At 38.7% G+C, this 144,179-nt stretch overlaps 1 protein-coding gene and 1 non-coding gene across 2 annotated transcripts; one reads left to right on the forward strand and one right to left on the reverse strand.

The window, feature by feature from the left end:
- Nucleotides 1-1,327: 1,327 nt before the first annotated feature.
- LOC106092427 (eye-specific diacylglycerol kinase) lies at nucleotides 1,328-93,830 on the reverse strand. The gene is made up of 16 exons (XM_059366881.1): nucleotides 92,475-93,830; nucleotides 83,687-83,825; nucleotides 68,150-68,353; nucleotides 55,321-55,447; nucleotides 42,674-43,007; nucleotides 36,220-36,400; nucleotides 35,737-36,146; nucleotides 35,367-35,663; nucleotides 23,376-23,602; nucleotides 23,085-23,297; nucleotides 19,852-19,906; nucleotides 19,408-19,461; nucleotides 13,329-13,392; nucleotides 12,433-12,590; nucleotides 7,251-7,414; nucleotides 1,328-6,597 (listed from the first exon to the last, which is right to left on the reverse strand). Exons 1-16 carry the CDS (start codon nucleotides 93,527-93,529, stop codon nucleotides 6,545-6,547), a joined length of 3,735 nt encoding a protein of 1,244 aa, XP_059222864.1. The 5' UTR covers nucleotides 93,530-93,830; the 3' UTR covers nucleotides 1,328-6,544.
- On the forward strand, nucleotides 64,524-64,597 carry Trnai-aau (transfer RNA isoleucine (anticodon AAU)). The gene has a single exon. It is a non-coding gene; the product is annotated as a tRNA-Ile (tRNA).
- Nucleotides 93,831-144,179: the final 50,349 nt, after the last annotated feature.

Consider the following 144,179-nt stretch of genomic DNA (forward strand, 5'->3'; position numbering starts at 1 on the left):
AAATATCTCCGTTTTAACTTTGAAAAATCTATACTTTTGCCCTTTGACATCCTTCCAAAGCTTTGAAGAATATTTTTTTTGTTTGTTTATATTTTGAATGTGTTTTTCTTATAGTTTTCCAGATTTTAGTTTCTTCAGCATTCAGATTTCGTTAAAATAGTTTTTGTTCCTTGGACCCGGTTAAACTCCGAACAAGTGTATTTCAGTTTTTTTGTCAAGTTTTTTAGTGTATAATTCATTTTTTGTTTTCTTCTAAATTAGATTTTGTTAGTGGTGTTTTGCTTTATATTGTTATTTTTATGAAAAACAAAAAAAATACAGGAGAGGTGCTTGAAGATTTTGTAGTTAAAACAAAATTGAAAAATGGGTGGCAAAGGATTTTTAATGTGATTTAGTTTTTAATTTTATAAACTTTATATTTTTAATGAGTTTCATTTGTTTTATGATTAATACTAAATTGCTTTTCTGGTTTTTGTTACATTTTAAGAGCTAGAAATATTTGTTTTTGTTTTGATTGTGAAAAGGAATAAGAAGGAAAATATTCTTTGTTTTAAGGTATTTTTCTTAATCTTTATTTTATTTTATTAATTTTCTTTCTTTAATAAGATTGTCTTCGTCTACTTATGAGTTGTTTTTTTTAGAGTGGGGGCGAAAAGAAGAGAAAATGAATTGTTTTTTACGATTACGATTTTTAAGGAATTATTTTCCGTTTTTTTTTTATCAAATTTTGTTTTGCAATTTCAATGTTCAAAAACAATGTATTGCTGAATTTTAGGGGCTTAAAAATTAGCAATAGATTGTTTTTTTTTTGTTTCTTTTCCTTTTTTTCTTTCAAAAATACCCTAAAATTAAATATGGTAATTAATTATATTTGTCCTTTTGTTTTTCCATTTTTTTTCGAAAAGATCCAAATTAAAATATTTTTTTTTAATATTTTAAATCGCAGCTTTTTGTCATTGGTTTGCTTTCTTTTCTTGTGAAGAATGATTAACGAGAAAATAATATTTAAAATATAAACTGGCAGGTTGTCTTAAATCATTTTTTTTCTGTAAATATTTATTTTTTTTGTGTGTCTATTTTATTTTGTTTTTAATAACTTTAATTAAAATATATAGAATCATAACTCAAAAGTAATTCATTTTGGATTTTATCACTTATATTTTGTTTTCTAAAAAATCTTTTAAAACAATTTAAATTTTTGAAAATTTTAAATTTTTTTTTACGAAATTGCTTTTTTAATAGTTCTACAATATTTATTATTTTTTTTTTTAAATTTTATAAAAAAGAATTTAAAATATTTTTCCACCATATTATCCCTATTGCTCTAAAACCTCTATTTAGACCAAAAACACTGGTATATGGGTCCAAAAACCATAATCAGATCCCCAAAAACTTGAAGCTAGGCCTTACATAATAGTAGCTGGGCTCAATAAATGACAGTTTCTCCTAAAAACCGGCAGTTCAGCCTAAAACACCTGTAGATGTGCTAAAAAACCGGTTGGTTGGCCTAAAATACCGGTAGCTTGGTGAAAAAAGGTAGCTGGTCCTAAAAAAGGTTGCTAGGACTAAAATACCGGTAGCTGGACCCAAAAAACGGCACCTATTCCTAAAAAACCAATGGCTGAGCCAAAAGTCTGACCCAAAATTTCGGCAGCTGCCCAGATGATTGGCCAATAATAACCGGTAGCAGGATGAAAAATTCGGTAGATGGACCGAACAAGCGGTAGATAGTTTAAAAGGTGGCAGCTAGGACTAAAATTCTAGGACGTTGTTAAAAATTCTGCACCTAAGGTAAAAACACCGTTATCTGGTCTTAAAAGTCGTCAAAAAACTTAAACGAAACCTCACATAATGGTAAGTGGGCTCTAAAAGCTGAATTTAGACCAAACACACAGGTATATGGCCCACAAACCGTCAGCAGATCCCCTAAAATCTGAAGCTAGGCTTTACAAAAAAGTAGCTGGGCTCAATAAACGACAGCTTCTCCTAAAAATCGGCAGCTCAGCGTAAAACACCTGTAGCTGTGCTAAAAAACCGGTTGCTTGGCTTAAGATAGCGGTAGCTGGGTGAAAAAAGGTGGCTGATCCCAAAAAAGATAGCTAGGACTAAAATCCCGGTGGATGGACCCAAAAAGCGGCACCTTTTCCTAAAAAAACGGGTCAAAAATCTGACAGTTAGACCCAAAATATCGGCAGCTGCCCGGATGATTGGCCAATAATAACTGGTAGCTGGATAAAAAATTCTGTAGCTGGACCGAACAAGCGGTAGATAGTCTAAAAAGTGGCAGCTAGGACTAAATTTATGGGACTTTGTTGAAAATCTTGCATCTAAGCTAAAAACACCGTTAGCCGATCCCAAAAAGCCGTAAAAAACTGAAACTAAACCTCTTATAACGGACACTGGGCCCTAAAACCTGAATTTAGACCAAAAACAAGGGTATAGTAAAGGTAGCTACGACTAAACTCCCGGTAAGTGGACCCAAAAAGCGACACCTAGTTCTAAAAAACCGATGGGTGGGCCAAAAAACCTGACAGCTAGACCCAAAATAACCGTAGCTGCCAGAATGATTGGCCAGAAATACCGGTAGCTGGATGAAAAAACTGGTAGCTGGACCCAAAAAGAGGTAGATAGTCTAAAAAGTAGCAGCTAGGACTAAAATTCGATAGCTACACCCAAAAAGGAGCCAAAGTACTAAAAACCAGTGGCTGGAACAAAAACCCGACAGCTAGGCTCACAATACGGGTGCTGCCCGGTTGCTAGGCCTGAAGTACCAGTAGGTAGATGAAAAAAACCGGTAGCTGGGCCGGTAAAATCCTGCACCGCCACCTAGTTCTAAAAAACCAGTGGCTGGACCAAAAAAAAAATCGACAGATAGGCCCAAAAATACCCGTAGCTTCCCAGTTGCTTGGGGGAAAAACAGATCCCAAAAAGTGGCAGTAGTTTAAAAACTGAGCTAGGACTTAAATACCGGCAGCTGGATTCAAAAGCACCACCTAGTCCTAAAAAACGGTGGCTGGGCTAAAACACCGACATCTAGGCTCGAAAAAGCGGTAGCTGCCCGGTTGGTTGGGCTGAAGTACCATTAGCTGGGTGGAAACCCCGACAGTTTGGTCCAAAAAGCGCCTGCAGTTTCCAAAATGTAACACCTGGGACTAAAAAACCGATGGATGACCCTAAAAAAGGTTGTATGGTACAAAAACCCGATAGATAGTCCCAAAAATCAGCTAATGGGTCCAAAACCCAGGAGCTTGGCCCACAAATACCGTTAAAACAAGTCATAGGGATTTTCTGCTGTACCTCCGAAGATATATACGAAGCCTCCAGGCCTTTATAAATCTTCAGGATCTGATAATTTATCGCCAGTCAAACTACAAGTTGTGAGTCCGATAAACTGACTACCTGTTAAAGGGGACCAAAAACCTGCTGCTTGGCCTACAATACCGATAGAACAAGTCCTGGGGAAATTTTGCAGTACCTATGAAAATACTTTCAAGACCTTAGGCCTTTATAAATCGTCCGGATCTGATAATGTATCACCAGTTAAACTACAAGCTGTGTTCGAAAGACTGGCAACCTGGCTTAGGGGTCCAAAAACCTACAGCTTTTCCTTCAATACCGGTTGAACAAGTCCTGGGGAAATTCTGCAGTACCTTTGATGATACCTACAAGACCCGCAGGTCTTTATAAATAGTCAGGATCTGATAATGTATCACCAGTCAAACTACAAACTTTTTCCGATAGCCTGAGAGATATACTCTGCTTATAACGGTATGACCTGAACTCCTGTGGGAAGTACCTACATAAACCTACATTTATTTCAAAAGGAAATCCGTACAATTCGTTCTCTAAAAAAGTTCATAAATGCACATCTAAGGGCAAAAATTTCTAAAGATCGCATGCCTATGGCAAGCGCAAATCCACAGAAACAGCTTTTCATTACCTAGAAGGTTTTTTCGTTGTCAAGGAGGGGTTGAGGGTTCCTTATATTTAGATGAAACCGAGGTGCAACTATCGATTTGGATCATTATCTTCTTGCAGCAAAAGTTCGCACTCGTCTCAAAGCTGTGAGAAATGTACGATCTGACGCTGTACGGAAATTGCACGTCGAAAAGCTGCAATATAATAGATGGAAATGGCATACTACACTCGAGTGACTTATTTGCTTGAAGAAACCATGATTATCACGATAATATAGGGGTCCCAGTCCTAGGCGCACAGTGTTGCACCGGTTGACAAAAGTGAAAAAATCGAAAAAATTAAAAAATCCAAATAAAAATTTTAAAATCCCTTCAAATAAGAAGATTAAAAAATATATATTTATATTTGAGGTCCCACTTCAACTTCTCGATGTTTTCGTACGAACGTTCATTGAACTAACTAGTTCAGTGAAACAGGTCATTCAATAAACTAACTAGTTCATTTCAATCATTATTTCAGCGAATCAAGCAGTTCATTTTACTAACTAGTTCAGTAAACAAACTAGTTCAGGGAACTAACTAGTTTAGTGAACTAACTAGTTCAGTTAACTAACCAGTTAATTGAGTTAACTAGTTCGGTGAACCAAGTAATTCAATAAACTAACTAGTTCATTTTACTCACTAGTTCAGTGAACAAACTAGTTCATTTTACTAACTAGTTCAGTGAACAAACTAGTTCAGGGAACTAACTAGTTCAGTAAACTAACAGGGAAAGTTGTTGATATATGCAAATGTATTGTATTGGCGGAAAGAAAGTTAGGAATAGGAGCGAGGAAAGTGGAAGTAGTAATAATTGACATTCGTCTTGAATTTCTGGATGTCGTAGTCGGTGGGAAAATTATTTGCCGAAAGTGGATTCCACATACGAACAATTCGGGCGAAAAGGAATTATCTCTGCAGTGCATTGTTCGGTCAGCTGACCAATCAATTTCAAATGGTTGTGAATTCCTGGAGTGTCTGGTATTATTGATTCTTACGTCAGGAATAAGAAGGCGAATATCAGTGGATATCACACACCATGAAAGTAAAGATAGAGCATTAATATGCCACCCCAGTTGCGACAGTGTTCAAGTGGAACCATATATAGTTGGATACCTCACTGTCCCCTATCAACACTATCGCCCTTCTCTAAACATGGTCGAGCAGCTCCAAGGATGTCTTCGGAGCACAGACTCATACCAGGTAGTACAGCTATTAAGAAGATCAGGTGAAGTGAAGTAGCTCTTGCACCGCTTAAGAAAGCCCAAGCACTTGCAATGCTTTTTTCGATATTATGAATACATGTTGTGCCCAACGGGCATCACATTGCAGTGAACTAACTAGTTCAGTTAACTAACTAGTTCAGTGAACTAACTAGTTCAATGAACTAATAAGTTCAGTGAACTAACAAGTTCAGTAAACTAACTAGTTCGGTGAACTAACTAGTTCGGTGAACTAACTAGTTCAGTGAACTAACTAGTTCAGTGAACTAACTAGTTCAGTGAACTAACTAGTTCAGTAAACTAACTAGTCCAGTGAACTAACTAGTTCAGTGAACTAACTAGTTCAGTGAACTAACTAGTTCAGTGAACCAACTCATTCAGTGAACCAACTCATTCAGTGAACTAACTATTTTAGTCAACTAGCTGAATGAGTTAATTAAATTATTACCTCACGAACTAGTTCATAATAAAAAATTACGAAAATGTCATAAAAGGGATTACATACATAAAAATTACGTTTGAAACCTATTCAAACAATCTGATAGTAGTTGTTGTCTTTAATATCAATTTTGACAAGTTATATAATGTTGTTGCCAGAATTCTGGTATTTAGAAACATCCTAGCCGATATCATATGCTTTTCTCAAAATTATTCAAAACGTATTAATGATTTTTTTTAAAGTTGTCTTTTTTTTTCTTAAAGTTGCTTTGTTTTAATATAAATGAAATTAATTTTTTGCCAATATTTTATAAAATTTTGTGTTTGTTATTTAATCATTCATTCCTTCCTTCTGTTGAGTGTTTTGTTTTGTTTTTTTTTTCTGTTTCTTAATATCATTTTTATACCCCACCCATGTGTTGGGGGGTATTTGTCAATTGGTTTCATTTTTAAATTTTTTTCTAGATTTCTTTTTAATCATTTACAATCCCATTTTAGTTTTTTTTCTTGTTTTAAGTTTATATCACAATAATCGTTTCCAAAATGTTTTTTTTTTAATTTATATATTAAATTAGTTCCATATAGATATTAATTTTTTCTTAATATTTAGAAAAAAAGAAGTTCTTAAAGAATTAGAGAATTTTTTTTTTGTTGAAAAAATATTTCAAATGTGGTTTTTATGCTTAAAATATAATTAAGATGTTTGTTTTTTAAATGATTTTTTTTGTATAAGTGATTTTTAAATTTATTATTTTCTTTAATAAGACCTTTAACCTCTTACAAATTAATTTTAATTTTTTTTCTTTAATATTAAACCTAACAAAAAGATCATAATTTCAGTAATTATAAATACTTATATAGTTTATATAAGAGTCTTAAAACAACAAAAAAGGAAACGTCTATAAATAAGTTTTAGAAAAATAAATTTTATTTAGCGGCGGACCTCATATTTTCGCCCATATGTAAAAATCTTTCTTGGCCTTAAGATTAAAATTAAGTTTAAAAAATTAATTACATTTATTGGAATGTTTTTGTTTTTTGTTTTTATTTATTTTTTTTTATTTTACATATTAATAATTAATCATAATAAGTCCATGTTATGTATTTGTAATGGTGTTATATAGAATTTTATAAAAATACATCCAAAATTAAAAACGGTTGTTTGGTGTGTGCATTAAAAAAAAGAAATATTTGTGTTAAAAAAGAAGGGAAGAAAAAAATTGTATTGTTTTTAATAAATTTCCATATTTTTTTAGATTTTTTTTTCAAATATCTGTATCTAGCCAACTACAAGTTATTTGTGTGTTTAAATTTAAGTTGATTTTTAAAATTAATTTTTCTGAAGCTATCTCTACCTCAAGCTATAGACACAAGCATTTATCAAAAAAGGAGTTTCTTGTTATTTTTTTTTATAAATACTCTAACAACTAATGATTGTTATTTTCTGGGGGGTTTTCAATGTGAAAGTACTTTTTTCCATATGTTTTCTTTTTTTAGTTTCGTACAAATATGGACTATTTTGTTTGCAGGTGCCATGATTTTGTATAGAGTAGGATTCGGGTTTTTGTTGCTAGCTCTTTCTCTAGGGTTTTTTTGTGTTTTTTTTTTATAAATGTTTATTTGTTTGTCATACTTTCCAAATATGAGGCAATCTCAGTGAAATTTCTATTGAATGCCACCATCATGGCTGTATTGCCTGACATGTCTCGAATTTCGACATTGGCTCCAGCTGCTACCAACATTACACACAAATCGCGTTGACCGTTCCGGGCTGCTACATGCAATGCTGTTTCTCCCCTGTAAAAGAGAAAAGAGACAAATTATTATAAATTCGAAAATTTGGCTTCGCCGTTAAAAAACTTATCGAACTCAAGTTTAAGAAAATTTCTTAACCAATGAAGAGAAAAACTCAATCTTGAGAAAAGTCGTTCCAATTCCTTTACTTTCTCTCTTAAAGAAAAGGCAGCAGGAACCGATGGGTTGCCAGCGGATCTACGCTGGTCAGAACACATGTCCGACGATTAGACGGTCAGTTCGAAATAAGGGCCCCATGCAATTAACACACCAAAACTGTATATAGAAAACAAAAACAACAGACCATAAGATTTCTGATGTCAAATCATGGTTGTTGTGGTGTATCTCCTATGGCTTTCATTTATCCATTGCCATCTCGGAATAGAAATTAACAGATCATTAGAAAAATGATCCTCGACCTTAATGTGATCCTCGCTTAGCATCCGCACCCTTTATTCCTTTTAACTTGTTTTATAATTTTTTATACCCACCACCGAAGGATGGGGGTATATTCATTTTGTCATTCCGTTTGCAACGCATCGAAATATCAATTTCCGACCCTATAAAGTATATATATTCTTGATCAGCGTAAAAATCTAAGACGATCTAGACATGTCCGTCCGTCTGTCCGTCTGTCTGTTGAAATCACGCTACAGTCTTTAAAAATAGAGATATTGAGCTGAAATTTTGCACAGATTCTTTTTTTGTCCATAAGCAGGTTAAGTTCGAAGATGGGCTATATCGGACTATATCTTGATATAGCCCCCATATAGACCGATCCACCGATTTAGGGTCTTAGGCCCATAAAAGCCACATTTATTATCCGATTTCGCTGAAATTTGGGACAGGGATTTGTGTTAGGCCCTTCGACTTCCTAGATCGGTTCAGATTTGGATATAGCTGCCATATAGACCGATCCTCCGATATAGGGTCTTAAGCCCATAAAAGCCACATTTATTATCCGATTTTGCTGAAGTTTGGGACAGTGAGTTGTCTTAGGCCCTTCGACATCTGTATTCAATTTGGCCCAGATCGGTTCAGATTTGGATATAGCTTGGGGTTAGGATTTTCATGCATTAGTATTTGACAGATCACGTGGGATTTCAGACATGGTGTCAAAGAGAAAGATGCTCAGTATGCTTTGACATTTCATCATGAATAGACTTACTAACGAGCAACGCTTGCAAATCATTGAATTTTATTACAAAAATCAGTGTTCGGTTCGAAATGTGTTCATTCACCGTAACGTTGCGTCCAACAGCATCTTTGAAAAAATACGGTCCAATGATTCCACCAGCGTACAAACCACACCAAACAGTGCATTTTTCGGGATGCATGGGCAGTTCTTGAACGGCTTCTGGTTGCTCTTCACTCCAAATGCGGCAATTTTGCTTATTTACGTAGCCATTCAACCAGAAATGAGCCTCATCGCTGAACAAAATTTGTCAAAATTTGAACACATTTCGAACCGAACACTGATTTTGGTAATAAAATTCAATGATTTGCAAGCGTTGCTCGTTAGTAAGTCTATTCATGATGAAATGTCAAAGCATACTGAGCATCTTTCTCTTTGACACCATGTCTGAAATCCCACGTGATCTGTCAAATACTAATGCATGAAAATCCTAACCTCAAAAAAATCACCCTTTAGACCGATATCTAGGTTTTAGGTTTTGGGGCCATAAAAGACGCATTTATTGTCTGATGTCGCTGAAATTTGAGACAGTGAGTTTAGTTAGGCTCTTCGACGTCCTTCTTCAATTTTGCCCAGATCGGTCTAGATTTGAATATAGCTGCCATATAGACCGATCTCTCGATTTAAGGTTTTGGGCCCATAAAAGAGGTATTCATTGTCCGATTTCGCTTAAATTTGGGACAGTGCTTTAAGTTAGGCTCTTCGACATTTTTATGCAACTTGGCCCAAATCGGTCCAGATTCGGATATAGCTGCCATGTAGACCGATATCTCGATTTAAAGTCTTGGCCCCATAAAATTCGCATTTATAATCCGATATCACTGAAATTTGACAAAGTCTTATGTTAGGCTTTTCGACATCCGTGACGTATATGGTTCAGATCGGTTTATTTTTAGATATATCTACTGTACTTATTAGTATTTGGTCCAAATCGGAACATATTTTAATATAATTGATATGGGATATAATATATGAATTTTTTTATTAGTTTATAGTAGTCTGTGCAAGATAGAAGTAGTTCTTTTCAGCAGGAGATACAAGTTGCCTACAGTGGAACCGGCCTCCTTGGGAGGAGAAAAAAATAATGCTATATGGTGTTGTAGTCTGGTGGACGGCGCTTCAAAAGTCCACCTACTGCTCAATACTTAATCGGATCCAAAGGATGGCTCGAGCTCGCGAAACTAGGAACTTCCTTACACATTCCAGGGATACTGGAATTTATAGGTATGCCTCTAGCGACATTTATGCTAAATTTTTAGGACCAGTTCCGAAGGACAACGAATGATTAACGAACACAAAGAGGGGGCTGTGAGCATTCCAAAACTATGTGGCCTAAAGCATACTTGTGGCCTCTACCGCTTTGCTGCCATTGGCTAGAACAGACGTCTCAGTCATTGTGTCCGTTATGACAGGTCACTATCTAATCAGAAAACATGCTGATGAACTGAAGGTTGCCAGTAACGACTTTTGCAGAGGCTGTGAGAACATCGAAGATGAAGAGACTATAGAACACCTTCTGTGTGTGTGTCCCGCACTAGCAGTCAGATATCGTCCGCACGGAATGTGGATATCGAATTCGTGTCATTGAAGTGCAGATGTAAGCAAGTCCGCCAATGCGTGGGTTCAATTCCTGGCGAGAAATTTAAAAAAATTTAAGTGGTAGTTATCCTCTCCCAATATTGGTGACATTTGTGTGGTACTATGCCAAAAATAGAAGTCATGTAAAATAGTAAAACCTTTTATTGACTTCTATATCGTCATGGGTAAATATGTCTTGGTGTGCATTTTGGGAGTGTGGTGGCCACCCAGATACTTGCCCTTTAAAGTAAATGTAAGCTTCGTGCTATACTCTCAAATACTTTTTGTATGAGCCCCATATTACCATAGTCGGTAAAGTCCTGTTTCATTTGAGCCCTATATAGTCGTGATTGGTGTCTATATCCATTTATGGGGGCTTCTTTTTGGCGAAGGGATGGTACCTCAAACATTTCGCTCAAAAATGGATGTCAAAGTCGTGCTCTACTTCCAAATACCTTTCATTTAAGCCCAAAATTGCCATGGTCGATAAATATGTACGGTTTGGAGGGCGTTTTGGAGTTGGGGCTGGCACTCCTTGCTCTAAAAATATATATAAAATTAGTTCTTTACTCCCACAAACTTTTCTTTTGAGGCCCATGTTAATACTTTCGGGAAATAAGTTTACGGGGTGCTTTGGGGCAAACACTTGCCCCAAACACTTGGCCACAAAACTGTATTCCTTTTCTATTGTCAAACACCTTTCATTTGAGTCCCATATTGTCATGAAGGGTCAAATTACCTATTTGTGGTCTTTTAAGGAATTTAAGCGCCACCTAGATACTTTAACCCATTTAAATGTTTTGGGGCTGGGGCGACCCTTCAGTTACTGGATCCAATTTTTAATATGAAATTCGTACTCTAGCCCTGAAAGCCTTTCATTTGAGTCCCATATTGTGCTGATCGGTACATTTTTACTTTGGGGTCGTACTTTTGAGATAAGGGGGAGGGTCCGCTCCCCTTTCGATATTACAAAATTATATAGCCTATGTTTCCTTCCAGACAAACCTTCACAATCTGTGAGAATTTCAAGGTAATCGGTTCAGCCGTTTTTGAGTCTATACGGAACACACCGACAAACAAACACAAATTGAATTTTTTTATAGATAAAGAGAAGATATGAGGTTATAGAAGATACGGGTTTTGCGTTCAAGTCTAGGTGGCGCTTTTCCTTCTACAGATACGTCAAATGGGTTATTTGACCCATTATGACAATTTGAGAGTAGAAAAAGAATTTGATGCCCAGTTTTGGAGCCCAGTGTTTTGGGGTATACCCTAAAGCACCCCCTAAACTGAACTTCATTTGCGTTGGGAACAAAGAGCGAATTAGATATCTATTTTCAAGTGCAAAGTGCCGGTGGCCCCCACAGCCCCAAAACACCCTCCAAACGGTTCTTATATACCGGCCATGGCAATATGGGGATGAAATTAAAGAGATTTGGAAATGCAGCACGAATTTGACATGCATATTTGAGTCGAAATGTCTGAGGTGCCTTCCCTCCAGAACATTACCCTAAGGAAGAACATTACCACCAAGAACCGAGAAGGGGCAAATTCTCGCACACACATCAATGAGTGTCTTCCGATTCAATTTCAAACTCAATGATAAGGGACCTTTTTTTATAGCCGAGTCCGAACGGCGTCCCGCAGTGCGACCCTTCTTTGGGGAAAATTTTTTAAATGACCATGCAGGTACCTAGCAAATTTCGCCAACATTAAGAGGGCTAAACACCGCTTTGTTCGATGTTCGCGCCTGGATACGAACGCGTTCAGCGTCATAGGCTACAATGGCACGAATTCGATATCCGCATTCAGGGCAAAGTGTCCCCATCCTAAAAAGATAATAGAGAGTTTAAGAAGGCGCAGCGGAGCGGGCCGGGTTCGACTAGTAGCTCCATATAAACCGATCTCTCGATTATCCTTTTTCGATTCCTAGAAATTAAAATTTTTAGTGGTTTAACAAAAGTTTGGTATGTAGAATCAAATTATATCCTTCGGCTAAATTTTGAGCAGATTTCATGGTGGTGGGTTCCCAAGATTCGGGCCGCCTTAACTTGTTGTATATAAGGAGATGTTTTAATTTTTTGATTTTTTAATTCTTTCCAATCTGCTGTATCTTATTGTAGATTTGGAATATTTTTGTATGAAATTTTATCGAGCGTCTTCGATTTTTTTTAATTTTATTTACCCCTGTTGGTCAATATTTTATATTTTAGACTTTCGCAGCATAGCTTTTCCAACTGTTACTTACTTTTCTTTGTCAGTCATATTTATTAAGCGACGTGTTGAACACGATAAAATATATTTAACAATATCCTTATGATTATATTTGCAAGCGAAATGTAAAGCTGTTTGTCCACCCTTGTTGACTGATTGCAATGAGTATCCTTGTTCATGTAGTGTATATAACTGAAAATTTAAATTTAAACAGGGAAAAAAAACCAAAAGTAGGAGAGAAGAATGAAAAAGTTAAAAGAGAAGAAAATTCCGAAAAAATAGCAAACATTAAACTTACAACGTTAAATTATAATTTCAGAAAAAGACAAGGAAACAAACAATAGACAAACAACTTATCAAATTTTCTTTAAGAACACAGCCATACACGGGAAATGGACAAGGGACAAAACAACAAAGCTGTAAAGTTTAAAATATTTGGTATTTTATGAAGTCGCTGAACTTTACATACAAATAGAGCAAAGAGAGTATTTCGCAAAAACAAATAAACTTGTTTGTGTTTAGATCATTTTATGTCTTTAATATTTCAATATGATTTGCAAAATATGGCCCATATAACCGATTTGTTAATGGCTTTTTCCATTTGAAATTTTAAATGAAACAAGTTTAGGCCATTGACTTTGGCTTTCAACTTGTTTCTAATATAGACAATGACTGTTTGTTATAAACAGTAGCGTGTATATATTGACCATATCCAACAAATCCTACTGAGATGTCATTAACATAAAATGCTTACTTTATTTGAAATCAAAGCTCAAAGTCGGAAATTACAAAATTAAAATGCTTAAAAACAACTTTTACCCACATACTTCAATGAGACAAATTTCTCAAAATACATTGAACAAGGGACAGTTTCTAGCTTTCAACATTTAATTTTGTTTTTTACTTAAGACAATATTGCTTGAACTCTACCATCAATAAATCGCCAGTCTGGGCAGCTAATAATACGGCATCGGAAGTTTGCTCCAGTATAGGGCTTTTATGTGTCGTGGAGTAGGTGTTTCCCAAAAAAATAAAAAAATAGAAATTTAAATTTTTATTAAAAAGACATGTTGAGAAAAAAAACTTATAAAAAGCAAATAAAAATACCTATATAGACTATTTGTGATAGGTGTAGTTTTAATGCGAAACTAATGATAACATGTTATAAGCCCGAAAATATTTACTTCATTGCACTTCATGATCCGACATTAATGACATACGAAAAAAATAGAGAAAAATACGTACAAAACAAAAATAAGAATAATTCAAGAAAACTGATTTTTTTTTGGTATAAATAACTAAAACACATTGAAGAATATCGATGTAATTACTTTTCTTTAAAGATTTAATCTAAAAATCTAAAATGAGGTTATTACAAATTATCGAAGATTTTTCCCTTCCAAAGTTAGACACTCCATAAAAATAACTATTTCTTCCTATTTCTTTGGAAAGCTGTTATTTTTATAGGCAAGAGTTTCATGTATAGGAAAGTGTCTTTCCCAATTGGGGGATATTATATTTAAAACAATGTATTCTTACCAAGGAAATCATTTCATAGGAAAGCAATCCTTTCTGTTAAGGTAATCTCTTTTTATTGTACAAAAATAATTTTTTATATGACGGTTACACTTCTCCACGAAGGTAATCCTTCCTTCGGAAGATATTTTATCCATAGAAAGGTAATCCTTCCATAGGAAGGTAATTCTTCAATGGGAAGATAATCCTTCGATAGGAAGGTAATCCTTCGATAGAAAAGTAATTCTTCCATAGGAAGGTAATCCTATCATAGAAACGTAATCCTACCATAGGAAGGTAATCCTACCATAGGAAGGTAATGCTTCCAAAGGAAGGAAATTCTTCCATAGGAAGGTAGTCCTTCCATAGGAAGGTAGTCCTTCCATAGGAAGGTAGTCCTTCCATAGGAAGGTAGTCCTTCCATAGGAAGTTAATTCTTTCATAGGAAGGTAATCAATCCATAGGAAGGTAATACTTCCACAGGAAGGTAATACTTCCGTAGTAAGACAATCCTTTCACAAGAAAGTAAGCCTTGCGTAGGAAGGTAATCCTTGCATGGGAAGGTAATCCTTCCATAGGATGACATTTCTTTCAGAGGAAAGCTTTCCTTCCAGAGGACAGCATTCCTTCAAGAGGAGGGCGTTTCTTCCAAAAAGAGAAAGTCCATCCATAGGAAGGTTTCCTTCGTATAACTATATTCCTTTAAGGTCGAAGTTTTCCTTTCATTACAAGGTGTTTTGTTCTTATAAAGAATACTTTTCTTTGAAAGGTTTACCTTTCCTAGCTATATGTTCCTTTAATAGCAAGCTGTTCTTTTCTTAGTAAGGCGTTCATCTAATAGGAAGATGGTTTCTTCTTTAGGAATGTTTAAGGAAGAAGTTCTTTAAGAAGATATTTCTGCCTTTAAAGTATGTTCCTTACTTAGATGTTCTTTAGTAAAATGTTTCTTGCTTAGGAAGATGTTACTTCTATAGAAAGATGTTCCTTCCTCAGACGATGTACCTGCCTCAGCAAGATGTTCCTTCCTTAGCGGGTGTTCCTTCTTTAGGAAGATGTTTCTTCCTTCCTAAGAGAGATGTTTCTTACTTAAAAAGATGTTCCTTCCTTTGGAATATTTTCTAGCTTAGAAAGATTTTCCTTCCTTAGGAAGATGTTTCATTCTTAAGAAGATGCTCCTTCCTTGGAAAGATATTCCCTCCGTAAAAGGATGCTCCTTCCCTAGACAATATTCCTTCCTTTGGAAGATGTTATTCGCTTTTTGGAAGATACTCCTTCTTTAAGAAGATATTCCTTCCTTAGGAAAATGTTCTTAACTCAGTAAGACGTTCCTTCCTTAGAAAGATGTTCCTTTCTTAGAAAGATGTTCCTTTATAAGGAAGATGTTCTTTTCTTAGGATGATGTTCCATCTTTATGAAAATGTTTCTTCTTTAAAACTATGCTTCTTCCCTGGACAATATTCCTTCCTTAGGAAGATATTCCTTACATAAGTAGATGTTCCTTCCTAAGGAAGATATTCTTTCCTTAGTAAGAAGTTACATCCTTAGAAAGATGTTTCTTTCTTACGAAGTTTTTTCTTCTCTAGGAAGGTGTTCCTTCCTTTAAAATATGCTTCTCCCCTGGACAATATTCCTTCCTTAAGAATTTGCTCCTTCCTTAGGAAGATGTCCTTTCCTTAGTTAGATGTTCCTTCCTTAGCAGATGTTCCTTCCTTAGGAAGATGTGCATTCCATAGGAAGATGTTCCTTACTTAGGAAGCTGTTAATTCCTTAGTAAGATGTTCCTTCCTTAGAAAGATATTCTTTCCTCAAAAATATACTCCTTCCCTGGACAATATTCCTTCCTTAGAAAGATTTTACTTCCTACTTAAGAAGATGTTTCTTTATTCGGAAGATGTTCTTTCCTTAGTAAGATGTTCCTTCCTTAGTAAGATGTACCTTTCTTAGGAAGATGTTTCTTCCTTAGAAAGTTTATCCTTCTCTAGGAAGATGTTCCATCGTTAGAAAGGTGTTCCTTCGGTAGAAAGATGTTCTATCCTTCGGAAGATGTAACTCTCTCCTTAGAAAGATGTTCCTTCCTTAGAGGATGGTGCTTGCTTAGGGGATGTTTTTTCCCTTAGGAATATATTCATTCTTTAGTATGGTGCCCCTTTCTTGGGAAAATGTTCCTTCCCTAGGAAGATGTTTCTTGCTTAGTAAGATATTCCTTCCTTTGGAAGTTTTTCCTTCCTTAGGATGATGCTTCTTCCATGGGAAGATGTTCTTTTCTTAGGTGTTCTCTCTTTAGAAAGATGTTCCTTCCTTAAGGAGATGCTCCTTCCTTACTTAGAAGTACGTTCTTTCCTTAGGAGAATGCTACTTCCTTAGTAAGATGTTCCTCCCATAAAAAAGTGTGCTTTCCTTGGAAAGATATTCTTTCCTTAGGAATATGTTTTTTTTTGGGAAGTTGTTCCATCTTTAGGTAGTTATTCCCTCCTTAGGCAGATGTTCCTTCCTTAAGAAGTTGCTCCACCCTCAGACAGATTTTTTTCCTTCCAGATTATGTTCCTGATTTGGAACAGATTGAATGGGAAGTTCTCCCATAAGTTATGAAACAATTTTAATAAAAGTATTATGTAATCATTGAGATTTTTGTAACGTTTCAAAAAAGTGAAAACGGACATAGTACCAGCCTTTAGGAAGATATTCCTTCCTTAAGAAGACGCTCCTTCCTTAGGACTATATTCCCTTCTTAGAAGTATGTTCCTTCCTTGGTAGGATGTTCCTTTCTTGGGAAGATATTCCTTCCTTACGAAGATGTTCCTTTTATAGGAAAATGGAAGATGTTCTTTCCTAAGGAAGATGTTCATTCCTTAGCAAGATTTTTTTTTTCCTTAGGAAGATGGTTATTCTTTAGGCAGATTTCCCTTTTCTATGAAGATGCTCTTCCTTTTGTAAGATAATCCTTCTTTAGAGAATGTTCCTTTATTGGAGGATGTGCCTTACTTAGGAAGATGTTACTTATTCAGAAAGATGTTCCTTCCTTATGAGGAGGTTCCTTCCTAAGAAAAACCTTCCTTCTTTGGAAAATTTTTACCTTCTTAGGAAGATATTTCTTCTTAAGAAAGAAGTCCCTTCCAGAGGAAGATGGTCCTTCTTTAGGAAGATGTTCCTTTTTTATGAAGATGTTATTTCCTTAGTAAAATATTCGTTTCTTGGAGGATGTTCTTTCCTTGGAGCATGTGCCTTCCTTAGGAAGATGTTCTTTCTTTAGTAAGATGTTCTTTCTGATGCTCCTTACCTGGACTCCCTCCTTTGGCTTTCTTAGCAAAAAGTTTTCTGTCTTAAGAAAATCTGTCTCCCTTAGCAAAATGTTCTTTTCTTGGGAAGATGTTCCTGTCTAATAAAAATGCTCCTTCCTTAGTTAGATGTTCCTTCCTTAGAAAGATGTTCTTTCTTTAGGAAGATGATGTTTTTTTGGAAAGATAATTTTTTCCTATGAAGATGTTTTAATTTTAGGAAAGTGTTCTTCTTTGGCATGATTTTCCTTCCTTATAATTATGTTCCGTCGTTAGGAAGATGTTCCTTCCTTAGGTGAATGATTTTACTTTGGAAGATACTCCTAACGTAGGAAGATGTTTCTGCTTTAAGAAGATGTTCTTTCTTTAGGAAGATTTTCTTTCTTTAGGAAGATGTTCCATCTTTACGATGATGTTCTTTCTTTAGGAAGATGTTCTTACTTAAGGAAAATGTTCCTTCTTTGGGACTGTTTCTTCCTTGTGAATGTGTTCCTTCTTCAGAAAGATTTTCCTTCTGTAGGAAGCAGTTATTTCCTTAGAAGCAACATGTTGTTAGAGTAAAGAACACCTTACTAAGGAATAATTTCCTCACGCTAGAAAGAGGCAATATTCTAGAATAAGGAACACCTTAGTAAGTTGTTGAAGTTTAGAAAGAGGGAATCCGAACGAAAGCTGTGGGGAACGGAATAAATTAAATGATGCTTTTTACCGATTTCCGTAGGAAGAGTGGACTATATATGCGGGGGTTGGTCGTTGGAATCAACTTCGGCAGCAAGGGGGGCTTCAATGAGAAAAGATGAATTGAATGATGGAAGGCTTCGCCAGACCTCATGTAAAGAGGTGTTATGGGAATTTATGATTGAGACAAAGAAAAGAGTAAATGTATATTCATTGAGCAAAGTTTATGTGTTCACCCTTATTATGATATGAAATAAGTGGCCAAGTTCTTCTCCATGACTTTCCACGAAATATCTTAACATAAGATTGATAATTCACAATAATGCACAATGGCCTTATAACTATAGTTGGGAGTTATTTAAAGAAGTATCGCAAAATTATACTTAATTATTGGAGGTAACTCTAAACTCGCGGGTTTAGACAAAATAACTGCCTTTGGAAAGAAGAACTTCTTTGCTTAGAAAGATGTTCCTTCCTCAGGAATATTTTCCTCTGTAGAAAAATATTTCTTAAAAAGATGTTCCGTTCTTAGGAAGGGGTTATTCCCCTAGTAAGGTTTTCCTTCCTCAGGAACATTTTCCTCTGTAGGAAAATATTTCTTAAAAAGATGTTCCGTTCTTAGGAAGGGGTTATTTCCCTAGTAAGGTTTTCCTTTCATAGATATGCGGTGCTATGGTGGTAGGTTGTTGTAGCTTTTTTAGATATAAGCTTCATCCTTATGAAGATGTTCTTTCTCTAGGAAGACGTTCCTTCTTTAGGAAGATGTTCATTCGTTAGGAAGATTTTTTCGCTTAGAAAGTTGTTGCTTCCTTAGAAAGATATTCCTTTCTGAGGAATACGTTCCTTCCTTTGGAAGATTTTCCTTATTTAGGAAGATGTTCTTTCTTACGAAGGATCTTCCTTACTTAGGTCAATGTTAGATCGTTGGAAATTTGTTCCTCCCTGCGGAAAGTGTTTTTCCTTAAAAATATGTGATTTTTCTTAAGGAAGGCGTTCCTTTCATGATGTTTCTTAGATTGATGTTTCTTGCAGGGTTTTGTTCGAAAAAAGTTCCATCTATGAGTGTCAAGAAGATATAATACCAACAATTCAAATAATGATAAAAACTCATATGATTTGGTTTCAAGCATGGTACCAATAGTTTGTATTATCTTAACAATATCACCAATCATAAAAGAGATCTTATTTATCACAAATGAACCGTCAAGATATGTAGGCAGTGTTTTCTATAAAATATCACAACATTAGTGACATAAGTGATGAATTGTAAATATTGAAACACGAGCGTGTTGTATGAAAGTGATGATTAATGATATCAATTACCTAATGTGAAAAAAACCAAATATAAAAATGTTATTCATAAAATTGTTATACCATCACAAAGGTGACACAAGAAGTCACAAAGTGATTTTTCAATAATTTTCGGAGCTTAGATGTTCCTGTTTTCATTACAACTAATCTAAAGCCCAGTTTACTTCAAGCGAATTAATGTTTTTTTAAACAATAGATAATTATTCTAAGGATTAGGAAATTTTAAATACCTGAATCCATAACCGAAGACATCTTCGTTGAAACTAAATAGGCGATCGTAAGCGCTGCATAAATTAGAGAGTTTTTTTCTTAAAAAATTCACACTATTCCAAAAATGAATCTTAGTTTCAAGCAATAATTTAGCAATTACTAAACAACTTTAGCTTGGAATAAGAGATGCTACTACAAGCCTTACGGTCGTATTCACAAAACTTAATGAAGCCTTAAAATAGGTTTATATGACAGTTCTCTTAAGGAAATCTGTCAAATAAATCTACATTAAACTCCGTTTACATTGCTCTTTAGATTCGGATTTAATGGCTCGATCATCTGTTTTCCCTTTATAAAATCAGCTGACGACAGCATTAAATCCGGATTTAATGAGCAGTGTAAACGGGGTTTTAAATTTTGTGAATATCGGTGTTAGAGTTCTAAATTATAAAGAAATTTGTTACCTCTTAAATTTAAAAACTTTCAAAGGTTTCGATCCAATGGTTAAATCATCATCACCTGTTTTGAGAATTATAGAAAAGTCCCCAGAGAATTGTAAGCAAATGAAGAAACAAAATAAATGCACCCAACCAAGACTTAATAGTTATATTCCAAATTAATCTTATTGGTGACATGTGAAAGTATAAAGTACTACATAACGGAGGTCAAGTAGTGAAATACCAAAGAATACGATAAGACTGCCATAAATCTGTAGAATATCCGTAGAAATACAATTAAGACCACTATATAAAATTAAAGATAAGTTTAGTTTTTAACATTTATATAACACATTTTCTTTTTATACCCACCACCTAAGGATGGGGTTATATTAAATTTTTCTTTCCGTTTGCAATACATCGAAATATCCATTTTCGACTCTATAAAGAATATATTCTTGATCAGCGTAAAAATCTAAGACGATCTAGCCATGTCCGTCCTTTTGTCTGTTGAAATCACGCTACAGTCTTTAAAAATAGAGATATTGAGCTGAAACTTTGAACAGATTACTTTTTTTTTGTCCATAAGCAGGTTAAGTTCGAAGATGGGCTATATCGGACTATCTCTTGATGTAGCCCCCATATAGATCGATCCGCCGATTTAGGGTCTTAGGCCCTTAAAAGCCACATTTATTATCGGATTTTGTTGAAATTTGGGACAGTGAGTTGTGTTCAGCCCTTCGACATCTTTCTTCAATTTGGCCCAGATCCAGATTTGGATATAGCTGTCATATGGACCGATCTCTCGATTTAAGGTTTTGGGCCCATAAAACGCCCATTTATTGTCTGATTTTGCAAAAATTTGGAACAGTGAGTTGTGTTAGGCCTTTCGATATCCTTCTTCAATTTGGCCCAGATTGGTCCAGATTTTGATATAGCGGCCATATAGACCGATCTCTCGATTTAAGGATTTGGGCCCATAAAAAGCGCATCTATTGTCTGATGTCGCCGAAATTTGGAACAGTGAGTTGTGTTAGGCCCTTCAAAATCCTTCTTCAATTTGGCCCAGATCGGTTCAGATTTGGATATAGCTGTCATATGGACCGATCTCTCGATTTAAGGTTTTGGGCCCATAAAAGGCGCATTTATTGTCCGATTGCGCCGAAATTTGGGACAGTGAGTAAAGTTAAGTACCTCGATAGGCTTTGCAATATGGCCCAGATCGGTCCAAATTTGCATATAGCTGTCATATGGACCGATCTCTTGATTTAAGGTTTTGGGTCCATAAAAGGCGCATTTGTTTTCCGATGTCGCTCAAATTTGGGACAGTGAGTTAAGTTAAGCCCCTCGAAATCCTTCTTCAATTTGGCTCAGATTTGGATATAGGTCCAGATTTGGATATATGTAGCTGCCATATGGACCGATTTCTCGATTTAAGGTTTTGGGCCCATAAAAAGCGCATCTATTGTCCGATTGCGCCCAAATTTGGGACAGTGAGTTAAGTTAACCCCCTCGACATACTTCCGCAATATGGTACAGATCGGTCCATATTTGGATATAGCTGCCATATAGACCGATCTCTCGATTTAAGGTTTTGGGCCAATTAAAAGCGCATCTATTGTCCGATTCAGCCCAAATTTGGGACAGTGAGTTAAGTTAACCCCCTCGACATACTTCCGCAATATGGTACAGATCGGTCCATATTTGGATATAGCTGTCATATGGACCGATTAGTCGATTTAAGGTTTTGGGCCCATAAAAGGCGTATTTATCGTCCGATTTCGGACGATAACTGCCATATACACCGATATCTCGATTTAAAGTCTTGGGCCCATAAAAGGCGCATTTATAATCCGATTTCATCTGTGTCGTATATGGATCAGTTCGGTTTATTTTAAGATATTACTAGAAAGACCAATATTGTGTTATACACAATTGACCAATAACTTGTACTTATTGGTATTTGGTCCAAATCGGAGCATAAGGTATGCATTTTTCACCGGATTTTAACGAAAGGTTGTCTTCATATATACCCGAGGTGGTTGGTCATCCAAAGTTCGGCCCGGCCGAACTTAACGCCTTTTTACTTGTTTAACTTAATATGCATCATCGAAATTTTGGAATAGTACTCCTTGGCATGTTAAGAATATACAATAAGTTGTTGCTCAGTTTTTAACTTTATTGTGAAAAATCGGTTATGAAATGAAAGTTCGCAGGTTTTTACCGTAACCACGCACTCACTGCCATTTTCGTCGTGAATCCAAAGTACATTGAGATCCGCTTGTACCAATTGACTTCATGATTGGTAGCGGCTTTTAATTTTCTTGACTCCGAATTTGGGTATCACACCGGCCAATTAGATCACGCCGATCCCGCCTCAAAGGTATTGACAAAAGATGAAACGAGAGAATTATAACGAGCAGCGATGTCTGTTGTCAACACCGCACGAATTTTAGGTATAACGTACATCTAATAACATTTTTAAAGTTTTGTTAAGTGTCAGGAAATCTTTATTTGAAGGCCCGACTTCGGATAGGTTTTCTGTAGTTTTCTTCAACTTTGGCATGTCATCATCGTATTCATTGGTAGCCTTAAGATTTTTGTAGTATTTTTTCAATGGTCGGTTTAAGTCAAATTCACTCTATTCACAACTCTAGCAATACATATAACATTAAGAACGTACCTATTGTCGGAGTAAAGGATAATTGGTGTGGTATCTATTTTGTAGGGGCTTGGTTTTGGTTTGGTTTTGTTTTTGAGGTTGAGGGGATGATCTCGGTATACGGTTTAGCCTTTGCTGTCAAGATGTAATGTTAGTTTTTGTATTCAATCTCACGTTTTGTAGAGAAAAAAAGCAATAGACTTACTAAACTTATGCTCCCGCGCTGCACAATTAAACAAACATTCTCAATTCAGCAAGGACTAAGCTGTATGCTGAAATCTAGCTCATCAGCTTAAGATGGGATAGTTCGATTCTAACTCACAAGACTTAGGTGAACAAAAATTTTTATATATTTTTTTGGTTTGTTACGTTTTGGTTTTTTTTTCGGAAATCGTGAGTAAAGCAAAAAATTGTGTGGTATGTAAAAAATTCCCTTTTGTAGATTTGGTAGGTTTTTGGTTTAAAATTTTGTAAGCTGAATTTTGTTTGGCGGTTTTGGTTTTTTGTGTGGATTGCCTTGGAGTTTAGATTTGTATTGGTTTCTTACGAAAATAGAAATGGCAAAACATGCGTTTGTATACATAGGGTAGATTCATACCAGTACCCGGCTGTCCCTGCTGCTCCATGTTGCGGCGTTCATTTTGCGCCTGACGATGCGAATAGGCGGCAAATGAACGTTCCTGATCAGGCGTCTGTGGCATGGTGGCAGCCTCATGATCCAATATGAATAGTTCGTCCACGGCAATGTCGCAAATGTAATGGAGATGCTCCTGGGCACGATCGACCCGGAAAAAGTGTTCCGCGGTACAGGCTTTACCATTGATAGAAAAAAAGAAGAAGTTTATAAGCTTACGTTTATTACAAAGCCGTTTTTATTGCACAAACTTACCATCAATGAAACACCAATCTTGTGATACCTTGGGATATGTCACTGATTCCTCAAATCTAGAGTTGAGAACATTTCTCACATGTTCGAGATCACATTGGGATTCAATTTCAATTTGACCCAATTTATTGGCCAATTTTCTTAACATATCCTTTTCATAGTGGTAACGTTCATATTGATCCATTGTGACGCGTAATACCAACAAATTTAACACTTCCAAAGGATTCACTCTGTGGAAGGAAAGAGAAAAAAGAAAAAGGTTTAGGTAAAAACTAAAGAAAACGTATTTTAAAACATAAATCCCAGACACATAAAATTTGCACAAAAAATGTAATTTGTTATGTATTGCCACATAGCAAACTATCTGGAGTTTTCCAAAGTATTCCTAAAGGAGACATAACAAGTAAAAAGGCGTTAAGTTTGGCCGGGCCGAACTTTGTCTACCCACCACCTCGGGTATATAAGCAGCTATAGCAGCTATATCGAAATATATTCCGATTTGGACCAAATACTAATGAGTACAAGTCATTGTTCAATTGTGTATAACAAAGTATTGGTCTTTTTAGTATAACCTAACTCACTGTCCGAAATTTCGGCGACATCGGACAATATTTGCGCTTTTTATGGGCCCAAAACCTTAAATCGAGAGATCGGTCTATATATATATATATATATATATATATATATATATATATATATATATATATATATATATATATATATATATATATATATATATATATATATATATATATGTAAATCCTGATCGATCTAGGCCAAATTGCAGAAATATGTCGAGGGGCTTAACTTAACTCACTGTTCCAAATTTCGGGGACATCGGACAGTACATGAGCCTTTTGTGGGCCCAAAACCTTATATCGAGAGATCGGTCTATATGGCAGCTATATCCAAATCTGAGATTAACAATTGTTTGCTCAAATGAACTTGGCTTATCCAAATTCTACAAGTTTAATATTGGAAAATTCAAGAGCCCTCAAATAGTCGACACCGAAACTTTGTGCCTCTCCCCATTGCAGCTTCTAGCGGCTCAAGAAGTCAATGTGGGAGATCGGTTTATATGGGAGCTATTTCAGGTTACAGACCGATTTGGACCGTACTTAACACAGTTGATGCGGTGGGGGGAAAGATTCCCAGCAATCCAAGAGATATACTTCAAGAAGCTCGACGTGCAACAACAAAGTGGGCTACCGAAAGTGGTCTAGATATAAATCCGTGCAAGACAGAAGTAGTTCTTTTCAGCAGGAGATATAGTTGTTGCCTACAGTGAAACCTGTCTCCTTAGAAGGAAAGAGGAACATTCTCTCCTCCTTGGGAGATGAGAATATTCTATTTACAGAAAGCGCAAAATACCTGGGTGCTTTGCTGGACAGGAAATTGAACTTCAAATCCAACATTTTGGAAAGGGCAAGAAAGGCAACTCTTGCCCTATACACCTGCAAGAGAGCCATTGGCAAAAGTTGGTTGGTTTAGACCGCGAGTCATGCATTGGGTATATACTGCAGTTGTCAGACCTATAATGCTATATGGTGTTGTGGTTTGGTGGACGGCGCTTCAAAAGTCCACCTACTGCTCAATACTTAATCGGATCCAAAGGATGGCTTGTTTGTGCATCACAGTCGCGCACTGAGGACGACACCATCTGCAGCGACCACTGCCATGAGGTTAAGAGAGCTTTCTCTTTGGCCATGTGGCGGCTATCCTTGTGTTATCCTTGATATAATATCCGATGTTCCAGACAGTGTGGATTACATCCTACCTGAGTCGCTTTTTGATAAAAAGTACTGTACCACTATTACTGATAGAATCGATTGGAACAACAGAAGTTACATAGATTTCTATAGCGATGTTTCCAAGCTAAACGACCAGGTGGGCTTTGGGGTGTACTCTAAAAGAAAGGTTACCCGACCACTGCAGTGTGTAGTGCCTAAGGTATAATGCCGTTACGACGATTGGCATAAATATCTTCTCAGACAGCCGGTTCTGGGTGCCGGGCCACACAGATATCCCAGGGAATTGTAAAGCGGATGAGCTTGCGAGACTACGAACTACCCTACACATTCCAGGGATACTGGGATCTGTGGGTTTGCCTCTAGCGACATTTAAGCTAAGTTTTCAGGATCAGGCCCGAAGGACATGGAAGAAGAAGATACTGTAGAACACCTTCTGTGTGTGAGTGTCCCGCACTAGCAGTCAGAAGGAGTTCCACTTTAAATTCTCATTTCTTTGAGAACCTGTCTGATTTAGCGAATGTGAACATTTACAAGTTGTTGGGCTTTTTAAAGCGATCTGGATGGTTCAACGGTAGGAACTAGAAGGCATCTTCCTTCTTCTGTTCCTGTGGTATCACAATGGTCGAAAACGTCTAAGTGAGTCTGATGGCAGACTGTCACTTAAACCTAACCTATCCTAACCCAACACAGTTGTTGAAAGTCAAAGCTGAACATCGCATACAAAATTTCAGCCAAATCGGATAAAAATTGTGGCTTCCAGGGGCTCAATATTAGGGAGATCTGTTTATATGGGAGCTGTATCAGGTTATGATCCGATTTGGACCGTACTTGGAATAGTGGAAGTCATAACGGAACACCATGTGCAAAATTTCATCCAAATCGGATGAAAATTTTGGCTTCCAGGGGCTCAAGAAGTCAAATCGGGAGATCGGTTTATAAGGGAGATGTATCAGGTTATAGGCCGATTTGGACCGTACTTGGCACAGTTCTTCTAAATCGTAACAAAATTCATATGTGCAAATGCAGATGGCTTGTATGAAGTAAAATCGAAAATGCAAAGGCTTGTATGAAGTAAAATCGGAAGATCGGTTTGTATGAGAGCTATATCCAAATCTGAACCGATATGGTCCAATACCCAGCGACCTACATCAATATTAAGTATCAATAGATACTTAATATTGATGTAGGTCGCTGGTCACGGCCGCAATCGTGATTTCGAAAGACGGACGGACATGGCTAGATCGAATCAGAGAATCGAATCGAGGTGTTACAAACGGAATGACTAGATTAATATACCCCCATATAGACCGATCTGCCGATTTAAGGTCTTTGATTCATAAAAGCCACTTTAATTATCCGATTTTGCTGAAATTTGAGACAGTGAGTTGTGTTAGGCCACTCGACAATCTTTTTCAGTTTGGCCTAGAGCGGTCTAGACCATATAGACCGATTTCTCTTCTCTTCTAAGGTCTTGGGCCCATAAAAGCCACATTTATTACCCGATTTGGGTGAAATTTGAGACAGTGAGTTGCGTTAGGTCACTCGAAATCCTTCTTCAGCTTTTCCCAGATCGGCCAGATTTGGGTATAGCTGCCATATAGTATGGCGATTTAAGGTCTTGGGCCCATAAAAAGCGCATTGTTTGTCCGATATCACTGAACTGTGGTACAGTGAGTTGTGTTAGGCCCCTCGATATCCTTTTTGAAGTTGGTCCAGATCGGTCCAGATTTGGATATTACTGCCATATAGATCGATTTCTCGATTTTAGCTCTTGGCCTCGTAAAATGCGCATTTATTATCTGAGTTCGCTTAAATTTGACACAGTGACTTATGTTAGGCTTTTCAAAATCCGTGTCCTATATGGTCCAGATCGGTCTAAATTTGGATATAGCTGCCAAAAAGACCAATATTGAACAGTGACTTGTGTTTATTAGACCAATTCACCGTCGAACTTTTCTTTTTTCTTAAAAATTTTTCCTTTGCAGAAAATTTTTTAAAAATTTGCCTTAGAAAATTTTAAATGAAATTTTGTTTTTAGGGAAAATTTCTTAGAAAGTTGGTCTTTGAAGGTGTCACATTCAGGAGCGTACTCAGAAGTCTCTCAGATGTTGGGCACTATGTAGACAGGCCGTAGACTCGCGATGGGGATGAATCCTAGGAAAGTCCACTGACTCTACAGGAGCGTGATTGGACCAATACAAACTTAATCCACAGTAGTTTGATGGAATGCAATGGAAAAAAAATGCAACGTAAGGATAATACAACGGGTTCAGAGAACATGTTGTCTTGGCATAGACGGAGCGATGAGGACCACTCCTACTAGGGCAATGGAAATCCGACCCATAGACATACAGATTAAGTGTGTGGCAGCCATTACGGCTATGACACATAAGACATTGGGAGAAGGGATAGAAGATAGGGGCAGGTCATACCATTGAGGAAAATCGAGGCGACGATATGAAACATGGAATGAAGCTAAGAGATTTCCGATCGGGTACCTGAGACGACACTTGAGGTCGAGTGCGAGATCTGCTGCCAGCGGCACAGTCTTGGACTAACGGAACCCTAGCGTTGCCATCTGAAAGATCATGCTACAGGGATGGGTCAAAGCTAGAGGACAGAGTGGGCCTGGGGGTTTACATTGAGAACTCAAGGGCTGTGATCTGTTTTAGACTGCCTGACCATAATACGGTCCTGCAGGCGTAAATCAGGGCGATTATGGAATGCGTGAGGTGGTGGCGAGGACGTCGAGTGTGAACATCTTTAGGGACAGTAAACAGGCTGTAACTACTTTTCCATGGTGAAGAATTTTTAACTACCGCAATAATAATGTACTTGCACTTATTGTACTTTAAGAAACATAGAAGCCTTTTGGACTCATTTATTTACGAAGAAACATAGAAGCCTTTTGGAATATTCAGTTTGTAATATTTTCTTGTCAGTTTAGAACATTTTCATTCTCATTTTGAAACTTGAACATCTAAGTTGTGTTTTAATTATTTCGGAGAAATTTTGTTCACATTTTTCTTTTATTAATTTGAATATTGAACGGACTGTTTTGATTGAATTATTAAAAACGCGATTCATATTTTGCTGTCCAGATAATAAAATTCAAAAGAAGGCCAAAATTTCGCTATCCCTTACAAATTATTTTCTCGCTAATTTTTCTTTACCCGTTTCAACTTTGTGGTAAGTTCAATTGTAAAGAAGGTAGCCATTCTCAGCGGAAGTAGGGCACTTCGTGGTGGATCGTTACAAGGCTATAAGGGCAATAACAACCAGGTCGGTAAGTTCACGAACAGTCTTGCAGTGTAGGAAGGAGATTAACGCCTTCTCTGAGGATGGCAAAATCCGCATCGCTTGGTTGCTGGGTCATAACGGAATAAGGGAAAATGAAAGGGCATACGATTTGACAGTGAAGGCCAGAGGACTGCCGTCAATAAACCTGGTTACTTGGAAGCCTTTCGAGTCGACGCTGTCCGAGTTAAGGGCGTGGGCGACGAATGCGCATTCAACCCTGTGGAACAGCGAAACGGTCGGTAGGATGGCGAAAATCCTAGGCTAGGCTATTACTGGAAGGAAGTAAGAAGGAGGTCAGTATAGTTATTGGTATTATAACGGGACACATAGGACTACGAGCTCAATTATGTAAAATCGGTGCGGCAAGTAATATTGGGTTGCCCAAAAAGTAATTGCGGATTTTTCATATAGTCGGCGTTGACAAATTTTTTCACAACTTGTGACTCTGTAATTGCATTCTTTCTTCTGTCAGTTATCAGCTGTTACTTTTAGCTTGCTTTAGAAAAAAAGTGTAGAAAAAGTATATTTGATTAAAATTCATTCTAACTTTTATTAAAAATGCATTTACTTTCTTTTAAAAAATCCGCAATTACTTTTTGGGCAACCCAATAGTATGTGTAGGTTATGTGGGGAAAATTATAAGACGTTGGAGCATTGCCCGGTTTTCGCGTCGAACAGATTCCGGCACTTAGGTGGGGTCACAATACCAGACATGAACCAACTTAGGGGCGTGACATGGAAAACAATTATGCATTTTGTAAGAAGCACGGAATTCTTAATTTAGATTTTCTTTTTCGAGGCTACTTTTTTAGTATTTAGAGCACACAACAAGCCGATTACTGGCTTAAGATGTATGTCCATGAGGCGGATTAATATTCGCACCCTTTTTTCAACCTTAGCTAACCTACCTTGGTCTTTGGAGATTTTTTTTTTAATGTTTGTCTCTGGAGAGGTTTCATTGAAATTTAGTTTTTAGAGAAAATGTTATTGAAACCTCCTTGTCTGGAGAGAAAATTTCATTGTAAGTTATGTCTTTGGTGGCAATTAGACTAATTGTGATTTTTTATCTATGTATCATTCCCATTTTGTCGTTAGAGAAATGTTTATTAAGATTTTGTCTGGAAAGAATATATTTTTCGGATTTAGTCCTGTTTTCCTTTTATTTTCTAATACTCCTTACTGATGTATGTTGACGGAAAAGAAGTTTACCATAAATAAGATATGTAAACACAATTCGCTTTCAAAATACCTGCGGACCATAAAGATTGAATTAAATAAGTTTGTAAATCTGTACAAAAAGCATACTCCCAATACTTCTTTACCAGAAGAAATGGTCTCAATAGGAGTATCGAGTGTCATTCACAACCATGCGGTGAACTCATAGCTGAGAAGAAAGATTTGATCATGTTGGCACAGTGTGCTTACCCCTTCACTACGTACATAGCAAAACAATTTTGCAATAAATTGCATCCTTTGGTTTTGATGTGTAGTAGTGGTAGTGGTAGTAGTAGTAGTAGTGGTACTCTGTTTACGTTTACGAGGATAATAAAGTGCCCATCACTCTACTTTCAAATGAAGATTGCTGTTTTTCTTGTTTGCTTTTGCATAAATCCCAAGCATGTCTGTCTGTCTGTCTGTCAATGACAATGTATTGCCTGCCTTGTTGTCATCGAATGTCGTTTGTTTTCTCTGCTTTCTTGCTAACATTTATTCTTTAGTGGCTGTTTTTCATTACTACTGTAGCTAAACCTGTCCCCAATTGGAAAAACTAGAACGACAGAGGTTAATGTGTCTGTGCAAGGAGTCATGCTGATGCAGTGACAAATTGTTTGCTTTGTTGCAAGCAATGACAGCCAAGATGCATAAGCAATCAAGTTGATTTCAGTGGCAGGTATTTGCAGCAAGGATTGATGAGGTAACGATTTAAACCCGCACTGCTGTTTTCAATCGTTATTTCGTTCTAAACGAGCAATAACTTACGTGCGATGAAGCTAGGGGATTAACCTGGGCAGCAAAGTGTATTCAGTTTTAAAGACAGCTGCTAGATAAATCTTGCCCAACGACGGAAAATGACAAAGTTAGGAACATTAAAATTAGAACAAGTTGAAGCGAGCTAAGTTCGGCCGATGAGAATCTTGGGAACCCACCACCATGGTTTTTGCTAAAAATTTATACAAAAAAAGTAAATTGAAGGGCATAATTTGAACTACAAACCAAATTTCTGTCAAAACAGCAAATATCAAAGCTTCTGGGAACCGAACGAGGATGATCGAGAGACCGGTTTACATGAGAGCTATATCAAGTTAAAGACTGATTTAGACCGTATTTGGCATAGTTGTTGAAAGTCGTAATAGAACACCAAATGCAAAATTTCAGCCAAATAGGACAAAACTTGCGGCTTCCAGGGGCTCAAGAAGTCAAATCGGGGGATCGGTTTATATGGGAGCTATATCAGGTTATAAACCGATTTAGACCGTATTTGGCATAGTTGTTGAAAGTCGTAACAGAACACCAAATGCAAAATTTCAGCCAAATCGAACAAAAATTGCGGCTTGTAAGGGCTCAAGAAATCAAATCGGGAGATCGGTTTATATGGGAGCTATATCAGGTTATAGACTGATTTGGATCGTAATTGGCACAGCTGTCGAAAGTCATAATAGAACACTACGTGCAAAATTTCAGCTTAATCGAACAAAAATTGCGGGTTTTATGGGCTCAAGAAGTCTAATCGGGAGATCGGTTTATATGGGGGCTATATCAGGTTATAGATCAATTCGGACCGTATTTGGCACAGTTGTTGGAAGTCGTAACAGAACACATCAAGCTAAATTTCAGCCAAATCGGACAAAAATTGCGGCTTCCACGGGCTCAAGAAGTCAAATCGGGAAATCGGTTTATATGGGAGTTATATCCAAATTTGCACCCATATGGCCCATTTGCATTCCCCAACGACCTACATCAATAGGAAGTATCTGTGCAAAATTTTAAGTGGCTAGCTCTACGCGTTTGACCGCTATCGCGATTTCGACAGATGGACGGACGGACATGGCTAGATCGACTCAGGGGCTCAAGAAAACATGGGGGCTATATTAATTTATAGACCGATACGGATCATACTCAGTACATATGACGGAAGTCAAAACGGAAGTCAAAAGTCAGCCAAAGTGGTTGAAAATTGAGGTCTATAGAGGCTCAAAAAGTCAAAATTTCAAGCGGATATCAATGTTCGTTCGAACGATATCGTGATTTGGACAGAAGGGCGAACGAACATTGGTAGATCGACTTATAATGTCAAGACGATCAGGAATACATACACTTTATAGGGTTCCCGTTCAATATTTCGAGGTGTTACAATACAAACGAAATGACTAAATAAGTATACATCTTTATGGTGATAGGTATAATGAAAAAAAAAATAAGGAGACACTTTTATTGCCCTATTTCGCCGAATTTTGGGACAGTGAGTTGTGTTAGGACCTTCGACATCCTCCTACAGTTTGGCCCCAGATCGGTTCAGATTTGAATATAGCTGGCATAAAAGGAGCTGGCCCATAAAAGGAGCATTTATTTTCCGAATTCGCCAAATTTGGGACAGTGAGTTATGCTAGGAACCTCGCCATCTTTTTTTCAATTTGGTCCATAGCTGCGATATATACCGGTCTGCCGATTTATTGTCCGATTTCGCTGAAATGTGGGACAGTGAGATGTGTTAAGCTCTTCTATATCCTTTTTTAATTTGGCCCAGATCGCTCCAGATTTAGATATAGCTGCCATATAGACCGATCCCCCGATTTAAAGTCTTGGCCCCATAAAAGACGCGCTTAATATCCGATTTCGCTGAAATTCGACACAGTGACTTATGTTAGGCTTTTCGACACCCTTGTCCTATATAGTTCAGATCGGTCTGTAAATATACTCCATTCTTGTCTTTGGAAATATTTTCATCAAAAATTTTGCTCTTTGAGACTTAAAATTTTCTCTTAAGCAATATTAGAATGAAATTTTATCTTCAAACTGCAATAAATTCCTTCTTCGTATTCGCCCATACTATGCCACTGCAAAGTATGTTCAAACGCTGCCTTATTTGAGTTTGAGAGAGTGCATGTCCCTTTTAATTAAGCTTTTGAAATTGATGATGCTTTAGGTCTAAAAGGAGTAGAACAAGGAAAATGACATCTTACATTTGAAAATCCTCTGACAATGGGGCATTTCATTTGAAGTCATCAAACGTTTGGATAAACCACACGTAGTTGCACTCAGGGGAAGAGAATGATTTGAAAATTGAGCTGAATTAAAAGATTTCTCAAGCACTCACCTTACACAAACACACACACACACGTACACGACAAACACACATATTCAGAAATCGATTAAGCTGTCAAGTGGCAAAGATATTAAGGATTTCTTGAAAGAAATGTATTGACAGTATGTAGCTATAAATTCGTACACACAAAGAAATCGCCTCGAAAAAATAGGGTATGGTGAAAAAATTTTTGGAAAATCGTATCGGAAGTGGGAGAAATAGTACGGTACTATTTGGTACTTTCTTTGTTAATTGAACTAGAATTTTGGAACTTAGGTACATTTTGGCAACTATAATAGGGTGACTATAAGCTTTTTTGGAAATTTGTACATTTAGGTACTAAAAAAGTACAAAAAAGTTCGAAATAGGTGATCTTTGTACAGGGCAAATGGAAAGAGGTCGAATTTTGAAATTTGACCTAAAAGACATGTGGCGTAAAAGGAACAAATGGAAAACTGGTACTGGTAATGGGAGAAAACGTACGTTTAGTATCACAATTGGTACCATTTGGTACTTTCTTTACAGATGAAGCTAGATGTCTGAAATTTGGCATGTAGGTACAACTACGAAATATATGATGAGTGACAAAATGATCTATTCATAATTCGTACATTTTGGTACCGAAATTGGTACCATTTAGTACTTTCTTTACAGATGGAGCTAGAGGTCGGAAATTTGGCTTGCAGTTACAACTATGAAAAAATATGATGGGTGACTAAATGATCCATTCAAAATTTGTACTTATTGGTACCAAAATTGGTACCATTTGGTACTTTCTATGAAGATGGAACTAGAGGACTGCAATTTGGGGTGTAGGTAAAACTTAGAAATATATGATGCCCACCTAAATGATTTTGTTCACAATTCTAACATTTTGGTACCAAAATTGGTACTATTTGGTACTTTCTTTGGAGATGGAGCAGGAGGTCCGCAATTTGGGATGTAGGTACAAATAAGAAATAAAAGATGTATGACTAAATGATCCCTAGAAAATTTGTATATTTTGGTACCAAAATTGGTACCATTTTGTACTATCTGCTGAGATGGATTTTGAGGTCTGAAATTTGGCATGTAGGTACAACTAAGTAATATATGATGGGTGGCTAATTGATCTATTCACCATTCGCACATTTTGGTACCAAAATTGGTACCATTTGGTACTTTCCGTGCAGGTGGAACTAGAGGATTAATAAAAGTAAAACTTAAAACAATATGATGCCCGACTAAATGATTTTTTCACAATTCTAATATTTTGGTACCAAAATTGGTACTATTTGGTACTTTCTTTGGAGATGGAGCTGGAGGTCCGCAATTTGGGATGTAGGTACAACTAAAAAATATATGATGGGTGATAAAATGATCCGTTCAGAATTCGTACATTTTGGTACCAAAATTGGTACCATTTTGTACTTTCTCTGAAGATGGATCTTGAGGTTTGTAATTTGGCATGTAGTTACAACTAGGAAATATATGATGGGTCGCACATTTTGGTACCAAAATTGGTACCATTTTGTACTTTCTATGAAGATGGATCTTGAGCTCTGAAATTTGACAAGTGGGTAGAACTAAGAAATATATGATGGGTGGCTAAATTATATATTCAAAAATAGCACATTTTGGTACCAAAATTGGTACCATGTGGTACTTTTTTTTCAGATGAATCTTGAGGTCTGAAATTTAGCATGTAGGTACAATGAAGAAATAAATAATGGGTGGCTAAATGATCTATTAAAAATTCGTACATTTTGGTACCAAAAAGTGCAAAATTGGTACTAAAACATTCAAAATGGTACTTTCTTTACAAATTGAGTTAAAGCGCTTAAAATTGCGTATTATTTTTACTTGACCATATATATTGGGCGACTTGATGATTTTTCGGATGTGTTGTTATTCTTAGTGATATTGGTACTTTCTTTACAGAAGGGACAGATTTCAGAAATTTTGTAAGCAATTATTTCAAAACTTCATAATCTTATAAACTGAGTGCCTATACTAAAAAGGTGGGTTTCAAAAACGGGGATAGCGAAGCGGACCACCGGGATGCCGAATGTAATGCCTTTTTACTTGTTTTATAAACATGTGCCTACATGTATGTTCGATGAAATAAGAATTTACTTTAATCGAAAGGATTGCATCTATTGGGTTGCCCAAAAAGTAATTGCGTATTTTTAAAAGAAAGTAAATGCATTTTTAATAAAACTTAGAATGAACTTTAATCAAATATACTTTTTTACACTTTTTTCTGAAGCAAGCTAAAAGTAACAGCTGATAACTGACAGAAGAAAGAATGCAATTACAGAGTTACAAGCTGTGAAAAAATTTGTCAACGCCGACTATATGAAAAATCCGCAATTACTTTTTGGGCAACCCATATATTCCAAAAACCATTTTTTTAATAAAATTTTCCGTACGTATCCCACGATGTGTTAAAATTTCAGAGTTGCTACATTTGAAAAAAATGTGTAATAGCACCTTAAACGAAGGACTCGGTTCTAAAAAGCAGTTTCCTGATCATTGATAAATTTGTGATTTAAGCAAAGCATTCCTTTCCCCTGCCTCTGACATGCAATGTTCTTTTTCTCAGTGTACCCAATTACATACTAGAAATTAGATTTCGTTTCTTCATTTTCATATACTTACTGTATGTCACCCTGACCACGTTGTTTGCGTTTGGCCAACATAATGGCCTTGTTCAACAATTCCATTTCTATGATGCAGGGTTTCACACGACATGCTTCGCCATCCACTTGCATGGGTATCGTCTTCCTAGTGGTTATACGTGCCGTGCGACACTGGCAAATGCAAGTGCCATGTAGGCCGGCTTGCAACATGGGCAATTGATAGGTGGTTAGACCAACAACCTCAATGAGACCATCATCTATGCTGGGTTTAGATTGGCCAAAGGAATCATTCCAGGGATGAGTGCCACCACCATAGCTGCTCAAAGGAACATAAAAACATAGAATTAATGACTTTGACACGGAGAGTTTTTAACTTTCCACCAACTCACCTGGGTATATTTAGGAATAACACAGCATGGCAACCGGCATCACGTAATTTGGCCGTATAATCCTGACCATCACATTCCAGCGTCACCCATTGTGACAAATTTCGGTATTGGCGTAATATCAAATCTTTGCCTCCCATTTGGCCGTAGTACATTTTATTGCGCAGTCGTGAATTGAATCTCTCGGGATGGGCCTCACGTGCCTCATGAAATTCCAAAGCTATGTGGGCATCCACACCAAATGAAAAGTAATTGTTTATCACATTCAAGGGAACATTGTCTTTGCTGCGATCCACATTGTCATCGGGCACATCCTCGTTGAGCGATACCTTTAGACGCCAACGATCCATAAGAACACATTGTGACATACCGATTTCTTTTAATATTTTGCCTATGGGTTCATCAGTGTAGCCCTAGATTTGAGTAGAGTAGAAGTGGTTGAAAACTTTTTTGTCATGCAAGTGAAAAACTTCCAAAAATACTTACACCACCCCAGCCTAGCGCTCTGGCTAAATCATTGCCCGTACCCAGGGGCAAGACACCTACAGCAGGTGCTGGTTGTATGGGCGGTTGCAATTGATCCAAAACAGAGAGCACCCAACCAACGGTGCCATCACCACCACAAGCCAAAATGCGTAGATTGGGTGCTTTGCGGAATAATTCCAAACTGCAAAAAGAAAAAATTTTATAAATGAGGAGAAATTTTTGCCTTGTTTTGGGATAAGATACAGAAACCAGTTGCTACTTAAAACTCATACCGAAAATCTGGCAAACTTAGGCTAAATAGATTGCTTGCCAAAATTTTCAAAAACCCCAGATCTCAGAGATGGAAGCCGTAGTTTAAAAAAACACCTGAAATTGGTATAAATTTTTGGGTTCAAATATCCTGGGGAACGCCCCACCCACAAAACTTTCCCAATTGACATAATGATCATGACAATATGGGTGTCAAATGAAAGGTGTTTAGGAGTAGGTTACAAATCTCATATAAAAATTCGACCCTGGTCGAATCTGGGGGACATACAACCCCCAAAAAGCCCCACAAACGGACTTATGCACTTAATGGGAGTAGAGTAGAGTTTGCCTATGACGCTGAACGCCAGGTTTGAAAATATGGTGTGGCCTAACTGCACCCCAGGCAGCACTCATTGATATGTGAAAAGTTTGCTCCCCATTCCTTGTTGGAGTGTTCGTTGGCAAATTTTGCAATTGTACGAATCTGACATACAGGTGCACCAGAGAAACTTATTTATTGAAAAGGTCAATAAAAACAAAAGTAGTTCAATTTTTGTTATACCCATCAACATAGGATGGAGGTATACTAATCTAGTCATTCCGCTTGTAACACCTTGAAATATTGATCTGCGACTACATAAAGTGTATATATTCTGGATCGTCTCGATATTCTGAGTCGATCTAGCCATGTCCGTCCGTCCGTCTGTTGAAATCACGATACCGATCGAACGCGTAAAGCTAGTCACTTGAAATTTTGCACAGATACTTCTTATTTATGTAGGTCATTGGGGATTGCAAATAGGCCATATCGGTTCAGATTTGGATATAGCCCCCATATAAACCGATCTTCCGAGTTGACTTCTTGAGCCCCTGCAAGCCGCAAATTTCGTCCGATTTGGCTGAAATTTTACGCATAGTGGTCCAAATCGGTCCATAACCTGATATAGCTCCCATATAAACCGATCTTCCGATTTTCCGATTTGACTTACTAGCCGCAATTTTTGTCCGATTTGGCTGAAATTTTGCATGCGGTGTTCTGTGACGACTTCCAACAACTGTGCCAAGTACGGTCCTACCTGATACAGCTCCAATGTAAACTGGTCTCTCAATCATCCCTATTCTTAGCAAACTTAAAGGGATGAAATCTATCCCATGGCAGACGGTACGTACCGGATTGACCCGATGAATTCCTTCATCGGCAAGGGCTGCCTCCTCATTGTACAACACACTGCTACAACAAACACAACAATAACAACAACAAAGAATGAAATGTATAGTGGCGTCAGAAATTCCCATGGCAGCTGCGTGTTTTCTAGCCGAACGACGGCAAGAACGCACAACTGACTACATTCATTTCTGGGTTTAGCGACACTTTCACATTTTCGAAATGAGTTAACCACGACAGAATCGAATTACGGCCAGTAACGAGTCTGTGAGGAGAATTTGAAAGCGATCGCGGAAGGCACGTTGCTTAGCACCAATTTAGTGACCGTTAGGAAAGAAGCTCTCGACGGCGAAGGCCCGCTACTTCCTAGTTCACACCATGATGGCACCGGGCTGGAAAGAGAAACAAACTTGGGGAGTTCCCCCTCAAGATGCGTCCCATCTCGACCCCCTTCCTGCCTAATTCATCGTTCGGGAGTTTATCAAGTTAATAAGTTTCTCTGACGCACCCTGTACATGCAAGTTTAGCCCCAAGTCCCGAGGGAGATCAATGCAAATTTGCGCACTAACATTCCATTATGGTGGCCACCGAAGCGCAGATCGACCACGGACCCTAGCACGTCCGCCTATGACGCTGAACACCTGGGTTCGAATCCTGGCGAGACCATCAGAAAAAATTTTCAACGGTGGTTTTCCCCTCTTAATGCTGGGAACATTTATGAGGAACTATGTCACGTAAAAACTTCTCTCCCAAGAGGTATCGCACTGCGGGGAGAAGTTTTTACATGGAAAGGTACCTCACAAATGCCGCCAGCATTAGGAAGGGATAGGTTAGGTTTAAGTGGCAGTCTACCATCAGATTCACTTGGAAGTTTTCGTCCATTGTGATGCCACAGGTAGGAGGCGCTAACCACCGCTGAACAATTTTCTGATGTTCCTGCCAGGATTCGAACCCAGGCGTTCAGCGTTTTAGGAGGACATGCTAGCCTCTGCGCTACGGTGGCCTCCAATCTGGGAGATTTCTTCACTTAATAAAAAGCATTAACTTCGACTGCATCGAACATTGGATACCCACCACCTCGGTTATATATGAAAACCACCTTTCATCATAATCCGGTGAAAAATGCATTAAAGCACCCATAGCAGCTATATCGAAATATGTTCCGATTTGGACCACATTCGGCACGGGTATAGAGTGGTTTAATAAATACAAGTCGCTGTTCAGTTTTGGTTCAATATTGGTCTCTTCGGCAGCTATATCCAAATATTGACTGATCTGAACCATATAGGACATGAAAGTCGAAAAGTCACTCTGTCAAAATTCAGCGAAATCGGACAAAAAATGCTAGTTTTATGAGGCCAAGACCTTTAATCGAGAGATCAGTCTATTATGACAGCTATATGCAAATCTAATGCAATCATGGCCAAATGGAAAAGGGATGTTGAACGGCCTAACACAACTTAATGTCCAAAATTTCGGCGACATCAGACAATACATGCGTCTTTTGTAGGCCCAAGACCTTACATCGAGAGATCGGACAATTTGTCAGCTATATCCAAATCTGGACCGATCGAGTGACCTAACACTACTCACTGTCTCAAATTTTAGCAAAATCGGATAATAAATGTGAGTTTTACGGGCCTAAGACCTTAAGTCGGCAGATCGGTCTATATGGAGGTTATATCAAGATGTAGTCCGATATAGCCTTTCTTCGAACTTAAGCTGTCTATAGACAAAAAAGATCCCATGCAAAGTTTTAGCTCATCATCTCTATTTTTAAATCCTGTAGCGTGATTTCAACAGACAGACATACAGACGGACAGACAGGCGGACGGACGGACAGACAGGCGGACGGACAGACAGACGGACGGACCAACATGGCTGAGTCTTCTCAGACTTTTACGGCGATGAAGAAAATGTAGGGTAGGAAATTGTCATTTCGATGTGTTGCAAATGGAATGACACAATGATTATACCCGCATCCTTCGGCGGTATATGTAAAAAAGACCTAAAAGGACATTTTTCTCCTTTGGGTAATATGGGCACAAATTGAAAGGTTTTTATAACCTACACCACCACTGTGGTAAAGGGTATTATAAGTTTGTGAATTTGTTTGCAACGCTAAGAAGAAGAAGAGCTAGACCCATTGATAAATATACCAATACTCAGAATCACTTTCTAATTCGATCTAGCCATGTCCATCCGTCTGTTCGTCCGTCCGTGCGTCTGTCCGTGCGTCTGTCTGTCCGTCCGTATGTTTGTCTGTCGGTCCGTCCGTTCGTTCCTCTGTCCGTCCCTCTGTCCGTCCGTCCCTCTGTCACTCCGTCCCTCTGTCCGTCCGTCCCTCTGTCACTCCGTCCCTCTGTCCGTCCGTCCCTCTGTCACTCCGTCCCTCTGTCCGTCCGTCCCTCTGTCCGTCCGTCTCTCTGTCACTCCGTCCCTCTGTCCGTCCGTCTGTCTATCTGTCCGTTCGTCAGTCTGTCCATCCGTTTGTCCGTCTGTCCGCATCCATTTGTCCGTCTTTCCGTCCGTCTGTCCGTCCGTCTGTCCTTCTGTCCGTCTGTCCGTCCGTCTGTCCGTCCGTCCGTCTGTCCTTCTGTCCGTCTGTCCTTCTGTCCGTCTGTCCGTCCGTCTGTCCGTCCGTCCGTCTGTCCGTCCGTCTGTCCGTCCGTCTGTCCGTCTGTCCGTCCGTCCCTCTGTCCGTCCGTCCCTCTGTCCGTCCGTCTGTCCATCCGTTTGCCCGTCTGTGCGTCCATTTGTCCGTTCGTCCGTCTGTCCATCCGTTTGCCCGTCTGTGCGTCCATTTGTCCGTTCGTCCGTCTGTCCGTCCGTCTATCCGTCTGTCTTTCCGTCCGTCCGTCTGTCTGTCCGTCCGTCCGTCTGTCGAAAGCACGCTAAGTTTGAAAGGAGTATTTCTTATTAGTGTAGGTCGGTTGAGATTGAAAATGGGCCAAATCGGTCCCTGTTTTCCATATAGCTGCCATATAAACCGACCTTGGATCTTGACTTCTTGAGCTTCTAGAAGACGCAATTCTCATCCGATTTGGCTAAAATTTTACATGAAGTGTTTTGGTTTGATTTTTAACAACTGTGCTAAATATGGTTGAAATCGGTCCATATCCTGATATAGCTGCCATATAAACCGATCTCCTGTTTAGACTTCTTGAGCCTCTAGAGGGCGCAATTCTTATCCAATTTGGTTGAAATTTTTAATATGTCGTTCTGTTATTACTTCCAACAACTGTGCCAAGTATGATCTAAATCAGTCCATAACCTGACATATCTGCCATATAAGCCGATCTCCCGTTTAGACTTCTTGAGCCTCTAGAGCGCGCAATTGTTATCCAATTTGGTTGAAATTTTGAAAATGTCGTTTTGGTATGACTTCCAACAACTGTGCTAGGAATGGTCAAAATCAGTTCATATTCTGATATAGCTGCCGTATAAACCGATCTCCCGTTTAGAGCCTTTAGCCTCTAGAGGGCGCAATTGTTATCCCATTTGGTTGAAAGTTTGCACATATCGTTTTGGAATGAATTTCAACAACTGTGTCAAGTATGGTCTAAATCAGTCCATAACCTGATATAGCTGCCATATAAACCGATCTCCCGTTTAGAGCCTTTAGCCTCTAGAGGGCGCAATTGTTATCCAATTTGGTTGAAATTTTTTTTATCGTTTGGCATGACTTCCAACAACTGTGCCAAGTATGCTCTAAATCAGTCAATAACCTGAAATAGCCGCCATGTAAACCGATCTCCCGTTTAGACTTCTTGAGCCTCTAGAGGGCGCAGTTGTTATCCAATTTGGTTGAAATTTTGCATATAATGCTTTGATATGATTTTAAACAACTGTGTCAAGTTTGGTCTAAATCAGTCCATATCTTGATATAGCTGCTATATAAACCGATTTCCCTTTAGACTTCTTGAGCCTCTAGAGGGCGTAATTGTTATCCGATTTGGTTGGCATTTTGCATATGTCGTTGTGGTATGACTTTCAACAACTATGCTAGGAATGGTCAAAATCAGTCCATAACCTGATATGGCCGCCTTATAAATCGATCTCCCGATTAGACTTTTTGAGCCTCTAGAGGGCGCAATTGTTATCCAATTTGGTTGAAATTTTGCACATATCGTTTTGGTATGACTTCCAACAACTGTGCCAAGTATGATCTAAATCAGTCCATAACCTGACATATCTGCCATATAAACCGATCTCCCGTTTAGACTTCTTGAGCCTCTAGAGGGCGCAATTGTTATCCAATTTAGTTGAAGTTTTGCACATATCGTTTTGGTATGACTTCCAACAACTGTGTTAAGTATGATCTAGATCGATTCATAACCTTATATAGCTGCCATATAAACCGATCTCCCAATTTGACTTTCTGACCCTCTTGAGGACGCAATTAGTATTCAATTTGCCTGAAATGTTCGAGGTGAATGAAGGTAAAATCTGCGGTTCGGCCATTAATGGTACTCTATCATATGTGGCACAGATTGTCTAATGGATGAAATGATAGCTTTCTGTAGCCTCAATCAGTCAAAAAGTGTCATCGCCATTTGTGTGAACCGCTGTAGGCACCAAAGTCCCATCTATGCCTAGATTTAACTCAAAAGCCTTATCTTTATAACAGACAGACGAACGAACATTGCTACTGAAAGTTTCCAATAAAGCCCCTTATAAATGTTATTGGTGTGGTGTTACATTTTCAGTTCGATGTGAGAGTTATACAATTTTTTCAAGGAATTGATTTTTCCTTGAACTGGTCTCTGTTCATTTTTACGCTGCAAAATTGCTACTTAAGATCATACCCAGTAAACTTTGTGGTAACAGTTTGTAAAACAAGTTAAAATTGAGTTACATATTCAGTTCTGTGCGAGAATTATAAACTTTTTCAAGGAATGGTTTTTCCTGGAACTTGTCTCTTTTCATTTTTACGTTGCAAAATGGCTGTGTAAGATAATTGCCAGCAAACTTTGTGGTAACCGTTTAGTTTTATAGGCTGAAATAAGATTTTTTATATGTGTTTCTTCAAAAACTTACCCCATTTTGGGTCCACCTTGTGTTAAATCAAACACCTGTCTGGGATTCAAAATATTTTGAAATTTTCCCAATAGTTTGACACCCTGATTGCCACCAGATTTCGGATTTATGTAGACAATGACTGGTATTACTTCCGTCGATGGTATCGGTTTGACAATGAAAGCTCTCTGGTCCTTTTTGTCATCTTTTTTGTTGCGTTTTGAACTCCCTCGGCTTTTCTTATCCTTGGCATTTGGCGTTCCTTTGTTGTTGACACGAATGGATGACTTGAAATTGCCTTTGCTGGGCAATTTGACAATCCATGAGGGTGGCACAATAATGGGGGCATAATTGCCTGAAAGAAGAGTGTGAGAAGCAAAAACAAAAATGAACCAACACATAATAACAAATTTTTGTTACAAACAATGGAATAGTAGTAGGAGGTGGAGGTGGAGGAATAGAGCGGGGAATTGTTTCACACAGCATTTCGTGCTATGGTCGCCTGCTTTTGTCCTCCATCAAAGCGTAACGAAATTGTACTTTGATGTCCAAGCTAATGATACGTGCGTTTGACACGTTATAGTCTAAAGTACCTGTAGCGCCAATGATTGCCTGCCTGCTTGCCTCCCTGCTGGTGGCAGATGATTGGCATCGAGTGTCAACTCATGCAGTTCTCCACAAGAGAGGTTTTGTTTTTTCACCCTATCCTCTGGAAGCAATCCAACGCCAAGGACCACTGACTTTCAAATTGATTATAATGCTGCCCCATCGCCACACCGCACCCTGCTACAGAACAGTAATAACAATCACACAGGTCATATCTGCAGCCGAAGGACACTTAGTACACTGCAGGATGCACGAGTCATCAAACCACATGCACTACCGTCGTATATGAACAATGTGTAAGGACTTTTGGTTGGCAAATAGTTATGCGGGTAGTTAGGCATTGTGTGCTTAAAGCATTGGACAATTGAGAGAAAAAAAAACAAAACCTGAGCTATAGTTTAGTAAAATGTTAAATTTTTCATGATGGTCAAGTATAGAACATGCAGAAAAATTCTATTTTCTGCAGACCGCAGTGTGGGCTGCCACACTGCGGTCTAATACACATTTCGAAATACCCTTATGGCAATCGAGGATTGGCTGAATCGGTCGGCATCATTTTGTGGATAATGTCTTAGAGAAATTTGTATTTTTGAGTTGAGATGATGGCAGTTGGGTTTGATTTTCTTCTTGCTGCGGTCCCATCTCAGAGCATTTTTCTCCGCTTCTTGTTACACCCTCCACCATAGGATGGGGGTATACTAATTTTGTCATTCTGTTTGTAGCTCCTCGAAATATTCGACTAAGACCCCACAAAGTATATATATTCTTGTTCGTCTTGACATTTTAAGTCGATTTAGCCATGTCCGTACGTCTGTCCGTTGGTCCGTCCATCCGTCCGTCTGTCCGTTGGTCCGTCCGTCCGTCCGTCTGTCCGTCTGTCCGTCCGTCTGTCGAAAGCAATCTAACTTTCGAAGGAGTAAAGTCGCTTGAAATTTTGCACAAATACTTCTTATTTGTGTAGGTCAGTTGGGATTGTACATGGGCTATATCGGTCCATGTTTTGGTATAGCTGCCATATAAACCGATCTCGGGTCTTGACTTCTTGAGCCACTAGACGGCACACTTTTTATCCGATTTGGCTGAAAGTTTGCGTGAGGTGTTTTGTTATGACTTCTAATAACTGTGCTGAGTATGGTTGAAATCGGTCCATAACCTGATATAGCTGCCATAGAAACCGATCGCGGGTCTTGACTTCTTGAGCCACTAGTAGGCACAATTCTTATCCGATTTGGCTGAAATTTTGCATGAGGCATTTTATAACAACTTCCAACAACTGTGCTGAGTATGGTGGAAATCGGTCCATAACCTGATATAGCTGCCATAAAAACCGATCACGGGTCTTGACTTCTTGAGCCACTAGAGGGTACAATTCTTATCCGATTTGGCTGAAATTTTGCATGAGATGCCTAATTATGACTTCTAACAACTGTGCTGAGTATGGTTGAAATCGGTCCATAACCGATTCGGCTGAAATTTTGCACGAGGTGTTTTATTACGACTTCCAATAACTGTGCCAAATATGTTTCAAATCGGTCCATAACCTTATATAGCTGCCATATAAACCGATCTGGGATCTTGACTTCTTGGGCCACTAGAGGGTATAATTCTTATCCGATTTGGCTGAAATTTTGCATGAGGCATTTTATTACGACTTCCAACAACTGTGCTGATTATGGTTGAAATCGGTCCATAACCTGATATAGCTGCCATAGAAACCGATCGCGGGTCTTGACTTCTTGAGCCACTAGAGGGCACAAGTCTAATCGGATTTGCCTTAAATTTAGCATGAGGTGTTTTGTTACGACTTCCAATAACTGTTTCAAATCGGTCCATAACCTGATATAGCTACCATATAAACCAATCTGGGATCTTGACTTCTTGAGCCTTAAGAGGGCGTAATTATTATCCGATTTAGCCGAAATTTTGTACAACGGCTCCTCCCACGACCTTCAATATACGTGTCAAATATGGTCTGAATCGGTCTTTAGCCTGATACAGCTCCCATATAAACCGATCTCCCTATTTTACTTCTTGAGCCCCTAAAAGGCAAAATTGTTATTCGATTTGGCTGAAATTTTGCACATAGACTTCTACTATGGTCTCCAACATTCAATTCAATTTGCACAATTCTTTTCTCTTATCCTTTGTTTGTCTAAAAAGAGATACCGGGAAAGAATTCGACAAATGCGATCCATGGTGGAGGGTATATAAGATTTGGCCCGGCCGAACTTAGCACGCTTTTACTTGTTTTCTATAAACCGTTAAGCATCAGCGATATGGTTGATAGTTAGACAAGACTCAAAGTATGTGGTATGGCAGCCATGTAAAATTTCTCTCCATAGAGGTGTCGCACTGCGGCACTCAGTTCGGACTCGGCTTTAAAGAGGAGGCCCCCTATCGGTGAGCTTAACCTTGAATCGGACAGCACTCATTGATATGTGAGTGTTTCAGTGCGACACCTCTATGGGGAGAAATTTTATATGGCTGCCGTACTCACATATCAATGAGTGCTGCCCGATTCAAGTTTAAGCTCACCAATAAGGGGCCTCCTTTTTATAGCCGAGCCCGAACTGAGTGTCGCAGTGCGATAACTCTTTGGGGGAGAAATTTTACATGGCTGCCATAACACTTTTATACCCACCACCATAGGATGGGGGTATACTAATCTAGTCATTCCGTTTGTAACACTTTGAAATATTGATCAAAGACCCCATAAAGTGTATATAAACTTGATCGTCTTGACATTCTGAGTCGATCATGTCATGTCCGTCCGACCGTCTGTCGAAATCACAATAACGGTCGGACGCGTAAGGCTAGCCGCTTGAAATTTTGCACAGATACTTAATATTGACGTAGGTAATTGGGGATTGCAAATGGGCCATATCGGTTCAGATTTGGATATAGCTCCCATACAAACTGATCTCTCGATTTGACTTCTTGAGCCATTACAAGCTGCAATTTTTGTCTGATTTGTCTAAAATTTTGCAATTGGTGTTCCGTTATGACTTTCAACAACTGTGCCAAGTACGGTCCAAACCAGTCTATAAGCTGATATAGTTGCTATATAAATGGATCTCCTTATATGACTTCTTGAGCCCTTGGAAGACGCAATTTTTGTCCGATTTGAAATTTTTCATGTAGTGTTCCGTAATGACTTCCAACAACTGTGTTAAATACGGTCCGAATCGGTTAATAACCTGATATAGCTCCCATATAAACCGATCTCCCGAATTGTCTTCATTAGCCCTTACAAGCCGCAATTTTTGATTTAAATTTTGCAGGTGGTGTTCTGTTATGACTTCCAACAACTGTGCCAAGTACGGTCCAAATCGGTCTATAACCTGATATTCTTATATATATGAAAATCAATTTGAGATTGTTTGATTGTATGAAATGTTCACAGATGGTGCATAATGGACCCCTGGTGAAAATAGGGTACTTAATTTTTTGATATCCGAAGGGGAGGCGGACCCTCCCCCTTACTCTAATTTTCAGAAATGCCAGTTCTCGGAGATGGGTGTTGCGAAATTTTTTGTGCTCTGTTATAGTAACCCCAAAATCAATAATTTGGTATCCAAATTTCGGATAGGGTACCTAGGGGGGACGCCCCACCCCCAAAACCTACCACATATATGTATTGACCAATCACTACAATATGAGTCTTAAATAAAAGGTATTTGAGAGTGGAAAACGTATCTGATGTCCAATTGTGGGGCAAATTGTTTGGGGGACCATTCCAACCCCCAAAACACTCCTAAATCGGAAATTTTTACCGACCTTGGCAATATGGGACTCAAATGAAAGTTTTTGTCGCGAGTAGAATACGAATCTGATATTCAAATGTAGGACCAAGGTTCTGGGGGTCCATCGCTTCCCCAAAACTCCCCAAACAGGGCCTATTTACTGACCATTGGCAATATGGGACTCAAATAAAAGGTATTTGGGTGTAGAATACGAATCTGATATCCAAATATGGGACCAAGTGTTTGAGGGGCCGCCCCTCCCCAAAAACACCCTCCAAAATTTACGACCCTAGCAATATGGGGCTCAAATGAAAGGTCTTTGGGAGTAAAGCACGAATTTGATATCAATATTCCATGTATTTGTGGCACCTTCCCCAAAACACCCCCTAAAGTGTACAAATTTACCCACCATGGCAATATGTGTCACTAATGAAAGGTATTTCAGATTAGAAAACGAATTTGATGACCAATTTTGATGTCAAGTATTTGGGGGACGCCTCATCCCATAAACTCTCCTTAAACTTAAGGCAATAAAGGGTTAGAATAAATGGTATTTGAGAGTATAGCACGATGCTGATATTTTTTTCAGGGCTATGTATTTGGGGGACCACTTCATCCCCAAAAACACCTCTAAGCTAAGTTTTCAGGACCAGGCCCAAAGGGCAACTTTGTGATAGATGGTCACAAAGAGGGGGCTGTGAGCATTCCAAAACTATGTGGCCTAATCTAGACTTGAGGAGGTCTACCGCTTAGCTGGCTAGTACAGACGTCTCAGCCTTAGTGTCCGTCATGACACCGTCACTGTCTAATCGGAAAACATGCTGACTGATTGAAGGTTGCCAGTAATGACTTTTGCCGAAGCTATGAGGACATCGAGGAAGAAGAGACTAAAGAACACCTTCTGTGTGTGTGTTCCGCACTGGCAGTCAGAAGGAGTTCCACTTTAGGTTCTCATTTCTTTTAGAACCTGTCTGTTGTTGTGTTCTATCTTTCGTCTGCTCGATTCCGTTGAGTGTCAAGATCCAGGAATTTGCGACTAAAATGGGGTGCGTCCACATGGATCTGGGTCTGAGTCGAGCGTGTCTGGCTGGGCAGTTAAACAGTTGAGGTGTATCGTATGGTCCCTGGTTACAATCGGGACATACATCTTGCAAGTTGGCATCAATCCTTGCTCTGTAGGAGTTGAGACGGCTGCATCTGCCGCAACATAATTGAGCCAGAACTACTCTGGTTTTGCGGGGGGAGGTCAATTTCTTCAGATGCAACGGGAGGCGGTCGTTTTCCAAGGACTACATTCACCCGGTAGCTATTTCTTCAGGTCAATTTCTTCAGATTCACAGGAGGCGATCGTTCTCCAAGGACTACATTCACCCGGTAGCTATTTACCCTATCTGCTTTCCTGTCTGCATGAATGTTGTCTAGACCTGCATATCAAGCGCTTGGTCTAGAGGTTCTCTCTTGTAGCGCTGAACCTCACGCTCTAGATCCTGTAGATCTACCTTAAGGCTTCTGGGCGGTGGATATCTATCCACCTGTCTGATTTAGCGGATGTGAACATTGGCAAGCTGTTGGGCTTTTTAAAGCGATCTGGATGGTTCAACGTTAGAAACTACAAGACATCACCCTTCTTCTGTCCCTGTGGTATCACAACGGACGAAAACATCTAAGTGAGTCTGATGGCAGACTTCAACTTAAACCTAACCTTACCTATCTCCCATATAAACTGATCTTCCGATTAGTCTTCTACTGTACCTAGAAGCTAAAATTTTTCGTGCCGTTTTTGGGTAAATTTTAAGCAGATTCTATGGTAGTGGGTTCCCAAGAAAGGACCCGGCCGAACTCTACCACGTTTTGTATTTGCATAGCATAGTATTGGGTTGCCCAAAAAGTATTTGCGGATTTTTTAAAAGAAAGTAAATGCATTTTTAATAAAACTTAGAATAAACTTTAATCAAATCTACTTTTTTTACACTTTTTTTCTAAAGCAAGCTAAAAGTTACAGCTGATAACTGACAGAAGAAAGAATGCAATTACAGAGTCGCAAGCTGTGAAAAAATTTGTCAACGCCGACTATATGAAAAATCCGCAATTACTTTTTGGGCAAGCCAATATATAGCATTTTCTCAAGTAAATTTTTGTCAGTGTAAGGATGTTTTGCTTAAAAAATGGCTTTTAGTTCTAGAAACTATTTGCTATGCAAAACTCATTTTTATGGCAAAGTATAATAACAGCTGTCCATAACTGGGATGGTGACATTCATTTATTTGTATGACCATAACTCATGGCAAAACATATGCAAGTACATCGCTCACATGCCAAATGCAACATTGGTAGAGTGTAGAAAAGTTGGTAGCTGAGAGTATCTGAGAGCTATGCAAATTTAAACATTTCCATTTTTTGTTGTTCCACATAGCGTTGATATTGTCGGAAAGGTGTGACAGAAGAGCTTCACTAACTTATGACACCACATTTGTATTCTAAAGCGCATGATGGTTGTGGCAATGACATTTTAGGAACCAAACCCCCACCACTGCACCACTGTGTGATGAGCAGTTTGCATCACCATACCACAAATCATGCATTTTTTAAAACCTATCTCTCTCTCTCTCTCCCCACTTTTCCAAAATTGATTAGTTTATGCATGGAATATGTAAACAAGTCCACAAAATTTGATGCTGCCATCAATTCCAGTGGTTGCGCTAGAATGGATGACAATGAAGTGATAAAAATGTCCATGACAAAAGTTATAACTGACCTTTAAATAGCTAATCCACTCTCTTTATTACATTGATAAAGGTTTGGAGATTTTCAACGTAAATTTTAAATATTGGTTTGTGATTTGAGGGTGATATACCTTATTTTGCAACAGGGTGTGTTGAAATCTGCGTTATTTGCATTGAATCACATAGTCACTTATGACGAAGTACAATTAGTCTCATATATTGTGCTAGTGTTTAGATTGGTATTTACATATTCTTGTTTTCGCCTGCCTGACCATATTACGATCCTGAAGACGAAGATCCGTACGATCACGGAATGCGTGAGGTGGTATGGTATTAACGCGTGGACGCAGGGCGTGAACATCTGTAGGTGCAGTAAACTGGCCATCAGGGTTATAACAACCAGGATGGTAAGGCCAGGAAAAGTCTTGGAGAGTAAGGAGGAAGGTCAGTATAGCTTTCGGTACGCAAAATAGGTGCGACAAGTGATAGCATAGCGCAGAAAATGTGGGGAAGATGATGCACAGTGGTCTCATTTGAATGGGCAGGTGGGCCAAAATTATTTCTAATAAATCTATCGATGTGAAATTTGCATTTTGGGCTTCTAGTGGATAAAAAATACTATTACAAAACCAGTTATAGTCCGATCTGAACCATAAATAAATGCTGAACATTATAGAAGTCATGTAATATTTCAGTTCATTGTAGGGGCTCAAGAAGCAAAATTGGGAGATCGGTTTATATGGAAGCTGTATCAAGCTATTAATCGATTCAGACCATATGACACGTATGTTGATGGTCATGAGAGAAGCCGATTATTGCGCATTCTAGAGGCTCAAGAAGTCAAGATCCCAGATCGGTTTATATGGACCGATTTGAACCATACTAAGCACAGTTCTTGGATATCATAGAAAAACACGTCGCGTAAAATTTCATTCCAATCGGATAAGAATTGCGCCCTCTAGAGGCTCAAGAAGTCAAGACCCAAGATCGGTTTATATGGCAGCTATATCAAAATATGGACCGATTTGAACTATACTCACCACAGTTGTTGGAAGTGATACCAAAACACCACGTGCAAAATTTCAGTCAAATCGGATGAGAATTGCGCCCTCTAGGGGCTCAAGAAGTCAAGACCCAAGATCGGTTTATATGGCAGCTATATCAAAATATGGACCGATTTGAACCATACTCGCCGCAGTTGTTGGAAGTGATACCAAAACACCACGTGCAAAATTTCAGTCAAATCAGAGGAGAATTGCGCCCTCTAGAGGCTCAAGAAGTCAAGACCCCTTATATTTATATTTGGGCCAAAGGCAAAAAGCCACCACTCCCAGTGAGGGGATGTTGTTCAATCTAGGCAATATGGGTATCAAATAAAATATATTAGCGAGTAGATTACTAAACTGCATGAGTAAAAATTGGACCCATGAAGGACCTACTGGGTCTTGACACATAACCTAGGCAATATGGGTTTCAAATGAAAGTTCCGAAGGAGTAGATAAGAGGACTATAAAGAACAAAAATTATCACGCGATTTTTTGGTCCCTGGTGGGTCCGTACGGACATGGGTATTTCGAAGGAGTAGATTATGAATACGCAAAAAGAAAACTTAAACGCTAGAAGGACTCTAAAGTAAAAAATTATCGATTTTGTTTGGTTTCTGTCCGAACAGACCCCCGGACACGGGTATTTAAAGCTATTTTAAGTTCGGCCGGGCGGAATCTTGGGAACCCACCACCATTGATTCTGCTAAAATGTGGGAGTCCCTCTGGTTATAGACCGAATTTGAACGTACTTGACGCAGTTGTTGAGAGTCATAACAGACAACTATGTGCAAAATTTCAGCCAAATCGAACAAAAATCGCGGCTTGTAAGGACACAAGAAGTCAGATCGGAAGACCGGTCTATATGGAGCTATATTATATTCTTAACCGATTTGAACCGTACTAGGCACAGTTGTTGGAAGTCATACGAGAATACTATGCACAAAATTTCAGCCAAATCAGACAAAAATTACGGCTTCCAGGGGCTCAAGAAGTGAAATCTGGAGATGGGTTTACATGGGAGCTATATCAGATTATAGACCGATTTAAACGGTACTTGGCACAGTTGTTGGAAGTCATAACAGAACACTACGTGCAAAATTTCAGCTACATCGGACAAAAATTGCGACTTCCAGGGCTCAAGAAATCAAATCGGGAGATCGGTTTATATGGGAGCTTTACCAGGTTCTTGACCGATTCTGACCGTACTTGGCACAGTTGTTGGAAGTCATAGTAGAACACTTTTTGCAAAAGTTCAGCCAAATCGAACAGAAATTTCGCCTTCTAGCGGCTCAAGAAGTCAAATCGGGAGATCGGTTTATATGGGAGCTATATTAGGTTCTTGATCGATTTGGACCGTACGTGGCACAATTGTTGGAAGTCGTAACAGAACACTACATGCAAAATTTCAGCCAGAGAGGACAAAAATTGCGGCTTGCAGGGCCGCACCCCATCCTATGGTGGTGGGTATAAAAATTTTGTCTTACACCGGGCCTCTCTACTTCAACCCACTATAGGATGGGGTATACTCATTTAATCATTCCGTTTGTAACGAAATATTGATCTGAGACCCCATGAGGTATATATATTCTTGATCGTCATGACATTTTAAGTCGATCTAGCCATGTGCTTCCGTCCATCTGTCTGTCTGTTGAAAGCACGCTAACTTTCGAAGGTGTAAAGCAAGGTGCTTGAAATTTTGCATAGACTTCTTATTAGTGCAGGTCCATTGGGATTGTAAATGGGCTATATCGGTCCATGTTTTGATATAGCTGCCATATAAACCGATCTTGGATCTTGACTTCTTGAGCCACTAGATGGCACAATTCTTATCCGATTTGGCTTAAATTTTGCCTGAGGTGTTTTATTATGATTTCCAACAACTGTGCTGAGTATGCTTGAAATTAGTCCATAACCTGATTAGCTGGCATATAAACCTATCTGGGGTCTTGACTTCTTGAGCGTCTAGAGGGCGCAGTTCCTATCCGATTTGGACAACGTGTTTCAATATGACTTCCAACAGCTCTGCTAAGTATGCTTTAAATCGGTCCATAACCTGATATAGCTGCCATATAAACCGATCTTGAATCTTGACATCTTGAGGCACTAGAGGGCTTAATTCTTATCCGATTTGCATGAGGTGTTTTGTTATCACTTTTAACAACTGTGTCAAATATGGTTCAAATCGAGTCATAACCTGATATAGCTGCCATATAAACCGATCTTGGATCTTGACTTCTTGAGCCTCCATAGGACATAATTATTATCCGATTTGGCTGAAATGTTGTACAACGGCTTCTCCCATGACTTTCAACATACTTGCTTAGTTATATATAGCCGCTAGATAGACCGATCTCCGGACTTTTAAGTATTTCATCCGATTTTGATGAAATTTGGCACAGTGAGTTCTGGTAGACCCCGAATATAGATCGGACTATATTTAGATATAGCTGTCCTATAGTTCGACCGCCCGATCTCCCTATATAGGGTATTGAGGCCAAAAAAGATCCACTTATTACCCGAATTCGATGAAATTTGGCATAAAGTGTTCTGGTAGACCCCTACCCATTCCAGGCAAATGTGGTCCAGATCGGGCCATATTTGGATATAGCTGTCATATAGACCAATCTCCCGAAATAGTGAAATGAGCCTATAAAAGGATAATTTTTTATCCTATTTCGATAAAATTTGTCACAGCGAGTTCTGATACGCCTCTAAACTTTTTTGTTGAATATCGTCCAGATCGGACCATATTTGGATATAGCTGTCATATAGACCAATGTCCCGATAAAGAATATTGAGCCCATAAAAGGAGCATTTTTCATTCGATTTTGATGAAATTTGAAACAATGAGTTTTGATAGACCTCTACACCTTTGTGTCGAACATCGTCCAAATCGGACCATATTTGGATATAGCTGTTGTTAAGACCAATCTCCCGATATAGAGTATTGAGCCCATAAAAGGATTATTTTTCATCCGATTTTAATGAAATTTGAGAAGGTGAGTTTTGATAGACCTTTACACCTTTGTGTCGAACATCGTCCAGATCGGATCATATTTAGATGTAGCTGTCATATAGACCGATCTCCCGATATAGAGTATTGAGCTCATAAAAGGAGCTTTAAAATCGGATGAAAAATTACCATATTATTGCCTCAAGACTTTATGTCTGGAGATTGGTCTATATAGCGGCGATATATTGGGTTGCCTAAAAAAGTAATTGCGGATTTTTCATATAGTCGGCATTGACAAATTTTTTCACAGCTTGTGACTCTGTAATTGCATTCTTCTGTCAGTTATCAGCTGTTACTTTTAGCTTGCTTTAGAAAAAAAGTGTAAAAAAAGTATATTTGATTAAAGTTCATTCTAAGTTTTATTAAAAATGCATTTACTTTCTTTTAAAAAATCCGCAAATACTTTTTAGGCAACCCAATTTAACTAAAATCTGATCAGAAGGTCAGGTTTATATACAAAGAATACGAAATCATCAAAAATTTTTTGGAAAATGTTTTTGTACCCAAGATATCTGCATAATTATAAATACCCAAAATTGGTATTTATTGGGTATTTACCCAATAAATACCCAAGCGTTGGGAATTCACCCGGTCGAAACCCATTTCTAAATACGACGACTTCTGAAGAACATTTGTCAGATTTATGTTGTTATTGTAGTTATAGCCACATTTTCATGTGGAGGTGGCAAGCCCCGTCAAGCTCCTGTAGGTGAGCAAGCCCGTTCCGATGCAAAGGACCGATCGCCGCGGGAAGATATTTGAAGGCGCCAATAACTCGGCCTTGTCATATCGAGCATCATAGGTACTCAGTATTTGTGCAAGAATCGGTGCAGGCCTACCTCTCACTGACCTAGACTCTCCACTCGATACCGCTCATTGTCGGCGACTGCCGTTGCAGCTACTCCGTATGAAGCATTCCACTATCCGTGACCAGTGGACGCGCCTGGTAGCTCGCAGCTAAGCTTCTCGTAACAGCGATGAACACCACACAGTTTTGAATTTGTGATTTAATTTATTGTTGGCAACACTGGTCACCACACACGTTGATCCTTTGGCATACTTTCCTATACCAGTGAGCCTTGAGTATAAAATTATACGAAATAGGCTTCAACTGACGTAGTTGAAAGAAACTATGTCGGTCTCATATCTAAGGCAGACATTTGTTGAGGTATCATCATTTCACTTAAATGCGTCAAGTTGGTTTAAACCTTAATGCATGGATGTACACATGATACTTGATGAACAAATAGAAATTTTAATTAAAAGATCATTCACATTTGATTAAATTAATCTTTGTGTTCTAAATTGGTTTCTTTGTCGCCAAAGGCATAGAGAAAAGCAAATAATGAGTTTCTTAGACAAATTATCACCATTGCCTTAACAAAATTACAGAAAATAAAGAGCATAGAGAGAACAAATTTTACTTCCTCCAAATATCGATTTGGATATCGAATGAAAAAATTCACAAATATTTAAGTTTAGGTTGAAAAAGGAGGAAGCGCATTATTTTGAAGACTTTCATTTGTTTAAAACTTACCCATTTTACACTCTTCACCAATTTTGGATTCCTTGAAGCATGACTCCTTATTGTGATAGACCTCGTGACACCAGGCACATGATAATGCAACAATTTCCTTTGAACCAAATAATTTGCCTTGCACAGCCTGCAATCGAATAAGAAGTTAAAAGGAGATAAAAAAATAAACGATTCTGTAGACATTTGTTTTTTTGTAGAAGAGTTTCATTTTTTTTTTAACAATTTTCTTTTCTATATCTTTCAGCTCACAGCTTTGTGAAGAAAAGTCACATACCTGCAAATGAATATTGTAAGGAGTTAACATCAACAAACATCATGGGTGCAACAGTGTGCTACCAATTCAATACGTGTTGCAAGAACAGTGTAAAAAAGCACATATATAGAGAAGATTACATGTCCTTGAAGTGGGAAAAAATGCCCTTTGGTGAAAACTCATTTCTATACCAGAGTCAAATAGACAAACAACATCGCAAGGTAAGTGGCAAAGCAACTGAATTTTCTTTTTTTTCTACTTCACATATAGGAAAAAAAATAACAACACTTGAAGTCCCATATCGTCTCAAAGCTGGGGTGTGAACCAATTTTATTATTATTTGATTGTAATTCAGTGTGGATGCCATTGAAGTGCTGCCGCCTTCATGAGTGTGCACTGCAATGTCCCCCATGCGTAGAGAAGGGACTTCATTTCTTATTAGTCTCACACATTTACAGCACGAAGAAAGAAAAAAAAAAGAAAACTGCAAATCCTCGGTGGCACCACCAAAGCAATTCTTTCATATAGTTTTTTTTTTAATGGTCGTAAAGTGTTTGCGGTTTCTTGATAGGGGGATAATTTGTTTTAGCAGAGTGCTGTGATTTTTCCCTCAATACTTTTGTTCTACTCGTCTTTTCCGTTGAAGATGGAAGGTATTTAGTAGCTACATACATATGTATGTGATAAATATTGATAATATATCACACTGTCATTGCTTCTAAATAAGATTTTTATTGTGCCTGGTGGCGTATACTTTACTTTTAGGGTGCATTAACTTGGTATATACCTCATACGCACTACTGTCATATCATATTAATATAACTTATACGCCATGCGTTACCTTACAGAAATACGACTTTTATTTCTTAGCAATAAAGCTGAATAATGGTAAAAATCAAAATGAGAAAGCTCACAGTAATAAGAAATTTGAATGTGCTATTTATTTTTTACAAAATTTTATATAGGAAAAAGAATTTGAGAAAAATTTGTATAGCAATTTTGAGATTTTTTTTAGAAATAAAATTTTGAAAATATTTTTCATAGACAAAAAAATATAATTTTGACAAAATTTTCTATAAAGATTTTTTTGACAAACTTTTCTATAGAAAAGTTTTTTATAGAACAATAAGATCACAATTTTTTTTTGAAAAATTTTCTCTAGAAAAATTATTTTGATAAAATTGTCCATAATTTTTTTGAAGGAGACGACCATTTGGCGCCCCATCTGGCCTTAATTTTCACAGCGTGCCTGGGACTTGTATATACTCCGACCACCTGGCAGGAGGGAAGGGGGGTATTTTTACTCTAGCCCGGCCCGGCAAGTTATGCGACACCAAAGGCCTGCCTTACGTCAATTCTACTCAAAACCATGGAACGCATAGTGGATATCATGATAAAGAGTAGGACATCCAGCGAACTACTCAAATACAAACAACATGCCTTTGCCAAGCAAAAGTCGGTGGAGACTGCCTTGCACGAAGTTGTACATAAAATAGAAGAATCCTTCGATTCCACAACGCACACACTGCGGGTATGCATTGACATCGAGGGGGCATTTAACAATGTGAGGACCGACACACTGATCCAATCCATAGACCAGTATTGGGTGGACCCGGTCCTTAGAGACTGGATAAATCATATGCTTATTAACAGGTGGATAAATTGTGTGTCCCATGGCATAAATGTAAGGGAGAACGTGGCACAAGAAACGTCACAGGGCGGGCATTTTATCGCCACTCCTATGGGTGACCACCATAAATGACCTATTACGGATGCTGACTGAGGAGGGGTTTGCACCCGTCTGCTACGCAGACGATGTTGTAGTATTTCTAAGGGGTAAGGATCCGAACCAGAATCCGTAAGGTTTCGAACCACACCTATGCAGAAGGGCCGAAAGTGTAGTGCATATGGCAAAGCTAAACCCAGAGGTCTTAATGTTAACCCAGAGAAGACTGAAATGTGTCTGTTCACGACGAAACGTTGACGCACAACGTTTCCTCAACGAAACGATTTCGATATCTAACAAAGTCAAATACTTAGGTGTGATCTTGGACAGGAAACTGAATTGAAAGTGTCACATTTAGGAGCGTACTGAGAAGGCTCACAGATGTTGGGCTAAGTAGACGAAATGGGGCCTGAATTCGAGGGAAGTCCATTGGCTCTACGGGAGCGTGATTAGACCAATACTTACTTACACCTCAGTAGTTTGGTGGACTGCTATGGAGGAAAAAGTGCAACATAAGGACCATACAACAGGTTCAGAGAACATGTTGTCTTTGCATAGGCGGAGCAATGAGGACCACGCTCACTAGGACATTGGAGACTATTCTAGATATCCGGCCCATTGACATACAGATTAAGTGTGAGGCAGCCACTGCGGCTATGAGACTTAAGGCAATGGGAGAATGGATTGAGGATGGGAGCAGGTCATACCATCGTGGTATAATCGAGGCGACGATAGGAAACCTGGAAGAAAGAGAGGAGGTTTCCGATCGGATACCTGAGACCACGCTTGAGGTGGAGTGCGAGGCACTGCTACCAACGGCACAATCTTGGATTTACGGAACCCTAGTATTGTCATCTGGAAGATAATGTTACACGGATGGATCAAAGCTCGAGGACAGCGTGGGCCTGGGGGTCTACATTGAGAACCCAGGGACTGAGTACTGTTTTAGACTGCCTGACCATAATACGGTCCTACAAGCGGAGATCCGGGCGATCACGGAATGCGAAAGTCATTAAGTGTGAACATCTTTACGAACAGCAAAATGTCCATAAGTGCAATAGCAACCAGGATGGTAAGGTCACGAACTGTCTTGCAGTGTTAGAGGGAGATTGACGCCTTCTCTGAGGATGGCATGATCCGCATCGTTTGGTTGCCGGGCCATAACGGAGTAAGTGGGAATGAAAGGGCAGACGATTTGGCGGTGAAGGCCAGAGGACTGCGGTCAATAAACTTGGTTAACCCGAAGCCTTTCGTTATGACCTTATATCTTAGCCATCTCACCACTTCCTTAATTGCAAGGATCTCTGCTTGAAACAGACTGCACTTCGGATAATAATTGCGCCTTTTAGAGGGTCAATAATTCAAATCGGCCGATCGGTTTATATGGGAACTTTATCATGTTAAGGACCGATCTAAACCATGCTTGGCAAGGCTGTTCGAAATCATTGCAAAACTTTACGTGGAATATTTCAGCCAAATCGGGTGGTAATTGCGCCATCTAGAGGCTCAATCGGTTTATATGACACTTATATCAGATTATGAACTGATTTGAGTCATTCTAAGCACAGTTGTTGGAAGTAAAAACAAAACACCTTGTACAAAATTTCAGCCAAATCGGACGGACAATTGTGCCCTCTAGAGGGTCAAGAAGTCAAGATCCAAGATCGGCTTATATGGCAGCTTTATCAGGTTATGAACCGATTTGGACCATACTTGGCGCAGAACACCTTGTATAAATCGGAGAAGAAATGCGCCATCTAGAAGATCAAAACGTCAAATCGGGAGATCGTTTTATATAGCAGCTGTATCATAACATGGACCGATTTGGCCCAAGAAGTATGTGTGCAAAATTTCAATTTTTCCACACCTAAGTACCGGTGCTGTCAGCCGTGAAAGCCAGGCAATGGCATAGGAAATGCTTCAACTTCTCATCATCTTCCCCACATGCCCTATATATGCTAACACTTGCTATCTTTGTTCAAGCTGAGTGTACCGTTATGATACCGGCAGCTATACTGACCTTCTTACTTCATTTCAGTAATAGTATTGTCGTCTCACGATCCGAATATCATCATAGGATTTTCGTCGTCCTATCGACAGTTTCTTCGGTTTAACCAATCAGTGCTCTGACCATCACTGCCAAATCGTCTGTTTTTTTTAATCGCTCTTACTCCGCTATGATCCGGCACCCAAGCGATGCGGAGCGTACCATCCTCAGAGAAGGCGTTAATCTCATTCTTACACTCCAAGAGTGTTCGAAACCATACCGAAAGCCAGTTTACTGTCCGTAAAGATGATCACACTCGACGTCCTCGCGTTAATAAGACTGTACCGATGGCAGCAGTGCCTCGCACTCGACCTCAAGTGTCAGCTTTGGTATCCGATTGGAAAGCTCTTCCATTCCCTACAGGTTTCCTATCGTCGCCTCGATTATTGCACCTGCTCCTATCCATTCTCCCATCGCCTTAAGTCTCATAGCCACAGTGGCTGCCTCATACTTTGTTTTGATTGTTTTTTCCTCCATTCAAACAGCAGGCTGCGTCGTAAAGACGTCTTAAAAAAAGGGTGCATGACCTTGTTAAACCGCTGAACACATATAGCCGACAGCCCTTACAAATCATTGATGACATTGACATATAGTTGTCGCGAAAATCATGCATGACATTTTAAGCGACATTGTGAACGAACATGTCATCGGTGAATATATAGATGACAGTGTCCCTCACATATTCATTAATGACAATATTCCAAAATTTCTCCAAAATTTGTCTTCGATGACCAACAAGGTCTCTTCAGACATTGATGCTCCAATGTTTGGTCACATCACATTTTTCTTTGTTATAACAATGTCATGATAGACGTTGGGTCTGCCGGGATATTCTACATATCAACTACATATTCGCTATATTCTCCCATTATCGTAAAATATTCTCGATAATGCATTCGCAAAGAGTTTCGCATTCTCTGATGCTCTTAAACACAGCAGCAGCATTATTCAGGTATTTTATCGGATTTTAGATGCTGTCAGTGTTGGCATGCATACAAATCCTGCATTTAAGACCGCATAGGGAAAAACACACACATACTGGTGTGTGTATATTAAAGCATCTTCACTGTCACAGGGGAGGGTCATTTGTAAGGTTTATAGATTTTAATAGAAATTAAGCTGTAGGTGAGCGGCTGTTTTCTGCATACGTCCATTATGCTTCCCCTTGACAAATACTTTCTATTTGTAGTTGGTTTTCTAGGAAATGATATTTGTTGTGACTAGAGTATTAGGTTAGCTTTCTGGAATGTGGTGTATTGTGGAGCACGTGTCCCCTTGGGATGTGACTAAATCTTTTGACTTTACCTAATTTGTGTAAAATCTATTCTCAAATACTTTTCATTTGAGTATCATATTGTCCACGTGTCCCTTGGGTGGTTTTGGGTGTATCTCTCTCTCACACTAGGTCTCCAAGACTTGTTCTGTGCCTCAAATTTAGTTTGGGTACCATTTACATATTTTACATGAGAGCTCATAAACCATCTTTTTTGGGAGATATTTTTGCACGGGATAAGATTGGATTTTGTAATATTCGTACGTTTAGGTACTAAAAAGTACCAAAAAGTACGAAATGGTACATATTTTCCCAGCGCGAACGGAAAGGGCTAGAGTTATGTTCTTGAGCTCAAATTAAGGAACGTCTCAAAGATTTGGTGACAAAAATTTCTCAAAATCGTACCGGAAATGGGAGAAATAGTACGTTTAGTACCGCTATTGGTACTTTGTGGTACTTTCTTTGTAACTTGAACTAAGCTCAGAATTTTGGAACTTAGGTACACTATGGCAACCTTAGTTGGGTGAAGATTTTTTTTAGAAATTTTTATATTTAAGTACTAAAAAAAGTACCAAAAAGGTACGAAATGGCTGAACTTTGTACAGGGCGGATGGATAGAGGTAGAATTTTGACTTAAAAGGCATCTGGTGAAAAGGATGAGGGTAAAAAGAAAAAACAAAAAAAAAAATAGAAAAATAGTACTGGTAACAGGAGAAAACGTACATTTAGTACCGCAAGTGTTACCATTTAGTACTTTCATTTCAGATGGAGGTAGAGGTCTGAAATTTGGCACATAGGTACTACTAAATATATGATGGGTAACTAAGTGATCTGTTCAAAATTCGCATATTTTGGTACCAAAATTGGTACCATTTGGTCCTTTTTTTACAGGTGGAGCTGGAGATCTGAAATTTGACATGCATGTACAACTAGGAAAAACATAATGAGTGACTGTGATCTTTTTACAATTCTTACATTTTGACACCAATATTGGTACCATTTGGTACTTTCTGTGCAGATAAAGCTAGTGGTCTGAAATTTGGCACATGGGTAAGACTTAGGATTATTTGATGGGCGACTAAATGGTTTTTTCACATTCGAACATTTCGGTACCAAAATGGGTACTTTTTGGTACTTTATTTATTGATGGAGCTTGAGGTCCGAAATATGGCATGTGGGTACAACTAAGAAATAAATGATGGATGACTAAATGATCTATTCAAATTCCGTACATTTTGTTACCAAAATTCGTACCATTTTGTACTTGTTGTTCAGATGGAGCTTAAAGTCTGAAATTTGGCATGTAGATACAACTAAGAAATATATGAAAGTCTACTAAATGTTCTTTGAAAAAAATAGTACCTTTTGGTACCATTTGGTACTTTCTGTTCAGATGGAGCTAGAGGTCTGAAATTTGTCAAGTAGGTACAACTAAGAGCTACATGATGGGAGGCTAAATGATATATTCACCATTTGCACATTTTAGTACTAAAATTGGTACCATTTGGTACGTTTTTCATAGATTGAGCAAGAGGTCTGAAATTTGGCATGTGGGAACAACTAAGAAATATATGATGGGTTACTAAATGGTCTATTCAAAATTCGTACATATTGGTAAAAAATTGGTACTATTTTCTTTACCAATGGAGCTACAGATCTAAAATTTAGCATGCGGGTACAACTGGAGAAAATAGGGTAGGTGATTAAATAACCTATTCACAACTCGACATTTTGGTACCATTTGGTACTTTCTTTACAGATGGAGCTAGAGGTCTCAAATTTGGCATGTATGTAAAAGAAGGAAATATATGATGGGTGACTAAATGATCCCTCAAAATTCGTACGTTTTGGTACCAAAAGTGCAAAATAGTACGAAAAAGCTTATTGACTGACATTACCGCAGTCTTGACAAACATACGACATGTGGAAGAAAATGTACTAATTGTGGTGTTATTGGTACCTTGAAGAAATAGAAGATATATTTTATTCGTATGTTTAGGTACTCAAAAGTACCAAATGGTACTTTCCTAACGAAATGAACTAAAGCTCTCAAAATTGGGATACAAGTACACCTTGACTATGAATTTGAAGTTTAAGTTGATAGACCGGTTTGAACCATACTTAGCACAGTTGTTGGAAGTTATAACAAAACACTTTGTGCCAAATTTCAGCCAAATCGGATAAGAATTGTGCCCTCTAGTGGCTGAAGTAGTCAAGATCCCAGATAGGTTTATATGGGAGCTAAATCAGGTTATGAACCGATTTGAAGCATACTTTGCACAGTTGTTGGAAGTCTTAACAAAACACTTCATGCAAAATTTTAGCCAAATCGGATAAGAATTGCGCCCTCTAGTGGCTGAGGTAGTCAAGATCCCAGTTAGGTTTATATGGCATCTATATCGGGTTATGAACCAATTTGAAGCATACTTTGCATAGTTGCTGGAAGTTATAACAAATCACTTCATGCAAAATTTTAGCCAAATCGGATAAGAATTGCGCCCTCTAGGGACTTAAGAAATCAAGATACCAGATAGATTTATATGGGAGCTATATCAGGTTATAAACCGATTTAAACCACACTTTGCACAATTGTTGGAAGTCATAACAAAATCCCTCATGCCAAAGTTCAGCTAGGTTAGGTTAGGTTGAATGGGTCGCCCACCAAAGGTGAGTTCACTCGGAGGCCAGTTGGGCCCATTGTGGTACCCTAGAGAGAGAAAGGGAGGAAAATGTGAGACCTCGTACTAAAGGTTATACACGAATAAAATGAAAAAGACAAAAGACAGGAGGAGTGGAGAAAACCGGAGCGGGAGGTGAAGAACCGCCCTTCGCTACGCAAGCACGGACCTACCCCTTCGGAACCATACTGTTCCCTCAACAAATCTCAGCAGAGATACCAGAGGTACGTTCGCCCAGATCACAGAAGAAACGGCTCCCCAGAAAAGTAAGCCTATGTCTCCGCAGATCGGGACAGCAACAAAGCAAGTCTCCTCCTCATCTTCATCGAGGCAACACCTACAGAAGTCATTGTGCGGTATCCCCATGCGCGCCGCCATGCGGCCTATGGCACAGTATCCGGTTATGACCCCTGTTAAAGTACTTATCGACCTCTTATCGAACGCCAGCAACTATTGGGTTGCCCAAAAAGTAATTGCGGATTTTTTAAAAGAAAGTATATGCATTTTTAATAAAACTTAGAATGAACTTTAATGCCTAAAAAGTAATTGCGGATTTTTCATATAGTCGGCGTTGACAAATTCTTTCACAGCTTGTGACTCTGTAATTGCATTATTTCTTCTGTCAGTTATCAGCTGTTACTTTTAGCTTGCTTTAGAAAAAAAGTGTAAAAAAAGTATATTTGATTAAAGTTCATTCTAAGTTTTAATAAAAATGCATTTACTTTCTTTTAAAAAATCCGCAATTACTTTTTGGGCAAACCAATATTTTGCCTTAAATGCTTGTTTTCTCTTTTTTTTTTGATAGGCTTGGCTACTCTGCCATCCACATTCATTCATTATTCATCGCCTGGCTTTCTTTGCAAAATTTTATTATTATTCCATACTTATTGCGAAGACAAAAAGATGCTTATTTTATTTTGCTTTTCAAAATAAACAATCACTCGTCATCATCCATAAGCCCTTCCGTGCCAGTTTATTTTTATACGCTTCGATGTTTGTGCGAATGTGTTGTCAGTCTTTTCGTCTGCTAGCCATTGATTTTCTTGTCACACTCCTACTGCCAGTTTTGACAAGCTATAAAATGTGTCTGTGCTATAAATAGACAGCTGAAGTGAATACCCTCCAATTACCCGTCACACTTTTGTGGAAGGCAGGCATTTGGGTGTGTGTCTTGGATGTTTCATGCGCAGAGGTGCTGGTATCGATTTGCTCTAAGCAACACAACTGGCCCATTAGCTCAGTTGGTTAGAGCGTCGTGCTAATAACGCGAAGGTCGCGGGTTCGATCCCCCCATGGGCCACAAGTCAATATTTTTTTTTTCGGTATTAAATTACAAATTTTTTTTAATTAAAAATAAATTAGATAAATGGGAAAAATTCCAATAGAGTATAAAATTGTTTTGAATTTCACAGAAATATGTTTGATATTTGAATTTCATAGACAAGGACAAGGAAAATACATAAAAAGAATTCATAGATGTCATAGTGGATGGGAAAAACATTAGCCGGAAATCGATTTCACATACGAATGGTTCGGGCGAAATAAGAATTCTCTCTATAATGCATTGTGCGATCCGCTGGCCAATCAATTTCAAAGGGGTGTGAGTTCCTGGAACGTCCAGTATCCCTGACAAACATCCTTGCATCAGGAATAAGAAGACGAATATCAGATGAACACACACCATGAAAGTACCGATAGAACAGCGCCAAACAACTCACATAATGACGATGTTCAAGGGCACAATAGAGTTGAATACCCCACTGTCTCCAATCAACGCCATCCCCCCTCCCAGTAGCTCTTGGGATGATTTTGAAGCTCCAACCCATACCCATGTGAGTTGTACTCCATTTTCGGCTTTATGAAAGTGGTATGGATGTTAAGAAGATGAGAAGGAGTGAAGTAATTCGTGCATCGTTTAAGGAAGCTTGAGCACTTGAATGCTTCTTTCGACACTTCAAATACATGTTTAGCCCAACGGACATCACTTTCTATTTTCATGCCCAGAACATCAAGAGTTTCTGATTGCTCACCATCTATACCGTTAATAGACAAAGATGATCGTAATGGGTCAGGGAATCGATTGTATGACATCAAACAGCGCTGGGTCTTCAGTTCATTAAAATCTTCTCGATTCATTTGGCCCCACTCAGAAATGGCCAGCAAATCCTGGTAGAGTGTATCGTCCTTAACCCGTCTTTTGTCCTCAATCTCTCGAAGACTATGGTCGAATGACAGAGATTACTGTCATCCGCAAATGAGTAGATCGGATTCGATGTCTGACTCAACAGATCGTTGATGAAATTAAGAAAAAGAGCAGGAGAAAGAACAGAGCCCCGGGGGTACACCTGCGGTCAATTTATATTCATTGGATGAAAACCCATCTAAAACGACTCGTAGAGTGCGATCTCTGAGTTCGTAGCGGGATCACTCTGCCAATTTTCCAGACATAGGGTTTTATAAAAATGTTTAAAGACAGGTTGAGGACAGTAGTAAGGTGCTCAACTCCAGTTTGATCCAGATTCTTCAGCATTAGTGTAGAAATTCCGTCGGGGCCTAAAGCCTTGGAAGATTTAGCGCCTCGGATGACATTCATAACTTCGCCCACGGTAAATTGTGATGGCTGTCCATCGACTGGGAGACCACGAATATGGCGGATGGTGCTCCTCCTTGCGCTGCCACTCTCGGGATGGAAATCGACGGTTGAACAACCTGGCGTTTCTCTTCGGATCAGTCACGGTTACTTCGCCAAAAGTGACTGAGGTCCTGTCATCCCATCTATCGGTGGTCGAGAGTGCCTTAACAGTAGACCACAGCTTGCCTAAAACCGTTGCCTAATTTACATTGCTCCAAGCGCTTCAACCACAAATTCCGCTTATGTTCGTTGACTACCCAGTTTATTTCAACATTCAGCTCGGAGATTCTGGGGTTAGTGGGGTCCGTTCACGCTCGTCTGCAAGTACCTTACTTACTTACTTTAATTGACTATGACAGAATATTTGTTCCACTAGCCGAACGTAGAATAGCGTTCCAAGCGCCTCGATCTTCTGCGCTCATTCTAAAATCTCTGACACCAAGTTTCGAGGTGTCTCCCACCACTTGATCTTTCCATCGGGCCTTTGGTCTTCCCGGTTTGTGTGTACCATCGTGTTTGCCTTCAAAAGACTTCTTTGCTGGAGCTTCTTCATTCATTCTAACAACATAACCTAGCCAACGCAGCCGTTGTATTTTGATGCGTGTAACTATGCTAACGTCGCCTATATTCTCCATTAACGCAAACTGGTCCATATATTTTACGAAGAATCTTTCTCTCAAATACTCCAAGTACTGCCTCATCTGCTTTCACAAGTACCCATGCTTCAGGGCCATATAACAACACGGGTAGTATCAGTGTCTTGTATAGTGTCTGCGAGTACCACTGCCGGGAAATTGGGGCGCACTTGGGGTATACTTTGGGGTGGGCACATCTGAGGGGGTTGTCAGTTCACTGATGCGGCTATTAGTGTACACTCTGAAGCCAGCCCAATTGGCCTTCTTGTGATTGATTAACGTCCGGCGTCCAGAGGTTATGAATTCCGGAGGTCGGTCATTGGAGAAAATTATGGGAAGGTGGTCTGATTCCAAAGAAATGACGGCTTGCCAGGATACGTCACTCAGGAGATCAGGGGATGCAATGGAAATGTCTGGCGAGCTGCTACACCTCCTCGTAATTCTAATGGGGGCATCCTCATTCACCGTGCAAAACGTGGATCCTTCAATCTGCTAATCTGCCAAAGCTATGCCCCGCTGGTTGTTACCTAGGGAAGGAAACCATGAAATGTACTTAGCATTTAAGTCTCCTAGAACCAGGCGATTATGGCCAGATAGTGGCCCATTTAAGTCGGGATTGAAAGGCTGGTTGGGACACAGCCACCAACCGGCGTTATGTACACTTTGTAAAGCTCTATCTCGGCAGTACCGGACCTGACTGCTATCCCCATGCACTCCATGTAGAGGTCACTAGCGTCAGACGCAGGCGAGATGGGTCTGTACTGGAATGGTGTATCACGAAGGTCAATGCCCCACCTCTATTCCTTAAGCGATCCCTACGTAGCACATTGCATTGTAGCCGTGACAACTGTGCAAGCTGTAGGTGTTGGTCAGCTTTGTCTCCTGGAGCGGAGACCGTTGCAATTCAATAGCAAAAATGATACACTTCCCGGCACTGGTCTGGCAATATTGGGTCTGGGATGCTACTGTTGCGTATATTGCCGCACGGTAGGAGTCGGGGGGTCACATAGTCTGACGACGAGGACGCAGAAGGCGACGACGACGACGCTTGTGACCCACTGCTGTCTATGTTCGCACAGCACCTTGCAACATATTCAGTGTGACTATACTCCCGTAGTGGCATAAGGCCAGATCAAAATCGGTTACACCTCACCGACAACGACCAATGATGGAGGCGGTTCTAACCAAACCGAGTTAAAATCCGGGGTTCTTTTCAATCCCGTCACGGACCAGAAGCGTGCGGAGAAGGCACCCCGGGATGTGTCTCTCCCATGACAAAAAAAAGACGAACACGTACACTGAGTCGGTAGCCCTTGTCGATGAAGGATTCCATCGGGTCAATCCGGATTTATAGAGAATATCGTCAAAATTTTGTTGCTATAGAAAATTTTGCCAATTTTTTTTTTAAAGAAAAATTTTAAAATTAATTTCATTCAATAATTTTACGTCAAGTTTACATTTGAGGCAAAAGAACAATCATTTTAATTTTTCTTTGTTTGCACATTTGCAATTTGTCATAGGTAAATTATGTTCGTTTGTAATCACTAAGGCATACCACACATACATATAGTCTTACAACACTTACCTTGCCACATTGTTTGCATTTGCCTTTTTCCATTTTACGATGGACCCAATGATGGTGGGTCACCGATTGTTCCCTGTATTGTCGGACACCGACATCGCGATACGTTGGCTTACAAGCTAATGAAGTCTTTTCATTGACTAATGGAATGCAATTTTGATGCGCAATTAATTGGCATGCCGAGCACTTCATGCGTTGTCCACTTTTCTGAAAATATTAAAAAAAAAAACAAAGATGAGAAAGGTGAAAGAAGAATGCCGAAAATTAATCAATACTTTGCTAGTCAAGAATTCACAAATGGGCATTAAACAAAAAACAAAACAAAAGAGCAAAAGTTTCGGGGAATGATAAATTTGTTCACTTATTAAAGAAACATCGGTTTTTCATAAAGGCCGTAGCATGTTGTCAGGTAGTAAGAACTCGACTGATGGAGCGGCTCTTCCAGGTTCCATTAGCTGACAAACGACTGCTCTAGTTCGAGTCTTAAGGACAAGGCCGAATCTATTTTATCTTCTCATGCCTATAATTTGTCTGGGCCATCGGCTTTCTCTGGCGGACTAATACGCTCTTCGATGGCTTGGAATAATAAAAGGCTCATTGCTGTCTGGTTTATTGGGAGGCTTGATGCGAATGAGCCAAAGATTCGTTTAGATTAATCAAATATTTGACCAAGCTGTCTGAGAGAGTCGAGCGCCTTATATGTCCTTGGCATATTGTCGATTTCAAAGGCGCGTGCAAGGTAATCACTTTTCACGGCGTAGTGTACTCACAAGATTAGGCGAAATAGGTTGTCGGGAACTTTCTCTTTGGCGTAGTTACTGCTGTGATAGAAAAGCTTGCGTGGTTGGTGCTAGCGATACGGTATGGAATCTTATAATGGATCCACTGTTGGGACTTATCGCTAAGTCCTTCAAAATCAGTACATATGCGATGACCTGCTCATTCTGGTTGAAGGAGATTCCAGACTTGCGCTGGAAACTCGCAATCAGCTGTTTATGGGCAATGTGCGCGAATGGAGCGATCGTATTGTTGTTGATGTCACGGTGGACAAAAACTTGACAATATTGCTTGAGGGCATTTTGTCGCGGAATCGACCATCCACGATTCGATCTGGCGAAGTTAGCATCAGGAACAGAGTGCTCGTAAAACATCTGGAAGACTGTTTCAGAGAGAATGGGTTAATTGATCCACTTGGATCGGGTGAAGGAGAACATGACTGGAATAGCCGGAACGGTTAACCGTGTTCTGAGAAGTGATTGGGATCTTAGTCGCCGCGCTGTTCGATCCATATATGGTGGTCTATTTGCCACACAGGCGCTCCATAAGTTGCGCTAGCAAACTCTCTCAGTACATATGCGGATGACCTGCTCATCCTTGTTGAAGGAGATTCCAGACTTGCGCTGGAAACTCGCAATCATCTGGTCATGGGCAATGTGCGCGAATGGAGCGATCGTATTGTTGTTGATGTCGCAGAGGACAAATCCTTGACAATGTTGCTCGCAAGCATCTTGTCGCGGAATCGTCCACCCGCGATTCGATCTAGCGAAGTTAGCATCAGGAACAGAGCGCTCGTAAAATATCTGGGAGTGACTGTTTCAGAGAGAATGGGTTAATTGGTCCACTTGGATCGGGTGAAGGAGAACATGGACTGGAATAGCCGGAACGGTTAAACGTGTTCTGAGAAGTGATTGGGATCTTAGTCGTCGCGCTGTGCGACCCATATATGGTGGTCTATTTGCCACACAGGCGCTCCAAAAGTTGCGCAAGCAAACTTATGGAGCGCCTGTGCGACCCGAAAATGCTGCGACTGTGTTCCAACCACAAATTCCGCCTTTGTTCGTTGATTATCCTGTTTGTTTCCAGATTCAGCTCGTTGATTCTGGGGTTAGTGGGATCCGTACAACGAATCCCATCACGCTCGTCTGTGAGTACCACTGCCTGCACCGGAATATTGAGCCGCATGTGGGGTATTCGACCGACTGGTATAATGCTAGCTGCTGCTGCGTTAATGATGTCTCCGAAATTCCTCTTGGTGGTTTATTTGGCACACAAGCGCTTCATAAGTTGCGTAAGCAAACTTATGGAGCTCCTGTGTGGCGACTGTCCTTGAACGAATCAGTGCATATGCGGATGACCTGGTCATCCTGGTTGAGGGAGATTCCCGACTTGCGCTGGAAGCTCGCTGTGAGCTGGCCATGCGCATTGCTCGTGGAGGACAAAACTGTGAAAATATAGATTAAGGGCATCTTGTCGCGGAATCGTCCACGCTCAATTCAATCTGGCGAAGCTACCATAAGAAACGTAGCGCTCGTAAAATATCTAGGAGTGACTGTTTCGGAGAGAATGGATTTCCTGGTCCCTTTGGATCGAGTAAAAGAGAAGGTGACTGGAGTAGCCGGAATGGTTAAGCATGTTTTGAAAAGTGATTGGGGTCTTTGTCTTCGCGCTGTTCGGTGTACATATGATGGTCTATTTGGAGCGCCTGTGTGGCACGGAATTGCTTTCGTACAAGACATCGCGGACTTTGGCTTCGGACTACGTCTGGGCTTCATACGTACTGACGGGACATGACTCCTTTAATGCCTTTCCGCATCAGAAAAACTTGTCCACGACTGATTTGTGCCCCTGTGGGCGACCTGAGAACTGGAGGGATGTATTGACGGAGTGCCCGTACTATGCACATATTAGAGTTTTAGGTGCGAAGGGGATTAGCGAGGCGGTGTGGGATGTCAGTAGGCCCCTTGAAGACGAGACGACTGTTGCAAAGCTGACCACTTTTTCCCGGGTACCATTTATTAAGAGACGGCAAGACTTAGTGAAGGCATGAATACAGTCTAGTTCCCCATTATGAGGTGTTGCTATACTGGCTCCACCGAGTGATTTTTTGCTGTGCATGACATGACCTGGCACCTGTCTTGCCCATGTTGCTGCTGCAATGTTTGCTCTTTGTTGTTTCCCGTTGCTTTTGCTGTTGTGATCGGTTGTTTTTGTTGTAGCAGTGTGTTGTACTCTGAGGCGGCAGCCCTTGTTGATGAAGGAATTCATCGGGTCAATCCGGTATGTACAACCGGCTGCCATGGGATTGGTTGTGATCGGCCATCCGTGAGGGTGGCCCCGTTGATTGTTGAGTCCCATATTGGAGCTGATATGTGTGGCGAAGCCCGTGAGGGCTGCCATATGCTGTTTGTGAGGGCTGCCATATCCTGTTTGTGTATGCTGGCTGTTAGGTTGGCTTAGGGCGATTCCTTTTCCTAGGTGACCAGTCCGGAAGTGCCTGGGGATCAACTGGTAGTAGTCTTTTTAAAGCTACGAAGTCTCACCGGAGACTTTGATCTGTTACCAAAGGTGTGGCAGGAGCCCCTGGAACTGTGGTTCCAGCCTGATAATGGTGAGGCTCCTGTGAAGTGCCTTGTGCTTCTGCCTTATGGTTATGGGACACACAATTTATTCAACTGCTCTTTAGCATATGGTTTATCCAGTCTCTAAGGACCGGGTCCACCCGGTACTGGTCAGTGTGTCGGTCCGCACATTGTTAAAAGCCCCATCGCTGTCAATGCATACCGATAGTTTTGGCATCGAAGGATATTTCTCTTTTATGCACAACCTCGTGCAGGACAGTCTCCACCGAGCTTCCCTTGACATCGGCATAATGTTTGTATTTGAGCAGTTCGCTGGATGTCCTTCTGTAGTAGCGCCGGAAATATTCCATCAGATCCGGGTGGCTTAAATGGTTTGAAGCTCCCCAAATATTTCTTCACCATAAATTCCGTAATTATAAACCTTCGACCCATTATTCCAAGATACCAATGTCTCCGTGAGTCCCGTCGTACGTGCAGAAAATGGGATTTCATCAAAAACCTCAACATGTCCTCCGATGTCTCTGCTCTCACTCCCATATCGTCTACTAAAGTTTCAATGTAGAAATGGATTTTTGAGAGCAACTTTTTTATCTTGGCGGCGTTATCAACGCTATCGACCTGTTCGCAGAAAAGCTTCCAAGAGGTACGTTTTGGCGCTCTGGTAATCTCATTGTATTCCTTGAGCCGTGTAATACACACCCCAATAAACATCAGATTTTTTACGACGTCCTCTTTTAAATAAAAATTACTTCCAACAACTGTGCCAAGTACGGTCAAAATCGGTCTATAACCTGATATAGCTGTCATACAAACCGATCTCCCGATATGACATCTTGAGCCCCTGGAAGCCACAATTTTTGTCCGATTTGGCTAAAAATTTCCATATAGTATTCTGTTGGGACTTCTAACTTCTGTGCCAAGTACGGTTAAAATCGGTCTATAACCTGATATAGCTCCCATAAAAACCTGTTTCCCGATTTCCTTCTTGATCCCCTGGAAGCCGGAATTTTTGTCCGATTTGGCTGAAATGTGGCATGTAGTGTTCTGTTGTGAATTCATCAACATGGCTAAGTACTGTTTGTCTATATACTGATATAGCTCCCATGGAAACGGATCTCCCGATTTGACTTATATTGGGTTGCCCAAAAAGTAATTGCGGATTTTTTAAAAGAAAATAAATGCATTTTTAATAAAAATTAGAATGAACTTTAATCAAATATACTTTTTTACACTATTTTTCTAAAGCAAACTAAAAGTAACAGCTGATAACTGACAGAAGAAAGAATGCAATTACAGAGTCACAAGCTGTGAAAAAATTTGTCAACGCCGACTATATGTAAAATCCGCAATTACTTTTTGGGCAACCCAATAATACCACTACTGTATGTCTGTCTGTCCATGTTAATTTGTGTACAAAATACAGGTCGAAATTTTCATCCGATCGTCGTAAAATTTGGTACAGGCATGTTTTTTGGCCTAGAGACGAAGCCTATTGAAATTGGAAAAAATCGCTTCAGATTTAAATATAGCTCCCATATATATATTCGTCCGATTTGCAGTAATAATACAATAAAATGGTCACGTGTTAATCGATTCTCTCGAAATTTTGCAGGAAGAATTGCTTCTTTATTCTCGACATTACTGATGAATTTTATGGAAATCGGTTCAGATTTAGATATAGCTCTCACATATATATATCGTCCGATTTTCACTTCTAGAGTCACAGCAAGCGCATTTATTGACCCATCTTGCCAAAATTTCGCACAACGCTTTCCTCAACGACTACCACAATATCTGACAAGTTTGCTTGAAATCGGTTCAGATTTGGATATAGCTCCCATATATATGTTCGTCCGACTTTGAGAAATATTGCAATAAAGTGCTCATTTGTTAACCGATTATCTCGTAGGTTGGCAGGAGGGATTTGCTTATAATTTTAGACATTACTGGTGAATATCATAGAAATCGGTTCAGATTTAGATATAGCTGCCATATATATGTATCGACCGATTTTCAATGCAAGAGCCACTGCAATCACATTTTTTGATCAATCTTGCCAAAACTTTATACAACGCTTTATTTGACAACTACCATAATATCTGAGAAGTTTGCTCCAAGTCGGTTCAGATTTAGATATAGCTCTCATATATATGTTCGTCCGATTTTGAGAAATATTGCAATAAAGTGCTCATTTGTTAACCGATTCTCTCGAAATTTGGCATGAGGGATTTTCTTATGGCTCTCGACATTGCTGGTGAAAAGTTTGCTCCAAATCGGTTCGGATTAAGATATAGCTCTCATATATATGTTCGTCCGATTTTGAGAAATATTGCAATAAAGTGCTCATTTGTTAACCGATTCTCATTCCATTTGGCATGAGGGTTTTTTTTATGGCTCTCGACATTGCTGGTGAACTTCATAGAAATCGGTTCAGATTTAGATATAGGTGTCATATATGTATCGCCCGATTTTCACTTCGAAATCCACTGCAAGCCAATTTTGCCAAAACTTTGTACAACGCTTTCCTTGACAACTACCATAATATCTGAAAAGTTTGCTCCAAATCGGTTCGGATTAAGATATAGCTCTCATATATGTGTTCGTCCGATTTTGAGAAATATTGCAATAAAGTGCTCATTTGTTAACCGATTCTCATTCCATTTGGCATGAGGGATTTTCTTATGGCTCTCGACATTGCTGGTGAACTTCATAGAAATCGGTTCAGATTTAGATATAGGTGTCATATATATGTATCGCCCGATTTTCACTTCGAAATCCACTGCAAGCCAATTTTGCCAAAACTTTGTACAACGCTTTCCTTGACAACTACCATAATATCTGAAAAGTTTGCTCCAAATCGGTTCGGATTAAGATATAGCTCTCATATATATGTTCGTCCGATTTTGAGAAATATTGCAATAAAGTGCTCATTTGTTAACCGATTCTCTCGAAAGTTGGCAGGAAGGATTTTCTAATGACTCTCGACATTACTGGTGAATTTCATAGAAATCGGTTCAGATTTAGATATAGGTGTCATATATATGTATCGCCCGATTTTCACTTCTAGAGCCACTGCAAGCGCATTTATTGACCAATCTTGCCAAAACTTTGTACAACGCCTTCCTTGACAACTACCACAATATCCGCCGATAGCCATCAAAATTAGTTCAGAATTGGATATAGCTCCCACATTGTACTTATAGGGTAGGTGTAGGGTATTATACAGTCGGCACCGCCTGACTTTTGCCCTTTCTTACTGGTTTTAATTTTTCTTAGTTTTAAAGTACGTTTACATTGGCCCCTAAATCCGGATTTATGGTCTTTTCGAGAGTTAAGTTCTAAATCCTTCATTTTTTTGCAGGTGTGACCATACCAAAAAAAAATCCCATTGCTACAGGATTTATTTTAAAATCCCAAAAAAGACTGATTTCATGGCTGAATAATCGATAAAAGTACTAAAATATGCTACTTTTTTCAAGAATTGTGTATGGTTGTGTGTGATATGCACATTCTTGCATACGCATGTACATTGGGTATGTCACTTAAATCCCCAAAAGCGCAGTGTAAACGGACAGGATTTGTTTTTGCATTTAGTTAAATCCAGATCATTCAAATTTCAATGTAAACGCAGCCTTATTAATTATTTTATTTTTATGTTTTATATTCCATATCCTCATTCGTATTCATTAATTTCAACATCCTTCCTCCCTTGAGATGCCATATAATATTTAACCAGGATTTTGTTTTCTTTTTCATTCATTGGCAGATGAGGTTTTCTTTCACTGGCATCATCCACCATGCCATTCTGTAATACCTTGTCACATCATCATATCATATAACGCACACACACACACATACATACGCACACAATCGACATTCGTATAAAACTTAAGGCATGCCTCTTCGGTGTAATATCATCATTCCATATTTTTACAGGGTGTTATTATTTATTTTATTACTACCCATTGTAGAACTCGTAGGATTGTGGTCGTTTACACTTTTTTATCCATTCACATTTATGATGATTCCTTTCATCATCACGATTGTTATCATCTTGCTCATTATTTTCATCATTATCGTCACTGTAGAGTCGTCATCTGCCCCATCATCTTCATTTTTTTATCGTCATACAATGACTGACTAACTGTGTGCGTGTGTGTGAGCATGAACGAACGGGTGTGTGTGGGATGAGTAGTTTGATGATCTCCATTATTTTTACATTTGCATGGAATTTGTGAAATAATAATAAAAAAAAAAATCTAAATTCATACCAATATGTGAATTTCACATTCCACCGTACTCTATGGTGGTGTATAGCGCCATCAATGGTGCTGTAGCGTCGCACATTCAACAACGTGAAAATAGTTTCAACTTAAGTGATTCACATATTTATTTTGTTGTCTCATACTCCAGAGGCGACTAAGGAGGGTTTAAGAAAGAAACAAACAAGTAAAAGCGTGTTAAGTTCGGCTGACCCGAATCTTGGGAACCCACCGCCATGGATTCTGCTAAAAATTTATATAAAATAAATTAAGGTAGGGCAAACTTCTGTCAAAACAGCAAACATTAAAGCTTCTAGGAACCGAACAAGGATGATCGAGAAACCGGTTTACATGGGAGCTATATCCGGTTATAGACTGATTTGGACCGCATTTGGTATCGTTGTTGGAAGGCGTAACAAAACACCGCATGCAAAATTTAAGCCAAATCGGACAAAAATTGCGGCTTGGAAGGACTGAAAAGTCGAATCGGGAGATCGGTTTATATGGGAGCTACATCAGGTTGCAGACCGATTTGGACCGTACTAGGCACAGTTCTTAAGGGTCTTAACAAAACATTACATGATCAATTTCAGCCAAATCGGACAAAAATTGCAGCTTGTAGGGGCTCAAGAAATCAAATCGGGAGATCGGTTTATATAGGAGCTATATCAAGTTATACACTGATTCGGACCGTATTTGGTACAGTTGTTGGAAGTCGTGACGGATCATCACATGCAAAATGTCAGCCAAATCGGATAAAAATTGCGGCTTCCAGGGGCTCAAAAAGTCAAATCGGGGCTCAAGAAGTCAATATGGGAGCTATACCAGGTTTTAGACGGGTTTGGACTATACTTGGTTCAAATCGGAAGAAGTCGTAACAGAACACCACGTGCAAAATTTCAACTAAATCGGACAAAAATTGCGGATTGTAAGGGCTCAAGAAGTCAAATCGGGAGATCGGTTTATATGGGAGTTATATTAGGTTATAGACCAATTTGGACCGTACATGGCACAGTCATTGAAAGTCATAACAGAATACTACATGAAAAATTTTAGCCAAATCGCCGCAACGAAAGTTGCGGCTCCGAGAAGTAAAATCGGGTGATCGGTTTTTATGGGAGCTATATCAGGTTATAGACCGATTTGGACTGTACTTGGCACAGTTGTTGGAAGTCATAGCAGAACACTACATGCAAAATTTCAGCCAAATCAGACGAAAGTTGAGGCTTCCAGGGGCTCAAGAACTCAAATCGGGAGATCGGTTTTTATGGGAGCTGTATCAGATTATAGACCGATTTTGACTGTACTCAGCGCAGTTGTTGGAAGTCATAACAGAACACTACATGCAAAATTTCAGCCAAATCAGACGAAAGTTGAGGCTTCTAGGGGCTCAAGAACTCAAATCGGGAGATCGGTTTATATGGGAGCTGTATCAGATTATAGACCGATTTTGACTGTACTTAGCGCAGTTGTTGGAAGTCATAACAGAACACGACATGCAAAATTTCAGCCAAATTGGATAAAAATTGCGGCTTCCAGGTGCTCAAGAAGTAAATTCGGGAGATCGGCTTATATGGGAGCTATATCAGATTATATACCGATTTGGGCTGTACTTGGCACAGTTGCTGGAGGTCATAGCAGAACACTATATGCAAAATTTCAGCCAAATCAGACGAAAGTTGCGGCTTCCAGGGGCTCAAGAAATCAAATCGGGAGATCGGTTTATATGGGAGCTATGTCAGGTTATACATCGATTTGGACTGCACTTGGCACAGTTGTTGGAAGTCATAACAGAACACCATGTGGAAAATTTGAGCCAAATGGGATAAAAATTGCGGCTTCTAGAGGCTCAAGAAGACAAATCGGGAGATCGATTTATATGGAAGCCATATGTAAATCTGAACCCGTATGGTCCATTTTCAATCTCCAACGATCTACATCAATATTAAGTATCTGTACAAAATTTCAACTGGCTAGCTTTACGCGTTCGACCTCTATCGTGATTTCGACTGACGGACGGGCGAACATGGCTAGATCGACTCAGAACATCGAGACGATCAATAATAGATAATTTTTATGGGGTCTTAGAGGAACATTTCGAGGTGTTACGAACGCAATGACTAGATTAGTATACCCCCAGCCTATGGTGGTTGGTATAAAAAAGCGATTTTCATTACAGTCTTTTACTACTATTTTCATATTCCAAAGCTGGGCAACCACCAGCATGGGGAAAATATTGATTAAGCAGTCTTTGCTTTCAAATTCACATTGAAAATTTTTGGTCCATGACGATACCATGAACTAAAAACTGTTGGCTTCTTAAAAAAAAAAGAATTTTAAAATGAAGCATTTTTTAAGCATGGTGAAGAGATGTAGTTTATTCACAGCCTAGTGGTTATCAATATGAGGTGCTAACACCAATTAAAAGTAAATAAAATTTGCAAAATCGCTTTAAATGAAGGCAATATATAAAATTTTGTCCAAATTTTAATTGTATTAAAAATTTTGTCAAAATTTTATTTTTATAGAAAATAATGTAAACATTTTTTTTTTTCAAAAAAGAATTGTTAAAAATTTTTTTCTATGGAAAATTTTGTCCTTTATTGTAAATTTTCCTGCAAATCCTTTCCGACATTTTTCGAACATCTGTTATCTCGAGATCCTATTCAATGCTTTCTATTCAATGAGTATCATGGCAAAGAATTTATAAAAGTTCAGCAAGTTTGTTTTATTATTCAAAACACTTTGACTGGTTAATGGATCATGATTTCTGATACACCATGTATCTTCATCAATACCTTTGTCAAATTGATTAAGGTGCCCTACATACCCAAAGACTATTGAGTACGTTGTAGAGTACTCTTTTGTTTTGAAACAGGGCTCAATAAGTCCTCTCCTTATCGCAGCAAGAGAGAAGAAAGCCTTATTTTCCATTATTCCGATACCTGCAAATCTAATTTTCATATTTTGCTCCTTTGGTATTTTCTTTTTGTAAGAGTCCTTAAAATTTTGTTTTTTATAGAAAATAATGTCAAAATTTTTTTTTTTCAATAAAATTTTGGTAAAATTTTTTTCTATGGGAAACATTTTCTCACTTATTGTAAATTTTCCTGTGAATCTTATTTTCATCTTTTTCTCCTTTGATTTTTTTCTTCTTATAAGAGTCGTTAAGATTTGATGTGAAGAGATAATTTCATTAAATACATGTTTTGGAAGGGAATAATGTCAAAAGTTATGCGGTTTATGAATAACTGATAAGTATGTCATTATCACCTTAGCATAGTTGATAGCATTAACTATTCCTTTTTGTTACTTAAATTGGAATTTTTAATTTGCGGTTGCTTTTATAATAAAATGCAAAAAAAAAAACTACAGAATTGAATAATTGATGGGTTAAAAATTTATGTAAGGATTGTGGGGAAACCAACCACTTATTTAATTTGAATAACCGAGAGATATCGTAAAGAAATCATAATCACAAACTTAAGGCATTTACATCAGGTTCCTGGTATGTATTTGTCGGATAATAATTGCGCCCTCTAGCGGCGCACGAAGCCAAGATGCGAGATCGGTTTATATAGGAGCTATATCAGGTAGTGAACCGGTTTGAACCATACATGGCTCAGTTGTTGTGGGTCAAACTAAAACTCTTCATGCAAAATTTCAGCCAAATCGGATAATAATTGCGCCCTCTAGCGGCGCACGAAGTCAAGATCCGAGATCGGTTTATATAGGAGCTATATCAGGTTGCGAACCGATTTGAACCATGCATGCCTCAGTTGTTGACGGCCAAACCAAAACTCTTTATGCAAAATTTCAGCCAAGTCGAATAGTAATTGCGCCCCCTAGAGGCTCAAAAAGTCAAGTTCGGAGATCGGTTTATATGGGAGTTATATCAAGTTTTGGAACGGTTTGGACCATTCTTAGCACAGTTGTTGGAAGTCATAACAAACCACTTCATGCAAAATTTCAGCTAAATCGGAAAAAACGGCGCCCTCTATCGGTTGAGTCATACTTATTACAGTTGTTGATGGTCAAACCAAAACATTTCATGAAAAATGTCAGCCAAGTCGAATAGTAATTGCGCCCTCTAGCGTCTCAAGAAGTCAATAACCAATCGGAGCCGTACTTGTCACAGTTGTTGATGATCGAACCAAAACAATTCATGAAAATTTTCAGCCAAGTCGAATAGTAATTGCGCCCTCTGAAGGCTCAAGAAATCAAGATCCGAGATCAGTTTATATGGGAGCTATATCAGGCTATGAACTGATTTGAGCCATACTTGCTCCAGTTGTTGATGATCAAACCAAAATAATTAATGAAACATTTCAGCCAAGTCAAATAGTAATTGCGCCCTCTTTAGGCTCAAGAAATGAAGATCCGAGATAGGTTTATATGGGAGCTATATCAGGCTATGAACTGATTTGAGCCATACTTGCCACAGTTGTTGATGGTCAAACCAAACCACTTTATGAAAAATTTCAGCCAAGTCGAATAGTAATTGCACCCTCTAGCGGCTCAAGGTAAGGATACGATATCGATTTATATGGGAGCTATATCAGGTTATGAACCAATCTGAGCCAAATTTAGCACAGTTATTGTCAAAATAAAACACTTGGTGTAAAATTTCAGCTGAATTGGATAAGAATTGAGCCCTCTGGAGGCTCAAGAAGTCAAGATCCGATATAGGTTTACATGGCAGCTATACCAAAACATGGATCCATTTAGGCCATTTACAATCCCAACCGACTTGCGCCAACAAAAAAGTGCAAAATTTCATGTACCTAGCTTTACTCCTTCGAAAGGTAGCGTTTAGGTATGGTCTTAACTGGGCTATGACCTTATATAGCCCCCATATAACACGGTCTCCCGAATTGATTTCTCGAGCCTCTGGAGGGAGCATTTCTTATCCGATTTGGCTAAAATATGGCCTGAATCGGTTCTATAACTGATATAGCTCCCATATAAACCGATTTCTCGAGTGCACTTCTTGAGCCTCTAGAAGTAGCAGTTCTTAACTGCTTCGGCTGAAATTTTGTACAACGATTCCTTTTATGGTCTGAATCGGTCCATAATCTGCTATAGATCCCATATAAACCGCTACCCTCTAATTTTGCACAATGACTCCTGATATGGTCTCCATCATCCAAGTCATGTGTAGCCCGAACAGGTCCATAACTTGATATAGCTCCGATAGCATAGCAATTGTTATCCATTATTCTTTGTTTGCCTATAAAGAGATACCGGGCAAAGAACTTGACTTGAAATGCTATCCATGGTTGAGGGTATAAAAGTTTAGGCTCGGCCGAACTTAGCACGTTTTTACTTGTTTTGTTTTTATACCCATCACCCAAGGATGGGGGTATATTCATTTTGTCATTCCGTTTGCAACACATCGAAATATCCATTTCTGACCCTATAAAGTATATAAGAAGATCGTCGTAAAAATCTAAGAGGATCTAGCCATGTCCGTCCGTCTGCCCGCTTGTATGTTGAAATTACGCTACAATCTTCAAAAACAGAGATATTGAGCTGAAACTTTGCACAGACTCTTTTTTTTGTCCATAAGCAGGTTAAGTTGGGCTATATCAGAATATATATTGATATAGCCCCATATAAATAGATCCGCCGATTTAAGATCTTGTTACCCGATCGGTCCAGATTTGGATATAGCGGCCATATAGACCGATCTCTCGATTTAAGGTTTTGGGCCCATAAAACGCGCATTTATTGTCCGATGTTGCCGAAATTTGGGACAGTGAGTTGTGTTAAGCCCTTCGACATCTTTCTGCAATTTGGCCCAGATCGGTCAAGATTTGGACATAGCTGCCATATAGACCGATCTCCCGATTTAAGATTTTGGGCCCTTAAGAGGCGCATTTATTGTCCAATGTTGCTGAAATTTTGGACAGTGAGTTGTGTAAGGGCCTTCGACAGCCTTCTTTAATTTGGCCTAGATCGGTTTAGATTTAGATATAGCTGTCATATAGACCGATCTCTCGATTTAAGGTCTAGGACCCATAAAAGGCGCATTTTTTGTTCGATTTCGCCAAAATTTGGGACAGTGAGTTGTGTTGGGATCTTCGACATCTTCTTGCAATTTGGCCTATATCGGTCCAGATTTGGATATAGTTGCCATATAGACGGAACTCTCGATTTGTAGTCTTGGGTTCATAAAAGGGGCATTTATTGTGCGATTTCGCCGAATTTCGGGATAGTGACTTGTGTTAGGCTTTTCGACCTCCGTTTCGTATATGGTTCCGATAGGTCCATATTTGGATATAGCTACCAAAAAGACCAATATTTTGTTTTACAAAATTGAACGATGACTTGTAAAGGGTGATTTTTTTGAGGTTAGGATTTTCATGCATTAGTATTTGACAGATCACGTGGGATTTCAGACATGGTGTCAAAGAGAAAGATGCTCAGTATGCTTTGACATTTCATCATGAATAGACTTACTAACGAGCAACGCTTGCAAATCATTGAATTTTATTACCAAAATCAGTGTTCGGTTCGAAATGTGTTTCGCGCTTTACGTCCGATTTATGGTCTACATAATCGACCAAGTGAGCAAACAATTAATGCGATTGTGACCAAGTTTCGCACTCAGTTTACTTTATTGGACATTAAACCAACCACACGAATGCGTACAGTGCGTACAGAAGAGAATATTGCGTCTGTTTCTGAGAGTGTTGCTGAAGACCGTGAAATGTCGATTCGTCGCCGTTCGCAGCAGGTTTGTGTTATTCGACCACATGGAAGATTTTACGCAAAGATCTTGGTGTAAAACCGTATAAAATACAGCTTGTGCAAGAACTGAAGCCGAACGATCTGCCACAACGTCGAATTTTCAGTGAATGGGCCCTAGAAAAGTTGGCAGAAAATCCGCTTTTTTATCGACAAATTTTGTTCAGCGATGAGGCTCATTTCTGGTTGAATGGCTACGTAAATAAGCAAAATTGCCGCATTTGGAGTGAAGAGCAACCAGAAGCCGTTCAAGAACTGCCCATGCATCCCGAAAAATGCACTGTTTGGTGTGGTTTGTACGCTGGTGGAATCATTGGACCGTATTTTTTCAAAGATGCTGTTGGACGCAACGTTACGGTGAATGGCGATCGTTATCGTTCGATGCTAACAAACTTTTTGTTGCCAAAAATGGAAGAACTGAACTTGGTTGACATGTGGTTTCAACAAAATGGCGCTACATGCCACACAGCTCGCGATTCTATGGCCATTTTGAGGGAAAACTTCGGAGAACAATTCATCTCAAGAAATGGACCGGTAAGTTGGCCACCAAGATCATGCGATTTGACGCCTTTAGACTATTTTTTGTGGGGCTACGTCAAGTCTAAAGTCTACAGAAATAAGCCAGCAACTATTCCAGCTTTGGAAGACAACATTTCCGAAGAAATTCAGGCTATTCCGGCCGAAATGCTCGAAAAAGTTGCCCAAAATTGGACTTTCCGAATGGACCACCTAAGACGCAGCCGCGGTCAACATTTAAATGAAATTATCTTCAAAAAGTAAATGTCATGGACCAATCTAACGTTTCAAATAAAGAACCGATGAGATTTTGCAAATTTTATGCGTTTTTTTTAAAAAAAAAGTTATCAAGCTCTTAACAAATCACTCAATTTGGTTCAAATCGTACCATATTTCAATTTAGCTGCTATGGAGGCATGAATTATGTATTTTTCACCGGATTGTGACGATAGGTGGTTTACATATTTACCCGAGGTGGTGGGTGTCCAAGGTTCGGCTTGGCCGAACTAAACGCCTTTTCTTACTTGTTTATGTTACGATTTTCAGAACAATTATATATGAATTCTTTTTTCCCCCAATTCGAAGATAGCTTAGTTTTTGGACGTTCTTTTATTATTATTAAATATTTTCATATTGTTTATCATCATACTTACAATACACTCCTCATTGAGACAACACAAATCGCCCGATGCCGATGTTGGCTTCCAGTAGTGTTCACCTTGGATAGCATTTTCCGTCCAATCGGGCACAATGCGTATGGGTCTTCGACTACTTATGGCAGGGCCAGGTCTTCTGTAAAAGATAATAAAAGAGAAAAATTTAAATCAAATTGTATAGTGGGAAAAAATGTATTCCAACAAAAAGACATTTAAGCGATTAAATACAAAAAAAAAAAAATAAAAAAATAATTCATAAATCAAATAAATTGGGATGGATTTAATGATTTCAAAAAAATTATAGAAAACGTCTAATGCGAAATCACCTGAACTACTACTCGTCTTAACTACTCCTCACTTGAACTGCTGCTCACCAGAACTACTCCTTATAGCATTCAGGTGATTTCGCACTAGACCTTTTCTATGATTTCTGTGATCATTAAATTCATCCCTTTTTGCCAGAGTGTTCAATGTAAGGCCACCGTAGCGCAGAGGTTAGCATGTCCGCCTATGATGCTGAACGCCTGGGTTCGAATCCTGGCGAGACCATCAAAAAAAATTTTCACCGGTGGTTTTCCCCTCCTAATGCTGGCGACATTTGTGAGGTACTTTGCCATGTAAAACTTCTCTCCAAAGAGGTGTCGCATTGCGGCTCGCTGTTCGGACTCGTTTATAAAAAAAAGGAGGCCCCTTATCATAGAGCTTAAAAACTTGAATCGTACTGCACTCATTGATATGTGAGAAGTTTGCCCCTGTTCCTTAGTGGAGTGTTCATGGGCCAAATTTGCATTTGCATTGTTCAATAGAAGTCCCAATTTATTCGATTTATGAGGAGTAGTGCGAAATCACCTGAACTACTATAGGAGCCATCAAAATTATTTTTCCTACAAGTCTTCGGACAAGATAAAACAAGATAAAAATTACCCTACTAAGACTTTTCGCCAGCAAATTTTGTTTCTCAAGTCTTAATAAAAAAACTGTTGTTGTAGTTTGAATTCCTGTGTTTGCTTTTCTCGTTCTTATTTTAGATTTTATTTAAGGTTTCATTTGCTTAACCGCAATGCAGTTTATTCCTCATTAACTCGGAAAAGAAAATTTGAGCTGTGATTTTTTTTTTTTGAGATTCTTTATTTCCATAATGAGTTCCTCTGTATATCCGCTTTTGTTTTGCTGCTTTAAACGGGCGTATAAATTTAATCGACAAAAAAACTGTTACACAAGTATAAACAAAATCCAATTCACTTCATACCCTTGCAAGAGTAAAAACATGTGGTTTCGATGACGTTTATTCCCATATTAAGGACATTCATTGAATTCATCAATAAATGTCTATAGTTTCGACAGCTTTTAAAAAATCATTTTTTCGATGGAAAAAAACAAAACAGACAGACCATCGCTGTATGTGTGGCCATGATAAAAATGCAGTCAGATATAAACCATAAAGCCTCATTTTACAGTAGAGCATAGCTACCAAAAAGGGAAGTAAAGAAAATCAACTTCAACATCATTATTTAGAGGTGGTATACACATCTACATTGCAAATTTGCCCATGAACATTCCATGGAGGAACTGGGGCAAACTTCTCCTAAATCAATGAGTGCTGTCCGATTCAATTTTTAGCTCAATGATAAGGGACCTCCTTTTTAGAGCCGAGTTCGAACGGTGTGCCGTAGAGCGACACCTCTTTGGGGAGAAGTTTTTACATATCAAAGTACCTCACAAATGTCGTCAGCATTAGAAGGGGATAACCACCGCTGAAAAATTTTCTGATGTTTCTGCCAGGAATACGAGTATATAATACCTTTTGTTGACATTTGAAATGGTGAGCTGTAAAAACCACTTTTAAATCTGTAACGACTACTCTCAGACTTTTTTGAAAAAATCCACTAATATTTCCATTGGACCCAATTTGAAAAAAAAAAAAATCGGAAAAAACTCATTTTCAAAATTTCGACCGATTTGTGCTGATTGACAATTTTTTTCCTTTGAGCCAAGGTTCGCTGACAACAACAGAGAATGTTTTACATTTTCAATCGATGCACATTGCAAGAGTTTATTTGGATTCGTGAATATTTAAAACGATTAAAAAAACGAAAATGCTGGGTTGTGGTCGTTTATGCGCTTTTATGGGAAAAATCTGATATCCCTTCATAGTTAAATGAACAACGTTAACAAACAAAAAGTAGTTTGTGTTGTTTAAAGTTTTTGTTTCTCCAAAAATCATATAATAAGGCCTTAACACTTTTTTAATCTTTAATGTGATTCAACAGAACAGTAAAAGCGTGCTAAGTTCGGCATCTCGGAATCTTGGGAACCCACCACCAAGGATTCTGGTAAAATATGGGAGCTTTATATGGTTATAGACCGATTTGGACCGTACTTGGCATAGTTGTTTCAAGTCATAACAGAACACTTCATGCAAAATTTCAGCCAAATCGGACAAAAATTCCGGCTTCCAGGGGCTCAAGGAGATCGGTTTATATTGGAGCTATATTAGGTTTTAGACCGATTTGGACCGAACTTGACACAGTTGTTGAAAATCATAACAAAACACTACATGCTCAATTTCAGCCAAATCGGACAAAAATTCCGGCTTCCAGGGGCTCAAGAAGATCGGTTTATATGGGAGCTATATTAGGTTTTAGACCGATTTGGACCGAACTTGACACAGTTGTTGAAAATCATAACAAAACTCTACATGCTCAATTTCAGACAAATCGGACAAAAATTGAGGCTTCCAGGGGCTCAAGTAGGCAAATCAGGAGACCGCTTTATATGGGAGCTATATCAGGCTATAGACCGATTTTGACCGTACTTGGCACAGTTGTTGAAAGTCATAACAAAACACTACATGCTCAATTTCAGCCAAATCGGACGAAAATTGTGGCTTACAGGGGCTCAAGAAGCCAAATCGGGAAATCGGTTTATATAGGAGCTACATCAGGTTTTAGACTGATTTGGACCGAACTTGACACAGTTGTTTGAAGTCATAACAGGACACTACATGCAAAATTTCAGCCAAATCGGATGAAAATTGTGGCTTCTAGGGGCTCAAGAAGTCAAATCGGGAGATCGGTTTATATGGGAGCTACATCAGTTTATAGACCGATTTGGACGGTACTCGACATAGTTGTTGGAAGTCATAAAATAACTCTATACGCAAAATTTCTGGCAAATCGGACAAAAATTGTGGCTCAAGAAGTCAAATCGGGAGATCGGTTTATATGGGAACTACATCAGGTTATATAACGATTTGAACCGTACTTGGCATAGTTGTTGTAAGTCATAACGGAACACTTTGTGCAAAATTTTAGCCAAATCGGATGAAAATTGTGGCTTCCAGGGGCTCAAGAAGTCAAATCGGGAGATCGGTTTATATGGGAGCTACATCAGGTTATAGACCGATTTGGACGGTAAATATTTCCGCTTTAGAGTGTATAAGGGGGGGTAAGGTGGCCACCCAGTCACTTGGCCCTAATCGTGCTCTAATTTCAAATAAATTTTATATGAGCTCCATATTGACATGATTGGTAATTAAGTTTTGTTTGAGGTTGGGGTGAACTTCAGGATGTTCGTCACGAAAATGAGTATCAATTTCTCCAAAATCAGTCAATTTCCAAATTAAATAGCTTTTAAACAATAGGGAGGTATTTTGGGGTTGAGCAGCTCACCAAACACATGGTTCTTCAAAGGTTTTGTTCTCTCAAGCACCTTTCGTTTGAGCTCTTTATTGTCGTGATTGGTCGATATACCCATTTGACGGATTTCGGGTGGACCCCGAGGCACCTGACCCCAACTACAGAAACCGTGTTTTGTTTTTGGCGACTGAGAGTGCAACAAAATTTGGAACTAATCGCATTATCAATCTCTGAGATCTGGTGTTTTCGAAAATTAGGGAGAGGAATGGTACCCTAGACATTTCGAATCAAATATGGGTATCAAATTCTTGCTCCACTCCCAAGGGGTGCTATAGGGTGTACCCCCAAATACTTGGCTCCAAAATTGGATATCAAATTCGTTTTCTAGTCTCCAATACCTTACATTTGAGTCCCATATTGCCATAATGGGTAAATTAACCTATTTGACATATTTTTGGAAGGTCAAGCGCCACCTAGACTTGAATGCAAATTTTATTGTCATATACGTAATCTACTCCCAAATACCTTTCATTTGAGGCCCATATAGCTATGGTGGTCTAATATGCCCATTTGGGGGTGGAGCGACTTCCCATTATTTGGACCTAATTTGTTATGCCATATTTGTAATCTACTGCCGAATACAATTCATTTGAGTCCCATATTGACATGAACGTCGAATATATCTATTTAGAGGAGCTTAGGGGTTTAGGCGGCCCGCTGGTTACTTGGACACAAATTTTAATACGATAATCGTGTTCTAGTCTCCAATGCCTTTAATTTGATTCCCATATAGTAACGATCGGTCCACTTATGATTTTGGGCGGTGTTTTTTGGGTATGGGAAAGGGTGCGCCCCCTTTCCAATATCAAAAAATTATATAGCCTATGTTTCTTTCTAGACAAACCTACACAATCTGTGAAAATTTCAAGAAAATGGGTTCATTCGTTTTTGATTCTACGGAACAAACAAACAAACCGAGTCCCATAGCCATAATGGGTCATATGGCCATTAGAGGCTTTTTTTTGAGGGGGTGGGGTGACCTCCTATACATCGATTTGATTTTATATCCCAGATTCATAATCTACTCCCGAATACCTTTTTTTTCGAGCCCCATATTGACATGAACGTCCAATATGTGTGTTTAGGGGAGTTTTTAATACCATATTCGTATTCTACTCTTCAATACCTTTAATTTGATACCCATATTGTCCCGATCGGTCCATTTTTGATTTTAAGTGGTGTTTTACGCATAAGGGGGAGGGTCCGCCCCCCCTTCATATTAAAAAAATTATAAAGCACATGTTTCCTTTTGGACTAACCTACACAATCGGTGAAAATGTCAAGGTGATCGGTTCAGCCGCGTTTGAGTTTATACGAACAAACAAACAGACAAACACAAATTGATTTTTATATATAAGAAGATTGGTTTTTTTTAAATTTGGTTTTTATTTTTTATGTGTATTTTTATGTTTTGTTATATTTTTTTTTATTTTTTATACCCACGGCACAAGGGTGGGCGTATATTCATTTTGTCATTCCGTTTGTAACATATCAAAATATCCATTTCCAACCCTACAAAGTATACATATTCGTTATCATTTTAAAATTCTATGATGATCTAGCCCTGTCTATCTGTCCGTCCGTCCGTTTGTCCTTCGTCTGTCCATCCGTCCGTCCGTCTTTATGTCCGTCCGTCTCTCCGCCCGTCTTTCTGTCCGTCCGTCTGTCCGTTCGTCTGTCCGTTTGTCTGTCCGTCCGTCTGTCCGTCCGTCTGTCCGTCCGTCCGTCTGTCCGTCTTTATGTCCGTCCGTCTGTCAGTCCGTCTGTCCGTCCGTCTTTCTGTCCGTCCGTCTTTCTATCCGTCCGTCTGTCCGTCCGTCTGTCCGTCCATCTGTCCGTCCGTCTGTACGTCCGACTGTTTATTCGTCCGTCTCTCCGTCCGTCCGTCTGTCTGTGGTTATCACTCTACTAGTCTTTAAAAATGAAAATGTCCTGGTAATTTTACTATTGGGTCTATATCCATTAAGTTCGAATAGGGACTATATGGGTCTATATCCTGATGTAAGCCCCATATAGACCGATCTCGAAGTGAATTGTCTGAAGACCCTCAATAGCCGTACGAATATAATCCAAATCAGACAATGTCTTTATATAGTCCCCATCTCCCGACGTAAGCTCAAAGACCCATATAATTCGCATTGATCATCCGATTTCGCTGAAATTTGGAACAGTGGGTTGTCTTGGGACCTTCGACATATGTTTTGAATATGGTTTACATCGGATAATATCTTTATATAGCTCTCATATAGATCGATCTACCGATTTAAGGCCTAAGCCGCTTAATAGTCGCATTTATTACCCGATTTCGCTGAAATTTGGCACAGTTAGTTTTCTCAGGATTCTCAATATCCGCATTGAATATGGTTCAGACTTGACAATGTCTTGATATAGCCCCCATCTCCCGATTTATGGTCAAAGGCTCATAGAAGCCGCATTTATTACCCGATTTCAAATCGCACTGTGAGCTGTGTTAGGTCCTACATCGTCTGTGCGGAGAATGGTTCAGACGGAATCATATTTGGGTATAGCTGCCATATATACCGATTTATGGTCTTTCATCCATAACGGGAGTTTTCATTACGCGATTTTGATGAAATGTAGTATGGTGAGTTGTATTAGGCCTCTTTCCCAATACACCCATCACCCAATTTATGGCCCTTCACCCATAAGTGCCCTATTCATTGCCCAATTTTGCTGAATTTTGGAAGAGCAAGCAGCGTTGGACTCTCGACGTCCGTGTTGTGTTTGGCCTAGATCGGACCATATTTCGCTGTAGCTGCTTTGGGTTCATTAACGGTACATGTTTACCGGATTTTGTAGAAATGTGGTTAATATTTTTATACCATCCACCATAGGATGGGGGTATACTAATTTCATCATTCCGTTTGTAACACCTCGAAATATGCGTCTAAGACCCCATAAAGTATATATATTCTTGATCGTTATGACATTCTAAGTCGATCTAGCCGTGTCCCTCTGTCAAAAGCACTTTAATTTTCGAAGGAGTAAAGCTAGGCGCTTTAAATTTTGCACGAATACTTCTTATCAGTGTAGGTCAGTTGGGATTCTTAATGGGTCGTGTCGGTTCATGTTTTGATATAACTGCCATAAAAACCAATCTTGGATCTTGACTTATTCAGCCACTAGAGGGCGCTATTCTTATCCGATTTAACTGAAATTTTGCATGAGGTGTTTGGTTAAGACTTCCTAAAATTGTGCTAAATATGATTCAAATCGGTTTTTAATCTGATATAGCTGTCATATAAACCGATCTGGGATCTTGACTTCTTGAGCCTCTAGAGGGCGCAATTCTCATCCGATGTAGCTGAAATTTTGCATGAAGTTGTTTGTTATGATTTCCAACAACTGTGCTAAGATTGGTTCAAATCGGTGCATGACCTGATATAGCTGCCATATATACCGATCTTGGATTTAGACTTCTTCAGCCACTAGAGGGCGCAATTCTTATCCGATTTGGCTGAAATTTTGCATGAAGTTGTTTGTTATGATTTCCAACAACTGTGATAAGTATGGTTCAAATCGGTGCATGACCTGATATAGCTACCTTATATACCGATCTTGGATCTAGACTTCTTCAGCCACTAGAGGGCGCAATTCTTATGCGATTTGGCTGAAATTTTGCATGAAGTGTTTTATTATGACTTCCAACAACTGGGCTTCGTATGGTTCAAATGAGCCCACAACCTCATATAACACCAATATAAACCGATCTTGGATCTTGACTACTGGAGCCTCTAGAGGGCGCAATTCTCATCCAATTTAGCTGAAATTTGCCATTAAGTGTTTTGTTATGACTTCGAACAATTGTGCTAAGTATGGTTCGAATCGGTCTATAACCTGATATAGCTGCTTTATATACCGATCTTGGATCTTGATTTCTTAGGCCTCTAGAGAGCGCAATTCTCGTCCGATGTGGCTGAAATTTTGCATGAAGTGTTTTGGTATGACTTCCAATATTTGTGCTAAGTATTGCTCAAATCGGTCTATAATCTGATATAGCTGCCATATATACCAATCTGGGATCTTGACTTCTTAGGCCTCTAGAGGGCGCAATTCTTATCCGATTTGGCTGATTTTTTGCATGAAGTGTTTTGTTATTACTTCCAACATTTGTGCTAAGTATTGCTCAAATCGGTCTATAACTTGATATAGCTACCATATATACCAATCTGGGATCTTGACTTCTTTAGCCACTAGAGGGCGCAATTATCGTCCGATTTGGCTGAAATTTTGTGCAAGGGCTTCTCCTATGACCTCCAACATACCTGTCCAATATGGTCTGAATCAATCTATAGTCTGATACAGCTCCCAGATAAAGCAATCTCCCGATTATGCATCTTGAGCCCCTACAAGGCGCATTTCTTATCCGAATGGACTGAAGTATTACACAATGACTTCTACTATGGTCTTCAACATTTAATTAATTTATGGTCCGAATCGGACTATAACTTGATATAGCTCCAATAGCATAACAATTCTTAATCATTATTCTTTGTTGGCCTAAAAACCCATGGTCCATCCATGGTGGAGGGTATATATTGGGTTGCCCAAAAAGTAATTGCGGATTTTTCATATAGTCGGCGTTGACAAATTTTTTCACAGCTTGTGACTCTGTAATTGCATTCTTTCTTCTGTCAGTTATCAGCTGTTAATTTTCGCTTGCTTTAGAAAAAAAGTGTACAAAAAGTATATTTGATTAAAGTTCATTCTAAGTTTTATTAAAAATGGATTTACTTTCTTTTAAAAAATCCGCAATTACTTTTTGGGCAACCCATAATTTTCGGCCTGGCCGAATATGTTTTTTAGATTTTGATATTTTTGTATTTTTTACATCTTTTTTTTATATTTAGTTAAATTTTTATATCCTTTGTTTTTGAAAATAGTTTCAATTTTATTTTTCTTGTGCTCTAGCTTGCAAAAGTAGCTTAAAAAAATATTAAAAGAAGCGTATACGTCATTTGCAATAGCAATGGAATTTACTTTTATTGCTAGTTTCCAATGGCTACGCCTTCTCTTATAACTTTCAAATCCCCGCCCCAACCATCCAACAAAACACCCCCACTTACCGTTTCCGTCGCAATGTACCCAAGGAATCTAATTTCCTTTGACGGAATGCCGATTTCCTTTGCATACCAATGGATGAGCGGCGAAATCGTCGCGTCAATAGATCATTGGCATTGGTGGCATACATTGAGGCAGGTGAGACGGCGGCAGCATTCAGAGTGGAGGATGCAGCACCATCGCATTGCTCATTTTCAGACTCTGTAAATGTAGAGCACTCGGCACATCCCTCACAGCCCGATGCAGAACAATTGTCATTGAGGGAGTTACTGTGACGGTGGTTGTCATTGTCATCGGTGCTCTCATTGTCCGGGGAATGATGTTGCCCATGCTGCTGATGATGGTGATGATGATGATGATGATGATGATGCCGTTGATGTCGATGATGCCGATGGTAGGGATTATGATGTCGATGCCTATGGCTTTGTTGTTGTTGCAATTCCTCATTAAAATCCTCAAAGGGCGATAAACCATCTTCATCGGTTTCTTCTTGCACACAGAGCAACAAACGTTCCAAGGATAATATATCGGCATGGCTGTCGCTGCTGGTGGTGCTGCTGCTGCTACTCGTGCCACTGCTGCTGCTGCTGCTGTTACTTGAACTGTTGCCATTGCTGTTGGCATCACCATTACTGTGATTGCTGCTGCAATAGGTGATGCATATGTTGGTGGTGGTTGTGGTGTTGGCGCTGGTGGCATTATTACTGTTGCTATTGACACTGCAACTGCTGCTGCTGTTGCTGTTGCTGCTCTTGCGGCTGTTGATCTCATTATCCTTGCTGTGGGTTGTGATATTCGAGCCTTGAGCATCATTGCCATTATTTTCACTTGCTTCAATGTAGCAATCACTGCTGCAAGTTTGCGTTGACATGTTGTTCATAGTCTTTGTTGTTGTTATAATTAGCGCCGCTGTCATTGTTGTTGAAGTTGTTGTCGCTACCACAGCTGCTCCTGGGGTTGCCATTGTTAATGGAGTCGAATTACCACCGAGTTGATGGTTGAGAGCAGCAGTAGCTGCAACACTCGAATACTCGTCCAGTTTTATATACGAAATGAACATTGGACAATGACTTGCCCTTGGCTGGGTTTTCTTTCCACAGACTTTATTGTAAAAGACAAAGTCTACTTAAATTTAAGTTGGCTGCATTAAACTTTTTAAATAAAAGCGTTTTCAATTATTTGTTTTTTTTTTCTCTTCTCTTTGAAATGTTTTGCGTTTTTAAATTTTAATGATTTTGTTTTTTTTGGATAAAGTGAAGGTTGTATTTTTTTTACATGTTTTTCCGCTTCATTAATATTTTATTAGAACATTTTTCAATATATTGCGATTTTTGCCGCTGCACTTTCTAGATTTTTTATTTTTTGGTTTGTTTAATTATTTTGTTCTTTTTTTGTGTAGTGAAGATTTGCCGTTGTTTTTTTTCTGTTCCAGAGTTTTTATTAAATTTTCCTTTTCTCTTTTAGGGGTAGATTATTTTCATATTGACTGTGAGCAAATAAGATCTACTTAATTTTGATGAAATATTCTCTGACCACAATGTACCATTGGAATTTTATGAAAATGTTGCCATTTTGACTTTTTATTGAACCAAAAACCCGGTTTTATAAAAGCCTTCACAACCCTTCATTTAATTTTTAAACAGTGAAAAAAAATTTTGTTCTATGTTAAAAGTTTTTTTTTTTTTTTTTACAAAAACTAGCCGAACCGGGCCCGCTCCGTTGCGCCTTCTTTAACTCTCTAATATCTTTTTAGGGTGGGGACACTTTGTCCTGAACGCAGATATCGAATTAGTGCCATTGTAGCCTATGACGCTGAAGGCGTTCGAATCCTAGCGAGAACATCGGACAAAGCGGTTGATTTTGGGTTGTGTTTTGAGCCTAAGGAGGAGCGTCCGTCCCCCTTCCGATATCGAAAAAGTATGTAGCCTAAGTTTCCTTCCAGACCAACCTACACAATATGCGAGAGAATTAAGAGAAAATTAGTTCTGCCGTTTTTCAGTCTATACGGAACAAACAAACCGAGTCCCATATATCCGCGATTGGCTAATGTGTCCCCGTTTTGGGCCACTTTGGTGGGGGTGGGGTGACCCCCTATACTTTGACATGAATTTGTATGCTGGATTCGTTATCAACTCCCGCTTACTTTTCATTTGATAGTCATATTGTCCTTATCAGTCCACATTTAATTTTGAGTGGTGTTTTTTTGGGCAACGGTGGAGGGTCCGCCCCCTTCCTTAATCAATAAATTATAAAGCCTATTCCTACTTCGTGACCATATTCGTAATCTACTCCCGAATGCCTTTCATTTAAGTCCCATATTGTCATGATCGTCAAATAAACCTTTTTTAAGGGGTTTTAGGGCTGGGGCGGCCACCCAGGTACTTGGAGACCCTAGTTTTATTATGAAATTCGTACTCTACTCTTGAATACCTTTCATTTGCTATCACTTGCCGCACCGATTTTACATAAGTGAGCTCGTAGTCCTATGTGCCCCGTTATGATACCAATAGCTATACTGACCTCCTTCTTGCTTCCTTTCAGTAATAGGCTCGTCTTCTCACGATCTGGATCCCCCCATATGATTTTCGCCGTCCTACCGACCGTTTCGCTGTTCCACAATGTTGCATGCGCATTCGTCGCCCACTTCCTTAACTCGGTTTGCGGTTTGACCCTAAAGGTTTCGGGTTAACCAAATTTATAGACGGCAGTCCTCTGGCCCTCACCGCCAAATCGTCTGCCCTTTCATTTCCCCTTACTCCGTTATGGCCTGGCACCCAAACTATGCGGATTTTGCCATCCTCAGAGAAGGTGTTAATCTCCTTCTTACACTGCAAGACTGTTCGTGACCTTACCGTCTTGGTTGTTATTGCCCTTATGGCAATTTTACTGTCCGTAAAGATGTTCAGACTCGACGTCCTCGCATTAGCACCACACCACTTCACGCATTCCGTGATCGCCCGGATCTCCGCTTGCAGGACCTATTATGGTCAGGCAGTCTAAAACAGATGACAGTCCCTGGGTTTTGAATGTAAACCCCCAGGCCCACTCTGTGCTCTTGCTTTGATACATCCATGTAACATGATCTTGCAGATGGCAATACTAGGGTTCCGTCAATCCAAGACTGTGCCGATGGCAGCAGTGCGTCGCACACGACTACAAGGTTCATCTCAGGCATTCGATCGGATACCACTTCCTTCCAGGTTTCCTATCGTCGCCTCGATTATACCGCGATAGTATGAGCTGCTCCCATCCTCAATCCATTCTCCCATCGCCTTAAGTCTCATAGCCGTAGTGGCTGTCTCACATTTAATCTGTATTTCCAAGGGTCGGATATCTAGAATAGTCTCCAGTGCCCTAGTGGGCGTGGTACTCATCGCTCCGCCTATGCCAAGACAACATGTTCTCTAAACCTGTTGTATGGTCCTGATGTTGCACTTTTTCTCCATAGCAGTCCACCAAACTACTGAGGCGTAAGTAAGTATCGATCTTATCACGCTCCTGTAGAGCCAGTGGAGTATTCTAAGATTCAGGCCCCATTTCGAACCTACGGCCCGTCTACACAGTACCCAACATCTGTGAGCCTTCTCAGTGCGCTTTTGAATGTGACACTTCCAATTAAGTTTCCTATCCAAGATCACTCCTAAGTATTTGACCTTGTCAGATATCGAAATCGTCTTATTGAGGAAACGTGGTGCGTTAAACCCGCCCACCTTCGTCTTCCTCGTGAACAGGCATATTTCAGTCTTCTCTGGGTTAACATTGAGACCTCTGGGTCTAGCCCAGTCATATGCCATATGCAAGACCCTTTCGGTCCTTCTGCATAGCTCGTTCGGATCCTTACCTCTTAGAAGTATTATAACATCGTCTGCGTAGCAGATGGGTTCAAATCCCTCCTCAGTCATCATCCGTAATAGGTCACTTATGGTGGTCACCCAAAGGAGTGGCGATAACATGCGCCCCTGTGGCGTGCCCTGTCCCACTTTCTCCCTTATATGTATGGCACATTGGACACACAATTTAGCCACCTGTTCCTTAGCATATGGTTTATCCAGTCTCTAAGGACCGGGTCCACCCGGTACTGGTCTAAGGATTGGATCAGTGTGTCGCTTCGCACATTGTTAAAAGCCCCCTCGATGTCAATGCATACGGCCAGTGTGTAAGTGTTGGCATCGAACGATTCTTCTATTTTATGCACAACCTCGTGCAGGGCAGTCTCCACCGACCTTCCCTCGACATAGGCATGCTGTTTGAATTTGAACAGTTCGTTGGATGTCATACTCTTTATCATGGTTTCCACAATACGTTCCATGGTTTTGAGTAGAAAGGCCGTAAGGCTGATGGGTCTGTAGGCCTTTAGTGTCGCATAACTTGCCTTGCCGTGCTTAGGTATAAACACCACCCTTGCCTCCTGCCCGGCTTTCAGAGTATATGAAAGTCCTAGGCACGCTGTGAAAATTTTGGCCAGACGAGGCGCCAGATAGTCTGCCTCTTTCTGTAGTAACGCCGGAAATATCCCATCAGGTCCAGGTGACTTAAATGGTTTGAAGCTCCTCAACCTTTTCAACCTAACATAACCTAATCTACTATTGATGTAGGTCGTTGGGGATTGCAAATGGGCCATATCGGTTCAGATTTAGATATAGCTTCCCTATAAACCCGATTTGACTACCGATTGACTTCTTGAGCCCCTGAAAGCCGCAATTTTTGTCCGATTTGGCTGAAAGTTTGCATGCGGTGTTCTCTTTTAACCTTAAGCAAATGTGCTGAGTACGGTCCGAATCCGTATATGACCTGATATAGCTCCCATTTAAACCGATCTCCTGATTTGACTTCTTGAGCCCCTGCAAGCCGCAATTTTTGTTCGATTTGACTGAAAATTTTCATATAGTGTTCTGTGAGGATTTTCAACAACTGTGTCTGGTACGGTTCAAATTGGTCTATAACCTGATATAGGTCCCATATAAACCGATCTCCTGATTTGACTTCTTGAGCCTCTGGAAGCCGCAATTTTTTTAACGAGTTGGCGGAAATTGAGCTTGCGGTGTTCTGTTATGACTTACAACATCTGTGCCAAGTACGGTCCAAATCAGTCTATAACCTGATATAGCTCCCATATATACCGATCTCAGGATGTGACTTCTTGAACCTCTGGAAGCCAAAATTTTTGTCCGATTTGGCTGGAATTTTGCATGCGGTGTTCTGTTATGACTTACAACATCTGTGCCAAGTACGGTCCAAATTAGTCTATAACCTGATATAGCTCCCATTTAAACCGATCTTCGGATTTGACTTCTTGAGCCCCTGGAAACCGCAATTTTTGTCCGATTTGGCTGAAATTTTGTATGTAGTGTTTCGTTATGACTTTCAACAACTGTTCCATGTACGGTCCAAATCGGTCTATAATCCGATATAGCTCACATATAAACCGATCTCCCAATTTGACTTCTTCGGCCCTGGAAGGCACAATTTTTGTCCGATTTGGCTTAATTTTTGCACATAGTGTTCTGTTATAAATTCCACTACTGTGCCAAGTTCGGTCCGAATCGGTCTATAACCTGATATGGCTTCTATAAAAACCGAACTCCCGATTTAACTTCTTGAGCTCCTGGAAGCCGCAATTTTTGTCCGATTTGGCTGAAATTTTGCATGCGGTGTTCTGTTACGACTCTCAACAACTGTGGCAAATACGTTCCAAATCAGTCTATAACCTGATATAGCTCCCATATATACTGATCTCAGGATGTGACTTCTTGAACCTCTGGAAGCCAAAATTTTTGTCCGATTTGGCTGGAATTTTGCATGCGGTGTTCTGTTATGACTTCCAACAACTGTTCCATGTACGGTCCAAATCGGTCTATAATCCGATATAGCTCTCATATAAACCGATCTCCCAATTTGACTTCTTGAGCCCCTGGAAGGCACAATTTTTGTCCGATTTGGCTTGGGAACCCATGGTGGTGGGTTCCCAAGGTTCGGCACCGGCGAACTTAGCACGCTCTTAATTGTTTAGTTTTTCAACCTTACGAAAGTATGTATTTGCCTTTTAGTTGGCATAGCCAGTATTTATTATTGTTTGTCTTATGTTTTCATTGGTAGTGTAATTATTTCCTCTCGCAATTATGACATTTTGATTTTGTAGCTAACCATAAACAAAATCCATAAATGTATAAATTAGAGTACGCTAATCACTGGTTTGTGGGGTGTATCGCTGCAATTGAGCAACGCGGTATTAAATTGATAAAAGTCTAGGGGCCATTAATGCTGGCGTTGAAAGTATATTCACAAACAGAAATAAAGCTGAAAAGGGGGGCCACCACAGACAGGCAGATAAAAAGTGATAAGCATTGTTTTTGTTATTATTATTATTATTTTTTTTTTCATTCTATTGAATGGAAAAAAATGACAACGACTTTCGCTTAGACGTATGTGGCCATGGAAAATGTCACCACATCCAGGTGCATTCATAAAGTAATTAAGTTTTTATTCCATGCATACTTTTGGAATATTAGGCTGTGTGGCCGGTGTGCGTGTCATTGAGAACAGCGGTATGAATTTTCTAGAGGTTTAAAAGCAGAGATTCTCTATAGAGTGCGCTAGTGTGTGTTGTAAAGAATACAAAAAATACTGTACTACTCATTTGTATATTGAGAAGACCAGTGTGAGTAACTCGCGTAAAGTCAATACCCTGTGCTAAATTAAGACAGCTCTTACATACGGGTGGGAGGATTAAAAGTAATTGAATAAGAACAAGTAAAAGCGTGCTTAGTTCGGTCGGGCCGAATCTTGGGAACCCACCACCATGGATGGTTAAATCGGACAAAAACTGCGGCTTCCAGAGGCTCAAGAAGTCAAATCGGGAGATGGGTTTATATAGAAGCTATATCAGGTTATTGACCGATTTCGGCCCTATTTGGCACAGTTATTGGAAGTAACAACAGAACACCGCATGCAAAATTTCAGCCAAATCGAATAAAAATTGCGGTTTGTAAAGGCTCAAGAAGTCAAATCGGGAGATCAGTTTATATGGGAGCTATATCAGGTTATAGACCGATTTAGAGCGTATTTGGCACAGTTGTTGGAAGTCATAAGAGAACACTACATGCAAAATTTCAGCCAAATAGGACAAAATTTGCGACTTGTAAAGGCTTAAGAATTCAAATCGGAAGATCGGTTTATATGGGAGCTATATCAGGTTATAGACCGATTTAGAGCGTATTAGGCACAGTTGTTGGAAGTCATAACAGAACACCGCCTGCAAAATTTCAGCCAAATCGGACAAAAATTGCGGCTTGTAAGGGCTCAAGAAGTCAAATCGGGAGATGGGTTTATATAGGAGCTATATCAGGTTATTGACCGATTTGGACCCTATTTGGCACAGTTATTAGAAGTCATAACAGAACACCTCATGCAAAATTTCAGCCAAATCGAACAAAAATTGCGGCTTGTAAGGGCTGAAGAAGTCAAATCGGCAGATCAGTTTATATGGGAGCTATATCAGGTTATAGACCGATTTAGAGCGTATTTGGCACAGTTGTTGGAAGTCATAACAGAACACCGCGTGCAAAATTTCAGACCAATCGGACAATTATTGTAGCTTCCAGGGCCTCATGAAGTCAAATCGGGAAATCGGTTTATATGGGAGCTATATTAGGTTATAGACCGATTCGGACCATACTTGGCACAGTTGTTGGAAGTTATAAGAGAACACTACATGCAAAATTTGAGCCACATACGACAAAAATTGCGGCTTGTAAGGGCTCAAGAAGTCAAATCCGGAGATCGGTTTATATGGGAGCTATATCAGGTTATATACCAATTTGGACGGTACCTTACACAGTTGTTGGAAGTCTTAACAGAACACCGCATGCAAAATTTCAGCTATATCGGACAAAGTTGCGGCTTATAAAGCTTCAAGAAGTCAAATCGGGAGATCGGTTTATATGGGAGCTATAGCAGGTTATGGACCGATTTGGACCGTTCTTGGCACAGTTGAAAGTTATAACAGAACACTACATGCCAAATTTCAGCCACATCCGACAAAAATTGCAGCTTGTAATGGCTCAGGAAGTGAAATCGGGAGATCGGTTTATATGGGAGCTATATCTAAATCTGGATTATTATGGCCCATTTGCAATCCTCAACGGCGTACATTAATATTGAGTATCTGTGCAAAATTTCAGAGTGCTAGCTTCAAACACTCGGCCTCTGTCGTGATTTCGACAGAGGGACGGACATGGCTAGATCGACTCAGAACGTCGAGACGATCAAGATTATAAATACTTTATGCCATCTTAGGCGAATATTTCCAGGTGTTACAAACGGAATGACGAAATTAGGATACCCCCATACTATGGTGGAAACAAAACTGTTTTACGGCCAAACTTCACCCACTTTTATTTGTTTTGTTTATCATTTATACCCGGCACCTTGATCGTCGCCTTTTTGATCGTCGTAAAAATCTAAGGCGATCTAGCCATATCCGTGTGTTCGTCTGTCTGTGCGTTGAAACCACGATAGAGTCTTTAAAAATAGAGATATTAAGTTGAAATTTTGCTTTATTAGACTAAGTCCCAGGACCCAAATAAAACGACCTGGCGATTTTAAGTTTTTGGTTCATTAAAGCCACATATATTATTCAATTACGCTGAAATTTTGGACAGTTAGTTGTGTTAGTCCACTCGACAACTCTGTTCAATATGGTCGTCATCGGTCCAGATAGGGACATGGCTGCCATATACATATATCGATCTCTCGATTTAAGGTTTTAGGCCCATTATAGGTGAATTTATCAACCGATTTTGCTGATTTTGCACAATGAGATGTGTTAGGCCCCTTGAAATTCTTACTCAATATGGTCAAGCTCGGGCTATGTTTGCATAAAACCGCCATATATGTATATCGATCTCCCGATTTAAGTTCTTGGGCTCATAAAAGCAGCGATTATTACCCAATTTTGTTGACATTTGGTACAGTGAGCTGTGTTAGGCAGAGAGCCTAACTGCTGTGTTCAATATAGCCAAGATCGGTCCATATTAGGATATAGCTGCCACATACACCGATCTCCCGATTTAAGGTATTGGACTCATAGAAGGCAGATTTTCTGTCCTATTTCGCTGAAATTGGTCGCAATGAGCTATGTAAGGCTTTTGGACATTCATGCGCATATGGTTCAGATTGGATTATATTTAGATATAGGAGCCAAATATATATATACCGATCTTGGGCCTGTGAAAAGTGCATTTTTTAAATAGTTTCCCTGAAATTTGTTATAATGAGCAGTGTAAGACCCTTGCATATTCTTTCCGAATATGGGGGAAATCGAACTATATAAATAAAGACGTCGAGGGGTCTAACACAATTCACTGTTCAAGACTGAAAACCAGTAAGGAAGGGCAAAAGTCGGCGATGCCGACTGTATAATACCCTACACCTACCCTATAAGTACAAAGTGGGAGCTACATGTAATTCTGAACCAATTTGATGGACTTGGCGGATGTTTTTAGATAGGTTATTAAAAAGTCCATATAAAATTTCGAGCAAATATGTTCAAACTGTAATAACTAGTGTTAGTCGTCAAGGAAAGCGTTGTGCAAAATTTTGGCAAGATTGGTCAATAAATGCGCTTGTAGTGGCTCTTGAAGTGAAAATCAGGCAAAATACATATATGACAACTATAGCTAAATCAGGGACGATTTCTATGAAATTCGACAGTAATATCGAGAGTCATAAGAAAATCATTCCTGCCAAATTTCGGTTAGTAAATGAGCACATTATTGCAATATTTCTCAAAATCGGACGAACATATATATAGGGAACAATATATATAAATCTGAACCCATTTCGACCAAACTTCTTAGATATTGTGGTCGTCGTCAAAGAGAGTGTTGTGCAATATTTTATGAAGATTGCTTCATAAATGCGCTTGTAGTGGCTCTAGAAGTTAAAATCGGTGACATGTATATAAGAGAGCTATATCTAAATCTGAACACATTTTCATGAAATTTACCAGTAATGCCCAGAGACAAAAGAAAATCCTTCCTCCCAAATTTCGGGAGAATCGGTTGACAAATGACCATTTAATTGCCTTATTACTGCAAATCGGACGAACATATAAATGGGTGCTATATCTAAATCTGAACGGATTTTTTCCAATCTCAATAGGCTTCGTTTCTAGGTCGAAAAACATTGCTGTAACAAAGTTTGTACTTTGTACACAAAGTAACATGGACAGGGGGATAGGCAGACAGACGGACATAGCTAAATCGAATCAAAAAGTGATTCTGAGTCGATCGGTATGCTTATCTATGGGTCTATCTCTCTTCCTTATGACCGTTACAAACAAATACACTAAGTTCTAACACCCTGTATCACAGTAGTGATGTAGGTTATAAACAGAATATTGGTCTATATGACAGTATATACCAATATTCTGTTTTTCAGTCTTGAACAGTGAACTGTATTAGACCCCTCAACGTCCGTATCGAGTTTGATCCAAATGGGTCCATATTTTGGTATAGCTGACGTAGGTTTTTTTGATTTCTGATTTTTTCACTGTATTATGACGAAAGGTGGTTAATATATTGGGTTGCCCGGGAAGAACCCAATATGCATGGTTAAATGCATTTTTAATAAAACTTAGAATGAACTTTAATCAAATATATAATTGCCATTTTGTTCGATAACCTTTTGCCATCTTCCTGACAAATTTAGTATTCCTCGCTCATAGAACTTCTGGCCTTTATCTGCAAAAAACTGAACCAAGTGCGATATCACTCAGATTTTGGCGAGTGACCAAAGATGTGTGCGGTCTAGCGTTGTCCTGGTGGAATATGGCACCTTTACGATTGACCAATTCTGGTCGCTTCTCCTTGATGGCTGTATTCAAATTGTCCAATTGTTGACAGTAACAATCCGAATTAATCGTTTGGTTCCTTGGGAGCAGCTCAAAATATACCACACCCTTCCAATCCCACCAAACAGACAGCATAACCTTCTTTTGGTGGATATCAGCCTTTGAAGTGGTTTGAGCTGGTTCATTATGCTTGGACCATGATCGTTTTCGACTAACGTTGTTGTAAACAATCCATTTTTCATCTCCAGTTATGATTCGTTTTAAAAACGGATCGAATTCATTGCGTTTAAGGTGCATATCACAAGCGTTGATTCGGTTTGTTAAATGAATTTCTTTCAATACATGTGGTACCAAAATATCGCCAGTCCAAGACTTTTATGTGATAATGAACGGTTGATTTTGGTATATTTAACTTCTCTCCTATCTCACGCTCAGTTACATGACGATCCAATTCGATTAATGCTTAAAATTGGTCAACGCCGACTATATGAAAAATCAGCAATTACTTTTTGGGCAACCCAATATATATATATATATATATATCTGAGGTGGTGGGTATCCAAAGTTCGGTATCCAAAGCCGAACTTAATGCCTTTTTACTTAATTTTTGTGTTATTTTTTTTTCATTTATTTATATATTTTTGATTAATTTTGTAATTTTTTTTAATTTTTTTTTTAATTTTGTTTTTGATTTTTTTTTAAATTTTTGTTTTTAAGTTTTTTTTTATTTTTTTTTTTCTAATTTTTTTTTATTTTTTTTTTTTAATTTTTTTAAAATTTTTTAATTTATTTTTAATTTTTTTTTGTATATTTATTTTATATTTTTGTTTTAGATTTTTTTTTAGGTTTTCTTTAATTTATTTTCGCAGTAAAAAGCTATTATTATTATTATTACGTTTAAATTTTTTTTTTTAATTTTTTCTTTAATTTTTTTCAATTTTTTTTTAATTTTTTTATTAATTTTTTTCAATTTTTTTTAAATATTTTTAATTTTTTTTGTTATTTTTTTAGATTTTTTTCTATTTTTTTGTTTTTTTTTTAATTTATTTTCATAGTAAACAGCTTTTATTATTATGTTTTTTAATATTATTGTTTCTTTTTTAATTTTAGTTGTATATTTTTGCTGATTCGTTTAAGATAATATATATGTTAGTTTTTTCTTATTTCAGATATACTATTTGTTGCCATGGTAAGTTTCCATTTTTTTTTTTGTTGCTTAAAAAGTTTTCTCATTTTGTCAAGTTGGCTAAAAACAGCTCCTTTCTGGATGCTAGACTTTATAATCAAGGCGTGTTTGGGTGTCACTTGTTGTTTAATATACTATTAGTGGTTTATGGTACACATTTGTCATAGTTTTTACAAAACAGAACAAAGTAGCACACCTTGCATAAAATTGTAAATTTTATTAGCACTTTGCAACAGTATTTGTATCAAAAAATATGGAAACAATTGCCTATGGAACTCACAATTTAGCGAGACAGCCTAAGCTTAGAGCTGAAAAACACTTTTAAGTCAAATTTCTTTGACACTCTTAAACCCCATTTACACTGCTCATTAAATCAGCTGATTTTATAAAGGCAAAACAGATGATCGAACCATTTAATTCAGATTTAAAGAGCAGTGTAAACGGGGTATTATAGTTTTATTTGCTGGGCCAGGTTGCGTATACGTCATAAAATTAGTTGGATCCTATTGCGTATGACTAACATAATAAAAATAAAATTTTATAACTATCAATCATTTAGTCATTCAAAAAGTTTTTTTAAGGTTTCAAACGCCTTAAAATCCTCCATTGACCTTAATATTTGTTAAACTGTCCGTTTTTTTATTATGTCCTTTATTTTTTTATTATCAAATTTTCATTAGTCCGTTTTGTCACTTCACACCTTTAAACCATTAAACATGTATGAGTGTGTATGTGTATGTGGTAAGGGTTTGTAAAAACCTTCACTTTTACGATGTTGTAATGCTTGATTGTTATTGCTTCCTAATACACTGGCCTCATTCTGGGCACTCCTTCATCTTCTCGTAAACCTGATGTTCTTAATGTCTCTAACTTTGTTGCGGTTTGCCATCGACAATGAAATGATTTTATGCTCGTTTTATATAAATCTCAACGTTGTTTTTTTTTATTGCTCTATTATTATTACTGCGTTCGTTCAATTCTGTGCCTTTCTATGCCCTGGCACATAACCGCAAAGCAATTAAATCAAATGACCGTTTTTAATGGTTGATGGGTTCGTTTGCTTGCTTAGGCTATTGGGGCCATAACAATGATGTGACGATGATCCCACGGACGACCTCGTGGCTAATGAAGGTGCCACATTCTCATGTTTGGCCTTGCTGAGATGTTGTGTCGAGTGTTGGCCGGGATATGCATGATTTGCTATATATAATGTATCATTAACTAATTAAACAAGAGATGTGACCTTTCCTGCCTTACATCTGTCCTCGAAGTAAATCAAAAGGCTTACTTGTGGCTTTGTACTCATTACTTCAAATAAAGCATCAACAACTTTTGGTTAAATTTTAATTTAATTATTTACACCCAACCTCTTGCCGCTGTGCTCAAAATCCCATCCCCCAAAAAGCTGCTTCGTTTAAATTGCTACAATTTTAATTGCTTGCATTTTTTTTTATTTGTGTTAAGCTAAGAGATTACAAGCAATTAAATGGAAATGATAAGATTTTTATGATTTCATAACAGCAATGTTTGGTGCTTTAAGTAACAGATAAGAAGCCACGGGTCGCCAAACTTATGTATTTTTTGTTTTGGAAAATGTGATTTAACTACAAAGTTGTTGCTAAAACGGCTTTTGTAACAAGACAATGTTGCGTATACATTTTGGATTATATGCTTAATTTGCGTTACGTATACGCATAGGGTGTTAGCAATTAATAATACTTATACGTCAACTAAACTAAATAAACTTGGCATTAAGAGAAAATTTCATGGACATTTTGTCTTTAGAGAAAATTTCATGGAAATTTTGTCTTTAGCGAAAATTTCATGGAAGTTTTGTCTTTAGAGAAAATTTCATGGAAATTTTGTCTTTAGAGAAAATGTCATGGAAATTTTGTCTTTAGAGAAAATTTTATGAAAAGTTTCTCTTTAGAGAAAATTTCATGAAAAGTTTGTCTTTAGAGAAAATTTTATGGAAATTTTGTTTTTAGAGAAAATTTTATGGAAATTTTGTCTTTAGAGAAAATTTCATGGAAATTTTCTGTTTAAAGAAAATTTCATGGAAATTTTGTTGTTAGAGAAAATTTCATGGAAATTTTCTGTTTAAAGAAAATTTCAAGGACATTTTGTCTTTAGCGAAAATTTCATGGAAATTTTGTCTTTAGAGAAATTCCATGGAAATTTTGTCTTTAGAGTAAATTTCATGGAAATTTTGTCTTTAGAGAAAATTTCATGGAAATTTTGTCTTTAGAGAAAATTTCATGGAAATTTTGTCTTTAGAGAAAATTTCATGGAAATTTTATCTTTAGAGAAAATTTAATGGAAGTTTTGTCTTCAGAGAAAATTTCATGGAAATTTTGTCTTTAGGGAAAATTGCATGGAAATTTTGTCTTTAGGGAAAATTTCATGGAAATTTTGTCTTTAGGGAAAATTTCATGAAAATTTTGTCTTTAGAGAAAATTTCATGGAAATTTTGTCTTTAGAGAAAATTTCATGGAAATTTTCTGTTTAAAGAAAATTTCATGGAAATTTTGTTGTTAGAGAAAATTTCATGGAAATTTTCTGTTTAAAGAAAATTTCAAGGACATTTTGTCTTTAGCGAAAATTTCATGGAAATTTTGTCTTTAGAGAAATTCCATGGAAATTTTGTCTTTAGAGTAAATTTCATGGAAATTTTGTCTTTAGAGTAAATTTCATGGAAATTTTGTCTTTAGAGTAAATTTCATGGAAATTTTGTCTTTAGAGTAAATTTCATGGAAATTTTGTCTGTAGAGGAAATTTCATAGAAATTTTGTTTTTAGAGGAAATTTCATGAACATTTTTTCTTTAGAGGAAATTTCATAGAAATTTTGTCTTAAGAGAAAATTTCTTGGAAATTTGTCTTTAGAGAAAATTTCATGGACATTTTGTCCTCCAGTGCGTATGATTATTATTTTTGTTTAATTGCCCACTAGTGCGTATACGTGACATGAATATAAAATTACTGCTGTGTTTTTGTTTTGTCAAGCAAAAAACTAAAACTTCCTTACATTATCCTAATTTGAAATTCTTTTTAAAGCCTTTAAGGCATAACAGAAACCGCAGCATAAATTTCTCAATGGTAATATTCCTCATTATAGCCTTTTAGCAAATAGAAGAGGACTTTCACTTTCACAACACTTTATTAAATATTCATAAAAAGAATTAATAAAGAATCGGCAACAGCAACAACAAGAACACGAACAGCCAGCCAACCAACGACAGATGGCTTCAGGATGAAAATGCTTGGTGTGTGTGTGTATATAGAGGAAATTTGATGTTCTCTTGTGGAAATGACAAGGAAGTTTCAGTGAGAAGCCTCTGAACAACACCACAACATCGATCCATTTCATCTGCATAGACATTGACAACATCACCAACTGGCACATGGTGGTACCGTCGTCATTGTCATCATCATCATCATCAGCATAGTTATCGCTAATATTGACATATTTTCCATTGGCAGGCAAGCCTTAGACAGGCAGTACCAAGTGAATGAAGGATTAATAGCGGCATAATAATGATGTACACAAATCCAGATGCTACAAATGCAAATTATGTTAAGCATCAAACTGTTTGGTCGCCATGGAACTTTAGGCTCAGCATTTTTAGCAGGTTCCCAATTTAAGAAGGCCAATCTTCACTCAAGCGTAAATATTATTTTTGTTACTTTCAATTTAAAGCAAAATAATAATAAATAATAGCTGGCAATAATTTCGCAAAATTTGTCTTCAGTCTCCTAAGTCGTTGGTGCCTCAGCTGTTTGTTTGTTCATTGGTAATTAAATAAACTCTCATCCTTAATTCATGTTGTAATAAACAATTAATTCTGGTGCTGCCGAAAGCCTAGGAGAGAGCGAAATTTTTAGATTTGACTGGCTTTTGAATTAGAAGAAAAGCCAAGAAATCTGTTGCCGTTGAATACGATACAGAATCAATGACAGTGGAGAAGTGAAGGAAAGAAAAAAGAGCTAAATCAGACAGGTTCTCAAAGAAATGAGAACCTAAAGTGGAACTCCTTATGACTGCCAGTGCGGGACACACACACAAAAGGTGTTCTATAGTTTCTTCTTCTATGATGTCCTTACAGCTTCTGCAAAAGTCGTTGCTGGCAACCTTGTTTCCGATTAGACAGTGACCTGTCATGACGGACACAATGACTGAGACGTCTGTTCAAGCCAAAGACAACAAAGCGGTAGACTTCTTCAAGTCTAGATTAGGCCACATAGTTTTGGAATGCCCACAGAGCCCTCTTTGTGACCATCTATCATTCGTTGTCTTTCGGGCCTAGTCCTGAAAACTAAGCTACATGTCGCTAAAGGCATACCCACAGATTCCAGTATCTGTGGATTGTGTTGGGTAGTTTCTAGTCTTTTGCAAGCTCGTCCGCTCTACAACTCCCTGGGATATCTCTGTTGTCCGGCACCCAGAACAGGTGAACTTTGAACTGTTCAGCCGCCTCGTTGAGAGATCTGCGACAGTCGATCTCTTTAAAGACAAAATTTCCATGAAATTTTCTCTAAAGACAAAATTTCCAGGAAATTTTCTCTAAAGACAAAATTTCCAGGAAATTTTCTCCAAAGACAAAATTTCCATGAAATTTTCTGTAAAGAGAAAATTTCCATGAAATTTTCTCTAAAGACAGAAATTCCATGAAATTTTCTCTAAAGACAAAATTTCTATGAAATTTTCTCTAAAGACAAAATTTCTATGAAATTTTCTCTAATCTCCATGAAATTTTGCTCTAAAGACAAAATTTCCATGAAATTTTGCTCTAAAGACAAAATTTCCATGAAATTTTCATTAAAGACAAAATTTCCATGAAATTTTCATTAAAGACAAAGTTTCCATGAAATTTTCTCTAGAGACAAAATTTCCATGAAATTTTTTCTAGAGACAAAATTTCCATGAAATTTTCTCTAAAGACAGAAATTCTATGAAATTTTCTCTAAGGACAAAATTTCCATGAAATTTTCCCTAAAGACAAAATTTCCATGAAATTTTCTCTAAAGATAAAATTTCCATGAAATTTTCTCTAAAGACAAAATTTCCATGAAATTTTCTCTAAAGGAAAATTTTCCATGAAATTTTCTCTAAAGAAAAAAATTCCGTCAAATTTTCTCCAAAGACAAAATTTTCATGAAATTTTCTTCAAGGACGAAATTTCCAATGAAAATCTCTATGAAATTTTCTCTAAAAACAAAATTTCCATGAAATTTTCCCTAAAGGCAAAATTTCCATTAAATTTTCTCTAAAGACAAAATTTCCATGAAATTTTCTCTAAAGACAAAATTTCCATGAAATACAAAATTTCCATGAAATTTTCTCTTAAGACAAAATTTTCATGAAATTTTCTCTAAAGACAAAATTTCCATGAAATTTTCTCTAAAGACAAAATTTCCATGAAATTTTCTCTAAAGACAAAATTTCCATGAAATTTTTTCTAAAGACAAAATTTCCATGAAATTTTCTCTAGAAACAAAAGTTTCATGAAATTTTCTCTAAAGACAAAATTTTAATGAAATTTTCCCAAAAGACAAAATTTGCATGAAATTTTCTCTAAAGGAAAATTTTCCATGAAATTTTCTCTAAAGACAAAATTTCCATGAAATTTTCTCTTGAAACAAAAGTTTCATGAAATTTTCTCTAAAGACAAAATTTTAATGAAATTTTTCCCAAAAGACAAAATTTGCATGAAATTTTCTCTAAAGGAAATTTTTCCATGGAATTTTCTCTAAAGAAAAAAATTCCGTAAAATTTTCTCTAAAGACAAAATTTTCATGAAATTTTCTTCAAGGACGAAATTTCCATGAAATTTTCTCTAAATACAAAAAAGGCACATTTTTAAAAATTTTTTTTTTAACCAAAAAGAATTTCTGTTACTATTCTCTATAACTGAAAAATCAAAATTTTTTGGCTTGTCTTTTTTTCACACCCCGAATATAATTTTAAGACATTTTCAGAAGTATTCCTCTCCCCAATATTGGCATCAACATCACTTTTTGTTTTGCCATAGTGGCATTTCTAAGCTATTTTCGTTTTTATTTATAGAGACAATTTTATAACTCATACGCCATAAATGCCCTTAATTGGCAGCTAAGCCATAAATATCAAGTATACGTACATGTGTCCGATTGTATGAAGCTATTAATATCAATTATACGTCACCAAGTGTTTCTAATCAAGAATATGTAGAGTATGTGCCTATGTGGTTGCTCTTTTGCTTTTATCCCCTTTACCTCTTTGCATGCTCATAAGAAGAGAGCAAAATACATAAACCTTGTGATATAATAGCAGAATTCATAACACTGCACACCGTTAAATCGTTAAATATTTTTCCAAGATGAGGGCCAACGAGCTTGGGCATTTTCATAGATTGCTATACTGTATAGGATTTAATATTTGTTTTCGTTGGCCAAAGATTTTGAATGTCAGTGTCAACAGGTGTTTGAGGTGCCTTTCATTAAGGCTCAATCAATCAAAATTATTTTGATTTTGTTTTTCTCATGGTAATTATTTGGATTTTTTTTCTCGTTTGTGTGGGGGTTAGCTATCGTTCGTCCATGAATTTTTGGGTTGAGTTGATTTTCATATTTGTTTTTATTTTTCCAGACTTGTTGTCGCACATTTACAGCCCACATATTTATAAATTTAATTCTGCTACAAAATAATGTTTAAAAATATTTTTAATACATTTGCTGTTTTGCAACAATTGGAAATATTTTTAGTTGGAGGTGGGTGCAGAAATTTTGCGTTTTTCTTTATTTTTTGCAACCATAAGCGAGTGCACATGCAGTTTTTTTGGTAGTCTATTTTTATATTTTTAAAAATAAATAAAAATGCTTATCTTTTACACCGGCGATACTGACTAACGATAAATATGTTTTGGTATTAACTTATGCAAAGCTGTGTGTAAATAGAAATGTTTTTTTGAATCTATTTTGTTAAGTCAATTTACGTCACATTGGCTATTTGTAGTTTTTGTTCTACATGTGAATATAATCAAAGACAAAACGCGGCAATTTCGCACCTATGGAAAAATATCAAATATTATTATTTAGAAGCAATGCAATGACCTACATTTTGAGAAGCACATTTTCTCCAAGTAAAAAAAAAAATAATTCTGCCATCTGGCTGTTATTATGGAGATAATAAAAAACATAATAGAAATTGCTTATAAGCGTATTTTGAAAATGGGTAAAATAGCCACAATAGCGAAGAGGTTATCATGTCCGCCTATGACGATGAACATCTGGATTCGAATCCTGGCAGGAACATCAGAAAATATGATGCAAATTTTATCTTTAGAAAAAACTTCATGGAAATTTTGTCTTTGGAGGGAATTTCGTGGAAATTTTGTCTTAAGAGAAAATTTCATGGAAATCTTGTCTTTAAAGAAAATTTCATGGAAATCTTGTCTTTAGAGAAAATTTCATGGAAATTTTGTCTTTAGAGAAAATTTAATGGAAATTTTGTCTTTTGAGAAAATTTCCTGGAAATTTTGTCTTTAGAGAAAATTTAATGGAAATTTTGTCTTTAGAGAAAATTTCCTGGAAATTTTGTCTTTAGAGAAAATTTAATGGAAATTTTTTCTTTAGAGAAAATTTCATGGAAATTTTGTCTTTAGAGAAAATTTCATGGAAATTTTGTCTTTAGAGAAAATTTAATGGAAATTTTGTCTTTAGAGAAAATTTCCTGGAAATTTTGTCTTTAGAGAAAATTTAATGGAAATTTTTTCTTTAGAGAAAATTTCATGGAAATTTTGTCTTTAGAGAAAATTTCATGAAAATTTTGTCTTTAGAGAAAATTTCATGGAAATTTTGTCTTTAGAGAAAATTTCATGGAAATTTTGTCTTTAGAGAAAATTTCATGGAAATTTTGTCTTTAGAGAAAATTTTATGGAAATTTTGTCTTTAGAGAAAGTTTCATGGAAATTTTGTCTTTAGAGAAAATTTCATGGAAATTTTGTCTTTAGAGAAAATTTCATGGAAATTTTGTCTTTAGAGAAAATTTCATGGAAATTTTGTCTTTAGAGAAAATTTCATGGAAATTTTGTCTTTAGAGAAAATTTCATGGAAATTTTGTCTTTAGAGAAAATTTCATGGAAATTTTGTCTTTAGAGAAAATTTCATGGAAATTTTGTCTTTGGAGAAAATTTCATGAAAATTTTGTCTTTAGAGAAAATTTCATGGAAATCTTGTCTTTAAAGAAAATTTCATGGAAATCTTGTCTTTAGAGAAAATTTCATGGAAATTTTGTCTTTAGAGAAAATTTAATGGAAATTTTGTCTTTTGAGAAAATTTCCTGGAAATTTTGTCTTAGAGAAAATTTAATGGAAATTTTGTCTTTAGAGAAAATTTCCTGGAAATTTTGTCTTTAGAGAAAATTTAATGGAAATTTTGTCTTTAGAGAAAATTTCATGAAAATTTTGTCTTTAGAGAAAATTTCATGGAAATTTTGTTTTTAAGACAATTTTCGTAGAAATTTTGTCTTTAGAGAAAATTTTATGGAAATTTCGTCTTTGGAGAAAATTTCATGGAAATTTTGTCTTTAGAGAAAATTTCATGGAAATCTTGTCTTTAGAGAAAATTTCATGGAAATCTTGTCTTTAGAGAAAATTTCATGGAAATCTTGTCTTTAGAGAAAATTTCATGGAAATCTTGTCTTTAGAGGAAATTCCATGGAAATTTAGTCTTTAAAAAAAATTTCATGGAAATTTTGTTTTTAGAGAAAATTTCATGGAAATTTTGTCTGTAGAGAAAATTTTATGGAAATTTTGTCTTTAGAGAAAATTTCATGGAAATTTTGTCTTTAGAGAAAATTTCATGGAAATTTTGTCTTTAGAGAAAATTTCATGGAAATTTTGTCTTTAGCGAAAATTTCATGGAAATTTTGTCCTTGGAGAAAATTTTATGGAAATTTTGTCTTTGGTGAAAGTTTTATGAAAATTTTGTCTTTAGAGAAGGCATCCACCCTACCAAGAAGTTCGCATAGTAGAGGGTCTCACTGTTTTCATATCAAGATCTGCGACAATCAGCGATCCGTTCCTTGCCAGCTCGTCTGCTGCTTTGTTCTACGCCACACTTGGATGGCCTAGGACTTAGCAGATCCTGACAGTCTTTCCCATGGTTCGAAGAAGTTGTTTGTATCTTCTAGCCAGTTTTGTGTATACGCGGTCCGCTGCCAGAGTCTTCAGAGTCGCCTGATTTGTGTTTAGAGAAGATTTGTGTTTAGAGAAGATTTGTGTTTTCAGAAAATATTATGGAAATTTTGTCTTTGGAGTAAATTTCATGGAAATTTTGTCTTTAGAGTAAATTTCATGGAAATTTCATTGAATACAAAAATAGTGACATATCATAAGATAATTACATGCCGTGTAATAGCAGCTTAATTTCACAAAAAATCAAGATACTCTTTAATAAATATGTACTGAGAATACATTATAAGTAAATAATGTGTTGGTACATTGTGGCGTATGACTGATGTTATTTAGTTTTTCCCACACAGTTGCACAACACGTATACGCCACATTGGCTTGCGTATACATGCGCCTGGAAGCATTCAAATTAATTTGTTTTTTAATTATTATTTAAAATACCATGAAATATAGTTATAGAGTTGCATGTATAAAATCAACAGTTTTTAATTAGCTACCAGTTAACAAAAAAAAAAAAAATTAAATTCGAATTGATTTAAGGAGTTTGCAATTGTACTCGGAGGATTGGTACAGGACATTTTTATTTCAATTTTAATAAAGTTTTGGGAATATTTTATTAAAGTAGTGTTTTAAGAGAAAATATCAATGAGATATACGTCTGAACAATTTAAAGAAACTTTTTTTAGATGGTTGAAGCATAGAAGATATTGACGACAATGCCAAAAGGATTACGATTGGACTAGTGGGGTCTTTCGAAGATAGTTGTCCTCTTCGGGAAAGGAAATCAGCCCAAGAAAAACCCTGGATTACCGGGGAGATTCGGAACATTGGGAAAGAGGTACGCAGACTTTATAACAGAGTACGCTGTAAAAACGCGTTCATTTATTGGGAGATGTGTATTACAATGGGATTATTAGGGCGGCAAAACGTGCCTCCTGTAGCTTTTCTGCGAACAGCTCGATATTGTTAAAGACGCGGCCAAGGTAAAAGCGTATCTCTCAAAAACCCATGTGAGAGCAGTGGCAATGGAGTACATGGTGAGGCTTTTGATGAAAACCCTTTTTCCACGGGATAAGACGGGACTCACGGAGACACCAGAATCTTGGAATAATGAGGTTGGTCGAAGGCTTATCATTTAACAAATTATGGTCTAGGAAGCCTTGGCGAGCTTCCAACCATTTAAGTCACCTGGACTTGCTGTAATATTTCCGGCGTTACCCCAGAAGGTGGCCGAATATCTGGCGCCCCCTCTGGCCTGTATTTTCACAGCGTGCCTAAGTCTTGTGTATACTCTGAAAGCCTGGCAGGAGGCAAGGATGGTATTTATAACCAAGCCCGGCAAGGGGAGAAATGCGACACCAAAGGCCTGCAGACCTATAAGCCTTACGTCCTTTCTACTCAAAACCATGAAAAGTATTGTGGACACCATGATTTATAGCGGGACATCGAGCGAATTGTTCAAATTCAAAGAGCATGCCTATGTCACGAAATTGTGCACAAGACAGAAGAATCCTTCGATGCCAAAACGCACATAATGGCGCTATACATTGACATCGAGGGGGCTTTTAACAATGTGCGGACATTGATCAAATCCTTAGACCAGTACCGGGTGGACCAGGTTCATAAACAATATGCTAAGGAAGTGATAAATTGTGGAGAAAGGGCACGCCACAGGGGGCATTTTATCGCCAGCCCTATGGGAGGGATTTGAACCCGTCTGCTGCGCAGACGAAGTAATTTTACTTCTTAGGGTTAAGAATCCGATCCAGCTATGCAGTTGGGCCGAAAGGGTCTTGCAGATAGCACACGTCTGGGCCAGACCCAGGGGAAAATGTTATCCCAGAAAAAAAATGAGGAAGACAAAGGTGGGCTAATTTAACACACCACGTTTCCTCAATAGAACGAATTCGATATCTGACAAGGTCAAATACTTAGAAGTTCATTCAGGAGCGTACCGGAAAGGCTCACAGATGTTTGGCACTATGTAGACGGGCCGTATGCTCGAAATGGGGCCTTAATCCGAGGACAGTCTACATGAGAGTGTTGAGACCAATGCTTACTCACACCTTTATAGTTTGATGGACTGCTATGGAGCAAAAGTGCAACATGAGAACCATACAACAGGTATAGAGAACATGTTGTCTTGGCATAGGCGGAGTTATGAGAACTATGCTCACTGGGGCACTGGACACTATTCTAGATATTCGACACATTGACATACAAATTAAGTGTGAGACAGCACTGCGGCTTTGAGACTAAAAGCGATGGAGGCAATGGATTGAGTATGGAGGCAGCTCATACCATTGCGGTATAATCGAGGCGACGATAGGAAACCTGGTGGCAGGGGTAGAGGTTTCCGATCGGATACCTGATACGACACCTGAGGTCGAGGGCGAGATACTGCTGCCAGCGGCACAGTCTAGGATGGACGGAAATCAAGTATTGGCACGGATGGATCAAGGCTAGAAGACAGAGTGGGACTGGGGGTCTACATTGAGAATACAGGGACTGTGATATGTTTTAGACTACCTGACCATAATATGATCCTTCCGGAAGAGATTCGGGCGATCAAGGAATGCATGAGGTGGTGTGGTTTTCACGCGAGGACGTCAAGTGTGAACATCTTTACGAACAATTAAGTAGCCATCAGGGCAATAACAACCAGGACGGTAAGATCACGAACGGTCTTGGAGTCTAAAAAAGACATTAATGTCTTCTCTGAGGATGACACGATCCCAATCGTTTGGGTGTCGGGTCATATGGGAGTAAAGAGGAATGAAAAAGCGGACGATTTGGCAGTGACGGCCAGAGGACTGCCGTTAATAAGTTTGGTTAACCTTTCGGCTCGACGCAGTCCGTGTTAAGGGCTTGGGCTATGAACGCGCATTGACCGCCTGACCATAATACGGTCCTGCAGGCGGGGATCCGGGCAATCAAGGAATGCGTAAAGTGGTGTGGTGCTAACGACGTCGAGAGTGAACATCTTTACCGAAGGTAAAATTGTCATAAGGGCAATAACAACCAGGACGGTAAGGTCAAGAACAGTCTTGCAGTGTAAGAAGGAGATTTACGCCTTCTCTGAGGATGGCAAAATCCGCATCGTTTGGGTGCCGGGCCATAACGGCCAAAGGGGGGATGAAAGGGCAGACGATTGGAGGCCAGAGGACTGCCATCAATAAACTTGGTTAGCCCGAAGCCTTTCGAATCGCGCCGTCCGAGTTAAGGGAGTGGGCGACGTATGTGCATGCAACATTGTGGAACAGTGAAGTGGTTGGTAAGACGGCGAAAATCCTATGGGGGATCCAGCCCTCGTGAGAAGACGAGGCTAATACTTTAGTATCATGACGGGACACATAGGACTACGAGCTCACTTATGCAAAATCGGTGCGGCAAGTGATAGCATGTGTAGGGCATGCGGGTAAGATGATGAGACGTTGAAGCATTTCCTTTGTCATTGCCCGGCTTTCGCGTCTAACAGATACCGGCACTTAAGTGGAGACACAATACCAGGCATGAACCAACTTAGGGGAGTGGTACTGAAAACAATTAAGGATTTTGTAAGTAGCACGGAATTCCTAACTTCAAATTTTCTTTAAGAGGTTACTTTATAGTTTTTAGAAAGCACAACAAGCCGATCACTGGCTTTGGTGCATGTCCATAGTGGCATGGGCGGATTGATATCTGTACCCTCTTTTCAACCTAACCTAACTTTTTTCCGCAGTAAAAAAAAAAATAGATATGGTCAAATCAAACCGTATCTATCATCAGATATAATTCGATCAAATTATATCTAATTATATATAATTAAACAAAATTTGATCTCAAATTTTTCCCGAATTGACAACTTTTTTACAAGAGTAAACAAAATTTAAAATTTTTTTCTCCTATATTTAAATCATGCAGCGTTCTATGATTTCCATAGAAAACTGTGGCAAAATTTGTTACCACATACAATTTGTTAAAATTTTGAGTTTCATTGAAAATTTCCTAAAAATTTGATTTCCCTAGAAAATATGCTCAAAATTTATTTGGTTTTTACTTTTTTCTTCCTTCCTCTAATAAACTTTCATTTGCTTATCCCCTCTCCCAAGGATATGTTTCTCAGATTAGTTTTAATTCAATTACATATAACTCAATTCAATGGAGATAGCTTAAATATTAAATAGGGGTGGCGTATAATTACTATTAATATCTGACCCAGTATGCGTATACTTATTAGTAATTAATATCAATTTTGGCTTGGCAAGGCGAAAAAAATGCTTCGGCATGCCTCCAGTACAAAGAGTAATTAAATTTTATTTTTTTAATTGCCAGTTTATGAAATAAAAAATTAATAGTCTATTAGCAGTGGAAGTTTGCATAGCATAGAGAGGTTCAAAGGTATTTTGACCATATTGCAAAAACCATAAACGTTGTTTAAAAACGTGCGGTCGGCTTTGCATTTTTTCTCCATAAATGTATAGAGAATTTATTACCGTTGCTCACAATTGTTGCAGAAAAGATACAAAAGTTAAACGAACAACCATTTAAAAGCTGATAAGAGTATCACAAATTTTTGAAATATATTCAAAGTCATGCTTTAAGAGGTTAAGAAAAACCCGTATTATGTCAACTATAGAATAAAATACGTCGTAAAAGCTCCATATTCCACAGCTAAATAGAAATTTAAAAATAGTTTAACTTTTCAGATTTTGTTGTTATTGGGAAATATGATAATCTGTACAGAATTTTCCTAATAACAAATGCTCATAGCGATTTTAATCCGCTGTTGATATTTTATTGACAGATTTCCCATGATGCAACATGAAAAATACAGTGGCTTCTAAAGGCTTAAGGGCCATATCGGTTGAAAGATATATATGGAAGCTATATCTAAATCTGAACCGATTTTGACGAAATTTTCCACACATATGAAGATGTCAAACAAAACACCTCCTGCTAAATTTCATAAAGATGGGACCAAAACTATGGCTTCTACTGTCTTAAATGGCCATATCGGATGAAAGATATATATGGGAGCTACATGCAAATCTGGACCGATTTTGACGAAATTTTCCACACATATGAAGATGTCAAATCAAACATTTTCTGCTAAATTTCATAAAGATCGGACCAAAACTGTGGCTTCTTAAGGCTTAAAAGGCCATATCGGTTGAAAGATATGTATGAGAGCTATATCTAAATCTGGACCGATTTTAACGAAATTTTCCACACATATGGGGGCGTCAAATAAAACACCTCACGTTGAATTTCGTAAAGATCGGACCAAAACTATGGCTTCTACAACCTCAAGGGCCATATCGGTTGAAAGATATATATGGGAGCTATATCTAAATCTGAACCGAATTTGACGAAATTTTGCACACATATGAGGAGGTCAAATAAAACACCTCACGCTAAATTTCATAAAGATCGGATCAAAACTGTGGCTTCTAAAGGCTTAAAAGGCCATATCGGATGAAAGATATATATGGAAGCTATATCTAAATCTGGATCGATTTTTTCCAAAATCAGTAGCCTTTGTCCCTGGACCAAAAAACAGACTTGTGCCAAATTTTATGACAATCGTACAACAAACGCACAGGCCGTACCTTGATCACTAGAATACATGGAAAGACAGACGGACATAGCAAATCGAATCAGGAAGTGATGCTAGGTCGATCGGCATACTTATCAATGGGTCTAGCTCTTCTCCTTTTTTGCGCTGCAAACAAATGCACAAAGTTATAATACCCTGTACCACAGTGGTGGTGTATGGTATAAAAATACAGTGAATATATTTTTTATGGACCTGTTTGTGGTACTAGTTTTTTCACCTTCGAAGGAGGGGGGTATACTCATTTTGTCATTCCATTTGCAACACAACGAAATATCCATTTCCGATCCTCTAAAGTATATATATTCTTGATAATCGTTAAAATCTAAGGCGATCCAGCCATGTCCGTCCGTCTGTCTGTTGAAATCACTCTACAGTCTTTAAAAATAGAGATACTGAGCTGAAACTTTGCACATATTCTTTGCTTGTTCATAAAAAGGTCAAGATCGAAGATGGACTATGTCGGACTTTAACTTGATATAGCCCCCATATCCGCCGTTGTAGGGTCTTTGGCCCATAAAAGCCACATTTATTATCCGATTTTGCTAAAATTTAGCACAGTGAATTGTGTTAGGCTAGGTTGGTCCCGATCGGTCCAGTTTTTGATATAGAATAGGTCAGGTTCAAAAGAAGGCGCAGATATTAATCCGCCCCATACCACTATGGACATACACCTAAGCCAGTAATCGGCTTGTTGTGCGCTCTAAAAACTATGAAGTAACCTCTAAAAAGAAAATTTTTAGTTAGGAATTCGTGCTACTTACAGAATCCTTAATTGTTTTCAATACCACTCCTAAAGTTGGTTCATGTCTGATATTGTATCTCCACGTAAGTGCTGGTATCTGTTAGACGCGAAAGCCGTGCAATGACAAAGAAAATGCTCCAACGTCTCATCATCTTACACGCATGCCCTACACATGCTATCACTTGCCGCACCGATTTTACATAAGTGAGCTCGTAGTCCTATGTGTCCCGTTATGATACCAAAAGCTATACTGACCTCCTTCTTACTTGCTTTCAGTAATAGTCTCGCCTTTTCACAATCTGGATGCCTCCATAGGATTTTCGCCGTCCTACCAACCGTTTCGCTTCGCCACAGGGTTGCATGCGCATTCGTCGCCCAGTCCCTTAACTCGGACTGCGTCGACCCGAAAGGCTTCGGGTTAACCAAGTTTATTGACAGCAGTCCTCTGGCCTTCACCGCCAAATCGTCTGCCCTTTCATTTCCCCTTACTCCGTTATGGCCCGGCACCCAAACGATGCGGATTTTGCCATCCTCAGAGAAGGCGTTAATCTCCTTCTTAGACTGTAAGACTGTTCGTGACCTTACCGTCTTGGTTGTTATTGCCCTTATGGCAATTTTACGGACGGTACGTTAGCACCACACTACTTCACGCATTCCGTGATCGCCCGGATCTCCGCCTGCAGGACCGTTTTATGGTCAGGCAGTCTAAAACAGATCTCAGTCTCTGGGTTCTCAATGTAAAGCCCCAGGCCCACTCTGTCCTCTAACTTTGATCCATCCGTGTAACATGATCTTCCAGATGGCAATACTAGGGTTCCGTCAATCCAAGTCTGTGCCGATGGCAGCAGTGCCTCGCACTCGACTTCAAAGTTCACCTCAGGTATCCGATCGGAAACCTTTTCCCTTCCTTCCAGGTTTCCTATTGTCGCCTCGACTATACCGTGATGGTATGAGCTGCTCCCATCCTCAATTCGTTCTCCCATCGCCTTATATCTCATAGCAGTGGCTGCCTCACACTTAATCTGTATGTCAATGGGTCGGATATCTAGAATAGTCTCCAGTGCTGCCACATAGACCGATCTCTCGAATTAAGATTTTGGGCCCATAAAAGGCGCATTTATTGCCCAATGTCGCCGAAATTTGGGACAGTGAGTTGTGTTAGGCCCCTCGAAATATTTCTGCAATTTGGCCCAGATCGGTTCAGATTTGGATATAGCTGTCATATAGACCGATTCACGGATTTAGGGTCTTGGGCCCACAAAAGGCACATTTATTGTCCGATGTCACCGAAATTTGTGAAAGTGAGTTGTGTTAGGCCCATCGACATCGTTCTGCAACTTGGCTCAAATCGGTCCAGATTTGAATATAGCTGCCATATAGACCGATCTCTTGATGTAAGGTCTTGGGCCCATAAAAGGCGCATATATTGTCCGATGTCGCCGAAATTTGGGACAGTGAGTTGTGTTAGGCCCCTCGATAACTTTCTGCAATTTGGCCTAGATCGGTTCAGATTTGGATATAGCTGCCATATAGACCGATCAGCCGATTTTGGGTCTTAGGCCTATAAAAGCCTCATTTATTATCCGATTTTGGCTGAAATTTGGGACAGTGATTTAAGGTTTTGGGTTCATAAGAGGCGCATTTATTGTCCGATGTCGCCGAAATTTGTAACAGTGAGTTATGTTAGGCCCCTCGACATCTTTCAGCGAATTGGTCGAAATCGGTTCAGATTTGGATATAGCTGCCATATAGACCGATCTCTCGATTTAAGGTCTTGGGCATATAAAAGGCGCATTTATTGTCCGATGTCGCCGAAATTTGGGACATTGAGTTGTGTTAGGCCCATCGATATCTTTCTGCAATATAGCTTAGATCCATCAAGATTTGGATATAGCTGCCATATAGACCGATCTCTCGATTTAAGGTTTTGGGCCCATAAAAGGCGCATTTATTGTCCAATTTTGCCAAAATTTGGGATAGTGAGTTGTGTTAATCTCTTCGACATCCTTCTTCAATTTGGCCTGGATCGTCCCAGAATTGGATATAGCTGCCACATACACCGATCTCTCGAGTTATCTTTTGCGCCCATAAAAGGCGCATTTTTTGTCCGATTTTGGCAAAAAGTGGGACAGTGAGTTGTGTTAGGCCCACCGACATCTTCCTGCAATTCGGATTTGGATATAGCTGTCATATAGACCGATCAGCCGATTTAGGGTCTAAGGCCCATAAAAGCCACATTTATTATCGTATTTTGTTGAAATTTGGGGCAGTGAGTTGCGTTAGGCCTCTGGACAACTTTCTACAATTTGGCCTAGATCGGTTCAGATTTGGATATAGCTGTCTTATAGACTGATCTCTCGATTAAAGGTTTTGAGCCCATAAAATGCGCATTTATAATCCAATTTAACTGAAATTTGACACAGTGACTTATGATGAGCGTTTCGACTTCCCTCTTCTATTTGACCCAGATCGGTCCAGATTTGAATATAGCTGTCATATAGACCGATCTCTCGATTTAAGGTCTTGAGCCTATAAAATACTCATTTATTGTCCGATTTCCCCGAAATTTGACACAGTGACTTCTGTTAGGCTTTTCTACATCCGTGCCGTTTATGATACATATCGGGGTTTGTTTGGATATAGCTATCAAAAAGACTAATATTCAGTATTTCGATATAGCTGTTATGGGGGCATAAATTATGCATTTTTCACCGCATTATGACGAAGGTGGTGAGGCATTGTGAAGGTGGTTTACATATATACCCGAGGTGGTGGGTATCCAAAATTCGGCTCGGCCGAACTTTACGTCTTTTTTCTTGTTTATGAACCTGTTTGTGTTACCTGTTTTTTCAATTACATTTTTGTGACGTTTAAGTTATATTTACTGATTTCCCTTGTTTAAATAGCCTTTAGTCAATCGGTTAAAGAAACCCTGAAGGCATATGTAAATGGGAATTATGGGGCGTATGATTATTTGTCATGACCATGGGACACGTGGAGCGTATACGTGATGTTAAATTCGTTAGCATATCATATTTGTTTTGAAAATTATTTTTTATTTGAAGTATTAAGCAAACAGTATGTTATGGCGAAAAAGTGGTTATTATGCCAAACAAATTATTAATTCGAACTATGGAACGTAAGCTTATTATTTATAGTCATTGGAGACATGTGGCGTATACATGTTGCAAACTTCACTTTCGTTATATGCCATTAAACAAGCGAAAAAGAATTTGATAGCGCAAAGAAGCAAAATAATTGGTTATAAAATTAACTGGCCTTTGGCCAATCGATAGAAAATATTTGCCACATTTTCTATATGCAAATAATAGTTGAAAAAATATTTTCATATTTTGTTCTAATGAACGTATGATCACTATTAATAGCCATGGGACACATGCGGCGTATACGTGCTGCCAAATTGATGTTATAAACGAAATTTATTTCGTTAAAATTCTAGCCCACGTGCCCAAGTTGAATAGTCAAAATTTGTCTATTTGAAATGTAAATTAATTGTTGATGATTTGCTGTATTATTTATGGATCCATATCTACGCCAGGACCAAACCAAATGAACACAACTAAAAAAGCCATTTGCATTAATGCACCAAATTTCTTTGTCTATGGCAAAATGTGTGTGTGTGTGTGTGTGTTTTAACATGCTATATTCGCCGCAAATGTTGGTGGGGTTTTTAGTGCGATCTAAAGGAGATGCTAGTTTCAAAGTAAAGGGGAATAATTCTCAAAAAGATCAAATGCCGGCAAATGTGTTATGGCATAAAAGAAAATCACATGTTGTTTCTTTTTGGTGTTTTTTGTTTTTTACACAAGGGAAAAAGAAAACAAAACTGTCTGTAAAACCGAAAAAAAGAGCCACAAAGCAAAGAAAACATCAACATCCTATCCCCTCAAAAAAAAAAAAAAAACGTCTCTTTATGGACCATGAGTGAAAGGGGGACGCGGCTAGAAGTGGCATGCAAGAAATTTAAAAATAAATGCTTTAAACTGAGAACAAAAAATCTTTTAAATTTTAAATGTCACGGCCGTTATGCCGCCGCCATTTGTTTAAGAGCACACCGTGTGTTATGCATCTACTCGAAGAATTCTAAATTCGAATAGAGTTTTATTGCATATGAAAAACAAACATAACGGATGGATGGACAGAGGGACAGACACAAACAGAAAGGCGTGCAGACAGTTAGGACAGACAGCCAGATAAATGAATACACAGATAGACCGTTAGTCCGTCCGTTACGAATTAACGTTAATGGTTCTGCTCCATTGCTTGTTATGGGGTTGTAGATGTGAAATCTCTGGGGCCGGCGTAGGTACTTAATCTGATGAATGTGTTTTTTGTGCATTCAATTTCCAGCGCACAATGGGGTATTTGGCATTCGAAATGGAGACCAATTCAGGAAAGCGCTTTTCTTTAAGGCCTAGAAATAAAAAATATTAAAATTGGAAAATATCGGTTCAGATTTATAAATAGCTCCCATATATATCTTTCATCCGATATGTGCTCTTATGGTTGCGATAGCCAAGTTTTTGGTTCGGAATTTTTCAAATTTGGCAACGTCTGGTTAATTTCATCAAAATCGGTTCAGTTATAGCTCCCATATAAAACGTGATTTTTTAAGAGTTATAGGAAAGTTTTTCAAAAAAAAAAAAAAAAAAAAAAAACCAGTGAAAAATGCGTACCTTATGCCCCATAGCAGCTATATAGACATATCAAACGATTTAGACCAAATGCTTATAAGTACAAGTCATTGTTCAACCGAGAGATCGGTCTATATGGCAGCTATATCCAAATCTGGTTCGATCTGAGCCAAATTGAAGACCAACATCGAAGAGCCCAACACACCTCACTGTCCCAAATTTCGGCGACATCGGACAATAAATGCGCTTTTTATGGGCCTAAAATCTTAAATCGAGAGATCGGTCTATATGGCAGCTATATCCAAATTTCGACCGATCTGGGCCAAATTGAAGAAAGATGTCGAAGGGCCTAAAGCAACTCACTGACCCAAATTTCAGCAAAATCGGATAATAAATGCAGCTTTAATGGGCCTAAGACTCTAAATCTGAGGATCGGTCTATATGGCAGCTATATCCAAATCTGGACCGATCTGGGCCAAAAAAAGATGTCGAAGGGCTCAACACAACTCACTATCCTAAATTTCAGAAAATCGAATAATAAATGTGGCTTTTATGGGCCTAAGACCCTAAATCGGAGGATGGGTCTATATGGCAGCTATATCCAAATTTGGATCGATCTGAGCCAAATTAAAGGAGGATGTTGAAGGGCTTAACGCAACTCACTGTCCCAAATTTCAGCAAAATCGGGTAATAAATGAGGCTATTATGAACCTTAGACCCTAAATCGGCGGATCGGTCTATATGGGGGCTATATTAAGATATAGTCCGATATAGCCCATCTTCGAACTTAACCTGCTTATGAACAAAAAAAAGAGTCTGTGCAAAATTCCAGCTCAATATCTCTATTTTTAAAGACTGTAGCGTGATTTCAACAGACAGACGGACAGACGGACGGACATGTGTAGATGGTCTTAGATTTTTACGCTGATCAAGAATATATATATACTTTATAGGGTCGGAAATGGATATTTCGATGTGTTGCAAACGGAATGACAAAATGAGTATACCCCCATCCTTCGGTGGTGGGTGTAAAAATACACACACATAAAATTCATAAAATCCTTATTTGAATCGATAGTAGGGTCCATATAATTTAATGTTTGATGATTGTTTCATGCAGTTCAAATGGTCCATCCGCTTAGTCCAATTTTGGCATGCTCTTTCCAACATTTCGGCCGGTATCTCCCGAATAAACGCTTGTTGTCTACCAAAGCATCAATTGAAGCGGGCTTGTCTGTATAGGTATGAGCTTTAACATATCCCCACAAAAAATTAGACTAAAGGCGTTAAACCGCACGATCCGACGGCCAATTGACAGGTCACGAACGTGACATAAAATGTTCACCGAACTCGCCTCTCAATAAGTCCTTTGTTATGCGTGCTGTTTGGCATGTGTCATGCCAGTCAAGCTCTTGCATTTCGGATATGGTCTCACGATAGCGCTCACCTCTCACAGATAACCATCATCTTTGAAGAAGTACGGTCCAATGATGCCACCAGCCCATAAACCGCATCAAACTGTGACTTTTACTGGATGCATTGGTAGCTCTTGCAATGCTTCTGGCTGATCCTAACTCCAAAATCGACAATTCTGCTTATTAACGTACCCATTGAGTCAAAAATGAGCTTCATCCATAAAATGGAAGAAGGACGCGAGGGACTTTCTTAACAGAGCACGCATTTTAATAATAAAATTCAATAACTTGCAAACCGATTCATGGTTAAATTATAGACCAAACTGAAGATGTATGACGGTGAAACAAAACACGAAACGTGCGTGAGCTGTTTTAACCAGTGTTGCCAAAAAGATAATAGCTAAAAAATCACCTTTTATTAGCAGCAATGTCGTATCTGCAATCGATTCTATCATGAATAGTGCTACAGTACTTTTAATCAAAAAGCGGCTCAGGCAATGTGTTAACCACACTGCCTGGAACATTGGGCATTATATCAAGGATAACACAGTGTCCGTAGTCTCTGCATGGCTAAAGACAAAGCACCCTTAGCCTCACAACAGTGGTCGCAGCAATGTGTCTAACCACAATGTCCTCAATATGGCTGTGATGATTCTTGGATGCAGCTAAGTATTGAACATTAGGTGGACAAACTTCTCACATATCAATGAGTGCTGTTCGATTCAAATATAAGCTCAATGATAAGGAGCTTCCTTTTTATAGTCGAGTCTGAACGGCTTACCGCAGTATGACACCTCTTTGGGGAGAAGCTTTTGCATGTCATGGTACCTCATGTCATAGGGGATAACCATAACTGAACATTTTTTCTTATGTTCTCGCCAAGATTCGAACCCGGTCGTTTAGCGTCACAGGCGGACATGCTTATATCTGAGCTACAGTGGCATCCGGTCCATGTAGGGCCTTCAAGTTTTAAACTTCATTTCGATAACACCTCAGCTCTTAATTAAATTCTAAATTTCTCATGAACATTCCGTTAAGGAATAGGGGATACTTCTCTCATAGCAATGCGAGAATGCAGTGCGATTAAAGTTTAAGCTCAATGATAAGTGGCCTTTTTTATGCAACCGTGACAAGTATGATTGAAATCGCTGTTTAACCTGACATAGCTCGCATATAACTCAATCTCCCGATTTGACATCTCGAGCCCCTGGAAGCCACAATTTTTGTCCGATTTGGTTAATATTTGGTTACCTAGTGCTCAGTTACGACTTTTAACAAATTTGGCCAAAGTTCGGTCTAAATCGTTGTTTAACTTGGTACGAGGGGTGCCTTGTATATTTCGGGATTAGAGAACAAACTAATCCCGATTTTGGACGATTAACAAATATCAGTCATCGAAAATCGCTTTATTGTTTTTCCAAATATTCCCCATATTAGCTTAAGGCTCATACGGGTAAATCCACGATTCGTTACCTGTCACGATGTCATAGACGTGTTTCGAAGCACCGCGATCGTATTTTAGGAGCATTTCTTTCGAACAATCGACACGAGCCTTTTTTTGAACGACTGACAAATTGTGTGGGATCCAACGCTAACAAATTTGTTGACAGTCAAATTTATTGAATGTATGCTGGTCCCACTAATGACTAAGATTGACTCAATCTCACGATAGGTCACATGACGATCGGTTGGCGCACAGCATCAATGGTTTTTGGAACAACAACTGATTTGGGACGACCTTGTTGGTTGAATTCACCATACCATCGATAAACACTGGTCCTTGATGGAGTTTCATCGCCAAAAATTGAATTAAGTCCAGCGATACACTGTTGTTGAGTTAATACACGTCGAAAGTTGTAAAAAATAATCGCACGAATATGTTCACAATTTTATTCCATTTTTTGGGCGAGATGAATCTTTAAAGTTACTGTAAACAACACAAATAGCGCTCGTATGTCAAAACGTTTTGGGTACGTATAATCTCGAAAATGTCAAGCTTTACGATGGAGCTGCCGGTTGGCAGATTGCAACACCAGGGTTGTCCCATCCCAAAATATAAAAGGCAACCCTCGTATAGTTTCCAATTTTGGGTCTTAATCCCATTCAAAACTAATTTATTGCCCGATTTCGCTGAGACCATGACTTGTGTAAGAATTCTTTGCAACTCAATCCAATATTTTGCAGACCAGTCCATATTTGTATATAACTATGGATATGGTGGTGGTAGAGTTGTAACAAAATATTGGGTTGCCCAAAAAGTAATTGCGGATTTTTCATATAGTCGTCGTTGACAAATTTTTTCACAGCTTGTGACTCTGGGTAACTAAAGTTGGGCACATTTTTAATTGTTTTTGTTTTTTTCTTACCTCTTTCTGAATACAAAAATTTTTAGTTCAACCCAAAACGTTTTCATTTTTGTAGTTTCGTTTATATTTTTTTTTTTGGTTGTTTTCAATTTTTTTTTTTTTTTATTTATCCAAATATTATTTTGCAACAAGCGTAAATTCGAATCTCACACACCAGACCCTGCCAATTGAATTTTGTTTGAACTTTAGAATTGTTGTGTGGCATAATGATCATCGATGACAGATCAGTTTGATTGAACGGTCACAAGATTCAGCATTTCAATGTCAACGACTTGATAGAAAATTGCCAAAAAAAAAAAAAAAATTGAGAACGAAAAAAAAAATTGTTTAGAACAAAAACGGTTTTTTATTTACTTTTTGTTGATCACCACAATAATGGTGGCAACAAGTGGTTGAGATAAATTGAATTAGACAAGACTAATCACAAAATAATTGTCCAATGACTTGAATATATTGACTAACCATTGAGATACTCGATAATGTCAAAATTGTGGGTATCAATTCGATGAAAATGTGCACATAAACGACTAATGTAGACCTTAGGCCTTTAAAGAAAAAATTGGATATGTAATTCAGAGTATATTTAAACTTCGCTTCGATTCAAGGATTTTAAGTATTTGACTTTTTTTGACTAATTGAGAGAACAACAAATTGCCTAAATAAATCCATAACAAAAAGCCTCTAAGTTAGGTTAGGTTAGATTTAAGTGGTAGTCTGCCATCAGACTCACTTAGACGTTTTCGTCGACTGTGATATGACAGGAACAGAAAAAGGAAGATGCCTTATAGTTCCTAATGGTGAACCATCCAAAACTCTTTAAAAAGCCCAACAACTTGCGAACGTTCACATCCGCCAAATCAGGCAGGTTCGCAAAGAAATGAGAACTCTTTGTGACTGCCATAGCGGGGCACACACACAGCAGATGTTCTATAATTTCCAACTCCTGGCAATCTTCAGTCTGTCAGCATTGTTTTCCGATCAGGCAGTGACCCCTCATGACGGAAATCGGTCCCCTACTGTAAAGAAAGTACCAAATAGCCCTATATATATTGTCAAGGTATAAATTAATCGCAACTTTAAGGGCTTTAGCTTAATTTGTAAAGAAAGTACAATTTTGTATGTTTTAGTACCTATTCTGCACTTTTTCGTACCAAAATGTACGAATTTTGAATGTATTTCCCTCTTTTACCTTCATGCCAAATTTCAGACCTCTGGCTCCATCTGCAAAGAAAGTACCAAATGGTGCCAGTTTTGGTACAAAAAATTTATGATTTTTTAATGGACAATTTAGTTACCTAAATGTACCCACATGCTATGTTTCAGTCCCCTAGCTTCATTTCTGAAGAAAATACCAAATGGTACTAATTTTGGTACCAAAATGTGCGAATGGTGAATAGATTATTAGCCAACCAATTAGTTATACCCAAATTTCAGACCTCAAGATCCATCTGAACAGAAAGGTACCAATTTTGGTACTAAAATGTACGAATAAATCATTTACCACCAATTATAGTACCGATTGTGGTACTTAACGTTCGTTTTCTCCCATTACCATTACTATTTTTCTATTTTTACTTTTCACCCTTATCGTTTTGCCCCAGATGCCTTCTAAGCTAAATTTCAGAATTCGACCCCTGTCCATCCGCCCTGTACGAAATGTACAAATTTCCAAAAAGTGTTAAAGTCACCCAATTATGGTTGCCAAAGTGAACCTTAGATCCAAAATTCAGAGCTCTAGTTCAACTTACGAAGAAAGTACCAAATTGTACCAACTGCGGTACTAAACGTTCTATTTCTCCCAGTTCCGGTACGATTTTCCAAAAAAAAAAAATTCCAAAAAACTTATTTTTTCGCGACGCTCTTTAATCTGAGCCCAAGAACATAATTCTATTAATTTTCGTTCGCGCTGGGCAAATATGTACCATTTCGTACTTTTTGGTACTTTTTAATATCTAAACGTACGAATATCATGCCACATATAGGGAAGACAGCCAGTAATGGGACCTATTTATTTCAAGGCTGCCTACTACAGAAACTTTAGTGTTTAGCGACGGAAGAAGAAAATCATTTAGACTTAGCAAGAATTCAGGCTCTGTGTCTCCCATTCCCCTTACCCTTGAGTAGTTTAAATCACGTAATTCCTAGTCCACGAAACCATTTCTCCGTACACCCATGGTTCTTGGATAAGAACCACATCACATCCCCCTACAATTAGGAGGACCTTAAGTGCCGCCTAAGCAGCCTTACAGTGGTGGAGATTTATCTGCAGAAACCGGACCATAGTCAGGATTCAGAACTCCCACCACTTTTATGTTAGCCTCGTCTTCTGATTTCTCCAGGAGTTCATCCTCATAAGATTTATGAGATCTTGTTATGAAGAGCTTCCGTACGGATTCAGGGGCAGGTAAGATAGCAGTGGAACCACTCTTCCTTCCTTCCCTTGAGTAGTTTAAATCCTGTAATTCTTAGTCCACCAACCATTCCTTCACACGCCCATGGTTGCTAGATAAGAACCAAGTCAAATCCCTCTGCCATCAGGAGGACTATTAGTGCCGTCGAAGCGGCTTTAAAATGGTGGAGATTAATCTGTAGAATCCGAACCATAGTCAGGATTCAGAACTTCCACCACTGTTATCTTAGCCTCTTCTTCTGACTCCGCCAGGAGTTCATCCTCATAAGATTCGTTAGTTCTTGTTATGATGAGTTTCATTATGCATCCAGGGGCAGGTGAGAAAGCAGTGAAATCACCCTTTTTCAGGACACTGGACACTTGCGATGTGGACGATTCCTCCTTAGATGCTTCACTAACTGCTGCTGTCGAAGTACTTTTTGAGTTCCATGCTTGTCCGCTGGCGCAAACCTCGAGCCCAGTCCAACCGGATGACTTACCCACATAGGGCTTGTCGGGTCCCATTTTGATGCCTTCCTCTCCTGTCCCGATTGGGGCAGGGGGGATTTTCAGTATCCTGCAATCCGCCAGACTTTAGCGATGTCTATCGACCACATCCTCAGACAAGTGTTCAGCAACAACTGCTGAGTCGTCTCCTGATTCCCCAACCCCGTTGTTGACCTCCTTCTTACTTCCTTTCAGCAATAGCCTCGTCTTCTCACGATCTGGATCCCCCCATAGGATTTTCGCCGTCCTACAGACCGTTTCGCAGAGGTTACCATGTCCGCCTATGGCGCTTAACGCCAGGGGTTGAATCCTGGCGAGACTATCAGAAAAAATTTTTAGCGGTGGTTTTCCTGGCAACATTGTGAGGTACTATGCCATGCCAACTTCTCTCCAAAGAGGTGTCGCACTGTGGCACGCCGTTCGGACTCGGCTATAAAAAGGAGGTCCCTTATCATTGAGTTTAAACTTGAATCGGACTGCACTCATTGCATTTTTACCGACCGTTTCGCTGTTCCACAGGGTTGCAGGCGCATTCGTCGCTCCAAAAGCTTCGCGTTAACCAAGTTTATTGATGTGAGTCCTCTGGTCAAATCGTCTGCCCTTTTATTACTCTTTACTCCGTTATGGCCCGGCAACCAAACGAACCATCTCAGAGATGGCGTCAATCTCCTTTTTACGTTCCAAGACTGTTCATGACCTTACCGCCCAGGTTGTTATTGCCCTTATGGTCATTTCACTGTCTGTAAAGATGTTCACACTCGACGTCCTCGCGTTAGCACCACACCACCTCAAGCATTCAGTGATCGCCCGGATCTCCGTCTGCAGGACCGTATTAGGGTCAGACAGTCTAAGACATATCTCAGTCCCTACATCTCAGGATGTAGTGCTTATCGACATTTGTCTTCAATCTTTGGATGTCAAAGTGGGTGGGAAAAACATTAGCAGGAAGTCGATTCCACATACGAACGGTTCGAGCGAAATAAGATTTCTCATGTTTAGCCCAACGGACATCACTGGGTATTTTTATGCCCAGAACATCAAGAGCTTCTGGTTGCTCAACAATTATACCGTTGATAGACAAAGATGATCGCAATGGGTCAGCGAATCGTTTGTGTGACAACAAGCAGCACTAAGTCTTTCGTGCATTAAAATCTATACGATTCATTCGACCCCACTCAGAAATGGCCAGCAAATCCTGGCAGAGTATAACATTTCAGTCTTCTCTGGGTCAACTTTAAGACCTCTGGGCATAGCCCAGTCATATGCCATATGAAAGACCCTTCCGGCCCTTCTGCATAGCTCGTTCGGATTCTTATTCTTCAAATCCCTCCCAGTCAGCATCCGTAATAGGTCATTTATGTTGGTCAACCATAGGAGTGGCGATAAATGCCCCCCTGTGGCGTGCCTTGTGTTACTTTTTCCCTTATATTTATGTCATTGGACCAGCATTTTATCCACCTGTTCCTTAGCATATGGTTTATCCAGTCTCCCGGGCCATCCGGTACTGGTCTAAGGATTGGATCAATGTGTCGCTCCGCATATTTTTAATCGCCTCCTCGATGTCAATGCAAACCGCCAATGTGTACACCTTGGCATCAAAGGATTCTTCTTTTTTATGCTTAACCTAGAGCAGGGTAGTCTACACCGAAATTTTTACATTCTTAATGTTTCAATTAAATAATATGCCACAAATTCTGATCCCTTCTAAATTCAGTCAATTCTTTGCCAAAATTAATTTATTTATTGATTTTATACAATTAAGTTATCCCAAAGGCAAAAGATGTAGTTCATGGCCTGAAAGAAACCCCTTCTTTGTATGATTTGCTTGTAATTCATTGCTGTTACCAACAGAAAAAGAGAACGGAATTGCCTTTACCCGTGTAAGAAGTGAAAAGAAGCCACATATCACTTGAATTTGACCTTACCTCGAGTAAGACTTTGTATTCTTTTGTATAGCAACGCAATATTATCTTAGCCTATTTTTTCAATGGAATTTTAATGATTTTTTACTTTTAATAAATTGTTATTATCTCTAGCCAAATGTAGGGTCTTCTTCTTCTTAACCCATTTCATCTGTGTTTTATCTTCTTTTGTGTGTGTGCGTGTGTGTGTGTGTGAGGAGTAAACTCACACGAGAGTAGAGAGCAACAGATAAAAGGGAGGGCTTTTGCCCGAAAGAGGCAAAATATGCACAATCATAGTAGGCTCAGTATAAATCCCATAAAATGAGGTTTAATTTATTTTATTGCCGCAATTTGTATAATTGTATTATTGTGTTTGCTTTCGTTTGGGTTTTGTTTTCTTTTTTTTTCTGTTTCTGTTTGGCTTTGTTTGTGGTTTTTCTTTATTACATTATTAATTATACGTTGTATGTTGGTTGGTTCTTCGTATGGTTTATTTGTGGCGTTTCTATTTATTATTCAATGAACAGCATTTCATACAAGCAGACACTGTTGGGTTGTTCTGTTAATGCAAGGCTTAGGCTCTCTTTCTCTCTCTCTCTCACACTCCCTCTCTTTTTCTTTAGTCTCTTTTGCAGTAATTCTGTTCTATTAAATCCATTCATTTTCAATTTCATCCATTGCAAGAGAAGGAGAATGAGAGTAAGATTTGAGTTGTTTTCTTGTTGTTGTTGTTTTTATTACCATTGTGTTGATATTGTGGTATGATGTGCTGTGTATATGCAATTAATTGTCATTTATGGTTAAGTGACACAAACGCACACTTTCAGCTGCGCACTAGCTGGCATTCGTTGTACGTAGTAGACTTATTACCCCGCACATTTGTTTTTTTCCGCCCTTCATTGGGTCTTTATTTTTAAGCACCAATTTGTTATTCACTTAATTTTTGTACCAAAATAATAATTGGCGATTATGTGGACATTTCTAAAATTGTATCAATTATGATTTCATACATACAACAATAAGATGAAAATTATTTTAACAAAAATAGCATCATTTTTACATTCACAATAAAGGCAACTCGTTTTATCAAATTTTAATGCCTTTGTTGGCAGATATTCTTTTTTTCCCCGTTACGTATAGGCTTTACATTATTTTATGCCGACAAAATCCGATACATTTATGTTAACGATCATTCACGTATGACACTCGCATCCGCACTAATGTTCTGTGTTTTTTTTTTTTTTTTTTGTATGCCTGCTATTGCGGCGGCATCAAACTAACCAGCCAACCAAGAACTCAACTGAAATAACTTTACAAATTGTCAGGCTAACACTGGCAAGCTGTGCGCGAGATACTACTTCTCGCATTGGGTGCCATGTACTTGCAAAGCAATTTCTTCCTCTTTGGCCACGGTTGGGTGGCTTTGCTTTGTTTTTGTTTTTCATTGTTTTTGTCATAGCTGTTGTGTTTAATGATTTAGGTGAATATTGTCACAACGTGCGAGTGAGAGAAAGAGGCACATCATCTGCTAAGATCACTTACACAGTCCACAGCCAGAGATGTGGTATATATGACGGCGGCAAATGTAAGTTGTCGCATGTACGAATGTAAACAGAGCGAACGCACGTGGTATTTACAGTAAAGTTCAAAGAGAGAAGAGGACAAATAGTAAAAAGTAAAAGCATGGTAGGGTGAGTCTTGGGAACCCATCACCATGGGTTCTGCCAACAATTTATGCAAAAAAAAGTTTAGTTAAAGGGCATAATTTTATTCTACATACAAAGCTTCTGTCCAACCAACAAAAATCAAAGCCTCCAGGAACCCAACAAGGATAAACGAGAGATCTCTTTATAGGGGAGCTATATCAGGTTATAGACTGATTTGGGCCATACTTGGCACAGTTGTTGGAAGTCGTAACAGAACACCGCTTGTAAAATTTCAGCCAAATCGTAAAAAAATTTGCCGCTTGTAAGGACTCAAGGACTCAAATCAAGAGATCGATTTATATGGGAGCTATATAAGGTTATAGACCGATTTAGGCCGTACTTGGCACAGTTGTTGGAAGTCATAACAGAACAAAATGTGCAAAATTTTAGCCAAATCAGACAAAAATTGCGGTTTGTAAGGGCTCAAGAAGTCAAATCGGGACATTGGTTTATATGGCAGCTTTGTCAGGTTATAGACCGATTTAGACCGTACTTGACACAGTCGTTGGAAGTTATAACAGAACACAATGTGCAAAATTTTAGCCAAATCGTACAAAAAATTGCGGCTTGTAATGACACAAGAAGTCAAATCGGCAAATCGGTTTATATGGAAGCTTTGTCAGGGTATAGACCGATTTGGATCGTACATAGCACAGTTGTTGGAAGTCATGGCTGCTTGCACTATCATATCCTCGTGAATGCTATTTAGACCCGCTTGATATGCTGTTTGATCTGAATGCTCGTTTTTGTTGCGTTGAAAAACTCACTCTCGATCATAAAGATCCAGCTATACCTCTCTGGGCTTGGTTGCCAAACCAGACCAAGGTAATTTAAATGGCTGCATTCTGCTTATTTTCTGAATTTCTCCCAAACATATTTCCAACACTAGCTACAATCTCCGTTAAAAATGTCAGCCCTAAGCTCTGTACTTTTCTGTGAACAACGTCATTCATGTATCTCAATACTCTACCACACATACACACTCATACACATAGAAACACAAATAAAAGAACAACGAGATGCTTATGCGATCATTGTTCATGCCGCAACAAAGCGTGTGACGTTATTCATAGTGGGGAACACAACCCTCCCCGCCCCCAAACCCCACTGCAAGCAAGCAACCCGCTTACGTTAACAAAGCTACGCCACATCATTGTCATCATAACACATTGGTTGTGAAAAAAAACAAAACGACAATAATGTGAGGTGAGTATCTGTGGTAGAGGTTTCCCTCTCACTCTGTTGCTCTCACCCACTATTTAAGAATTACCACATGGGTTGAGAGGCCTTAACGATGCCAGATCTAAAGATTTGTCTATTTTGTTACAGTTATGAACAACTCGGGTTTACAAAAGCAAAGAGAGATTACCATTACTTGATTTTTGACAGATTTGTAGATTAACATAAGGAAGATTTAATTTTAATTTCTAATTGCTTATTTAAATGTCAATTTTGAAAATGGGGGTATGGAGGAGAGTCCGATCTCGGAAATGCATGTACCGATTTGACCGAGATCTTGTGTGCCACCCCAAAAACACGAAATTGGTATAAAATTTAGGGGTCAAATAGTTTGGGGGGATGCCCCATCCCAAAACCCGGACGGACATGTTTACCGATTGGGACAATATGGGTACCAAACGAAAGGTATTTAAGAGTAGAGTACGAACTTGGTATACGAATTCCGCTCAAAGTGTCCACCCCCAAAAACCCCCCAACAGGACTCTTTTACCGCTTTGGGTTATATAGGGACAATATGGATATCAAATGAAAGGTGTTTAGAAGTGGAATACACAACTGTTATACGAATTTGAATGAATGGGAGTTGACTACGAATCTGGTATACATATTTGGGATAGAGTCTGGGACTGGTCCATCCACTAACTACCCTTCAATAAGACGTGTAGCTCGAGCAGGATAATATGTGAATTACAAGAAAGGTATATGTCAGCAGAATTCGAATATAGCGACAATAAAAGACTGAAATAAATTGTCTTTTGGGTCTTAGCATCGGGGGGGAGCGACCCCCTTCTTCCAATAAAAACAACACCAAACTGTAATGTATTCCAAGTGGTATCTTTGAAATATGATTTTGAATGTAGGTAATCAAAACAAAAACAAGTAAAATCGTGTTAAGTTCGGCCGGGCCGAATCTTATATACCCTCCACTACGGATCGCACATGTTGTTTGAATGACTTCTTCAATATATAAATATTTGTCAAGTTATTGACCGAAATGCACCGTGGCTCTATCATGGCGGTTGGAAGGCATTGCAAAATACCATCTCCAAAATTTCAGGCAAATCGAGTACAAATTGGACCCTCCAGTGGCTCAGAGTGTCAAATTGGGAGATCGGTTTATATGGCAGTTATAGCAGGTAATCAACCGATATAGACCATACTTGGCACAGTGGTTGAGAGTCATACCAAAACGAGCTGTTCAAAATTTCAACCAAATTGGAAAATTGAACGAGACCCGTTGCTCTTAACATCTTGATAGCCACCTTCAAAATACTTGACATTATAGGGCTTACCTAGGCAAGCCGCGCCACCTCCAAAGCCCGCTAAGTGGAAATGCAAACCTATTATGACAATGTGAGGCTCAAATTAAAGGTATGTGAGATTAGAGACGGTCCACCTCATCCCCATACCGAAATCATCTGAGAGGCTGTACCAGTACCCCCAAACAGGACTTTCCTGACTGTCCCAGCATAGGGCTCAGATAAAAAGGGAGAGAGTAAGAGAAGGCGTAGCGGAAAGGGCCCTGTTCAGCTAGTTAATTTATAATTTTGTGATTGTTGTTGGGGTGTAGTTCATCTTTTATTCTGTAGATGTCACTTTTAGTTTGCCTTGAGGTCATATGTAAAAAATTATTATTAAAAAACCGATGTTTTTGTTATTTAATTATTTATTTCTTATCAGAATATTGCTTGCAAAAAGTAAACAAAATAAACAAAAACAACTTAAATCGGCAACTAAGATTTATAATTTTTAATTTTTTTTTTATTTAATTTTATTGTTTTGTATTGCAATTTAATTTTTAATTAAATTGAAATTGTTGTTCATTTTAAAATTATCCCATGCATTGTTGATTTAGTAAAAACAATATGGCAACTACATTCTTTCTGGCCGCTTGAAACTTTCCGCATCTAGATGAGTCCTACTAGATATTGTCAACTCTTGAGTTTTTTTGTTGTTTTTGTTGGAATTGCACTATGGGTGCTGAGATGTAATTCTGCTGTGAGTGATTTGTTGTTGTTATGAGCAACAAGTCACTACACATTAATTAAAGAGATCGCTGACAATTAAATAAGTGAGTGAGAGAGAACGAGGGGTTGAAAGTGGTGCATTTGTGAATGACTGTGTCTCTTGTGTTAATTAAAAAGGGGGCCTGTTTTCAAGTTCATTACTACGTCAGTAATGAAATCATCATTTGACTTTTGAACTTTTTTTCTTCGTTGACAAACGAAGTGAGTTTGTTTTGATTTTGGATTTTTATCAAGAGAATGAAAATAAAGTGGTACCAATTTTGATTTATAATAATAAACTGATACCTACATTACTTTAATTGGCTATGACAGAATATTTGTTCCACTAGACGAACGTAGAATAGCTTTCCAAGCGCCTCGATCTTCCGCGCTCAATCTAAAATCTCGGACACCAAGTTTGATCTTTCCATCGGGCCTCTCCATTAATGGAAACTGGTCCACATATTTTATGCAGAATCTTTCTCTCAAATACTCTAAGAATTGTCCCATCTGCTTTCACAAGTACCCATGCTACAGAACCATATAACAGCACGGGTAGTATCAGTGTCTTGTAAAGTGTAGTCTTCGTCTGTCCAGAGGTGGTCTTGTTTCTAAACTGCTTACTTAGTCCAAAGTAGCATCTGTTTGCCAGCATTATTCTTCGCTTTATCTCAAAACTGGGGTTGGTGTCATTCGTTTCGGTTATGGCGGTGCCAAGGTAGATAAAGTAGCTGACTATCTCGAAGTTGTGGTTCCCAATTTTCTCCCTTTTCTTTATCCGATCGGTTGTACAAGATGGTTTGGGTGTTGAATCCATCCATTTCGTCTTATCTCTATTTACTGCCAGACCCATTTTCACTGACTCTCTTTTGATTCTCTCAAAGGCTTCTTCCGGTGACCGACCTATGATGTCGATGGCATCGGCATAGGCGAGTAGCATGTGTCTTCTTGTGTGCCATATCCATTCACATCTGCATTTCGTATAATCTTCTCCAGCAGGATATTAAATAAATCACACGATAGGCTGTCTCCTTGCTTGAAACCTCGTTTGGTATTAAATGGTTCAGAGAGATTCTTTCCTATTCTTACAGAGGAATGCGCATCAGCAAGTGTCATTCTGCAGAGTCTTTTGAACGTAAAGGAATATCGAAGGCGGCTTTGTAGTCGACAAAGAGATGGTAGGTGTTGATTTGTCCTTCTGTGGTCTTTTCCAGGATTTGGCGCAGTATGAATATCAGGTCCAGGGTGGATTTACCAAGTCTAAAGCCACATTGGTAGGGACCAATTGTCTCATTGACTTTAGGTTTTAATCTTTTACACTGTACGCTCGAGAGCATCTTGTATGCCATGGGGAGGAGACTTTTTCCTTTGTAGTTGGCACATTCCGTCTTGTCTCCTTTCTTGGGTACGGGACATAATATGCTGAGGTTCCTATCATCGGGTATGCGTTCTTCTAGCCAGATTGCGCAGATAAGCTGATGCATACGCCTTATCAGCGTGTCGCCTCAGGTCTTGAATAGTTTAGCGGGTAACCCGTCGGCTCCTGCTGCCTTGTTGTTCTTTATTCGGGTCACTGCTACTTGGACCCCATTCTGACTAGGAGGTAAACATTCCATACCATCATCGGGGTTTGGTTTTGTGGTTTTCTCTTCGCCGTCAACGTCGGACACTAGCAGTTGGGTAAAATGTTATTTCTATATCCTCAGCATGTTATCTGTGTTAGTTACCACATTTCCTTCCTTGTATCTGCAGGAGGATGTGCCTGCAGCAAAGCCATCGGTTTGATGTTTAATTCTTTGGTAGAATTTCCGGACTTCATTCTTACTCCTGTACATCTTAATTCGCTCACACTCGTGTCTTTCCATTTTCTTTCTATGGAATAGTCATTTCTCCTCTCTCCTTTTCTCCCAATACCTCTACCTCATCTGGCGCGTTGCTACTGATTGCAGGGTTGCTCTATATGCAGCATTCTTGGCTTCAGTAGCATCTCGACACTTTTGGTCGTACCATGGGTTCCTTGGAGGAGGCTTCCAGTACCCAAGTATGGATTCCGCGGCATTTTCCATGGAGTGGGCAATAGTTTGCCACTGCGCCATTATATCATCGGAACAAGGAGTGCTTTCATCAAGCAGTTGGGTCAGTCGAGTGCCTTTTGTGCCGCTGCCATTTGTTGTATTTGCAGCTTTTCAATGTCCAGCTTCCGTGCAGTGTCATATCGCACTTTCCTTACCATGTTCAAACGGATGCGAATCACTACCTGCTGCAACAAGGTAGTGATCCGAATCTATATTCGCTCCACGGATCGATCGTACATCTAACACGCTGGATGAATGCCTTCCATCTATCACTACGTGATCAATTTGGCTCCTCGTGTTTTGATCGGGTGACAGCCATGTGGCTTTGTAAATGTTTTTATGTTGAAATCTGGTGCTACTAACTACCATGTTTTTTGCCACGGCGAAATCTATCAGCCTCAACCCATTACTGGACGTTATCTCGTAGAGGCTAAACTTTACGACTGCTGGACCTTCCTTCCCCATCTTCGCATTAAAATCTCCTAGAACGATTTTAATAACATGGGCGGGGCAGCGGTCATATTCTCTCTCTAGGGGCTTGTAGAAAATGTCCTTGGTCTGCTCGTCTTTGTCTGCCGTCGGGGCATGGGCACAAATAAGGCTGATGTTGAAGAATTTGGCTTTTATGCGAATTGTGGCTAGCCTCTCATACACCGGGGTAAAGCTGGAGACAATGTGTTTCAGTCTCCGACTAACCACAAATCCACAGCGAAATTCATGCCTCGTATTATGGCAGCTTTAGCATAGTTCGTCACCGTTTGGTGTTGTAGTGACGCCATTCCCAGTCCATCGCACTTTCTGTAAGGCGGTAATATCTGCCTTGCACTTCTCTAATATTGGTTGCCCAAAAAGTAATTGCGGATTTTTTAAAAGAAAGTAAATGCATTTTTAATAAAACTTAGAATGAACTTTAATCAAATATACTTTTTTTACACTTTTTTTCTAAAGCAAGCTAAAATTAACAGCTGATAACTGACAGAAGGAAGAATGCAACTACAGAGTCACAAGCTGTGAAAAAATTTGTCAACGCCGACTATATGAAAAATCCGCAATTACTTTTTGGGCAACCTAATACATCCGCCAGCGCCTATACTGCACCTTCTATAGAAAGAGTGCGGACATTCCAGGTGCAGATCCGCAAATCATGGTCCTTTTTTCGTTTGCGTGGGTAGTCAGCGTTGGGGGTCCGTTTTTTTTTACAAGGGGCCTTCTTTTTTATGCCGGGTTCGAACGGGGTGCCGCATAGCGACACCACTTAGTAGAGTAGTTTATCCAAGGCAAGATATCTCACAAATATCACCAGCATGAGTAAGGGAATACATTTCACTAAAGAATTTTCTGATGTTCACGGCGGGATTTGAATTGAGACTTTCGGCGTCTTAGGCGGGCATGCCAACTTCTGCGCCACAGTGGCCTCCAAAAGATCGCATTTATATAACTCTCTTTATAATCTTTTAAATAAAATATGATTTCATAATGCCTTCACTTTTTTATAGAATTTTTAAATAGTGATTTTATTTTTTTAAACATTCTTTCTCTGAATTCACCCAACCGTTTGATGGACTTAAATTTTGATATTAAAATTTTATAATTGCAACATGTCACAGCATCAATGTGGTCTGTAAATACCGTGTATAATCTTTTCCATTATTTCGCAATCCAATCAATTTGATTTTCAACGAAATGTCCAACCTCATTTAAATTTGAAGGGGAAATTTATTTGGAATTTTAAGATTGCAACAATTCATGGTATTTGAAATCTGATTAACGATGTTTTTTCCTCTAGGGCAGAAAATATGTATGCTGATATCAGAGCATCAATCAGAAACGGAATGAAGCATTTTCGTAAAATGAAAATATTTACAAAAGAATTCCTTTGAAATCGATGCAGCCAACGAATGAATGATAAAATTGGAAAACTAATTTGGTAAAGAAAATGGATTTATATCAATACGAGTGTATATAAAAAAGTTGTGCGACTGACTGACTGACTGACAGATCAGCGCCCAGCCAAAATCATGAAATTTGGCTCAAGTGCTGGTGTTAGAGGAGGCCACCGTGGCGCAGAGGTAAGCATGTCCACCTATGAGGCTGGAAGCCTGGGATTGAATCCTGGCGAGAAAAGTTTTCGGCGGTGGTTCTTCCCTCCTAATGCTGGCAACATTTGTGGCTTAAAAACTTCTCTTCAAAGAGGGGTCACACTGTGGCTTGTCGTTCGGACTCGGGTTGGAAAGGAGGTCCCTTATCATTGAGCTTAAACTTGAATCGGACAGTACTCATTGATATGTGAGAAGTTTGCTCCTGTTCCTTAGAGCATAGGCGAAATTTCCAATTTCGCTGGTCTTGGGTCGCAGGCGCGAGATAAAGCGGGATTTGGTGATATTCGTGCGCAAAGGTAGTAAAATTTACCAAATACTACAAAAATGAGAACTGTTTGCTCAGGGCGAACGGAAAGTTATAAAGTTAGATTAAAATTAAAGGGCGTCTCAAAAAAATAATAAAAAATCAATTGGGCGAAAAAATGTCAAAAAAATTTTACCCAATGTGAGAGAAATATGGTTGCCCAAAAAGTAATTGCGGATTTTTCATATAGTCGGCGTTGACAAATTTTTTCACAGCTTGTGACTCTGTAATGGCATTCTTTCTTTTGTCAGTTATCAGCTGTAACTTTTAGCTTGCTTTAGAAAAAAAGTATAAAAAAGTATATTTGATTAAAGTTCATTCTAAGTTTTATTAAAAATGCATTTACTTTCTTTCAAAAAATCCGCAATTGCTTTTTGGGCAACCCAATTGTACGTATAGTGCCGCAATTTTTCGAGAGGATAGTCTCAGTGGGGAGTCAGGTGGCACTGGCTCTTAATGAAATACTGAGTGCCAATGGTATTCGAGATGACAAGGCGAGTTATGGGCGCCTTCAAATAACCAATGGCCGATATCAGCGTCTGTTCCCAGGTTAGGGGTGGCTGGAGGTGAGCGCCAGATCTTGCAGCAAGCGGCGGCGAGGGATACAAAATACACAAAACCCATGCGGTTGGGGCGCTGGGCAAGTAAGCCGCCCCCAGAAAACTAGAAACAAAGGAATGGTAAAAACGGATCCCCCCAACGTTGACGACCCACGCAAACGAAAAAGGGAAAAAGGGCGCTGGGCCAGTAACCCGCCCCCGGAAAACTATGAGAACTACTATGAGAAACAAAGGAATTGTAAAAAAAACGGACCCCCCAACGTTGACGACCCACGCAAACGAAAAAAGGACCATGATTTACGGTTCTGCACCTGGAATGTCCGCACTCTTTGTAGAGAAGGTGCAGTATACGAGCTGGCGGATGTATTAGAGTAGTACAAGGGAGATATAACCGCCTTACAGGAAGTGCAATGGACTGGGAATGGCGTCACTACAACACCAAACGGTGACGAACTATGCTAAAGCTGCCATAATACGAGGCATGAATTTGGCTGTGGATTTGTGGTTAGTCGGAGACTTAAACACCTTGTCTCCAGCTTTACTCCGGTGGATGAGAGGCTGGCCATTATTCGCATAAAAACCAAATTCTTCAACATCAGTCTTATTTGTGCCGACCATGTCCCGATGGAAGACAAAGACGAGCAGACCAAGTATATTTTTTACGAGCGCCTAGAGAGAGAATATGACCGCTGCCCCGCCCATGATATTAAAATCGTTCTGGGAGATTTTAATGCGAAGATGGGGAAGGAAGACATTTTGGGTCCAACAGTCGGAAAGTTTAGCCTCCACGAGATAAAGTCCAGTAATGGGTTGAGGCTGATAGATTTCGCCGCGGCAAAAAACATGGTAGTTAGAAGCATCAGATTCCAACATAAAAACATTCGAAAAGCCACATGGCTGTCACCCGATCAACACACGAGAAACCAAATTGATCA

This window comes from Stomoxys calcitrans, chromosome 4 (assembly GCF_963082655.1).
Source record: "Stomoxys calcitrans chromosome 4, idStoCalc2.1, whole genome shotgun sequence".
In the NCBI taxonomy this organism is placed as follows: Eukaryota; Metazoa; Arthropoda; class Insecta; order Diptera; family Muscidae; genus Stomoxys; species Stomoxys calcitrans.

Excerpts from the sequence above, each read along its gene's own strand:
- LOC106092427 (XM_059366881.1), bottom strand. The coding sequence starts at position 93,529 with ATGTTCATTTCGTATATAAAACTGGACGAGTATTCGAGTGTTGCAGCT. Across the intron at positions 13,393-19,407 it reads GTCTTCGGTTATGGATTCAG|CCCTATACTGGAGCAAACTT; the intron begins GTATTTAAAATT and ends GACACATAAAAG. Across the intron at positions 6,598-7,250 it reads GATTGCCTCATATTTGGAAA|GCCAAGAAAGATTTTTACAT; the intron begins GTATGACAAACA and ends TTTAATCTTAAG.